At 47.4% G+C, this 109,684-nt stretch overlaps 1 protein-coding gene and 2 non-coding genes across 3 annotated transcripts; 1 reads left to right on the top strand and 2 right to left on the bottom strand.

The window, feature by feature from the left end:
* The first annotated feature begins 37,727 nt into the window (after nt 1-37,727).
* On the top strand, nt 37,728-107,452 carry RAB7A (RAB7A, member RAS oncogene family). Its single transcript, XM_029244259.1, has 6 exons — nt 37,728-37,947; nt 91,296-91,356; nt 94,055-94,181; nt 101,604-101,822; nt 103,277-103,405; nt 106,050-107,452. Exons 2-6 carry the CDS (start codon nt 91,304-91,306, stop codon nt 106,143-106,145), a joined length of 624 nt encoding a protein of 207 aa, XP_029100092.1. The 5' UTR covers nt 37,728-37,947; nt 91,296-91,303; the 3' UTR covers nt 106,146-107,452.
* On the bottom strand, nt 63,393-63,499 carry LOC114908223. Its single transcript, XR_003796913.1, has one exon. It is a non-coding gene; the product is annotated as a U6 spliceosomal RNA (small nuclear RNA).
* Nucleotides 73,267-73,339, bottom strand: TRNAG-CCC. Its single transcript has one exon. It is a non-coding gene; the product is annotated as a tRNA-Gly (tRNA).
* Nucleotides 107,453-109,684: the final 2,232 nt, after the last annotated feature.

The raw sequence follows: 109,684 nt of genomic DNA, 5'->3' as shown, positions 1-109,684 counted from the left end.
AAAAAAAAAAAAAAAAAAAAAAAAAAAAGAGGAGGAAGCAAGGAAATTCCACGAGGCCATCATTACCCTGATTTCAAAACCAAAGACATCACAAGTGAAAATAAACTACAGACCAATGTGGGTTGTTTTTTTTTTTTCGATAAATTGATTTTATTTATTTTTGGCTGCGTTGGGTCTTCGTTGCTGCACGCGGGCTTTCTCTAGTTGCGGCGAGCGGGGGCTACTGTTTGTTGTGGTGCGCGGGCTTCTCATTGCGGTGGCTTCTTTTGTTGCTGAGCATGGGCTGTAGGCAAGCGGGCTTCAGTAGTTGTGGCACGCGGGCTCAGTAGTTGTGGCTCACGGGCTCTAGAGCGCAGGCTCTGTAGTTCTGGCGTACGGGCTTAGTTGCTTTGCGACATGCAGGGATCTTCCCAGATCAGGGCTCGAACCCGTGTCCCCTGCATTGGCAGGCGGATTCTTAACCACTGTGCCACCAGGGAAGCCCCCAAACCAATGTCTTTTACGAATATATGTGCAAATATTCTCAACAACATATTAGCAAACCAAATCCAGCAACTTATAAAAAAAATTATATACCATGATCAAGTGGGCTTTCCCAAGAATAGGAGCTTGGTTTAACATCCAAAAGTCAATTAAAGTAATACCCTATAATAATAAAAATGAAAGAGAAATGAAGATTCCCAGATAAACAAAAATTGAGAGAATTTGTTGCTAGCAGACCTGCATTCCAAGAAATAATAAAGGGAATCTTTCAGGCTAAAATGAAATGACACTAGACAGTAACTCAATTCCAAACGGCGGGGGCGGGGTGGGGGGAGAGTACCAATCAAGGTAACTACGTCGGTAAATATAAAAGACAATATAAAGTACTTTTTGTTTGTAGGGTTTTTTTTTTCTTTCTTTCTTTTTAATTCTGATTTAAAAGACAACTACATAGGGAATTCCCTGGCGGTCCAGTGGTTAGGACTCAGTGCTTTCACTGCGGGGCCCACGTTTGATCCCTGGTTAGGAAACTAGGATCCCACAAGCCGAGGGGCACGGCCAAAAAAAAAAAAAAAGACTACATAAATCATTAATTATACACATTATGTAGGTACAAGTGCAAAGGCCTGATGTTCCTGTTCGCTTTGGTTTGTGTTGTCCAGCATGAATGTCACTCATAACATTAAGGACGATATTTGACAATTTCAGTGTTCAACAGAAAAATACGATGAGGTTTCCTTCCTTCATTTCTTCCACGACAAGGCAATAATACCTGTGCATTTGCGCACCTGGCTTCACAAATCTTGTCTATTTCCCAAGGACAGAAACGGCATCTTCCCTGGGTCCTGGTGTGATGACGATCAGGATGAAAACTCTCAGACTTGCCCTTAACTACACGTGCTGCCATTAAGGTGCTAACTCATCACCTATGTGGGAACTGATACCAGATACAAAGGTTATTTTTGCAGTTTAAAGAGAGGTCTCCTGAAGCTCTGGAATGCATCCAAACAGGAAGCTACCCTGATGGAATGGGAAGTGGTCTGATTGGTGGATTGAAGCAGGTAGAGCAGGTAGTTATCTAAAAAGTCCTCAAATCACTGTATTTGCACTTATGACATAGAATATAAGTGCTACGCATCTTGGAAGTGTGAATCCCAAAGACGTCTATGAAGGAGGACAAGCAGGAGCCCTACAAGGGAGGCCAGACTGCCAGGACAGGGGCAGGGCTGCCTCCGGGGCACTGCCCAACCAGTCAGGTCCCTGAGGGCTGAGAGAGCTGACAGCCAGGTCTACCAGAACACCAGCCCGTGGGGACCCATCACCAGCCACAGATAAGGGACAACTTCCGGGTGGGCCTGGGGATGGTGCTTCCCTAGGCCGTCTCCATAACCACTGCCGTCTGCTTCACGGACCCCCGGGACACACTCCAACGTGTCGCTGGCCTCGTTCAAATAAGCAGGTATGTTCATGCCTCGTCTGCTCCGCGGGAGGCCCTCTGCAGAAGCTTCCTCAGCTCCCATCATTAATGTCCCCACCCCGTGCACCACGGTGCCCCCACTGTCCTTTACCACTTCAACGCTCCCTGCCCAGGAGGATCCTCCAGGAGACCTGTGCAGACCCCGGGCAGCCCAGGGGCCATCCGCACGGGGACGTTGTTATCACTATGACCGATGGAGAAGAAACGGACGTTAAGAACCATGTACTGTCATCCGAAAACTCAATCCTCGCAATAACCCCCCGATTAAGTAATGTTACCCACTTTACAAAAATAAAGGGGGGACGGATCTCCAGGTCATCTTCACCGGGGTTTAGCAGAGTGGGCAAGGAGGGCGCGTGTTCTCACCCGTAAACGGTAATAACAGTACGGGCCTCCCAGGAGGGGGCGAGGTAACAGACCACGCAGACCCTCAATCCATGCGATCCCAGCCCGCAGCCCCGCGCCGTCGCCGTTGCGCACGCTCGGGTGCCACCCCAGCCGCGACCCAGCTCTGAGCTCACGTCAATGCCCCACCCCCAGGAGACCCGGAAGCAGAATTCCCCGCAGGTCAAAGCTGGCGGCGCTACTCCGGCGCCGCCGCCAGAGGGCGCTCACGCCACCTTTGTTGGCTCGCGCCTCACGGGTCAAGTCAGCGGCCGGTCCCGGAAATGGAGGGCTTTGCCGTACAAGATGTACAACATGGCGGCTTCCTGTGTGGCGGTACGGCACGCTCAGAGGCTGGCCTGTTTCTGGGACACGCGGGGATTGTAGCAGGCTCCTCGCGAAAGACGGCTCCCGCGGAGTTGCCCGGTGTCTTTGTCGTCGGGTAGGTGGCCGAAAGTAAGAGATGGCGGCCCCCCACTCTGCGTGGCCGGAAGTGGAGGCGAGCGTGTGGCGTGCCCGTGGCCCGGCCGCCGGCGTAGGACGCTCGTGCTCTGCCGCGATGAGGCGGCCTTTGGGGCTCCCGGCCCTTCCCGGGCTCGGCTTTGGGCTGTCAGTACCCCGCGGCCACGTTGGGGGTTCTCTCTCGGCCGTTTCTCGCGTGGACACGAAGGCTGACCTTCATGTCTTGACCACGAAACCAGGAATAACCAGGTGACATGAGTTAGTCTGTCCTTTCAGAGGAGTGACCTGCCGTCGCTAGAAACCGCAAGACGGTTCCTACAGTAATGTGGACCCAACCCCAGCAGACACTAAGTGAAAAAAGCAAAGCGCGGAAAAACGTGTGAGGATGTGCATTGTTGGCGGGTTTTGGGTGTTTTTGAAAAAGACCCACGAGGATAGAGATGCCCACGAGCTCGCACAGGCAGAGTCCCAGCCGAAGGGCCGAAACGGGCGGTGAGGAAGGCAGCAGAGATGGGAGGACGGGGACAGGGGCGGGGGAAATAAGTTTGGGGATATTTGAGTGTGTGATCTAAATACACAAGGTCTTTTTATGAGGTTATCACATCATAAAGCGAGAAGGCAACGTTTAAAAAAAGGTTTTTTCAGCTGGAGCCACGGTGGTTAATAGATTCATGAGATTGAATTTGTGAGCATAAAATTTTAGAGGTCAGTACTGTAGTATCAATGCTTGCTGCAAAGGTTTCGAACCGATGAGACGACCTGAGTCTTGAAAGCGAGATTTTTGTTCTTTTCGCTTTTGTTTTTGCGGGGGGGGGGGGGGGGGAGGAGCCGGGCAAACAAGGCGCTCAAGACCGGTTTGTTGAATGAATGAATGAATGAATAAATGTCTTTTTGCTACAAGCACACATATTTTCAGTAGGTTCAGTTGCTGGTATATCTTCTGTGTTTTTAGGGTTAGTACCATGGAACACAATGGCAGCATTGACTTAGAAACTGAAGCAAGTTCTGCCTTAAAATCATCCTGAAATGTCTTCTTAATGTTTAAAAAATAAAGTAGTAGCAGTTTCAGAAGTGGTATTGGTTTTGGGAATCACATGTTTGAACGTGAGAGCAACGTCCTCCTTCCTGAAGCAACTGACCACAAGTGGACACCCTTGCACGTACCACTCGGGCCTGTGGTATACACATAATGCCATAGCTCTGGTGATGGAACTAGATAGGGTTAGCCAAGTTCCTAAGCTGTGCTAAGTGCTCAGGAAAGAGCATTTACTATTTGGGGGCAACCCTGAGTTGCTTGATACATTTTTGCCTCTGGGACCTTATAGGGGCTTTAAAAATATGCTAGATGCCCTATGGATCTTACTTTTATTTTTATCATCTTAGAGACCATATAATGCAAAGAATTTAGCTCCTTATTGTGTATCGTTGAGTAAGTTACCTAACCTTCGCAGATTTCAATCTCCTCATGAGTAAGATGAGAATCACAAAACCTCTTTCATAGGGTCACTGTGGAAATGATTAGAGACAATGTGTGTAAAGCACCTTGTGCAGGGCATACAGCAGGCGTTCAGTAGTGGTCTCTAGTTCTGCAGTATTTCAACCTCAGGGTTAAGGAACTAATACCACACTCAGAGGCAGAATTTCTCCAGAGGGTAAGGAGCAGGTGGCCACAGGGTGACAGTTAACACAGGAAGCCTGCAAGGAGAAGTGGGGGCCAGCAGGTCTGCCGGCTTCAGGGCCCCCGGCTTCCCGTCTCCAGTGGGAGAATGCGGATATGGTCTGCAGGCCGTTGGCGGAGATGCCTCCTTGCTCACAGCCACCTGCACTGTTCAGCTCACAGGCACCTCTTCGGAGCGTCTTCCAGGGCCTTTCAGAGGCATCAGCCTCCGTTTCTGCGGCTCATTGCTCATATTTCATTGCTCATTTAATATGAAACACGTACCGCGTATGTGTAAAATTTTTCTTTCAGTTTAATAGTGGTAATGTACACATAACGTAGAACTCAGCATCTTGATACTTTTAAGTGTACATTGCAGTGGCGTTAAGTGCGTTCGCACTGTTGTGTAAGCAATCTCCGGAAGTCTTTTCATTTTACAAAAAGATGGAACTCTGTACCCATTAAACAATACCTCTCCATTTTTCCCTCCCCTGGGTCCCTGGCAGCCACCATTCTACTTTCTGTCTCTGTGAAGTTGACTGCTCCAGGGACCTCATATAAGAGGAGTCATAGAATATATTTTGTGAGTGGCTTATTTCACTGAGCATAATGTCCTCAAGGTTCACCCACTGTAGCGTGTGTCAGGATTTCCTTCCCTTTAAAGGCATATTAATATTCTCTTGTGTGTGTATAGCACTGAAGGGGAGCAGAATATGCCACCCCAAATGTGCCACCTTGTCATGTGAATTATTTTGAGCCAAAGGCTATCAAGACCCAGCAGTTTCAGGAAAAATTTTTACCTCTTCTTTATCAGCCTAAAAGAATTGCAATAGGGGGCCAGCCCCTAAAGAAAGCAATTAGCAGAGATGACTTATTTATGTTAAAGACTTAACCTGCGTGGCAGGGCAGACGTCCGCTCTTCTCAGCTGCTGTGAATGGCCCTCCTCCCCTCTGCAGCCCCAGCTTCTATCCCTTTCCTAGTTCAGGGATGCACATAAGTCTCAATTGCCTGACTGCCTTTGGGTCTCATTTTTATGGGGCTCCCATACATATGAAATTAAATCTGTTTTTCTCCTGTTAATCTGTCTGATGTCAGCTTAACCATTAGACCAGCCAAAGAACCTAGAAGGGTGGAAAGAAAAAAAAAATTTTCCACCCTGACACCACATTTTGTTTCTTCATCTGTCAGTGGACGCCTGGGTTGTGTCCACCTTTTGGCTGTCGTGAATAATGCTGCTATGAACATGGGTGCGTACGTATTTTAACATGAAGTAATATCTAATAGGATTATAGAGAGTAGAGTGTGTTTTATGTAGTTGCATTTGACGAAGTAATTCTGAATCATAAAAAATGCACTGTTAAGCTGTTTACAAGGTCATCAGAAGATTTAAAAGATGTAGTTAGTCACTGTGCATCATGGACCGTGGCGTGGCCTGGTGATGGGACACAGGTTTAAGGCACTGTGATGACCGTGGGTTCCCTTCTGCCCTGCCAGTGGGTTGGGGGATTTTGTGGATAATCTTATTTAGAGATGGCCTCGAAGCCCTAAGGAATAGGTGCACAAAGATAGGAATCAAAGACCTTTAACAAAGGATCGTGAAGTGAAATATTCGAAGCCCCTGACTAAGGCCTAATGTGTTCACGTGTGAGGTGTGGGTAAGGGGAGTATTCATCTCAGGGCATGTTTCGGGGACAGTAGAGTCACGTGGATAAAGGGCTCATCTGGCCCTTAAAAGGAAGCAGTATATCTGGGTGAAGGGTACACAGGGGTTCTTTTTACTATCCTTGCCACTTTTCTGTAAGTTTATATCAAAATAAGTTGAAAAAAACAAAGGCATCACAATAGCATGTAAAGTAAAACACAACTTTGAGGAAAACTTTATGTGCGCAAAAAAGACATGATATTTTTATGTTAAATTGCTAATCGTGGTTATCTCTGGGTGGTAGAATTACATATTTCCCCCTCCCTTGGTGTTTTCTCGAATTTACAAGGTTTTTTTGTTGTTGTCACTGTTATTGTTGTTTTGTGCGTGTATCAGTTTAATAACTATGGAGAAAAAACCATTAGTACGTAGGTAAATAAAACTCTGGGGTCTAGTAGTTATCTAATACTTGTCAGTAGAAACGTCTGAGACCTTGCATGCAATTGAGTACCATGCAGATGGCCCCTGGCTTCTGTGAAAGACCATAGCATCAGGGCAAGGATGGGGGCCCTGCGACCTCTGGTCTCACTGTTGGGTGGGTCCTTTTTCCAAGGTTGATAACACCACACTTCAGGACCCAATCAGATCCTTAGAATGTCAGCAGCTCAAGGCCTGAAAGATCCTTAACAGTCATGGACTCCACTTCCCGCTGCTCTGGACCTCTCCCCCGCTTCTCCAGCACCCAGTCTCTGCTTGCACTGCTCAAGGAGCAGAGTGCTCCCTGACTAGGGGTCCTGTTCCTTTCTTGGACAGCTCTGACTGTGACAGTCTTCCTTATTTGTAGTCCAAATCTGACCCCTGCTCTGTTCCTCAGAGATGGTCAGGATGTGTTTGTGCCCCACCCAAGACCAGCAGTGAGGGACTCTGAAGTGTCCACCCTGAAGTCTTATGACCTTTTTTTTTTTTCTTTAAAATTTATTTATCATTTATTTACTTTTGGCTGTGTTGGGTCTTCGTTGCTGTGCGTGGGCTTTCTCTAGTTGTGGCGAGCGGGGACTACTCTTCGTGGAGGCTTCTCATTGCGGTGGCTTCTCTTGTTGTTGAGCACAGGCTCTAGAGTGCGGGCTCAGTAGTTGTGATGCACGGACTTAGTTGCTCTGCGGCACGTGGGATCTTCCCAAGCCAGGGCTCGAACCTGGTCCCCTGCATTGACAGGCGGATTCTTAACCACTGCGCCACCAGGGAAGTCCCTGACCCGTCCTTTTCTAACCCAGCTCTTTTCCCCAAGCTCCAGACCCACACCTCCTGCTCTCTCCTGGTTCTCTGTGTTTGTCTATCCCACCGGCACCTCATACTCAACATCTCCAAAGCGTGACTATTCTCTCCTTTCTCACCCAGGACGCAAGAATAATGCATGTTACTTGTCTCTGCTACAAGTGATGGACAAATTAGGGCTTCATTTTTCTCTTTTGTAAAAGAAGTTTAGATTTCTGCTAGAGTGGCTGCCCCATGGGACCATCAAGGACCCAGACTCCTATCTTTTGATGGAAAACCCAACCCATAGTGCCTTAGCTGAACATAGATTTCCCTTTTCTCATGGATCAAGAAGTTCTGAGAAGTACTGTCGACCCATGAAGCCATCAGAGGCCGAAGCTACTTTTGTCCTTTTGCTCACTCATCCTTACGCTGTGGTTTTCATCCTCATTCTTGTCACCTCAGGGTCACAAGATGACTGCAGGCAGGATGAAGGGGAAGGGAAGACGGCAAGTTTGCCCGGCTCAGTCAGCTTTCTTGTTATGAGCTGCTCAGGAAGCCCCACCCAGCAGCTTCCCCCTCGTTGCCTGGAGTCCTGTCACCTGGCCACCTGTAGCTGTAGGGTCTGCTGAGAAACAGAGTTCTTTAGCTGGGCCCATTGTTGCCCTGAACAAATCAGGCTTACATTCTAGGAACCAAGGGGAGACTGGACATGTGCGCAGTGGTGTCTGTCACAATAAAGCTTCCTTGGGACCTCCCTGGTGGCACAGTGGTTAAGAATCTGCCTGCCAATGCAAGGAACACGGGTTTGAGCCCTGGCCTGGGAAGATCCCACATGCCGCGGAGCAACTAAGACTGTGTGCCACAACTACTGAGCCTGCACTCTAGAGCCCACGAGCCACAACTACCGAGCGCACGTGCCACAACTACTGAAGCCTGCGTGCCTAGAGCCCGTGCTCCGCAACAAGAGAAGCCACGACAATGAGAAGCCCGCGTACTGCAATGAAGAGTAGCCCTTGCTCACTGCAACTAGAGAAAGCCCGTGCACAGCAACGAAGACCCAACTCGGCCAAACATAAATAGATAGATAGATAGGTAGATAGATAGATAGATAGATAAGGCTGGGACTTCCCTGGCAGACCAGTGGTTAAGACTTCGCCTTGCAGTGCAGGGGGTGCAGGTTCGATCCCTGGTTGGGGAGCTAAGATCCCTCATGCCTCATGGCCAAAAAACCAAAACATAAAACAAAAATTGTAACAAATTCAATAAAGGCTTTTTAAAAAATGGTCCACATTAAAAAAAAAAACTTAAAAAAAAAATAACATAAACAAGAAGGCACCCCTGAGGGCTCTCTCTCTAGTGAACCATGGTTGCCTTCGAGGAAATGGCTGGGAGTCCTCCTGGGAGGGAAAAGGTTGGGGAGGTTGCCCAGAGGAGTCCACGTTCCCACTGATCTTTTTCAGCAAAGCACCCTGTGTGTCTTCTCGAGCATGGTGGTCAGGATGCCTATCGAGCTGCCTTCATCTGTTGGTCACATTCCGTGCTCTCTTTCCAATGAAATGTGCTCTTCCTCGAAAGGAAAAAAGAAGCCCAAGCTTTCTCAACAGCACCGTTTCCCAAAATCACCAGGCACCCAAGTGCCACCTATCTTGTTGCTTGGTCATCTCTAAGGAGTTGCCATCATCTAAATAGTCTAAAACTTGTTGCCACACATTTGGTTCCAGCCGGTGGAAGGAGGGAGGGATAAAGGGGGTGCACCCTGATTTTAAGGATCTTATGTAGAAAGCTCTCATCCACTGACCACCACTTAAAGCTTTATTCTGAGCATCCATGTGTTCTTGACCTTTGCCTTCCTAGAGTTTATAGTCTCCTGGGGAACACAAGGAACAATGATAGCAGTGATACGTGCTAATAAGAAAACAAACTCGGGGTTGGGGTAGAGATGAAGGTGGTCGGGAACAACCTCACTGAGAAGGAGTCGTGCGATCAGGGATCTCCCGGAAGAGGGACCAGCAAGCACAGATGCCCTGCAGTGGTAATGTGCTCGGCACATGGGAGGGGCAGCACGGTGTGGTCATGCACCTAGAGTCGTGTGAAATCAGAGGAGTGTAAATCACATCAGGTGGAGCCCCGTAGGCTAGGATAAGGTAATCATTCTTAATTTGAGTGAGATGAAAACCTCTGCAGATGTGTGAGCAGGCACGATGGCATTTACATTTTAAAGATCGCTTTGATTTAACAAGTTACGAACTCTGCATACTGTGGATCAAAGACCTAAACGTAAGAGCTAAAACCGTAAAACTCTTAGAACAAATTATAGGGCAAAAGCTTCATGACATGGGGCTTGGCAGTGATTCTGTGGATGTGACACCAAAGACACAGGCAATGACAGAAAAAATAAATCGGACTTCATCAAAATTTAAAATGTTTGTGCATCAAAGAATGCAATCAACAGAGTAAAAAGGCAATGTGTAGAGTGGGAAAAAATATTTGCGAATCACATATGTGATAAGGAATTAATACCCAGAATATATAAAGAACTACTAAAATTCAGCAGTACCAAACAACCCAATTCAAAACTGGGTGAGAGTTGCACAAAAATATGAATGTATTTAATGCCACTGGTACACTGAAAAAGTTAATTTTGTTATGAATATTTTACCACAATTTAAGAAATGAATTTTAAATAGAATGCCCAAAGGACTTGAAAAGATATTTCACCAGAGGAGTTATCCAAATGGCCAATAAACACATGAAAAGATGCTCAACATCACTGATCATTAAGGAATAGAAATCAAAGCCACAATAAGATAACACTTCACACCCATTAGGAATCATCAAAAAAGCAGAAATTGGAACCCTTATACACTTCTAGTGGGAATGTAAAATGGTGTGGCTGCTGTGGAAAACAGTATGGAGGTTCCTTTAAAAAAACAAAACAAAACATAGAATCTCCATATGATCCAGCAATTCCATTTCTGGGCATATTCCCAAAAGAACTGGAAGCAGGTACTCAAAGAGGTATTTGTACAACAATGTTCACAACGGTATTTTTTTATATAAATTTATTTTTCTTTTTGGTTGTGTTGGGTCTTCGTTGCTGCGCGTGGGCTTTCTCTAGTGGCGGCGAGCGGGGGCTACTCTTCATTGCGGTGCGCGGGCTTCTCATTGCGGTGGCTTCTCTTGTTGTGGAGCACAGGCTCTAGGTGCACGGGCTTCAGTAGTTGTGGCTCGTGAGCTCTAGAGCGCAGGCTCAGTAGTGGCTTGTGGGCTCTAGAGCACAGGCTCAATAGTAGTGGAGCACGGGCTCTAGAGCGCAGGCTCAGTAGTTGTGGCGCACGGGCTCAGTTGCTCCGCGGCGTGTGGGATCTTCCCGGACCAGGGCTCGAACCCATGTCCCCTGCATTGGCAGGAGGATTCTAACCACTGCTCCACCAGGGAAGCCCCACACAGCAGTATTATTCACAGTAGCCAAAAGGTGGAAACACTGCAAATATCCTTCAGTGGACAATGAATAGAAAACAAAGTGCTGCCTATCCATACATACAATTGAATATTATTCATCTGTAAAAAGCAAGGAAATCCTGACATACTCTACAGCATAGGTGAACTTTGAGGAAATTACGTTAAGTGAAGTAAGCCGAAAGGACGAAAGACAAATATTGTGTGACGCCATTTTTTATGAGATCTCTAGAGTAGCCTTAGAGATGGAAGTAGAGCAGTGGCCCCGGGGGCTGGGGGTGGGGGCGGGGATTGAGGAGTCTGTGTTTCACGGGGACAGTTTCAGTGCAGGATGATGAAGAAGTTACGCAACGGTTAGTGGCAATGGTCGCACGACAGTGAGAATGTACTTAATATCACTGACCTGTGCACTTAGAAATGGTTAAGGTGGCCTTTTTATGCATATTTTACCACGATAAAAATTTAGTTTAATTTTTAAAATTTAAATCTACCTACTCAAATTACCGTATGGTTATTTAAAAAATTGGAAGAACTTTGACATACTGTTAAGTAAAAGAAGTTGAATGCAAGGAAAATCAAAGGCTGCCCAAGAAAGGAGATGTAACTGTAGTACACTGCTTGGTTGTGCAGGTCATAATATTTCTGTCGTGCTAATCATATGAGCACTATTTATTGAGAGAGTCCACCTGCCTACTCAGCAAGCAAGACAATTATGGTTACAGAACAACATAACACATTATCAGTTTGGCAGTGTAAAGTTATAGTTAACAGAAGTAGACAGGTGGCAGGGTGAGGGAAGGAAAATGTACAGAGCTGGAGCTCAGATACGGCCGGAGTGGAAATTAAAGGACTACAGATAGTAATGAAAACCCTTGGAAACAGTGGAGGAGGGTGTAAGTGAATTAAATGCTCACGCAAAGCAGGAAGTCAGTGTACCATTCATATACCCAGAAATAGGATAAGCGTGTTATTTAGAGCTATAGGGGTAAGCACCAGCAAAACAAACAGTTAAGAGTGACTGCTCTGGGGGGCAGCCTTGGGGTCAGGAAGGGGTGGAGCAGTTGGCTTTTATTTAAGCTCTTCAGTACTAGTAATGTTTAACCATATGCATATATTGCTTTGATTTAAAAAAAAACCTTAAAAACTATTTTAAAAATCAAATTGTAGGGTAACATGTAATCTATGACCCTGTTTTTAAAAAGAAACTAAACCCCAGCAAACCATGCATCTGTGTATAGATGATTATCTGAGCCCAGAGAAATATGTGAAGGATCGTGCTTGTGTCTGGGAGGTGGCAGCAAAGGGTGTGGGAGAAACCTTCACCTGTCCTCCACGTCTGACTTGACCATGGATTATTTAGGTAAATGTTTTGCCTTTATCATTCTCTCTCTCTCTAAACCACTTGAGAGTGAATTGAAAACATCTTTGTGTTTAGCCTCTAACTTCGGGGTTTATTTCCTAAATTCAGAGGCATTCTGGTACAAAACCAGAGTGCAGCTATCAAAATCTGGAAATTCAGCATTGATACAATCCTGTTATCTAATTTACAGCCCGTATTCAGGTTCTTCCATTGTCCCAATAATGTTCTCTTTTTTTTTTTTTTTTTTGCAGTACGCGGCCCTCTCACTGTTGTGGCCTCTCCCGTTGCGGAGCACAGGCTCCAGATGCGCAGGCTCAGCAGCCATGGCTCACGGACCCAGCTGCTCCGCAGCATGTGGGATCCTCCCGGACCGGGGCACGAACCCGCGTCCCCTGCATCGGCAGGCGGCCAATAATGTCCTCTTTATGGTGGTGGTGGTGGTGGTGTTTTCCTGGTCTAAGATCCATTCCAGGACAATGCATTGCATTTTGTTTTCATGTTCCTTAAGTCTCTTGATCTGGAACAGTTTCTTAGCCTTTCTTTGTCTTTTTCGACCTTGAGGTTTTTTAAGAGCAGAGGCCAGTTGTTTTGTAGACTGTCCCTCAGTTTGGGTCTGCCTGATGTTTCCTTCTTATTACATCCAGGCTTTGCATTTTTGACAGAAATACTATATGTGATGTTGGGTCCGTCTCCATTCATCTTGTCAAGAGGTCCATGGTGTTGCTTTATGCCCATGTTGCCAATGTTAAGTGAGATCATTTGGTTACAGTGGCAGTCCACCAGTCTTTCTCTTCCTGACTTACTTCACCTAGTATGATAATCTCTAGTTGCATCCATGTTGCTACAAATGGCATTATTCTGTTCTTTTTGATGGATGAGTAGTATTCCATTGTCTGTATGTACCACATCATTTATTTATTTGGCTGTGCTGCGTGGCATGTGAGATCTTAGTTCCCCCACCAGGGATTGAACCCGTGCCCCCTGCAGTGGAAGTGCAGAGTCTTAACCACTGGACTGCCAGGGAAGTCCCGACCACATCTTTATTCATTCTTCCGTCATTGGGCATTTAGGTTGTTTATAAATTTTATTTTTTTAATTGGTTATTTATTTTTAAAATTTTATTTATTTTATTTTTTTGCACCTGGACAGGGACTTGAACACTGGGCCCTCAGATTAAAAGTCTGATGCTCTAGGAGACTTCCCTGGTGGTCCAGTGGCTAAGACTTCATGCTCCCGATGCAGGGGGCCCAGGTTCAATCCCTTTTCAGGGAACTAGATCCCACATACTGAAACTAAGAGTTCGCATGCCACAACTAAAAAAGAAGATCCCACACGTAGCAACAAAGATCCCATGTGCTGCAACTAAGACCCAGCGCATCCAAATAAATAAATAAATATTCAAAAAAAAAAAAAGTCTGATGCTCTAGGGGAGTTCCCTGGTGGTCCAGTGGTTAGGACTCGGTGCTTTCACCGCCATGGCCCCAGATTCAGTCCCTGGTGGGGGAACTAAGATCCCACAAGCCACATGGCTGGCCAATAAAAAAAAAAAAAGTCTGATGCTCTACCGACTGAGCTACCCAGGCATTCTCCCAACGTGTATTTTTAAGCTAGGCAGAAATGACAAGGAAGCACTTTAGAAGAGGGTTTGGTAAAGGCCAGCGTCTGGAACCCGCTGTCCTTCCTGTTCATCTGGTTCCCCAGGCCCCTCGGTCATCACTTGCCATCACTTCTCTATCCCATCCATTTCTGCCCTGGATATCTTCAGAGGCAGTGCAGGCCCTGTGCACAGTTCTTCAAACCTGAGGCCTAGGAGATGCTGAGGCAGTGGTTCTCAAACTGTTGTCTTTTGTTTTTAGGCCACAGCATGCGGCTTGCGGGATCTTAGTTCCCCCACTAGGGATCGAAGCCGGGCCCCCTGCAGTGGAAGCACAGAGTCCTAACCACTGGACCACCAGGGAATTCCCCCTCAAACTGTTTTTAGAATGTAAAACAGATGAAATGGAAGTTGTTTGGGTTACAGAAGAGCAGTGAGCTGCAGCCGTGCCCAGAAGACCTTCGCCTTACTTGCTGGTTGGCTTCTGAGGCCCTCAGCTGGCACCCTGGGACAGCGTTGGAGCCTCGGGCACAGGAGGCACACCGACGGCCACTGGCCCCTCAGGAGGGCTGGCTGGAACAGCTCTGACCCTGAGACCTGGGCCACACGAGTCATCGGCTTTTGAGAAGGGACTCTCAGCCTTTGCCCAGGCAGCATCCCAACCCCCCACACCATGCCAGCTGTACTTTCTCATTTGTTTTCCTGGGATATCGACTGCATCCCAGAGAGGAGGCCAAGAAGAAGCATGAGAGACCCAGCGAGGGCCCCCCCCCCGCCCTGAACCTGAAGGCGGCTGCTTCCTTCCAGCCTGCACCCTGGAGGAGGCAGCCTGCTTGGATGTCCAGGCCACACCTCCTGAGCTCTCCCTGCAGCACACCAGCCCCATCAGAGGGGAGCTGGGAACGTGGTGGATGACCACAGCCGCCAGGAGGAAGTGGACTGGAAGAGTTCTTCACTTCTCCAAAGTTATGCTTACTGGTGGCTTTCGGAGTTTGTATAAGGTGGGGGTGGGAGTGGGGTGAAGACCATACCAGCCAGGAATGAATCCCAACTTTGTTATTGACCACTAGTAGCCATGTGACACTGACAGGTCATTTCAATGTTCTGATCCTCACTCTCCATGCTAAAGTGGAGGCAAAAATTAAGCAACTCCTACTGTTGTCACAGGGACCAAATGTCATCTTGCAGTGGGGTTTCCAAATCTTAGAATTGGCATGCCACCGGCATGATTTTGGCCATATCTTCATGCCAGTTTTACTATTACTTACCTAATTATCCCCCCAATTGGTTTGCCTTTTTAACATGTCATGAAGAGATACTGCTCATGAAATTGGGTTTGTTTCACATGTTATATTTTCCTACTCTACCTTAAAATAAGCAGACAATGATTACAATTTAAAACGTTCCTGTGTGTACCACAGTCAGGTAATGGATGCAGAGTGATGGCCCTGCTCTCTGCTAATGAACCACCAGCAGTCCCCCTCCCCCACCCTCTCCCCAGAGTCTCCCATTTAACTTCATGGCTTTGTTTGTAGGAAAGTGAAGGAGGACGCAAATCTCTGTGATGATAGGTATTTTAACTCCTTCCCTGTGTTGTTGGAGACACTCAACTGGCCTGAGCAGTGGCTAGGATTGTACAGCCCTTACCTTTGGGTGTGGAAGGAGGACAGATCTGTCAGAAGCAGGAACCCTGCAGCGAAGGCTGTGTCTGTGCTTGCCCTCAGCTGCTCTCAGAAGTGGTCTGTTCTCCACTGAGGCAGGCCAGGTCAGGGGAGCTTTTTGGTGGTGGTGGTGGGGTGTCTATGCTGCTTTTTGGGCATAACAACAATAGGCTCTCCAGAATGTAAGCCAGAGCCTGGACTTGAGCCACATTTTAGGTGGAATGTGGTTGAATAGTCAGGTTTTTTTTGTTTGTTTTTGTTTTTGTTTTTGTTTTGCGGTACGCTTGGGCCCCTCACTGTTGTGGCCTCTCCCGTTGCGGAGCACAGGCTCTGGACGTGCAGGCTCAGCGGCCATGGCTCACGGGCCTAGCCGCTCCGCGGCATGTGGGATCTTCCCGGACCGGGGCACGAACCCATATCCCCTGCATCGGCAGGTAGACTTTCAGCCACTGTGCCACTAGGGAAGCCCGAATAGTCGGTTTTAACGGCAACCCTCTGCATTGATCAGAGTTCAGTTAGAGGAAACAAGCCATTCTACCAATTTTAATCAGAAAGGGATTTAATCCAGGGCGTTAGATGCTTACAAAGTCATTGGAGGGCCTCAAGGAATGTCTCTGAGTGGGCCTTCAAGAATGCAGCCAGAACAACACAGCAGAACTGGCCTACTGGGGGAGCTGCAGCCTCTCCCACAATCAGGAAAAGGGGGCATCACTGGAGCTATGTTCCAGATATAAGGGAGCCTCTGCCATGGCTGCAACTCTCTCAGTCTCTTAGTTCACACAAAGCTGAATTGCTGGGCTTCCCTGGTGGTGCAGTGGTTAAGAACCCGCCTGCCAGTGCAGGGGACACAGGTTCGAGCCCTGGTCTGGGAAGATCCCACATGCCACAGAGCAACGAAGCCCATGCGCCACAACTACTGAGCCTGTGCTCTAGAGCCCGCCAGCCACAACTACTGAAGCCTGCGTGCCTAGAGCCCATGCTCTGCAACATGAGAAGCCACTGCAATGAGAAGCCCACGCACTGCAACGAAGAGTAGCCCCCGCTCACCACAACTAGAGGAAGCCCACGTGCAGCAACAAAGACCCAACACAGCTAAAAATAAAATGAATAAAATAAATTTATTTTTTTTAAAAAGCTGAATTGCTGCTGAAACACAGTGTTTCCCTGGCTGTGCTAGCCAGCAGTAGCAACCAGAGAAGCGAAAAGATAGCCATGACCTCACTCCTAGCTGCGTCAGTGCACTTAACTGGTGGAGCTAACTCATCCAGAATTCTAGCTGCAAGGAAGACGGGGAAATGTAGTTTTCAGGTTTCTGGCCTCAGCCTGTGAAGGCACGCGAGGAAGTTGAAATGGATGATGAGAGCCAGTTCACATACCACCACAGTCGGACAAGTGATGCGCCTTCCCCTCCAAGACCTGGGCCCAGCATCATCTCTAGCCACCATCCACCCTGTGTTCAGTTGAGTTGCTGGGGTGCCTCCAACGTTCAGTGCCTTTGCTCAAGATTTTCCCATTGTCAGGAAGGCTCTTGTTTTTTTCTGGATGAATTTGGATTTCCTCTTCTTAGAAGCTTTCTCTTTCCTCCTGGGAGAAGTTTGGTTCTCGGCTTCTATAGCTTTTTGTGTTTTCCTTCTGTAATGATTTATTTACGTTTGTCTCCCACACCAGACCTGGTAGGCAGAGACTAGGTCTCACCTGTCTTTGTTTACACAGCTGAGCAAGGTCTGGGCCAATTCCTTTTAGCTCCTGGCATATAAAAAGAGGAAGACTGAAACAGGGTAGTATGTTTTCTGGTACAGTGTAAAGGTTTCAGTTTACCAACCTAATGCTTTTAACATAAAAATGATGATGCAGTATAACTGGGGCATTTTAAAAATAAGTACAGAAAAGGGCTTCCCAGGTGGCGCAGTGGTTGAGAGTCCGCCTGCCGATGCAGGGGACACGGGTCCGTGCCCCGGTCCAGGAAGATCCCACATGCCGTGGAGCGGCTGGGCCCGTGAGCCATGGCCGCTGAGCCTGCGCGTCCGGAGCCTGTGCTCCGCAACGGGAGAGGCCACAACAGTGAGAGGCCCACGTACCGCAAAAAAAAAAAAAAAAAAAGTACAGAAAAAAATTAAATAGATAAATCTGTAGAACATAAAAAGTATTAATTCATTTTTAAAAGGTATTGGAAACTGTAGGAGAGAATGCTAATTTTGCCCCAAATCAGTTCTCTACTTTTCAGGTTATCATGACCCTCAATTTTTAGCTGGATCTATGGTCAGCCAGATCAAATGCTACATTTCCCAGATTCCCTTGCCGCCATGTGACCATATGATCAAGCCTGGTCTGTGGGGTGTGGGACCAAGTGCTCTGTGCACTCCGGGTCCCCTGAAAGGGAAGAGGCCTTTTCCAATAGGCAGTCAGCCACACTGGGCCATGCAGACTGGGGCACCCCAGGGGACAGTTGAGCAACAGTATGTATATTTGAAGCCTGGCTCCTTGATACTGCAAAGCTGGGCTATTAATAGATGAGAAAGAAACCTGTCAAGTGCACAAGTGTTCTGGTTCTATTCGAGCAGCTGAAAGTACATCCTGATTATTCCTGGTTTGCAACTATGCAGTTATATGATGAGCCCTGCTGTCTTGCAGATATGACTTAATCTGTACACAGTGTACACAGCATTAAAATCCTAAATGTAGTACCTGTTTGTGAACGTGTGGTGCAGGTGTGTTCTTCCTGAGTCCCTGCAATAGGGAGTTGGGCCCAGAAAAGACATTTACTGTGTAAAAGAATTAATGATCTAGGAGGTCATATGTGTTTTTTACTCTGTGTCAGGTGTTCTTTTGGCAAGGTAGCCTGTTCCCAGCTTTAAAGGAGTTTCAGCAAGATATAGAAAGCTCATTTCATGGAGATGTTCATCACTGTGAAATACTGGAAATGAAGTAATAATAAGTTGACATGGGAGGGATTAAAGAAATATTCATTTAGTCAAAGGAAAATTGCAGGCATTAAAATAATGACAATTATGTGTCAAGTATAATATGCTTTGAAGTTACGCTAAATCAAAGAAGATTATAAAATAAGGTTCAAACTGGGAATCCACCTGTGTCAGGAAGTGTGTACACGAAAAGAACAAAAAAGTCCTGATCACGTACTGTGTGCTAGGCCTCCTGCTGAGTCTTAAGGATACACAAATTAATAAAACATGGTCCTAGGCTTCCTTAGTGGTCCAGTGGTTAAGACTGCACTTCCACTGCAGGGCACAAGTTCAGTCCCTGATCAGGGAACTAAGATCCCACATGCCATGCAGCCAAAACAAAAAAAACATATGGTCCTATTATGGCTCTCTGTTATGATACCTGCACCCAGTGATGTGCAGTTAAATGCTTAAAAGCTGCCTGTCATCTGCGGGTGGGGGAAAATATTTTGTAATTTTGCCAGTTTCTGTGGTGTAAGCGTTTCCACCATGGCTGATTTCAAGCTACCAATGGAACTTTACTGAAGGAGGGAATTGGGAAGAGATGTACACAAGTGGCTCTTCAGAGTCAGCACAAGCTGGTTCCTGCATGTCCCTGGAGCCTTCCACCACCTAATGTCTGCCAGTCAGGAGGTGGCTGTTAAATAAACAATAACGTAGTCATAGAACGGAATACTAATCAGTCATGAGAAGATCATACTTTGGAATAATTAGTCATATTTGAAAAATGTCAAGGTTTAGTTTCAAGTTTCCACACAAGCAACTGTGAGTGAAAATGACGGTGTGAGGATTACAAAAATTGCTTCCTCCATAAAGTCAACCAGAAGATTGGCAAAAATTGTCAGAATCAACTTTTTGAGAAGTGTGGAAACTAGCCAAGGTCTTGAAACCAGCTGGAGAGCACTTATTCAAGAATAGGGGTGAACACTACAGATTCAGTGCAATGCCTTTCAAATTACCAATGGCATTTTTTACAGAGCTAGAAGAAAAAATCTTAAAATTTGTATGGAGACACAAAAGACCCCAAAGAGCCAAAGCAGTCTTGAGGGAAAAAAACGGTGCTGGAAGAGTCAGACTCCCTGACTTCCGACTATACTACAAAGCTACAGTAATCAAGACAATATGGTCCTGCCTCAAAAACAGAAATATAGATCAGTGGAACAGGATAGAAAGCTCAGAGATAAACCCACGCAGCTATGGTCAACTAATCTATGACAAAGGGGGCAAGAATATACAATGGAGAAAAGACAGCCTCTCCAATAAGTGGTGCTGGGAAAACTGGACAGCTACATGTAAAAGAATGAAATTAGAACACTCCCTAACACCATATACAAAAATAAACTCATAGTGCTTAGAGACCTAAATGTAAGATTGGACACCATAAAACTCTTAGAGGAAAACATAGGAAAAACACTCTTTGACATAAATGACAGCAAGATCTTTTTTGATCCACCTCCTAGATTAATGGAAATAAAAACAAAAATAAATGGGACCTAATGAAACTTAAAAGCTTTTGCACAGCAAAGGAAACTACAAACAAGACGAAAAGACAACCCTCAGAATGGGAGAAAATATTTGCAAACAAATCAACGGACAAGGGATTAATCTCCAAAATATATAAACAGCTCATGCAGCTCAATCTTAAAAAAAAAATAACCGAAACAAAAAATGGGCAGAAGACCTGAGTAGACGTTTCACCAAAGAAGACATACAGATGGCCAAGAAGCACATGAAAAGCTGCTCAACATCACTAATTATTAGAGAAATGCAAATCAAAACTACAATGAGGTATCACCTCACACCAGTTAGAATGGGCATCATCAGAAAATCTACAATCAATCAATGCTGGAGAGGGTGTGGAGAAAAGGGAACCCTCTTGCACTGTTGGTGGCAATGTAAATTGATACACCCACTATGGAGAACCGTATGTAGGTTCCTCAAAAAACTAAAAATAGAATTACCATATGACCCAGCAATCCCACTACTGGGCATATACCCAGAGAAAACCATAATTCAAAAAGACACGTGGGGCTTCCCTGTTGGCACAGTGGTTGAGAATCTGCCTGCCAATGCAGGGGACACGGGTTCGAGCCCTGGTCTGGGAAGATCCCACATGCCGTGGAGCAGCTAAGCCCGTGTGCCACAACTACTGAGCCTGCGCGTCTGGAGCTTGTGCTCCGCAACAAGAGAGGCCACGACAGTGAGACGCCCGTGCACCGCGATGAAGAGTGACCCCCGCTCGCCGCAACTGGAGAAAGCCCTCGCACAGAAACGAAGACTCAACACAGCCAAAAATAAATAACTAAATTTTTTTTAAAAAATACAACATACTGAAATTAAAAAAAAAAAGACACATGCACCCCAATGTTCATTGCAGCACTATTTACAATAAATAGCCAGGTCATGGCAACCTAAATGCCCATCGACAGACAAATGGATAAAGAAGATGTGGTACATATATACAGCCATAAAAAAGAACAAAATTGGGTCATTTGTAGAGACTTGGATGGATCTAGAGACTGTCATACAGAGTGAAGTAAGTCAGAAAGAGAAAAATAAATGTCGTATATTAACGCTTATATGTGGAACCTAGAAAAATGATACAGATGAACTGGTTTGCAGGGCAGAAATAGAGGCACAGATGTAGAGAACAAACGTATGGACACCCAGGGGGAAAGTGGCAGGGGGCTGGTGGTGGTGGTGGGATGAATTGGGAGATTGGGATTGACATGTATACACTGATATGTATAAAATGGGTAACTAATAAGAACCTGCTATATTAAAAAATAAATAAAATTTAAAAAAAAAAAAGGGTGAGCAGTGAGTGTTACGACATTTTAACTTGCCCTAGACTCATCCTCTGTTCTCCAGGTCCACAGTAGCCTTTAGAAATAACAGCCTGCATTTCTGGTGCTGCATGGCAGCTACCAGAGGAAGAAGAATGGAGCTAGAACTCATTAAAGAGACGCTCTCAAATGGATGTCATTATTTGATCAGTCTGGTGGTTCCCTGGAAGCCCTCAGTTGCAAGGCTGCCTTGGAGCTCACTCAGTGTGAAGTCTTCTCTCTAGAGGACATTTTTAAAAGAACAATTACAGGCAAGTTTTTTAACTATGTGATTGTTAGAGGCAACAGATAAGAGCTGGGTCAAACTGTAGACCTGAAAAAAAAAAAAAACTTAAAAGTTTAGGGAATAGAGTTCCATAAGGGCTTTGGAAGCTTTGACGCATTCCGGGAAGTCTGGATGGTCGTGCGCACGTGTGGGTCTGTGTGCCCAGGGATGTGCACTTGCTCAGAAAAGAACTGAGAAAACCCTAAGCTCTCACCTTTGTTGACCTTGAAGCATTGCCCACTCAGGAAATGAAGTCTAAGGTGGAGTTGTAAACTGCCTGTCTGCACCCTGAAAGCCTGTCCTAGCCACACTCACAGCCCCTTGGCAAAGAATGGGAGATTTATTTGTTCCAGGCATTTAAAGAAATCTCTGTCCTATCATTAGCTGACCATTAACTGAATAGAAACTTCAGTGACCTTATGTGACAAAGAATACAGACACTATAGAATTAGCTCAGGGTAGTTCCTTAACTACTACGACAGGCAGTGATGACAACAGGCCTTGGGGACGGAGAAAATCATATTTCTAGAGCTGTACATTCAGTTATTTAAAATTTCCAGTTTTCACCAAAAATTATGAGAACACTTCCCAACTCATTTTCTGAAGTCAGAATTACCCTGACACCAAAACCAGACAAAGACATCACAAGAAAAGAAAACTACCGGCCAGTATGTTTTGTGATCGTAGATACAGAAGTCCTGAACAAAATACTAGCAAACTGAATCCAGTAGCATCTAAAAAGGATACACCATGACCAACTGGGATTTATCTCAGGATGCAAAGCTGGTTGAACATATGAAAATCAATTAATGTAATATACCATATTAATTGAACAAAATGGAAAAAAAAACACATGAGCATCTCAGTAGATGTAGAAAAAGCATTTGACAAAATCCAATACTCTATATGATTTTTAAAAACCACTTAACAAAATAAGAACAGAAGAGAACTTCCTTAAATGGATAAAGGGCATCTAAGAAAAATCCATGGCTACCATCATATTTAATGGTGAAAGAATAAGAAGTTTTCCCTGAGATTAGGAATAAGACAAGGATGTCTGCTTTCATTACTTCCTTTCAGCATTGTTCTGGAAGTTCTTGCCAGGGCATTTAGGCAAGAAAATGACATAAAAGGCATTCAGATTGGAAAGAAAGATGACATGATCTTACATATAGAAACTCTTAAGGAATAAATACACACACACACAACACACAGTGCTAATAAACAAGCTTAGCAAGGTTACTAGATACAAGATAAATATACAAAAATGTTCTATATCTGTGCACTAGCAATGAAGAATCTGAAAATGAAATTAAAATTCCATTTGTAATAGATTGAAAAGGATAAAATACTTAGGAATAAATTTAACAAAAATGCAAGATTTATACACTGAAAAGTTCAAGACATTGTTGAAAGAAATGAAGATCTAAATAAATGGAAACACACCTTGCATTCATAGATTGGAAGACATAATATTGCTAAGATGATAATCCACTCCAAACTGATGTATAGATACAGTGCAATTTGTATCAAAACTCAACTGCCTTTTTTTTTTTTTTTTTTTGGCAGACACTGACAAGCTGATCCTAATCTCTTGGAAATGCAAGGGACCCAGAAAAGTCAAAACAACCTTGGAAAATAAGGACAAAGTTGGAGGACCTCACAGTCCCCAATTTCAGAACGACTGCATAGTAACAGTAATCCAGACAATGTGGTACTGGCATCAGGATAGACATGTGGATTAACGGAACCGATTAGAGAGTCCAGAAATAAACCCATACATCTACAGGCAATTGATTTCAGTTAGGGTGACAAGCTCATTTAATGGGATCAGAATATTCTTTTCAACAAATGGTACTGGGGCCACTGCAAAAGAATGAAGTTGGATTCCTAACGATACCATATACAGAAGTTAATTCAAATTGATCAAAGGCCCAAATGTAACCGCTAAAACTGTAAAAATTTAGCAGAAAATGTGGGAATTCCCTGGCAGTCCAGTGGTTGGGACTCCACGCTTTCACTGCTGAGGGCCCAGGTTCAGTCCCTGGTCGGGTGGCTGGGATCCTGCAAGCTTCGCGGCCAAGAAAACAAAGAAGAAAACGTTAGATGTAAATATTTACGACCTTAGAGTACACAATGGTTTCTTAGCTATGACATCTAAACCGCAGGCAACCAAGGAAAAAAATTAATGGGACTTCATCAAATTTTAAAACTTTCATGTGTCAAAGAACACTGTCAAGAAAGTGAAAAAATCCACAGAATGGAAGAAAATATTTGCAAATCATATATCTGCTAAGGATGTATTACCCAGAATATATAAAAAACACAATAATAAGACAACCCAATTGAAAAATGGACAAAGGATTTGAATGGACGTTTCTCCAGAGAAGGTATACAAAAGTTCAATCAGCACATGAAAATATACAAACTTCATTCGTCACTAGGAAAACGCAAATCAAGTCCACAACGAGAAACCACTTCACACCCACTAGGATGAGTACAGGAAGAGAAAAATGGGCAATGACAAGCGTTGTCCAGGATTTCAGGAAATCGGAACTCTCACCCACTGCCGATGGGAATGTAAAATGACGTAGCAGCTTTGGAAAGTACTTTGGCAGTTCCTCAAAAAGTGATACGCAGAGTTGCTGTATGACCAGCCAGGTTTATACCCAAGAGAGTTGAAAACATAGGTTCACAAAAATGAGTACGTGAGTATTAATAGCAGCATGATTCCTAGTAGCCAAAAAAGAGAACAAATGTCCATCAACTGATGAATGGATAAACAAAATGTGTCTCTCCATACAGCGGAATCTTTCTTGGCCACAGAGAGGAATGAGCACTGACGACACACTACAACACGGAAGAACCTTGAAAACGTTAGTGCTCAGAAGCCAAAACACAAGGCCGCATATATATGCAACTCATATGTATCCATATATGTAATATCCAAATACTGCATGTATATGCATTTATGTGCAGTATTCAGAATAGGCAAATCCATAGAGACAGAAAGTAGGTCACTGGTCTCCGGGGCTGGGAAGGAGGGAATGGGGAGTGGCTACGAATGGCATGGAGTTTCTTTACGGGGTGAAAATGCCCTGGAGTAAGTGGTGCTATCTCCACAACCCTGTGGATATGCTAAAAACCACTGAGTTGTACACTTTAAAATTGGTGAATGGTAAGTTCTGTGGAATACGAACTATATCTCAAATAAACAACAAGTAGGTTACAAAATAATGTTTCATATGAGTGGTAGGAAGGCAGCCTCTAAAATGACCCCCAGTGATTTTCATCCCCTTGCGTATCCCTTGGTCTTTGGTGTGGGCCAGATTTAGGGACTCATAGCAAACAACACAGCAGAAGTGGTGGAATGTCGCTTTTGATACTAAGTTCTAAAAAGATGGAGCCTGTCCATCACCCTTCCTCTCACACGCATCCCTCACTCTGGGGAAGTGGCTCCAGGCCCTGAGCAGCTCTGTGGAGCTCCCGGGTGGGGAGGAACTGCTGTCTCAGACAAGCCATTGCAGACCTACGCCTGCCAACAGCCGCGAGAGTCATCATCCAGGTGGGTCCTTCCCCCGTCAAGCCTCGAGGTCAGCCGTCAACTGCAGCCACGTTACCTCTGGATTCCCGACCCTCAGAAACCATGAGATAATAAAGGCTTGTCGTTTTCAGCTGCTAAGTTTTAAGGTGATTTGGATATTTTCTGAAGGTAACTACTGCAGTGTGTTATATCAAACATAGACAAAAGACACAAATGATGTATACCACGTATTGTTTTACCAGTTGTCTCTAGGTGGAATGATTGTTGGTGCCTCATTTTCCTATTCACAGATGCCTGATTTTTCTAAAATGTTCATTAATGAACATATGTTGTTTACATAATCAGAGAGAAAGTGAAAGTGATAGCTGATTTTAGGATGCTTAGGAACCATTTGGTAGCATAAGTGCCTTTGGTATAACATTAGGTAGAATAGGCAGTATAAAAATGGTCCATAGGGAATTTCCTGGCAGTCCAGTGGTTAGAACTCCGTGCTCTCATTGCCAACGGCCTGGGTTCCATCCATGGTCGGGGAACTAAAATCTCAGAAGCCACGCGGTGCAGCCAAAAAAAAAAAAAATAGTCTGTATACTGATATTATTGCATAAAAATTCCATCTGCATCTGGACAAAGCCTGGAAAGGAAAACTCAAAACAGTTAGTTCTTTGGAGTCTCTGTTTTGAGTATCAAATTAATTGTTATCACGATGTTTAATTATTGAGTTCCATTCAGCGGAAACATTGAAAGTAAAGAAAGATCCCTGAGGCAGAGTGGAGGCCAGGCCCCAGTGGGAGGGTGGAATCGTGGTGCGTGCTGTATGGGATGCAAGGTCAGGCGTTGGAATGGAACAAAGGATGGACCCAGGAGAGGAATAGGACACCAGATGGGTGGATCCCGGTGCCTGGTTTAATGAAAGGGCAGAGAGAGAGATGATCCAGATAACTGGCCCACACTTGAGATACCTCCAGAGAGCACGGAGAAGGGAAATGAGGCTACTCTCTCAGCATTATTAGTAACAGCCTTCCCCCCACTATCCGAAAGTAAAGCGTTCCTAAGAAACCTTTCATAAGCCAAATGGCGTAAAGCGAAGGAGCAGTTACCTTAGGACACATCTTGCTCACAGATGCACAGAATAAATCTGGATAAGATGCTTGCAGACACAGTTTAAAGCTTGTGGTGGCTTGACGCTGAGGTGCTGAGTGTGGCTCCTGGGGGAAGGAGCTTGGCAGGGCCGCTCCGGCTGCTGATAGCGTGCGCTGCCTCTGTGACAGCTTGCTGCAGAACACACGATGAACACTACTTCTGCTTTTTGCCTTTTTTTTTTTTTTTTTTTTTTTTTTTTTTTTTGCTTTTTGCCTTTTATCGTAAAAGTGAAAATCCTCTTCAGAGATCTTTTGGTTAGTGAAAACAGGTAGTAACGTAGGTCTTTCGTAAAAGCGAAGTGGCATAAAGCGAACTTTCAAAAAGTGGGGAATACCTGTGTTAGGTTATTTTGAAAGTTTGACGTAACAGTTTGTGTTCTGTTTGCCTTGCTTCTTCCAAGAACGGAACACGGTCCTGGCCTTTGAAGTTGCTCACTAGTGCAGTCAGTGTGAGAGGAGTGTCTAAACGCTGTGATAGTGGCCATTGATACTCAGATACTGCCCAGACATTCACCGCTGTTCATTAATACTCAGACTATCTCCTTCCAGGGTCATAGTAAGACCATGCTTCCCTGCCTCATGGAAGTTGTTGTGACCAGGTGACAGGCTTTGTCTAAGGACACATGAATGGAGGCATCATGTTTTACATGTGGGCAGGGGCCTTGAAGAGGCAGAGCAGGAGTTCCCACATTTGCACCCTGGAACAAACACAGCAGCGGCTGGTCTGCAGTGGTGGAGGCTGGCGCCATCGGCCCGGGTCCCTGAGTGAGGACGAAATTAAAGAACAGTCTGGTGGTGGATACACACACCTACACAGGGGATTCAATTATATAGCACATAGCATGCACGCGCATGGGCACGCGCGCACACATACGCGCGCGCAGAAAGGAGTACAAGACCGCGCGCAGAAAGGAGTACAAGACTGAGGAGCTCTGAATACGACCAGTGTCCGTGTCCTCCACTGAAGAGCTATAGCTTTGCAAAAATGTCACCCTTGGGGGACATTCAGTAAAGTGTTCAAGCCATCTCTCTGCATTATTTCTTACACCTACATGTGGATCTACAATTAGCTCCAAAAGAGAAAAGTGACAAAATTATTCCTTTTCCGGTTATTTTCCAATCTTTCTGAATACCTCAAGGAGAAATTCTAAGTATGATAGCAGTGCGTATGTTGCATTTCTCTGACACTTGCAAATACACATTTTGAACAAAGAAAGAGCAGGCTTCCTTCAGCAGACAATATCTAGTTATAATTCAATAATGCTTATTTTCATTATGCTTCTTTTGCCAGTTATCTTCTATATATGTCAAGAGAGACTCGTTATCCCCTTATGATGGTGATATAAAGTTTTTCTTAAAAAAGGTTAAAAAAATTTCTAAGTCAACTCCCTTTCCATAAATAGCAGTATTGATGGCATGGGAAGATGGTTTGCAAACAATGGAATTTGAGGGAACACAGACCCCCTGGGAAAAAAATGTAAAATTAAAAAAAAAATTAGTGTTAATTGGTTGAAGAATCTCAATGCCTTGTAATATAAGTATGAAATATGCTCTGGGTAGCAGATTTCTTAACGACATTAAAAATTTTTGCAGTGTAACATACATAGGAAAAAGCATTCAAATAATAAGTAAGTGTATAGCTCAGTAAAATTCTCCCCAAGTGGAGTATAAATGCCATGCAATTCCAGTCTATATCCTAGCAGAATTTTTGGGGGTGGAAATTGACAAGTTGATTCTAAAGTTTACATGGAAATGCAAAAGGCCAACAGTAGCCAAGGCCATCCAGGAGAGGAGGAAGGAAGTTGGAGGGCTCTCACTGCCAGCTATCAGGATCTATAATGTAAGTATAGTGATTAGCGTGGTACTGGCATAAAGATGGGTCAACAGATCATGGAACAGGACAGTCTAGAAATAGACCCGTAAATACCCAGTCATCCGATTTATGGCAAAGGTGACACTGGAGAGCAGTGGGGAATGGGCCATCTCGTGAACAGATCTTTCAGGTCCCAGCTGCTCTGTGAGCACTGCCATCTCTTTTGGGCCTGCATCCCGCACAGGCCGTGTGTGAGTTATCCGCAGAGCCCTTTGCGGCCGTCCCACAGCTCAGGTCCGTGATGAGGGAGGGCTGACTCAGGTTTGAACTCTTCCTGCCCCTCTGGCTCATCCTCTTCAGGTGCCCCGTCCCTGGCAGCCCTCCTGGCTGCGGAGCCAGTGAGAGAGCTGTGGTCTCCGGCCTCCTCGTTGGCCCCCGTGATCCTTACCGCCGGGGGTTCACGTCCTTCCGTGGTCCCCTCTCCCACCGAATGGGAGCTGACCTGTGTGACCAGCTGAGTTCTGTGGAGGTGATGACATAGGACTTCAGAGGCTCGGTCCTATCCGACGTTACAGCATCTACCTCAGTCCTTCAGATCGTTTTCTCAGGGGGAAGCCAGCTGCCGTGTTGTGTGGACACAAACAGCCCTATGGAAATAAGCTTATTGGTCAGCACCGGTCGGCCAGCGTGTGAGCAAGCCCCAGGCAGGCCTTCAGATCATCCTTCACGGCTCCCAGCTGAGGCCCCAGACAGCACGGAGTAGAGATAAGTCATGCACATGACCTTCAGTCTGACCTCCTGGCCCACAGGGATCATGAGATAAGAAATGACCCCGGGTTTATGGCCCTCAGGTTTGGGAGTCTTTAGTTTTGTAGTTGTAGATCGCTGATACAGAGGCTCAAGCCTGCTGCCCTTTGGACCAACCCCTTGACTCTGGGAAAGGCCTGCCTAGTGGCTTTACCCACGCAGGTTTGCAGGCAGCCACCCTGCAGCCTCCTCTTTGAGCCCCTCTCCTGTCCCTGCCAGGAAGGCAGAGGGCAGGATCCACACATCTGCTGCCCACGACGCAGAGGTTCCCTTGAGGAATGAGATGCCAGTCCGTCCTGCTTCCCCCACCCCAGCTTTACACCTCACCTTGGCAATGGCTGGGGAGGGGGAGCCCAGTACTCTGGGCTCAGCGGCCCTGTGACTGCAAGAATTCCCTCTGTCCCCTCTGCCCACGATTCTGCTGCTGCTGCTTGTGTGGGTAGGGGAGGAGGGGAGCCGTCGTGGCGGGGCCCGTCCTGCCGCTTCTCTGTGCCTGTGCGCCCCCGTCTCAGCCGATGTCCTAGTCACCCGAAGTGTCAGATCCTCCATGCTCTTTGCCCTCAATTTTAGATCTTGGCTGTCAATACGAGGAAAACAGGAAAAGGCCCTGTTGACCTCTGGATCAAAGGCATTCACGACCCACCACGACCCAGTCTTTGTGCGTGAGTTTCCTTACTGCTCCTGCTTCCTTCCCTTGAACTCTGTTCTCCAGGAACACTAAGCCGTCAGCAATTTCTGGAATGAGTTACGTCATGTGCTCTCTTTTCTCTAAACGTTCGCACCCAGCTATCCCTCCCAAGCAGTCGCCTTCCTCTTGGCCCAGCAGGTTCTTAATCATCCTTCATGAGTCACCGCAGCACCTCCGGCTCTGGGAAGCCCTCCTTGACTACTCTGTCTCCCAGGCTACCTCAGGTGTTTCTCCTGGGCCGCCCTCGCTCCTTCACTTCCTGTACCCAGCGATCACCACGCTGTATCAGTGGCAGAGGCAGACAGCTCCCCAGCGAGGTTTGCTCTCCCTCTTCTGGAGTGCACAGCTGTTGCCTCACCTGGGCCCCTGTTTCGTAGGTCCTCATGCATCCAGGTGTGCAGCATGACTAGCTCTTACCAAAGTAACACGAGCAGAGGTGGCATGTGTCCCTTGCACACCCAGGCATTAAGAAGAAGATGTGCCATCTCCACAAAGTTCTGCCCCTGCTACCAGCTCTATCTAGACAATGGCAAGCCCCTTGGGAATGGTGTGGCCACAGGGGAGAACGAGCCCGGTCCCCACGTCAGTGTGTGGAGGAAAGCCGCCTGCTTCTGTTTTGTTTGAGATCTGACTCATTTGGAGGCCTATTTGTTATAGCAGGTAGGGTTGCCTTCTGTAACACAGTACCGTGACGGTGTGTTTACCAATATATTCTTTTTTTTAAAAAAACTTATTTATTTATTTATCTTTGGCTGCGTTGGGTCTTCATTGCTGCGTGCGGGCTGTCTCTAGTTGCAGAGAGCCAGGGCTACTCTTTGTTGCAGTACGAGGGCTTCTCATTGCAGTGGCTTCTCTTGTTGCGGAGCACGGGCTCTAGGCGCGCGGGCTTCAGTAGTTGCGACACGCAGACTCAGTAGTTGTGGCTCGTGGGCTCTAGAGCGCAGGCTCAGTAGTTGTGGTGCATGGGCTTAGTTGCTCCACGGTGTGTGGGATCTTCCCGGACCGGGGCTCAAACCCGTGTCCCCTGCGTTGGCGGGCGGATTCTTAACCACTGCACCACCAGGGAAGTCCCTACTAATATATTCTTGATGAACTAGCCTTAAAGGAAAGGGGGGAATTCTTTATGTGAAAGGAGAGGAGTTAGGGGGATGGGAGAGCAATGAATTTGTCAGTCATTCAGTGAATATTCGCTGAGTATCTGTCATGTCCCAGGCACTGTTCCAGGCGTTGAAATCACAGCATCAAACCAGGTAGACAAGGTCCCTGCTCTCAGGAAGGGGGAATTCTAGGAGGGACAATTTCCCCATAAAACAAGGAAACGAATAATTACAGGGGATCCTTGCTCATTGAGGTGCTTTGGAGACAATGTAACAACGTAACAAGGTTATATTGACCAGTGAGGGCCTCCCTGTAGTGTCATTTGAGTTCAGTGGTAAGAAGGATCCAACCCGGAGAAGATCTTGGAAACGGGGGCAGGGGGACTGTCTGGGCCAGGGGAGCTGGATGGGCAGTGGCAGGGGCAAGCTCAGTGTATCTGGGAGCCGGAAGAAGCTGGTGCGGCAGGAGGGGCCTGATCCCAGGAGACAGGGAGGCCGGGGGCCGGGGTCACTCGCCACCCACTGCCCTGCTTTGTTTCTGTTCCCCACACTTATCACCATGTAATATACCATAATATTTTATTTCTTTATTTGGTTGAGCCGGTTCTTAGTTGCAGCCAGCGGGCTCCTTAGTTGTGACATGCGAACTCTTAGTTGTGCCATGCATGTGGGATCTAGTTCCCTGACCAGGGATCGAACTTGGGCCCCCTGCATTGGGAGCACAGAGTCTTAGCCACTGGACCACCAGGGAAGTGCCTAATATACTATATATTTCACTTATTTACGTGGTGAAATTCTGTGTCTGCCACTAGAATATAGGTTACATGAAGGCAGGGATTTTTGTCTGTTTTGTTCTCTGCTGTCTCTCCAGTGCCCGCCACGCAGTAAGTGCTCAAGCTACGTTTGTTGAATGAATAAACAGATGAAAGATACAAAGGCCAGATGATGTAGGGCCTTGAAGGCCGTTCCGGGGGGATGGAAGGTGCACACAGGGGGCCCGTGTTGGTCAGGTGAAGGCAGGTCGAGACACCCACAGCTTGTCAGGATGGAGCACCAGGAGGGCTTCAACGCACAGCATAGGAAGAACGACGGGTGGAGGCGGGCGCCCCCCCGTCCCCACAGTGCTTGTTAATCTGAAGCACAGAGTCTGAAAGAGTCAGGCGCAGTGACCCCGAGAAGGGGCACCCAGAGACGCGGCCCATGGGAGAGAACGTGGGAGGGCCACAGCTGCTGAGGGCACAGCGCCTGCCTCCCAGCCCGTTGACTTGGGGTAGTGGGGCAGCTCTCCAGCAGTGGCTGCACTGACCCCTTGCCTCTGGCCTGGCCACCTCGCCCCTCCTAAGGTCGTTGACGTGCTCGTCCATCCTGGGCTGTGAGTGGGGCAGAAGTTGTCATCCTCGTGCCACAGAAGAGGAAACTGAGGCTGAGTTGTCACCAGGGCTCTTTTGGATGCAAGTGACAAACAGCTACTTGTACTGCCTTGTCTTACCCCAGCTCCCCGGAAAACAGAGCCTGAGGCCCAGCTTCACGTGCTGCTACTTTACGCCGGGTTCAGGACCCGGCAGACCAGGCGGGGAGCGGGAGGGAAGTGCGAGGTGAGTGTTATGCTGGCGTGATGCTCAGCAAGGACCGCCGCCAGGTTGACACAGGACGCTGCCACGTGGGAATTCTGATGAACACAAACGATGTTTTAGTACCAGTATTTTTATTTGCTAATTCTGACAAACTTATTCGCACACGCCGTCCCCAGGAAGGCCGTTAGGAACAGCCACTGGGGAAGGTGGGAAGGTGAAAGCAGATTCTCCTCTCAGCTCCTCACTTCCGGCGTCCGTCCTGTTTTCCAGTTTCCCGGTGGGGATGTCCACGACCTACGTTTCTGGGCTGTGGTTACTAGGGGAGCCGAGGCCTCTGAGCTTCCAGGCAGGTAGGACCTGGGCCCTGCAGCTGCTCGGCTCCATGGAGACCAGCCCCAGAGCGGCTGGGGCTCCCCAGTAAGCACGTGGCAGAGGCTGGGGGACAGGGAGGACTCGAGCATCTCTGGATGAAGCGCCCCTGGTTGTGTCCCTCTGACGCGTCCCTGCCGCCCCACTTTAGCTCTGCCGCACGCGGGCTCTGTTCTCCAGGTGACAGGAAGCCCCCAGCAAGTCTAGGCCTGGCTGACTCTTTCTCCTGGGAAAAAAGTCTTCTTTCTCCCAACAGGTCTGCTCCCTCCACCCCCCAAAAAAGACCGTGATGTTCTGGAGCTGCTCGAGTGCCCGTCCATGAAAGGGTCACTGTGGGCAGAGAGCTGCAGTGCAGCCTTGTGGGCAGGAAGTCTCTGGAAAGCAGCCTGTGGCTAGTTGTCGGAGAAGCAGGGTCTAGTGTGATGTGTGGTTGTCTTTTTGTGGGTGTTCCACACACACACACACACACAGCCCACTGGCACCTCCTGGAGCTCAGGGACTTGGGCTGTTTCATCTCTGTGTCCCTGTGGTCAACCTGGAAGCTGATTTTTTTTTTTTTTTGGCTGTGCTGTGCAGCATGTGGGATCTTAGTACCGTGACCAGGGATCGAACACACACCCCCTGCAGTGGAAATGCAGAGTCCTAATCACTGGACCTCCAGGGAAGTCCCTAATTACATTTTTTAAAAAAATATATTTATTTTTGGCTGTGCTGGGTCTTCGTTGCTGCGCATGGGCTTTCTCTAGTTGCGGGGAGCGGGGGCTACTCTTCATTGTGGTGCGCGGGCTTCTCATTGCGGTGGCTTCTCTTGTTGCGGAGCATGGGCTCTAGGCACGCGGGCTTCAGTAGTTGTGGCTCTCGGGCTCTAGAGCACAGGCTCAGTAGTTGTGGCAGTCCCTAATTACTTTTGAATGAATGGATGAGTGATCACATCTTAAAGAAAAGTGCCTGAAGCCACCACCCAGAAACCGACATGTAACTCTGGTCTCCCCCACATGTGATGGAGCACCTTGGAAGTCACTTTCGCGTGTGAGTCCCACAGTGACCCAGAGAGGCGGGCTCATCAACACCATTTCAGAACGAGGACACCGGGGCCCAGGGAGCTCGGGAGAGCACCTCAAAGGCACAGGGCTCTGGCTGAGTGCTGGGCTCAGGGCAAGTACCAAGAAGGGAAGACTAGAGCAGGGTGGAGGGCCACCCAGCCTAACTCCTGGGCTAGTGAAAACTGCCAGGGGTGGAACCCTTGAGCCAAACCATCTGTGTTTGAATAGAAAATCTCAGAGAACTTTATCAATCATGAAAAGCTGCACCACATAGAAAAATTCAACATTTGACCCTGTGTTGAATTGGTCAGACATGTACCCAGCGGGTGCTGGGCCATTGAGGCAGGCCAGGGCAGGTGCTGGTCCCCAGGCTGGACGAGGAGGGAATGAATCAGCAGACATCAAACAAGCAGTATCCTGGGGCTGCGGTGGGCCTGGACGGGCCATGGGTTGCCGTGGGAACAGGGGAAGGGCCGCAGTGAAGCAGCCTGTGAAGGGAGACACACCTCACACATAGACACGCACACGCTCTGCTTCAGACCCTCCCCGGGCTTCTCCTCACACACAACACACATGTCAAAGGCCTTCCCACCACCCATGAGATTCTGCGTGAGCCAGCTCTGCCCGTCTCCCCACCCCCTCTCTTCCCTCTCTCCCTTCCTCATTCTGCCCAACCACACTTGAACAGGACACCTTGTCTCTGCACAAAGCTATTGCCTCTGCTGTTCCCTTGTCCCGTAACACCTTCTGCTCAGGTAATCTCAGCAGGGTCGCTCCATCTTGTCAACAGGTCTCTCTGCTCAAATGTCACCTCCTTAGGGAGCCTTACTCACCACCTGTGTCGAATATCACCTCTCCTCCAACTTCCCTCACTGTCCGAGAAGCCCATCTTATCACCTGCATCCCATTTATCACTCTGTGGATTTCTTTTTTTAATCTAAATATTTTTAATTAAAAAAATTTAATTTATTTATTTGGCTGCACCGGGTCTTATAAGTTGCGGCACGCGGCATCTTCGTTGCCGTGTGCAGGATCTTCAGTTGCGGCGTGCGGGGATCTAGTCCCCTGACCAGGGATCGATCGAATGTGGGCTCCCTGCATTGGGAGCACAGAGTCTTAACCACTGGACCACCAGGGAATTCCCTAATTTAAATATTTGGTAGTTAATACAGTCCCATAGTTAAAACTTAAAGATAATATAGGGACTTCCCTGGTGGCACAGTGGTTAAGAATCCGCCTGCCAATGCAGGGGATATGGGTTCGAGCCCTGGTCCGCGAAGATCCCACATGCTGTGGAGCAAGTAAGCCCGTGAGCCACAACTACTGAGCCTGCGCTCTAGAGCCCGTGCTCTGCAAAAAGAGAAGCCACCACAATGAGAAGCCTGCACACCGCAACGAAGAGTAGCTTCCGCTCACCACAACTAGAGAAGGCCTGCGCAAAGCAACGAAGACCCAACGCAGCCAAAAATAAATTTATTAGAAAAAAAAAAAGTAAGGCCAACCCAAATGCAAAAGGAAGGGAAGTAGATTCCACAGCTCAAAGGAAGGAGGAACAAAGAATTTACCACTTTTTTTAATCTACCGTGCTCTACCTTCAGGACACAGATTTTTGTCTAGTTCTCCTGTGTGCCAGATATGCTCACCTCCTCCCAGAGGCCCTAAAAATCTCATCCCAGTACATCATTGGCTCATAGTGGATCTTGTGTAAATCAGGTCCTGGTGCAAATGAGGCCCCTCAGGAGATGAAGTTCCTGTGATTCCTCAAGAACAGTTTCTCAAATATGTTTCTCTTGATCTGAAGACCTGTGAGCTACGGAAATGTTTTCTACTCTCCACAGCACAGAGCCAACAAACAGAGTTGACAAGCATATGACAACCGGAGCAGACCCTTCTTTTCAAAAGGGGAAAAACAGGAGTGACATAGCTACGACTGGGTCACAGCAATTTTGAAATCCAGTTAGGCACATGTTGTCAGTTTTCTGATAAGGGTCCAATCCTGCTCCTTGGGAATAGTTCTCTGCAGCTCCTGACTCCACCTTCTTGGCTGAAGGGTTTCTTCGGAGTAGTCCTTTCTTTTTCATGAGAAATAGCCATGTTTGCATTTGAATAGCCATCTTGGTCTGCTTCTTAGAAAGCTGGGAGTTCACAGGTCTCTTTTTATTTTTGTGCTCTGCCTTTTTCTGTGTTCTCTAGTTGTTTCTTTAAGCCTAGCATCTTGAATGGCTGCAGAGTGGGGTGGAATTACCATAATTCTTGGCTTCAGAGTCCATTTCCAACTTGCATTGCCCTGAATAGTCTATAAGTGGTACTCACTGAGCATCTACTGTGCCCCAGCACTGTTGTAATCGAGGATATGGCAATGAATGAAACAGACAAAATCCCTGCCCTTACAGAACTGCCATTCTAGTGGGGGAGAGGGACAGTAAGCAAGCAAGAAAGCAATATGAAGAAACAAGAAAGCAGGGAGGGAGATAGCAAGGGGATGTTTTATGTCTAGTGTGATAGGAAGGGGAACTTCAGTTTTATTTAGGGACGGCCATTCTCACTGAGAAGATGACATTTAAGTCAAAACATGAAGAAAGTGAGGGAGTGGCCATACAGATATCTGAGGGAAGAACTGTCCGGATCGAAAGAAATACAACTGCAAAGGCTTTAGTTACACGTGTGCCTTCTCTTTTCTTAAACTAGTGTAGTCTGAGCAGACTGATCAGAGGGGATGTTAGAAGGAGATGAGGTCCGAGAAGTATCTAAGGGGTCAGGACTTTTTTTTTTTTGGCGGCTTGCGGGATCTTAATTCCCCAACCAGGGATCCAACATGGGCCCTTGGCAATGAAAGGGCAGAGTCCTAACCACTGGACTGCCAGGGAATTCCCAGGATAGGACCTTTTGTTTGTAAAGCCTTTAGTTTTTACTCTGACCTATGGGAATAGTTTGAGCAGGAGAATGACATGGTTTGACATTTTTATAGAATTACTCTGGCTACTGTGTTAAGACTGGATAGGGAATGAGGTGGGAGCAGGAAACCAAGGTTGTTGCCATAATCCAGGTGAGAAATGATGGCGGTTCAGAAAAGGGGGAGTCACATTCCGGATATCTTTTGAAGCTTGTGGATGAGGGGTCCGAGAGAAGGGGAGTTGAGTTAGTTTCCTAGAACTGCTGTCACAAATCATCACAAGTTTGGTAGTTAAAACAACAGTAATGGGCTTCCCTGGTGGCGCAGTGGTTGAGAGTCCTCCTGCCGATGCAGGGGACGCGGATTCGTGCCCCGGTCCAGGAAGATCCCACATGTCGCGGATGCGGCTGGGCCCGTGAGCCATGGCCACTGAGCCTGCGCGTCCGGAGCCTGTGCTCCGCAACGGGAGAGGCCACAACAGTGAGAGGCCCGCGTACCGCAAAAAAACCCAAAACCCAAAAAAAACAGAAATACGTTCTCTCAAATACAAAAGTCTAAACTCAACACCGTTTCTCCCCGCCCTTGCTGCTGGCATTCTTTGGGTTGTGGCTACTCACTCTAGCCGCTGACTCCGTCTCTACGTGGCCTTCTCTTCTCTGTGTCTCTTATAAGGACACTTGTCATTGGATTTAGGGCCCCCCCATGGTAATCCAGGATGGTCTCTCTCCAGAGCCTTAATTACGCCTTCAAATACCCTTTTTCTAAATCAGGTCACACCCACAGGTTCCAGGATGTGTAGGGGGGGGGTCACTATTCAACCCACTACGGGGATCAAGAATGATTCCAAAGTTTTTGTACCCAGCAACCAAAAGAATGAAGTTTGCATGAACCAATAAGAAAAGGCTATGAGAGGAGCATGTTTTTGAAGATGGAGCCAAAGTTCTGAGTAGATTCTAATGTGTGCAGGTGGAGCTGGAGCTGGGTAGGGTGCCCCGCCCTCCGCAGAGCTCTAGTGGGTTCAATTTCTTTGCTTCTCTTTTGGTGCTAAGTTCAGGGTCTGAGGCATCGGTGGGTGGGTCCAGCATGGCGCCACCCCGCTCCCGGCCGGGCCTCAAAGATGGCCGCATCCATTGGGGGCAGACATGTTTGGGCCACGTGACCCAGGCCCAGGCCCGAGGCGGCTGAACTTGACGCACGGTAGAGGCGGGGCTCCTCTCCCGCAGCCCTGGCGTCGAGCGTCTCGTGACAGGTACTTCCGCTCGGGGCGGCGGCGGTGGCGGAAGTGGGAGCGGAGCCGGAGTCTTGGCCATAAAGCCCGAGGCGGCGGCGGCGGCGGCGTTGGAAGCTTGGACAGATCGAGGAGCCCGCCGGAATCGGAGCTCGGACTTTCCTTCGCTCCTGTCGACCCCTCGTCTCCTCCTCGGCGGAGCCCTCGCGACGCGCCCGGCCCGGAGCCCAGCGGAGCGGCCGCGGTAAGTGGCGGCCCGGCCCCATCCCCCTCCCGGCCCTAGGTCGCCGGTGCGCGCCGTCCGCGTCTTGGGCAGGCCCGGCCCGGTCTCTTGGGGAGCTCCGTGTCTTCGGGCCCGGCGTCAGGCCGGCCGAGCGTCCGCGGGGGTGTCAGAGGTCGCCGGGTGTGACCCCGGCTGGCGCCGCGCACGCCCGTTTCCCGGGGCGTCCGGCCCGAGACGGCCAGGGCGACCTGGCCTGGGCGGCCCGGCACTGGGGCGGCGGCCGAGGGCGGGGGCCGGCCGACCAGCGGCGGGGGCGCCGCCCACCCTGCTCCGGCGCCAGGCAGAGCCGCGTGCCCGCCGTCCGGTCCTACCGATGCGGATGAGGGTCCGGCCCCGACGCCGCGAGTCCGCGGGGACCCGGGTCACGTGTCCCGGGCTCCCTCGGGCGCCTCGGGCTCCCGCGACTGGGAGCTTTTTATCACAAAGACGTTACGCTGAGGCGTGGAAGAAGTTTCCAAACTTGCTGGGGGAGAGACGGTGGCTGGGTGCAGAGCTGTGTTTGGTTCGGACCGCGGCGGGGCCCGCTTAGGGCGTTCAGTTCGGGCTTCCCCGAAAGGAATGGTTCGCAAAACTGGGAAAATTGAAAATAACAGTAGCAAACATTGGAGCGGTTACTGCATGTTAGGCAGCGTGGCAATATTTCTGCACCGATTATTGTATTTAATTCTCAGAATAGACTTGTCAAGTACCATTATTGTGCCCACTTATAGATATGGAAATGGAAGATCGGAGAGGTTAAGTCATTTGCCCAAGGTCGGAGAACTAATAAGTTATGGAGCGGAGATTTGAGTCCAGGCGCCCAGACTCCAGAGCACTGTGCTCGGCCTCTGGATTGTACTGCTTTCTGATGCCCCTGAAGCTTGTGAAGTATCTTTTGCCACCTGGTATCTGCCTCTCTCCGCCTCCTTTCTTTCTAGTGATGTCATTTGGGAAGCCTTTTCTGGTGCCATTAGTTCTGCCTTAAAACCATAACATATTCCGTTTGCAGTTGTGAGTTTTAACACACTTTTTTGTTTTTAAGTAGTGTAGTGCCAGTAAACTGGGAGCTCTAGTATCATAGCAGAGTCCTCAATTGAGGTTTGAAAGTTTTTGTTACCTACGTCTTTTGTCAAACGAGCTGGGCTGGCAGTCCTGCCATGTGGTTCTTTCCTGTTGAAAATACTGTATCTTCTCTTTGGATTCCAAAAGAACAGGCTCTTGTCTCTTCCTTGTGACTGAAGCAGCTGACGGCCCGCATGACTTCTCATCCATGGATTGATAAAGTCTTCTGTTGGTGTGCTTCTCTCTTCAGACTTAGGAGAGTTTGTTCAGATTTGAGTCCAAGAACTGGAAAGTGAGTTGTGAGTACTTCTCCTGAAGATCTTGTCCAAGCCCTGTTGTAGTCTGATTTCTTTTCTTTTTTTTTAAACCTTGTTACCCAGCCTGATATCCTTAAGTGGGTATTAAGTGTGGTAGCCTTAAGTATTGTTTGCATTTAGATGAGTGTAGCGATGAGTAGCGTTTCATCCATTCATCAGATGTTTTGCGTATCTGCCATGTATCAGGCATTGCCTATTGACTCAGGGAGATAGGCCTGGTTCCTATCCTCAAGGAATTTAAAGATGGTGAGTGACCATGGCCAGGGATTCTCTTGTGGAATGGCTTGGCGGTAGAATTTGAGATTTTTTGTAAAGAGGAGTTATTTTTCATCTCAGCAAGTGCATTCAGAGTAATCCAGGCGGCACGGTGTTCTGGGTAACTTGAAAGCCTTGTTCATTTTAGCAACAGCGTTTGATTTGGTTTGCTTTTGAAGAGAGTTCGTAGAAGATAATATCACAGTTTCTAAATTGGTCGTGTGTTTTGAAGGGTAATTTTCATCTCTAAACTTGTTTTACCTTTTGCTCTCCAGCATTTTTTGTTGTTCACTGAAGAGGGGGTTGGTGTCACTGTCACCTTACAGAGCGAATGTCCGCTTCGGGGGCTGTCTGAGCAGAGGTGCGCTTGGCAGGCTGGGGCTGCTGCTTTAGCCGACAGTGGAAGTTTCATGTGCCGCCTCCCAGTCTCAGTACCAGTATCATCCTAGATAAAACCCTCCGCCACCCCACGTCCCACAAGTCCTCTGGTTCCCCTTCTTTAAGAGGGGATGTGAGTTTTGCATTTGTGGTAGAATTTCAGGAGTAGACAAACAGAAGGGGGAGTGGAATGTAGAAGATACTCTAAAACAGCTTTATTTGGACAGTTTTTCAGGTAATTGTTAGCAGCCTCATGGAGCAGAAATATTTCTTGGTGCCAACCAGGCCTAACCCCTGCCCCAGACCCCATAAACAAAGAGCATTGCTTTATAGCACGGTGTGGCTTTGAATCCAGTTCCTGACCCCACCACCAGGCGAAGCAGAACGTTTTGGTTGTTTGATTAGCTTTTAATAAATCTCCAAAGGGACCTGCCCTGAGAACATCCTTGCCCTTCGGTTTGGCGTTAGTCTTTCTATGCAAAGGTGTAGCAAGCCCAGACCCCACACGTGGGAGAGCCCTTTTATGCACTATTTCTCTCTGAGATTTGATGTAAATGTTTACCATTATTACTGTCATGAGTTGTCTGGCTCTCCATCTACGTAATTCACATATGGCTAAGGAGGACTCACCAGGCTGTTGGTCTGGGAGTTGGAGTCCGGGTGTTCCGGGGAAGTCTGGAGGAGTCCTCCTGCATGAGGCCCAGACGGTGGTTCACCTGGCACTGATGTCATCCCTGAAGGAGGCTGGAGCTGGGGAAGTTAGCCCCCCCCACTTCGCTGCTCCTGGCTTTCTGCTGCTTCCTGTCTCCCCTGTAAGGTGGCGGTTGTATTCCCGGCATTTGTTCCTCTGCGTGATCACACCTGCGTCTGTGACTGCCGTCTGCTAGAGCTGTGTGCTTCTGTCTGCAGTTTGCTGCAGTGTGTTGATCTCTTCAGTTATTTGCTCTCGCACCTTCCCTGTATTTTCTGCTTTTTCCTTCCCGCATATGGCATTAAACACAGAAAAATAGTTTGCACTTATATTTTAAAACTTGTTAATGGCGGTGTGGTTAGTGTGATTTGTGAATCAGAAGTAAAAGTGATGCGGTGCGGGAAATCAGAACAGGCTTTTTAGCACCGTCTCCGACTAGTTTCAATTTTAGTACTCCAGGCTGTGATTTCAAAAACAATTTAAGAATAGCTACTTGCAGAATGTCTCCATGGGGGAGGAAGAGAGCTTGGGAGTTGGTTCCATTGGTGACATGCAGTATTGGCCTTGTTCATCTCCCTGAAGATGCAGGGCTTAATGCAGGGGATCTCAGGCCTCGCCCGGGGCTCTCTGTTTTGGTGATGTCGTCACTGCCGCGGAGATCAGTCTCACTGATTCTGTTGTCCATATCCTGGTTGTCTAGGACTGCTTGCTGTCCGCACAGAGCACGTTTAAGCAAGCCCATCAAGGGAGGCAGGGACCTTGCTTGGCTCTCAAGTGGCCTTGCGTGCGTGCCCGTCCCCAGGTGCAGGGAAGCGCCTTCTCTGGTCTCCCCACCCTCTCACAGCTAGAGGGCTTGCTCTTACTACTGCCTTTCCTGGACTTAAGCTCAGCTCAGTTAGGGAATACTTTAAAATTTCCATTGTGAAGTAAAAAGTTACATCATTGGTTTCCAATCTTAATATGCAGTTTTAATTTTAAAAATTTATTACCGTTTGAGTTGTTTTGAGAGTACACAACAAAGCTACTATGAATTAACCTTTAAAAAACCTGATTGGAACAGCACAGACTTTATGAAAAATAATGCCTCTTACATGTGCTATTCAGCCAGGCTACCGACAGTTCTCTGTGTACTTACAGGCCAGGGGCCCCAGAAATAACTCTGGGTCGTTTGGGCAGCCCACAGGTTAAGAGCCACGTTAAAGTCCTCCAACCTGTCCTGTTTAGTTGATGGTTGTTAAAGAACGTTCTTTTTTTTTTTTAATTTATTTTAGGCTGCATTGGTTCTTCATTGCTGTGTGCGGGCTTTCTCTAGTTGTGGTGAGCCGGGGCTACTCTTTGTTGCAGTGCACGGGCTTCTCATTGCGGTGGCTTCTCTTGTTGCAGAGCACGGGCTCTAGGCATGCAGGCTTCGGTAGTTGTGGTGCACGGGCTTAGTTGCTCCGTGGCATGTGGGATCTTCCCGGCCCAGGGCTCGAACCCGTGTCCCCTGCATTGGCAGGCGGATTCTTAACCACTGCGCCACCAGGGAAGTCTGCATTCATGTTTTGTAGAAGCTTTTCCTACATGGTATTTGTCTTTCAGTGTTTTTTAATGTTTGCCTAGTGCTTAACAGTTCACATAGGATTTCAGCTCGTGTTCCCAGCAGCCCTGCAGGCTTAAGAGGGTGGCCGAGCCTGGGTGCTCAGGTGGCCCGGCTATGCTAATGCTAGTCCGGGTCTCCTGAAACACAGCTGAGGCTCTTTCTGATGCACCAGCCTGGCTTTTTGATTATTCATGATTGCTGTAAAGCACTCAGCATTTGACTCCTTATAAAAACGTATCTTTCTTCCACTGTTTTTTATTTAAAATGACATTTCTCTTTTGCTGATTATTAAATAAGTCATTTCTTTAAAAAAAAAAAAAAAGCTAGGAAAATTCAGAAGTAAAAAGAAGAAAAATTCAATTCACTACTCTGAGGCAGACCGGAGTGTTAACTGGTTGTTTAACTCTTATGAATGTATACTTTAATGAGATTCTATTTTTAAAAGTATGGTATGAGAGATTAACTTTGGAGGGCCCTGGATATTCTTTGCATCCTTTGACTTGTGGGACCCCTCTAGATAAACACTCAGTGGTGGGAAGCTGGGATCCGGAGACTAGCTGTATTTTTCAAATGTTTAGTGGCAACGGGTGAAGAACCTGATGCATTCAGTACCATAATGAGGTTTTTTTGCCGTGGTGACAATGGATCAGTAGGTTGTTGCAACTTGTCATTTCTACATTTTAGTGAACTGTGAATTTGCAGTAGGGCATATGAAAAGCGTACAGATAAAAGAACAACTTCGAGAGTTTTCATAAACTCAGAAATAAGCCCCCTTGTGCCTCCTTCAGGTCATTGTCATCCCCTCCTGCTGCTTTTTAAAAAACTGTTCTAGTTTTCCATTTACCTTTTTTTTTTTAATATTCATTTATTTATTTAGGCTGCACTCAGTCTTAGTTGTGGCATGCGGGCTCTTAGTCATGGCATGCATGCAGGATCTAGATCCCCAACCAGGGATCGAACCCTGGACCCCTGCATCGGGAACTTGGAGTCTTACCCACTATACCACCACGGAAGTCCCTCCTCCTGCTGATTTTTAACACTGTAGTTTAATTTTGTCTGGCTCGATTTTGTGTAAATCATACACTGTGTATCCTTTTGTATCTGTTTCTTTGAGTCATTGTTGCCTGTGAGATTTTCTGTTGGGTGCAGTGGTAACTCCATTTTCATTGCTCAGTAGTATTTGATTATATGATACACCGTAGTGTTTTTATTAACTTATTGATGGGCATTTGGGTAGCTTGTAGTTTGTGGCTGGTAAAAATAATGATGTATCGGGACTTCCCTGGTGATTCAGTGGTTAAGATTCCACGATTCCACTGCAGGGGGCACGGGTTCAACCCCTGGTCAGGGAAGTCCCACATGCCATGCGGTGCGGCCAAAAAAAAAAAAATGCTGTATGGATATTCTTGGGTTTGTCTTTTGATGACTGTATGCACACATTTCCATAAGTTAATACTGAGGAGTGGAAAGTTTTGGCGTGTGTATCTGTATATTGCTAGGGCTGCTATAACAAATACCACAGACTGGGTGGCTTAAACAACAGAAATTCATTTTCTCATGATTCTGGAGCCTAGAAGTCCGAGATCGAGGTGTTGGCAGGGTTGGTTTCTTTAGAGGCCTCTTTCCTTGGCTTGTAGGTGAACGTCTTCTCCTTGTGACCTCATATGGTCTTTTCTCTATAGGGGTCCGTGTCCTAACCTCCTCTTACAAGGACACCAGTCTGATGAGGGCCCACCCTCATGACCTCGTTTAACTTTAATCACCCCTTTGAGAGCTCCGTCTCCAAATACAGTCATATTTTGACATTTTGAGGTACCAGGGGGTAGGACTTCATAAATTCTTGGGGGGGGGTGGGGGACAAAATTCATTCCGTAACGGTATATGCTGCACCTCGGTAGACGCTGCCAGCTTTCCGAAGCTGTATACTGCTTTACCCTCCCATCAGCGGTATGTGAGAGTTCCAGATATTCCACATCTTTGCTGACGCTTATTTTCATTTTGCCCTTGTGGTGCTAGCATCGTATCTCCCTCCAGTACCAGCATGGGGAATCCTTGAGGGGGTGGGGAGGTTGTTTCTGGAGCCATATGTGTCATAACTTGAGACTGCCTCTTGTAAATGCTTTTTAAATCCGTTGGGGATAGAAAAGCAGAATGACTTCAGTCTAGTGAACAGTTAGCCCCCCTTAGTTGCCCTTATGGGTTAGTTTTTGCATTTATAATCTGGACTCATTCCTGGGGATGGAATTGGCTTCAAAGTGTCACCTGTAGGGTATAAATCAAGCCATGGTAGAGAGTGCTTTCACTGAAGTTCTTCTTCCGTCTGACACTTGGATTCCCTCATACACGTGCTAGGACTAGGTCTGTTTTGCATGTTCTGACTGACCATTTAGGTATTAGTTGGTGTTTGACCAGCCGCCTTCTGGCTGCGTGATCTTGAGCTTTGTGCATCCACTGTAGACCTCGGTTTGATTGGAATAATATTACATGCCCCTGCCCTTCCCCCACTCGAATCTCCTTGAGGGCAGGGATGAATCATTATTCTAGCATGGATCTTGAAATATTACTCAGTGAACTTAAAAATATTTTTCCAGTTCTCACTTTGGACACTGTTTTACTATCTGTAGCATGTAAGTTTTGCTTCTGGGCCACTGATTAATATGGATAGCCTTCCTGAATGATAAATTATGTGTTCTGTGTTCATTTGACACAGTTTTATTGTCTACTGTAAGAAAATACTGCTGACAGCTGTGGGGAGTATCAAATAAAAAACACTGGAGGTTTAGGAATAATTGTAAAAACAAGACAGGTGAGAGTCACAAAAATGCTGGAAGTGTTCAATGACTGGGTTAGGTGGTGCTGAGTAGATTTTGGATGAATTGATATGGAGGAGAGACTTGGGAAAGCCATTGTAGTTGGAGGGAATGGCATAGCAAACGAATCGAGGTGGGGGAACGTAGGGCAGATGGAGGGACTATGGTACCTCAAATTGGGGAATGGCAGTATGTATGGGGGCCAGACTGTGGTGGGGAGGGGACGAACTCCAGTGCCATGTTGAAGGATTTATGTTTAACAAAGTGGTACTTCACTGGGTGGTGCTAGGATAGGGCGTAATCCTTTCACTTGATGGTCACAATGCTATTGGGTAAGACTGATGCTGTCCCAGTTATGGATTTATAGTTTACCTAAAGAAACACACATTAAAGGATGAGTGGGGCTAGGACTGAAATACAGGTGGCATGCTTAAACCTTCAGAGAGGTACTTGCTCAGAAATGCCTTTAACACAGGTTAAAAGTAAGAGCTGGTTTGGGGGGATGGGCTGGAGAAAGAGAGCAGTTAGCTTGGTTTTCTTCTTGAGCCACTCAGCCCGTGTGGACACTTCTTACCAGTTTATGGGCAATGTTTTATTGGCTAAATGCCTGAGATAATCTAGGGTTCATATCAAACGTTCAAACTATTGAAAAATAGTTGTGTGTAACTCTCGTTTTCCATTCTGTCTTACCAACAAATAAAAAAAAAGGCACTGTCATCGTGGTCTGTTAATACAGACTCTTAGCTCTTGGTTTGGCACCTGCATTTAGAACAGTGGGAGCATCATAGTCAAGAATCTGTTGATCCAGGGGCTGCAGAGTCCTCGTAACAAGAATTGCTTTCCAAGGAACTTGATTCTTTGAGAAGGTGGGCTTAGTTTTTCCCCTCCCCACACATGAATCTGATACCTTGAACAGAGTATATATATACACACAGACAGATAATCTCTTTACTTTTTGTAGAGCTTAATGGTTACCCTGTTGATGCTTCACTTCCAAGTTCAAACTAAGCAGCAGCATTTGCCTTGTCAGAATATTTTTTCAGATGCAAGAGCAGCCTGAAAGAACATGCTCAGTATCCCGACTAGCGCTCCATATTCCAGGTTGGCAGATGTGTCTTTAACCCCAAGAATGCTGAGAAGAATAGCACCTTCTTTTTTTCTTTTTTCTTTTTTCTTTTTTTTTTTTTTTTGCGGTACGTGGGCCTCTCACTGCTGTGGCCTCTCCCGTTGCGGAGCACAGGCTCCGGACGCGCAGGCTCAGCGGCCACGTCTCACGGGCCCAGCTGCTCCACGGCATGTGGGATCCTCCCGGACCGGGGCACGAACCTGTGTCCCCTGCATCGGCAGGGAAGCCCTCTTTTTTTTTTTTTTTTTTAAAGACAAGTACTTTTTTTTTTTTTTAATTAATTTATTTTTAGCTGTGTTGGGACTTTGTTGCTGTGCGCCGGCTTTCTCTAGTTGCGGCGAGCGGGGACTACTCTTCGTCGCTGTGTGCGGGCTTCTCATTGCCGGGGCTTTCTTGCGGAGCACGGGCTCTAGGCGCACGAGCTTCAGTAGTTGTGGCTCACGGGCTCTAGAGCGCAGGCTCAGTAGTAGTGGCGCATGGGCTTAGTTGCTCCGCGGGCCTGTGGGATCTTCCCGGACCAGGGCTCGAACTCGTGTCCCCTGCATTGGCAGGCAGATTTTTAACCCCTGCGCCACCAGGGAAGCCCAGAATAGCACCTTATGGAAGAGAATAGCCTTTGTAAACTTTAGTGATCTTTTTAAAGTGTTCTTTTAAAGTGTTTTTGCAAAGAGGGATGCTTTGACTAGTCTGTTTCTTTTGAAATGTAAATTTCCAGGTAGTGAGTTTTCCAGCAGCATCTGACTGAATTGGCTGGGTTTTCCTGTAGTAACAATCTCAAAATGGCCAGCGTGGGGGCTTCCCTGGTGGCGCAGTGGTTGAGAGTCCGCCTGCCGATACAGGGGACGCGGGTTCGTGCCCCGGTTCGGGAAGATCCCACATGCCACAGAGCGGCTGGGCCCATGAGCCATGGCCGCTGAGCCTGCACATCTGGAGCCTGTGCTCCGCAACGGGAGAGGCCACGACAGTGAGAGGTGAGAGGCCCACGTACAGCTAAAAAAAAAAAAAGGCCAGCATGTCCAGTATGGACTTTCCAGGGGCTCTGTGTCATCCTTACTCCAGCTGAAGAAGCAGCCGCAACAGTGTGGGACGCTGTTGGCTGTCTTGGCAAAGTAAAGGAGAACTGCTGGAGGGTCTTGCTCCCGTGACTAAGTGTTCCAGCCCAGAGATGACACGTCACTTCTGCTCACAGCTCACTGGTTAGAGTGAGTCACACTGCTCAAGGGATCAAGAGGCGCTTGACTTGGAAAGCACAGAGTTGGAAATATTGGAGAAATGGTGCTAGTTTTACAGTGGCTGGCTTCCGTGGGTAATAGCTGTTGGGGGAAGGTGCCTCATTTGCAGATTCTTGTTCCATTAGCCAATAATTTAAATGCAAAAAAGAATACCAAGTTGCCCATAAATCTTCTCTCACAAATCAGCTTCCTATCGTAAGAAATTTATTTCTTTTAAATGATAAGTGGGATAATCTCAATTCGATTTGCACGAAGTAGGCGGGCGTGAAAGGAACGTTTGAGTGTGAGCCCTCCCTTGCCTTCTACATTTTCAGTACCCTCGCCCAGCCCCCCCCCCATCCTTCTTGTGAAGTGCTACCGGATAGTCTTGAAGTGGTCCTTAGGTCCCATTCCTTCCCTGGCGCAGAACCCTATGTTTTTCTACACAAACTGTCTCCAGCTTGTCTTCCTGGCTTTGTCCTTTTGATGCAGACCCTGTGTTGCCCTGACTTGCTGTATTTAACCTTTTCCTGACCACACTTTGTTCCCTGCTTCCTACAGTTCGGTTCCTGCCACTCCCCTTCATCTCCGTGTTCTGTCTGTTGGCGTCCTGCCTTGCTCAGGCACCACCAGCTTCATTTCCTAAGTTTTTCCCATCATATTCCCACCTTTCACTGAATCCCTGGGACCTGTATATGTGTGTCTTAAACACGTGTTATAGATGTTCTACCTACTCTAGGAGAGGGTCTTAGGGTAAATCCCAGACTTATTTATTTAAACCAATAAGCCTTTTGTGGTGGGTGGGCACCATGCAGCTTGCAGGATCTCAGTTCCCGGACCAGGGATTGAACCCGGGCCGCGGCAGTGAAAGCCCTGAGTCCTAACCACGAGGCAACCAGGGAACTCCCAGATCCTAGACTAATTTATGTTTTCCCTGCAAAGGTAACCATATGAAAGAAAGAACTAAAAATACGTTCCCCGAGTGGCTTTTGATAGATACATACACACACACACATCTGTTGTGCTCCCTGCTGAAAATTCCTCACCTTGTTTGAAATTGGTGCACCAGAAGCTGGAAGATTGTAGAGGCTTCCTTAAGCAGGGCCACGGGATAGATCTCAATGGAGTTGCTAAGCTTCAGTTTCCACTGCTGGAAAATGAGAGTACACTGGTCCCCCCTTATCCCCAGTTTCGCTTTCTGCAGTTTCGGTTACCTGCGGTCAACCGTGGTCCAAAAATATTAAATGGAGAATTCCAGAAGTAAACAATTGGTAATGTTCAATTGCGTGCTGTTCTGAGTAGCATGATGAAATCTCGCTCCTCCCCACCTGGAATCCCCAACTGTCCACATTCTCCGCTCCAGACGTCCAGGCCTTGACACCGCCATGGCCCCACCATCTGGGATCGCTCCAAGCGATGGTCCGCCTTTAGATGTGTAGTCAGAAGGCCAGCAGTGGCACAACGCCATTTTATCCTCTCACGTCACAAGAAGAGGTGGGGTGAGTACAGTACAGTAAGATATTTTGAGAGAAACCACATTCATATTTTATTACAGTATATTGTTATAATTGTTCTGTTTTGTTATTAGTTATTGCTGTTAATCTCTTTGCTTGCCTGACTGAAAGTTAAACTTTATCATAGGTGTGTATGTATAGGAAGAACAAAATGAACAGGGTTGGGTGCTATGTGTGGTTTCAGGCATCCACTGGGGTTTGCCCGTATCTCCCATGGATCGGGGGGACTAAGTGCCCGCAGGATCCTTCCTATTCTAATTTTCTTCGGCTCTTGCTCATACTGCAGTGGCGTTTGCAGTATCCTAATTGGCAAGATGACATCATGGAAACGTAAAGGACCCTTTCAGCCACGGAGAAGCTGTCACCTATGTGGAGCCCTGCTCATTCACTTCTTTAGAGGAGCGGGGGGGACCTCACTGCTAGGTGGCTAGATTTTTCCTAGAATGACTTGTTTCTAAATTACAGAAGCAGTGTAGAAGTCTTAAAGTGAATGGTTCTCTGTCATCCTTCCGATAGTTGGTGACCGTACTTCCAGACTTACCTTTTTCTGTTTAAAGGGGGTCATACAGTGCACACTCTGTGTCTCTTGCTCGTTAAAGACTTCACTCAACACCCATCCGTGTCAGTGCCTGCTGTTGCTCGTGGCTGTGTGCTGCTGCTGCTGGCGTAGGCTAACGGTCCTCTCAATGAACACTTCGGGGAATTCTACCTTTTCTCTGTCACAAAATTATTTACTGTTTATCTTTGTCCAGTTACCTGGTAGTTTCCCTGAGATATAGTGGTCATACGTACGTAAAATTTGGTACTCATTACTATAGTACCCCCAGGAAGGTTGCGTACTTAATATTTGTAGTTGGAGAATTCTATTTATATAGTTGCCAATTGTCAATTTTCTTAGTGTTTGCCAGTTTAACTAGTGGGGAAAATTTAAATGGTGCCTCATTGTTTAACATTTCCATTTCTTTGATAAATGGATTAAACTTAAAAGATTAGCCATTTTTCTTTTGTGAATTGGCTTTTGTTCTTGAAAGCTCAGGTGAGGGTTTTTAAAAAACCGTATAGCGGGGCTTCCCTGGTGGCGCAGTGGTTGAGAGTCCGCCTGCCGATGCGGGGGACACGGGTTCGTGCCCCAGTCCGGGAGGATCCCACGTGCCGCGGAGCAGCTGGGCCCATGAGCCATGGCCGCTGAGCCTGCACGTCCGGAGCCTGTGCTCCGCAACGGGAGAGGCCACAGCAGTGAGAGGCCCGCGTACCTCCAAAACAAACAAACAAACAAACAAAATATATATAGCAAGGGATTTCCATGTTGGCACAGTGGTTAAGAATCCGCCTGCCAATGCGGGGGACATGGGTTTGAGCCCTGGTCCGGGAAGATCCCACAATGACGCGGAGCAGCTAAGCTCGTGCTCCGCAACAAGAGAAGCCAGTGCAATGAGAAGCCCGCGCACCGCAAGTAGAGAAAGCCTGTGTGCAGCAACGAAGATCCAACACAGCCAGAAATAAAAGATAAATAAATTTATTAAAAATAAAAACAGGACTTCCCTGGTGGCACAGTGGTTGAGAGTCCGCCTGCCGGTGCAGGGGATGCGGGTTCGTGCCCCGGTCCAGGAAGATCCCACATGCCGCGGAGTGGCAGGGCCCGTGAGCCATGGCCGCTGAGCCTGCATGTCCGGAGCCTGTGCTCCGCAACGAGAGAGGCCACAACAGTGAGAGGCCCACATACCGCAAAAAAAACCCCAAAAAACATATATATGTATCAAGAATATTTCTTATACAGTAAGAATATTTTTTATATAGGAAGAATATCAACGCTTTTTCATGTCGCAGTGTTCCTGGCTTGTTTCTTTTGGCTTGGTTTGGTTGATGCTGTGTTTTTGTAGTATAAAAACTTTTCTGTAGTCATGTGTGTCAATTTGTTTTGTTTTCTGGGTTTCATATTATACTTAGGCCTTCTCCTTTCCTAGGACAATAAAAACAATGGTTATTTTTTTCCTAGTACTTAGCACGTTTGGAATTCTTCTGTATGATGTGATGTCAGACTCTTTTTTTCCAAGTGCATAGTTGCCTCAGTATTTCATTGTATTGTCATCTTTTCCTCACTGACTAGAAATTTTTTTTTATCACACACACTGATTTCTCGTCTACTTGTGTCTTTTGTGAATGCTTCTGTTCCATTCTTTGTTTCTGGGACAGTGCCGCTGTCTTCCTGGCTTCTCTGCCTCATGATACGTTTTCATAAATTAGGCAGTTTTCCTTCTTTCACAGAACTCTGTTGAAGCTGTGCTCAAAGACCTGTTTGCTTCTGATTAAATTGGTGCTCCTCCTGCGCTTGTCCTGTTTTCTTGATCAGTTTGTCAGGCAGATGCATTTGTCAGGAACTTTAGAGGAAGCCTTGATGCCCTGGTAGGGGGAAGGAGCTACCTCCAGTCCACCTGCCATGTGTCTGGGACAAACACCGTATACTTGCTTGTCTAGTCAGCAGGTTTTGTGGAGCACCTACCACGCCACAAGCTCCCGTACAGAAGGGCTTGTACAAACAGTAGAAAACCTGTACTGAGCCCCGGAGAGCCTTGGGTTTGGGCGGCAATGTACGTATCTGTTCATCCTTGTATGTATCCCTGTTGCCTTGTGTAATGGGTTGGAAAGCAAGTATTGGGTTTTAAACTGTGTTCATGATGCTTTTAAGCATTTCATGTTTTGCCATCTCTGGTCTTTTCTTGCAGTATTTGAGCACACACCGTTACTTCATAATCGGCACTCTGGATGGATTTTTTTGTTAAATTTTATTTATTTTTTGGCCATGCCGTACTGCGTGGTGTGCTGGATCTTAGTTCCCCAACCAGGGATAGTACCCGTGCTCTCTGCAGTGGACGTGTGGAGTCGTAACCACTGGACCGGCAGTCCCCTGGACGGGTTTTTATTGTTAACTGTTCTTGTCTAACTTTGACAAGTTAGATTTCTCTGTCTTTCTTAGTGGAGGGTTGTTCATAGCAGATTCCATAAGAATGTGCCAGGCTTGGCATGCATTAAAATGTTTCTTTTTACTAATTAATTTTCACAGATAAAGAGTAGACCATTGGACCAGTCTTTATTTTCAGGGCTTTTGAGGAAATGTTAGCCGTCTGAATTGCGAAAAACAATTACCTTTTTGACAGAAAAAGTACACTGGGTCAACCAGTTCTTTCTTTTTTCTCTTGCTTGTTATCTTCTAAAGGTGTAGCTCGTCATTTGTGCATGTTGTGATACGAAGTCCTGTCCGTGGTCTCCTGTGTTGCAGGTACCCACGGTCTGCGAGGGGAGGAGGGTGAAGCCTGGTGCCCAGGACCCCTGTTAGCCCAGTGGAGAGGCGAGGCTGCGTAATCAAGAGCCCTGGGGGTGGGGGCAGGTCAGGGCGGGAGAGGAGGAGCTCATGTGGGCCGGTCCTGCCATGTACCCCCCTCCCTGGGCACACAGTCAACCAATAACTTCACCTGTAGCTGTTCACAGGCCAGAATCAAACACTGTGTGTCCGAATCTGAGAACTAAGTTGGTTTTTGGCTTCCTGTCTCCGTGGTGCAGGGGTGGAAGTGCGGTCTGTAGACGTCTGAGCTTGAAAAGGCTACGCCCGGCCGGTGCCATGCTAGGGAAGTGCCCAGTGGGGAGGCGGCTCCTGTCCTGGGGGGGGCCTCCTTTTGGCTGTGTGACACTTGAAGAGCTACCTACAGAGGGGATGATGTCATATGAAAACCGATTTGATAGGAGGCTTCCGGACAGGTGAGCAGGCGATGATGCACTTGATCAGTCCAGAAGGAAACTGGAAAACAGTCTGTGTCTCCTCTCAATCCCTCCTAGCTAGACATGACCGTGAACCCTTTCATTGCTTGGTTTTGACTTTCAAAACTGACATTTCATAGGCTTCAACCTAATAATGGAAGCATAATTCGTTCTGTACCCCTTTAAAAAAAAATCTAACTACATTTTAGAAGGTCCATTAATAATACATGTAAGTCTGTCTGGTATGTATTTAATGTATTCTGAATATGTATTTTGAAGTAGGGGCAGGGTATTTTCCCTACTTGGGCCATTTTTTGGCTGAGAGAAGTACATGGAGGGGAGGAGAGAAGTGGACCCGTGACCTTCCAAACATGTTGACGTGGCGGAGCGTGGAAGCAGGCTGTGAGATTCCGGGCCTGATTGACTGAGGTGGTGGTGGGCCTTGAAAACGCGAGGCGGGAGGATCGGGACTGCGTGCAGTGCGAGAGCGGGCCTGGTGTGCAGCACTGTGCACGTGACTTCAGGGGCGCTGGGCTTTGCGCTTTTCAGCTGTGTTATTTGAGAGCCCAGGTAGCAAGTACGTGATGGGACTGAAAGCAGGTTTGCGGTACTCTTATTTTCCCATTAATCCCATTTTGTCATGGCAGCCTAGCCATACTTACATGTCGAAAGGGAAAGGACAAGAAAACTCAGAGGAGATCATTCTGGGTGAAAGGATTTGCAGCTGAAATAGCTGGGGCGTGAAGCGCCTGACGATGGCTGTGGCTGTGAAAGCAGGAGAGCTTGTTGGGCAGGTGTTGGGTAGCTGGGGGCTGGGCGGGGCACGCGCAGTGGAGTCGGATGGAAGGGAGCAGAGCAAAGTGCTCCCGAAGAAAGGAGGGACCAAAGATGCCCAGGCAGTGCTGTGTGCTGCTCTGCCCTTGTCTGTATCAGCTTCCGGTGACACGGAGAGGTTCCCAGCTTCCCCTTGCTGCTCATCGGTGATGATGTCACGCTCAGGGCCCCTGAGGGCCAGCTCTTGGTGCAGTTTTCCTGTTATTGTTGGAGGAACTTGTTTGGTAGGAATTGCTGGGTGTTAGCACATTGGTTTTTCACGTCGTATCCTCCGGCTTACCCACTGGTACAAATTAATTGCCTCAAAACTGGCGTTTTATTTTTTTTAATTTATTTATTTTATTTATTTAGTTTTGGCTGTTCTGGGTCTTCGTTGTGGTGCGTGGGCTTCTCATTGAGGTGGCTTCTCTCGTTGGGGAGCACGGGCTCCGTGTGCAGGCTTCAGTAGTTGTGGCATGCGGGCTCAGTAGTTACGGCTCGCGGGCTCTTGGTGCGTGGGGTTCAGTAGTTGTGGCGCACGGGCTTAGTTGCTCCGCCGCATGTGGCATGTTGCGGACCAGGACTTGAACTGGTATCCCCTGCATTGGCAGGCGGATTCTTAACCACTGTGCCACCAGGGAAGCCCAAAGGCATGTTTTAGAGAAGGTTCCTGGAGTGAGAGCTAAGTAGTTCTCCTGCACAGAGCATTCTTTGTATTTTTTCTTATGTATGCTTCCAGAAAGATGTTTCTATTAAGATAAAAGAAGATAAATATTCTAGCAAATGTCCAGGCTCCTAATGTGGTTAGGGTTAGGGCACGGAGCTGGAAGTGTTAACTTCAGCTGCAGCCACAGGCGCTCGGAAGCTGTCCCGGGAGTAAAGACTCCAGAAGCAGATTCTTTGTCATGCTCCTTGTCAGCCACCTCTTAATAACTACGTTCCACCCTAGTGCTTTGCACAGTACTTAAACCCTGGAGCAACTAGGCTGACGCGGGGGTCTGCGCTGTGAGATGAGATGATCTTTGCCTGTTGCCACACACTGTCTCTCTCGCTGTGCTCTTCTGTGGTCACGAGATGCTTAAGGAAGGAGTTACATTCAGGGAGGAGTGACGCGTCCTGATCCTTTACCAAAACTGGAAAACAAACCATACCTTACATTGAAAGAATATGCATGTCCCTGGCATTTTCTGCTGAGAGAACTAGCAGTGATTCAAGGGCTTGAATGAGTTTGGTCAAGGTCTAAAAATTGGACTGAGTCACTGATATTTAAATTAAAAGACTGTAGACCACAGTGATGTCACACAAAATGACAGAGTAGGAAGCTTTAGTGGCCGGTTCCTCTACCAGGTCAGCCGTTGAGCTGGAAAGAGGGGTTGGAATCAGCTGTTTTGGAACTCTGGGACCTGACTCGATGAAGCCTTCCTGAGGGGATAGTCTGCTGGTCTTTGCTAAGCGAGTGGTGGGCTCACAAGTGGACAGTTTTAGCCCTGAACAGGCAACAGTCAGCAATCCTTGGAGAGCAGGAGAATCAGATTTCCAGAATTCCACACTATAAAATACTCAGAGTGTCCATTTCTTAACAAAAAATATTACGGAACATAACCAAGAAACAGGAACATGTGGCCCATTCACAGGGAAAAAAAAGAAAAAAGAATTTGACAGACACCATCCCAGAGGAGGCACAGATGTTGGGATTACTAGTCAGACATTAAATCAACTGTCTTAAATCTGCTCAAGGAGCCAAAGGAAACCATGGGCAAAGAAGTAAAGGAAATTGGGAATACAGTGTCTGAACAAAATGAGGGTATCAAGAAAGAGTAATTATAAAAAGGAACCAAACAATTCTGGAACAGAAAAGTATAGTAACTGAAAGAAGAAACTTACTGGAAGGGTTTAAGAGTGATGTGAGCAGAAGAATGAACCAGCAAGTTGAACGTTAAGACAACTGAAGTTATTCAGTGTGAGGAACCGAAAGAAAAGAATGGCGAGAAAGGAACGCAGCCTGAGTGTAAATGGATTAAACTCTCCTGTTTCAACTTGCAGTAATGAGGGAAGTAAGAGGCAGCCACGGGCCAGTCCGGCCCGAGGCTCAAGGGGGAGGAGAGCTGAGCGCTCCATCATTGCAGCCGCCTGCTTCCAGGCCCTGAGCTGGAGCCGCTGAGCACGGTGCACCAGTGGGGGTGGTCCTGGAAGCGGGGGTGTGTGTGTTGGGGAGAAGGCGGTCCAGCCCCTGCCTCCCAGCCTCGCTCCCCATTTCTGTCCTGCGTGTGCCTGACACCCCAGCTTCCCACCGCCCGGATGCCTGCTCTCCATTTCCTGCACTCAGACCCACGCCTCGGGGCCCAGCCAGACTTCACCTCCTTCACGAAGCTGCCCTGATCCCTCCCACCGCAGGTGAGCGTGGGCTGTGCTGTGTGTCCTCCTTGGTCCCTGTAAACAGGTGACTGCACTGTAGTTGGGTCCCTGTCTCATCTCCCCAGCTGCACTGGGAGCTCTTCAGACAGGATCTGTGTCTGATTCCTCTTGGGGAGCCCAGTGGTGCTTGACCTGGGTTGTGGGCATCCCAGGGAGAAAACCGCACATGCAAAGTGTCTGTGGGAAACTGAGCAGTTCAGTGAGTAAAGTGCAAGGCGTGGGCGGTGCTGAAAGGTCTGCAGGGGGCCAGTCACACAGCGTCCCGAAAGCCCAGTAAGGAACTGGGACTGGCCAGGGAGGGGATGAAAGCTGGCGATGGATTTCAAGGAGAGCAGCACTGGCTGACTGCACATTGGGCTGCTTAGCCTAAAAAACCAAAACTGGGGAGATTAAGGAGTGCAGCAAGATCCCCAGCCCGCCCCAGCCCTCCTCTTGCTTCCCCAGCTGTGCTCCCAGGGTGTGGCACGAAGGCGGAGCCTCTCTGATGGGTCAGATGCAGACTCATGGGCAGGGTCCCTGAGCATTGAAAGGCTGTACACACAACGCCAGTGGGCTGAGCAGCGTTCCTCGGGCTTCCCAGGAGCCCACGCGGGAGCTCCCAGACGGACACCTGGCACACAGATTCACCACCTCAAATGGAAATACCAGGTTCCTGGGAATCTGGAACTTGCTTTTTAAAAGGCACCTTTCCATCATCCCCTCCACCCCTCTGGGCTGCTGTGTGTTATCAAGACTCCTCCCTATGGACCCCCCAGGATGTCTGGCTCATGCGGAGCTCCCCTAGAACCTCAAGCTGCCGAACAGCCCATGCTTTGGTCAAGCCTCTTAGAGGGGCCGCTCCGTGCCACTGTTATAAAAAGGAGAAATCACAGTAGAATACAAGTCCCACATTGCAGTCAGGGAACTCTACTATACAGGAAAGTGACCCCAACCCTCTTTGAGGGGGCACACCCCCTGGCACTTCTCTGACTCCCCACACAGGCTGGTTCATGGTGCTTTGTTATCCTATAACGAACGTCTTGCTTGCAATGAACACAGGCTGCGTCCTCTGACATAAAGCATACCAGTGTTTTCTTAGGTCATTTTTTCAAGGTAATAGAAATAAAAACAAAAATAAACAAATGGGACCTAATCAAACTTACAAGCTTTTGCACAGCAAAGGAAACCATAAGCAAGATGAAAAGACAGTTACGGACTGGGACAAAATATTTGCAAACAGTGTGACTGACAATGGCTTAATTTCCAAAATGAATAAATAGCTCACACAACTCAATAACAAACAACCCAATCAAAATATGGGCAAAAGACCTAAATAGACACTTCTCCAAAGAAGACATACAGATGGCCAATAGGCACGTGAAAAGATGCTCATCGCTAATTATTAGAGAAATGCAAATCAGAACTATAATAAAGTATCTCCTTATACCAGTCAGATTGGCCATCATCAAAAAGTTTACAAATAACCAATTTTGGAGAGGGTGTGGAGAAAAGGGAACGCTCCTACACTGTTGTGGGAATGTAAGCTGGTGCAGCCACTATGGAAAACAGTGTGGAGGTTCCTCAAAAAACTAAAAATAGAATTACGATATGATCCAGCAATCCCACTCCTGGGCATATATCCAGACAAAACTCTAATTCAAAAAGATACGGGGCTTCCCTGGTGGCACAGTGGTTGAGAGTCCGCCTGCTGATGCAGGGGACACGGGTTCGTGCCCTGGCCCGGGAAGATCCCATGTGCCGCGGAGCGGCTAGGCCCGTGAGCCATGGCCGGTGAGCCTGCGCATCCGGAGCCTGTGCTCCGCAACGGGAGAGGCCACAACAGTGAGGCCTGCGTAACGCAAAAAAAAAAAAAAAAAGATACGTACACCCAAAGTGTTCATAGCAGCACTATTTACAATAACCAGGACATGGAAGCAACCTAAATGTCCATCGACAGATGAATGGGTAAAGAAGATGTGGTACATATATACCGTGGAATACTACTCAGCCATAAAAAAAGAATGAAATAATGCCATTTGCAGCAACATGGATGCAACTAGAGATTATCATACTAAGTGAAGTCAGAAAGAGAAAGAAAAATACCATGTGATATCACTTACATGTGGAATCTAAAATATGACACAAATGAACCTATGAAACAGAAAGAGACTCACAGACATAGAAAACAAACTTATGGTTACCAAAGGGGAAAGGGAGTGGGGGAGGGATAAATTAGGACTTCGGGATTAACGTATATTGTACAAACTACTATATGTAAAATATATAAATAACAAAGTTCTGTATAACACAGGGAACTATATTCAATATCCTGTGATAAACCATAATGGAAAAGAATATAAAAAAGAAGGTATATATGTATAACTGAGTCATTTTACTGTGCAGCAGAAATTAACACAACATTGTAAATCAACTGTACTCTAAGAAATAAAATAATTAAAAAAAAATCCTGGGCTTCCCTGGTGGTGCACTGGTTGAGAGTCCGCCTGCTGATGCAGGGGACGCGGGTTCGTGCCCTGGGCCGGGAAGATCCCATGTGCCGCGGAGTGGCTGGGCCCGTGAGCCATGGCCGCTGAGCCTGCGCGTCCGGAGCCTGTGCTCTGCAACGGGAGAGGCCACAACACTGAGAGGCCCGCATACCGCCAAAAAAAAAAAAAAAAACCTTCATGCTGTGGACTTCATGAAAAAGTGCCTGGAGGCTGGAGGAGCTCTGTTGATTTTTTTTTTTTAAGGACCCTGATGACCAGCTGGGCCAGCATCACCTTAGTGAAGTTACCTTGGCCAGTGGTTTTGAGGAGCTTTGAACAGTCCATACAAGCCTCCTTGTCAGCAGGGAGGCTTCAGTGAGGCCCGTCACCTGCTAACTACACTAACTCACAATGTTAACCAACAATGCTAACTATGCTAACATTGCTAACTACCTTGTTTTATTGCAGTTTGCTTTATTGCGCTTAGCAAATATGCATTTTTTAATATCTTTATTGGAGTATAATTGCTTTACAATGTTGTGTTAGTTTCTGCTGTATAACAAAGTGAATCAGTTATATGTATACGTGTATCCCCATATCCTTTCCCTCTTGAGCCTCCCTCCCACCCTCTCTATCCCACCCCTCTAGGTGGTCACAGAGCACTGGGCTGATGTCCCTGTGCTATGCAGGAGCTTCCCACTAGCCATGCATTTTACATTTGGTGGTGTATATACGTCAGTGCTACTCTCTCATTTCGTCCCAGCTTCCCCTTCCCCACCGTGTCCTCAAGTCCGTTCTGTACGTCTGGGTCTTTATTCCTGCCCTGCCACTAGGTTCATCAGTACCGTTTTTTTTTAGATTCTGTATATGTGCGTTAGTATATGGTATTCATTTTTCTCTTTCTGACTTACTTCACTCTGTATGACAGACTCTAGGTCCATCCACCTCATTACAAATAGCTCAGCAAATATGCATTTTTTTACAAATTGAAGGTTTGTGCCAACCCTGCGTCGAGCAAGTCTGTCAGTGCCATTTCTCCAACAGCATTTGCTCAGTTCAGGTCTCTGTCACATTTTGATAATTCTCAGAATACGTCAGGCTTTTTCATTATTATTATATTTGTTATAGTGATCTTTGATCAGTGATCGTTGATGTTACTGTTGCAAAAAGATTACAGTTCCCTGAAGGCTCAGAGGATGTTTGGTAGTTTTAGTAATTAAGTATTTTGAAATTAAGGCCATGTATATTTTCTTAGACATAACACTATTGCACACTTAATAGACTACAGTATAGTGTAAACATAACTTTTATATGCACAAAAAAGTTTGTGTGCATATAAAATGCCTAAAAGTTTATGTGCATATAAAGACTTGATTTATGGCTGTATTCACTTTATTGCATTGGTCTGGAACCAAACCTGCAGTATCTGAGCTCCCTGCATACTACCTGTGCTAACCAACTACAGTAACAATACTAATTATATTAACAAGACTAACTATGGTAATGATACTAACTAAATAAAAATGTTTTATTTCAAGGAAAAAAATGAGAAAAAAATGTGAGCTAAAGATCAAATAAAGATTATCGGTAGATTTCTCATCAGAAACCTTGGAGGCCAGATGGCATGGTTTGAAGTATTCAGAGTATTGAAGGGGAAAGCTGTCAATCAAGAATCCTATACCTGGCAAAACTGTCCTTCAGAACTGAGGGAGGAATTAAGACCTTCCCAGATCAACCAAAGCTGAACGAGTTCTTTACCACCAGACCTGCCTGCGAGGGGCTTGTCCTTCAAAAGCTGGTGCTGTTGTAGCTGGTGTTAAAAGACTTACTTAAAAACCCCCTTTGTGGGGGGGGCACACAACATAAAGATGTAATTTTGTAACATCAGTAAGTGAAAGGGAGGCGGGTCAGAGTTGTATAGGAACAGTTCTTGTATGTTTTTTTAAAAAAATTATTTATTATTTTCGGCTGCGTTGGGTCTTCGTTGCTGCGCGCGGGCCTTCTCCAGCTGCAGCGAGCGGGGGCTACTCTTCGCTGTGGTGCGCGGGCTTCTCATTGCAGTGGCTTCTCTTGTTGTGGAGCACGGGCTGTAAAGCGCAGGCTTCAGTAGTTGTGGAGCACGGGCTTTAGCTGCTCCGTGGCATGTGGGATCTTCCCGGACCAGGGCTTGAACCTCTGTCCCCTGCATTGGCAGGCGGATTCCCAACGACTGCGCCACCAGGGAAGCCCTCTTGTATGTTTTTGAAGTTAAGCTGGTATAAATTGGCCTTATACTGTTATTAGGATGTCAGATGTAATTCCATGATAATCAGAAAAAAGAGCCATAGGATATACGCAAAAGAGGAAATGAAGAGGGAATTAAAATGTTTCACTATAAAAATCAGCTAAGGACAAAAGAAGATAGCCATGCAGGAAGTGAGGGAAGAAAAGCCATAAGGCATATGAAACACAAAGGAAAATGATCGAAATAAGTACTTCGTTACTAGTAATTCCTTTAACTATAAATGCATTAAACTGTCCAGTTAAAAGACAGATTGGCAGATTGGAGAGAAAAACATCTATCTACTTGCTGTCCACAAGAGACTCACTTCAGAGCCAAAGACATAAAAATGTTTAATGTAAAAGAGTGGGGAAAAGATACATGCAAATAGTAACCAAAAGAGAGGGCGACTATACTAATCTGAGGTAAAGTAGATTAAGTACAGCCAGAAGATAAAACAGTGATTAACATTTACACACCATTTGACAGGCCATCAAAATATATGAAGCAAAAATTAACGGAACTGAAGGGAGAAGTAGTTCGACAGTAATACTGAGTGACCCAGACAGAAGATAAGTGGGGAAGTGGAGGACTTGAATGACACAGTAAACCAATTCGGTCCAGCAGACACACGACCCTATCCACCACCAACAGAACACGCATTCTTCTCAAGTAGACATGCGTCATTCTCAACGATAGAATATATGTTGGGCCATAATTTAAGTCTCCGTATGTTTTAAAAAGTAGACTGTCATACAAAGTACCTTTGTGACCACAAAGAGATGAAGTTTAGAAATCAGTAACAGGAGGAAAACTAGAAAATCCAGAGATGTGTAGATATTAAATAACACATTCTTAAAGAACTAATGGGCCAAGGAAGAAATCGCAAGAGAAATTTTAAAATATTTAGGGACAGGGAATTCAGTGGCAGTCCAGTGATTAGGACTTGGTGCTTTCATTGCCACGGCCCGGGTTCAATCCCTGGTTGGGGAACAAAGACACCCCGCAAGCCGTGCGATGTGGGAAAAAATTTTTTTTAGGGACAGATAAAATAAAAACGACATACTAAAACTTATGGGCCATGGGACTTCCCTGGCGATCTAGTGGTTAACACACTGCGCTCCCAATGCAGGGGGCATGGGTTCGATTCCTTGTCGGGGAATTAAGATCCCGAGTGCTGTGTGGTGTGGCCAAAATAAATAAAGTTTTAAAAATAAATAAAACTTACGGGACACGGCAAAGAAGTGCTAGGGGGGAAATTTATAACTACAAATGCTAACAAAGATTAGTGCAGAAAACCCTTTAGATTGACTAAGAATTTTAAAAAGGCTCATATCACTAAAATCAGAAATAAAAGTGGGGATATTACTACCCATTGTATGAATAAAAAGGATTATAAGAGAGTCTTAGGAACACTTGCACACCAATGAATTGGATAGCGCGGATGAAATTGACAGTTTCCTAGCAGCACACAAACTGCCAGAACTAAACAGGAAATAGACAATCATACTTGTCAGGCTGGGAGACTGAGTCCGCTATCATAGACCTCCTGACAGGGAAAAGCCCTGGGTCAAGCTCGGAGATTGAGTCCGTTATCATAGTTCTCCTGACAGGGAAAAGCCCTGGGTCTGATGGCTCCACCGGTGAGTTCTAACAGACGTTTAAAGACAACACCAGTTCTTCTCAGATTCTTCCCGCACATTGAAGAGGGGGCAAGATTTCTTAACTCACTCTGTGAGGCCAGCATTGCTCTGATACGAAAGCCAGACAAACACTACAAAAAAAAGAAAACCACAGAGTAGTATCTCTTATGAACAGTGATGCAAAAGCCCTTAACAAAATACCAGCAAATCAAATTCAGCAGCATATTAAAAGGATTATATACCATGACCAAGTGGGATTTATTCCTGGAATGCTAGGATGGTTCCACAACCAAACAGCGATCATGAATACACCGCATTAACAGAATGAAAGGGAAAAAAACCATGTCATCTCAGTTGATGCAGAAAAAGCCTTTGACAAAATTCAACACCATTTCACAATGAAAACGAAACACTGGGAATAGAAGGAAATTATTTCAACATAATAAAAGCCATGTATGAAAAACCCACAGTGAACGTTATACTCAGTGGTGAAAGACTAATACTTTGTCTTCTAAAATCAGGAACGAGGCAAGGATGCCCACTTTTACCCCTTCTATTCCAAAGACTACTGAAAGTTCTAGCCAGAGCAGTTTGGCAAGAAAAAGAAATAAAACATCTAAATTGGAAAGCAAAGAGATACATGGTCTTATACGTGGAGTACCTTAAAGATTTCATACCAAAAAATTAAAAAACTAAAACCTGCTAAGAGCTAATAAACTAGTTCAACAAAGTTTCAGGATACAAAGTGAACACACAAAAATCAGCTGCATTTCTTTTTCTTTTATAATTAACTAATTTATTTATTTTTGCCTGCATTGGGTCTTCGTTGCTGTGTGCAGGCTTTCTCTAGTTGTGGCGAGCGGGGGCTACTCTTCATCCCGGTGCATGGGCTTCTCATTGCTCTGGCTTCTCTTGTTGCAGAGCACGGGCTCTGGGCGCGCGGGCTTCATTAGTTGTGGCTCGTGGGCTCTAGAGTGCAGGCTCAGTAGTTGTGGCGCACAGGCTTAGCTGCTACGTGGCATGTGGGCTCTTCCCGGACCAGGGCTCAAACCTGTGTCCCGTGCATTGGCAGGTGGATTCTTTTTTTTTTTTTTTTTTTAGTAAGATATTTTAATATAATTGCCTTATTAATAAAAACATGGAACGCTTTGCGAAGTTGCGTGTCATCCTTGCGCAAGGGCCATGCTTATCTTCTCTGTATTGTTCCAATTTTAGTATATGTGCTGCCGAAGCGAGCATGGCAGGAGGATTCTTAACCACTGCGCCACCAGGGGAGTCCCCATCAACTGCATTTCTGTAGACTAAAAATGAACAATCCAAAGAGGAAATTAAGGAAACAATTCCATGTACAGGAGTATCAAAGAGAATAAAATACCTACAAATAAATTTAACTTGGTAGGTGAGAAAGACTTGGAAAGTAAAAACTATAAACATTGCTGAGAGAAGTTAAAGACGTAAATAAGTAGAAAGACATCTCACATTCATGGATTAGAAAAATTAATATTCTTGGGAAACCAGCTACAGATTCAACGCAATCCTTATCAAAATCCCAGTGACGTTTTTTGCAGAAATAGAAAAACTTATCCTAAAATTCATGTAGAAAATCATGGGACCCTCAATAGTCAAACAATTTTGAAAGCTCAGAGTTGGAGGTCTCTCACTTCTTGATTTTAAAACTTACTACAGGGGACTTCCCTGGTGGTCCAGTGGCTAATACTCCACGCTCCCAATGCAGGGGGCCCAGGCTCGATCCCTAGTCAAGGAACTAGATTCCACATGCCACAACTAAAGACCCTGCATGCCTCAACTAAAGACTCCACATGCTGCAACTAAAAGGTTCCTCATGCCTCAACTAAAAGACTCCGCATGCCACAACGAAGATCCCGCACGCAGCAACGGAGATCCTGCGTGCCACAACTAAGACCCAGCACAGCTAAATAAATAAATAAACTATAGTAATCAAAACAGTGTGGTATCGGGATAAGGATACACATGTAAACCAGTGGAACAGAATAGAAAGCCCAGAAATTAATCTTCACATTCACGGTGGATTGAATTTTGACAAAGGTTCCAAGTCCATTCAGTGGTGAAAGCAGTGCCTTCAGCAAATCATAATGGTGCTGAGAAAACATCTACCTGCAGAATGATTTGGACCTGGACCTATCATCATATAAAAAAATTAAAACCGGGCTTCCCTCATGGCGCAGTGGTTGAGAGTCTGCCTGCTGATGCAGGAGACACGGGTTCGTGCTCCAGTCTGGGAAGATCCCACATGCCGCGGAGCGGCTAGGCCCCTGAGCCATGGCCGCTGAGCCTGCGCGTCCAGAGCCTGTGCTCCGCAACGGGAGAGGCCACAACAGTGAGAGGCCCACGTACTGCAAGAAAAATAAAATAAAATAAAAAAATAAAACCAATCAAAGACCTAAATCTTTTTTTTCTTTTTAAAATTTATTTTATTAATTTATTTTTGGCTGTGTTGGGTCTTTGTTGCTGCGTGTGGACTTTCTCTAGTTGCGGTGAGTGGGGACTACTCTTTGTTGTGGTGCGCAGGCTTCTCATTGCGGTGGCTTCTCTTGTTGTGGAGCACGGGCTCTAGGTGTGCGGGCTTCAGTAGTTGTAGTGCACAGGCCCAGTAGTTGTGGCACACGGGCTCTAGAGCGCAGGCTCAGTAGTTGTGGAGCACGGGCTTAGTTGCTCCGCGGCATGTGGGATCTTCCTGGACCAGGACTCGAACCCGTGTCCCCTTCATTGGCAGGCGGATTCTTAACCACTGTGCCACCAGGGAAGCCCAGACCTAAATCTTTTTTAAAAGAATTTTATTGAAGTATAGTTGATTTCCCATGTTATGTTAATTTCTGCCGTACAGCAAAGTGACTTCGTTATGCATATTCTTTTTCATATTCTTTTCCATTATGGCGTATCACAGAATATTGAATATAGTTCCTTGTGCTATACAGTAAGACCTTGTTTATCCATTCTATATATACTAGTTTGCATCTGCTAATCCCAAACTCCCAATCCATCCCTACCCCACCCCTCTCCCCCCCTGGCAACCACACATCTGTTCTCTATGTGTGTGAGTCTGTTTCTGTTTCATAGATATGTTCATTTGTGTTGTATTTTAGATTCCACATGTAAGTGATATCATATGGTATTTATCTTTCTGACTTACTTTGCTTAGTATGGTATTCTCTAGGTCCATCTGTGTTGCTGCAAATGGCATTATTTCTTTCCTTTTTATGGCTGAGTAATATTCCAGAGCGTGTGTGGTGTGTGTGTGTGTGTGTGTGTGTACACACACATATACATGTATATACATACACACACACACCCCACATCTTCTTTATCCATTCATCTGTCAGTGGACATTTAGGTTGTTTCCATATCTTGGCTATTGTAAATAACGCTGCGATGAACATAGGGGAATGTATCTTTTTGAATTAAAGTTCTGTCTGGCTATGTGCCCAGCAGTGGGATTGCTGGATCATATGGTAATTCTATTTTTAGTTTTCTGAGGAACCTCCATACTGTTTTCCATAATGGTTGCACCAGTTTACATTCCCACTAACAGTGTAGGAGGGTTCCCTTTTCTCCACACCCTCTCCAATATTTATTATTTGTACACTTTAAAAAAATTATATGGATGCGTCGGATCTTAGTTGTGGCATGTAGGATCTTAGTTGTGGCGTGTGTGCTCCAGAGTGCTCAGGCTCAGTAGTTGTGGCATGTGGGCTTAGTTGCCCCATGGCACGTGGGATCTTAGTTTCCCGACTGGGGATTGAACCTACATCCCCTGCATTGGAAGGCGGATTCTTAACCACTGGATCACCAGGGAGTCCCTTGTAGCCATTTTTTTTTTTTTTTTTTTTTTTTTGGCTGCACTGGGTCTTCGTTGAGGTGTGCAGGCTTCTCTTGTTGCAGAGCACAGGCTGTAAGCATGCGGGCTTCAGTAGTTGCAGCACCACAGGCTCAGGAGTTGGTGGCACGCGGGCCCTAGAGCATATGGGCTTCAGTAGTTGTGGCTCACAGGCTCTAGAGCACAGGCTCCCCTTGTAGACTTTTCTTTTTTCTTTTTTTTTTTTTTGAGGTACGCGGGCCTCTCACTGTTGTGGCCTCTCCCGTTGTGGAGCACAAGCTCTGGACGTGCAGGCTCAGCGGCCATGGCTCACGGGCCCAGCTGCTCCGCCGCCTGTGGGATCTTCCCGGACTGGGGCACGAACCCGTGTCCCCTGCATTGGCAGGCGAACTCTCAACCACTGCGCCACCAGGGAAGCCCCCCCTTGTAGACATTTTAATGATGGCCATTCTGACCTGTGTGAGTTGGTACCTCATTGTATTTTATTTTATATTTTAATTTGGCTGCACCAGGTCTTAGTTGTGGCACGTGAGATCTTTAGTTGCAGCATGTGGGATCTTTAGTTGCGGCATGCAGGATCCTTTAGTTGCAGCATGTAGAATCTAGTTCCCTGACCGGGGATCGGACCCAGGCCTCCTGCATTGAGAGTGCGGAGTCTTAGCCACTGGACCACCAGGGAAATCCCCCTCCTTGTAATTTTGATTTGCATTTCTCTAATAATTACCGATGTTGAGCCTCCTTTTATGTGCCCGTTGGCCACGTGTATTTCTTGGGGGGAATGTCTGTTTAGGTCTTTTGCATATTTTTTGATTGGGTTGTTTTTTTGTTATTGAGTAGTGTGAGCTGTTTGTATATTTTGGCAATTAAACCTTTGTCAGTTGCATTGTTTGCAAATATTTTCTCCCAGTCCATAGGTTGTCTTTTCGTTTTGTTTATGGTTTCCTTTGCTGTACAAAAGCTTGTAAGTTTGATTAGGTCCCATCTGTTTATTTTTGATTTTATTTCTGTTGATTTGGGAGGCTGACCTAAGAAAACATTGGTATGATTTACATCAGAGAATGTTTTGCCTATGTTCTCTTTTAGGAGTTTTATGGTGTCACATCTTGTATTTAAATCTCAAAGACCTAAATCTAAAGAGTTAAAACTTTGAGGGACTTCTGTGGTGGTCCAGTGGTGTTAAGACTCCGTACTTCCACTGCGTGGGGCGTGGGTTTGATCCCTGGTTGGGGAACTAAGATCCCACATGCCACGTGGTGTGGCCAAAAAAAAAAAAAAAAAAAGTTGAAATCGGGGATATTTCAGGAGATGGATTCAGCAGTGATTTTGTGGATATGATACCAAAGGCACAGGCAACAATAGAAAAAAAAGGTAAATTAGACTTTATCACAATTAAAGACTTTCGTGTTTCCAAGGACAGCATTAGGAGAGTAAAAAGTCAGCCTACAGAATGGGAGAAGATGTTTATAAATCATACACCTGATAAGGCTTAATATTCAGAATACATATTTAAAGCTCCTGCAAGTCAACAACAAACAAGCAGTTTGATTAAAAATGGGTTCAGGACCCAAATAGACATTTCTCCAAAGAAGATATAGAAATGGCTGATCCACACACAAAAAATACACAGCATCACTAGTCGATAGGAAATTCAAAACAGTAATATACTACTTCACACGGATTATGATGGCTCTTGTTTTTAAAAATGCAAAAAACTTGTGTTGGTGAGGATGTAGAGAAATTGGGACCCTCGTGTATTGCTGGTAGGAATGTAATATGATGCTGGAGTTGTGGAAAGCAGTGTGGTGGTTCCTCAGGAGATTAAACAAAAGTACTGTATGTCCTGGCACTTAGGTGTATATACCCACAAGATTTGAAATCAGGATCTCAAACAGATACCCGTACACTATTGTTCACGGCAGAATTATTCACAACAGTCAACAGGTAGAGAGTACCTGTGTGCTCATCAAGTGGTAAATGGATAAGTCAAATATGGTATCTAGATACAGCGGTGTATTACTCACCATATAAAGGAATGAAGTTCTGGTGTGGGCTGCAATGTGGACGAATCTTGAAATGAAAGCATGCCAAGTGAGATAAGCCATACAGGAAAGGACAAATATTGTATGACCCCGCTTACAAAAGCTATTTAGATAAGGCCAATTCAGAGACAGAAGGTAGAATAGAGATTACCTCTCCCCTGCGGGGGGAGCAGGAAATGGGGTTATTGCTTAATCTGCATAGTTTCTGTTTGCCCTGATGAAAAAGTTCTGGAAATAGGTAGTTGTGATGGTTGCACCACAGGGTGATGTTCTTAACACACGCAGAAATTAAGATCAGTATCTTCTCTTCAAACAAGTTCTTTCTCCCAAATAAAAGCCAAACAGCATCTTAACTGACAGACCTCTGACCTTGAAATGTGATTTTGTAGTCACATCAAGGTTGGTAAGCAGCAGTAGGGAAACTGAGAACCTCTATTCTAAAGCTGCTGTCCTAAGTCGACCACGCACCACCGCCTTGTAGCATGCTCAGCAGCGCTGCGTGGACCTGTGCAGAAGCACGCAGACCTGGCCTAGTTACGGACCGTTCGGCCCTTTGCCTTTGCAGCGTGGTACTGGTGTGTTTCCACCTTGAGTTAGTGTTTGGCAGTGATATTCCTAAATGTTATCCGAGGCAAGCTGTGCATCGGTGATCTTCTGAGGCATGTGGATCTTTATTTTGCCAGAATCTTGCCAGCACAGTTTGAGTCCCTTTAAAGCTATACTTCAGTAATAACCTGTGGATAGTAACCTTTGAAATGGAAGCAGAGTGTTCGGAAACTTCTGACATCCTGTTCTTTAGCACTTCCTCCTCAGCCTAAGGAGCTGGACTTTGGCCTGAGCCCTGCAGTCTGCCGGGTTTTCACATCTACCTGGTGTGATGGTTAATTTTGTGTGTCAACCTGACCGGGCAAGGGATGCCCAGGTATTTGCCTAAAGCATCATTCTGGGGGTGTCTTTGCCGTGTTTCTGGATGAGATTCACAGTTGAATGTGTGGACTGAGCAAAGCAGACTGCCCTCATCCAATCGTGGGAGGCCCAACTAGAAAGAAAGGCTGAGGAAGAGAATTCACTTTGTCTGCAGGTTTTCTCCTGTCTTCTGTCTCAGACTGGATCTGACACCACCAGCTCGCGTGGTTCTCAGGCCTTCACACTGCAGATCGTGGGACATCTCGGCCTCCATAATCACTGAGAGCTTCCTTACTAAATCTAAGTACTAAATCTCATGTATGTATTATATAATCTCATACAGTGTTACATAAACATAAATCTCATATATATGAAGTTTTATTTTTTTTACAAACAAAAAAATTTTATTGTAATTGAATTTTGTGTAAACTTCTGCTGTACAGCAAAGTGACAGTGATACATTTATGTATACATTCTTTTTCTTTTTTTTTAACATCTTTTGGAGTATAATTGCTTTACAGTGTTGTGTTAGTTGTTGCTGTATAACAAAGTGAATCAGCTATACGTATACATATATCCCCATATCCCCTCCCTCTTGTGTCTCCCTCCTACCCTCCCTATCCCACCCCTCTAGGTGGTCACAAAGCACCGAGCTGATCTCCCTGTGCTATGCAGCTGCTTCCCACTAGCTATCTGTTTTACATTTGGTGGTGTATATATGTCAGTACCACTCTCTCACTTCGCCCCAGCTTACCCTTCCCCCTCCCCGTGTCCTCAAGTCCATTCTCTATGTCTGTGTCTTTATTCCTGTCCTGACCCTACGTTCTTCAGAACCTTTTTTTTTTTTTAAGTTTCCACATATATGTGTTAGCATACGGTATTTATCTTTTTCTGACTTAATGAAGTTTATTTTTAACAACAGATTTTAAATATCACTTAAACGTAACTGGTAAAACGTGGGCTTATATATGGTGTCAACCGAACCATTAGGCTCTGTTCCTTCATCCTAATGGTTCTGTTTCTCTGGAGAACCCTAACTAGTACATCTGGCGTTAATAGAGTTACTCTTCCTAGAGACAGGCCCCAGAGCATCATTATGCTGATCTTTACCATACCTCTGCTTCACAAGTACTTCTTACAATTCAGGGAACTAGTCTGATTTGAGAATGGCCAGATGTACTCTGACTGGCAAAAAGGTCATTGCAGTCGCCAAGCCAACAGGTTTTTTTTTTTTTTGGCCGTACACGGGCCAGCCTCTCTGCAGCATGTGGGATCTTCCCGGACCGGGGCTCGAACACGTGTCCCCTGCATTGGCAGGTGGATTCTTAACCCCTGCGCCACCAGGGAAGCCCCAAAATGATTTTTTAAAATTCTATTTCAGTCATTCCTTCTGTATTCCTTCTACTCTCTTTTTTAAATTAGTTGATTTACAATGTTGTATTAGTTTCATGTGTACAGCAAAATGATACAGATATATATCTATTCTATTTCAGAGTCTTTTCCATTATAGGTTATTACAAGATACTGAATATAGTTCCCTGTACTATACAGTAGGTCCTTATTTTTTTATCATGTATTCCTTCTACTGGCATTCATGTGTTAAAAATTTTTTCCCACTTGTCAACTGGCAAATTTTTCTCCACTTGTACAATTCCTTTTTTTTCCCCCATAAATTTATTTTATTTATTTATTTTTGTCTGCATTGGGTCTTCGTTGCCGTGCGCGGGCTGTCTCTAGTTGGTGGCGAGCGGGGGCTGCTCTTCATTGTGGTGCACAGGCTTCTCGTTGCGGTGGCTTCTCGTTGTGGAGCACGGGCTCTAGGTGCGTGAGCTCAGTATTTGTGGCTGTCAGGCGCTAGAGTGCAGGCTCAGTAGTTGTGACGCATGGGCTTAGTTGCTCCACAGCATGTGGGATCTTCCCGGACCAGGGCCCAAACCCGTGTCCCCTGCATTGGCAGGCGGATTCTTAACCACTATGCCACCAGGGAGGTCCTACAATTCCTATTGAAAAGGCAGGATACACTAATTGTTTTTCTCTAATCATGGGCTTTCAGAGTGAGGAATTATTATATGAAATAATCTTCATCAGAATTTACACTTTGTAACATTTTTGGTAGCTGATTATAAAGTCATGACTGCAGAAAGGAATCATGTGGTACATTTAGTTCAATCTTACACTTGCTCTCCTGATGAGTGTCCTGTCTTCTGCTTACCATGACAGTGTTTTCCCGGTGCTTCTTGATATATCCTACTTTATTCAGCAACTGGTGGTTATTCCGTTTCCTTGATTCAAAACTCATTTGTTAAACCACTGGTCCGGATCCTGTCCTCTGGAGTAATGCAGTTGGGCACACGTTTATTGTGTATTGAGGCTGCCAGTGTTTGAGTGCCTTTTTTCAGTGGAGCACATCAGAGTTCATGTGACTGTTTTTGCGTTTGTGTCTGCATAGGTAGAGGGGCCAGCTGAGAACCTAGAGACTTCTTCACGTTAGAAGGTGTTCCGGTGTTATTTGGGTTGGGTTAGGCAGGATAGGTGAATAGGTGTGAGAAGCAGTGACGGTGAGGAGGGGCAGGAAGGTCATTCCAGTTAAAAACATGTCACGGCAGAGTCCGAGGTAGATGAGTTGAGGGCGCTGGAAAGGGACTGGATCTGGAGAAGTGGGAAGCTGTGGGCAGGAGCCTGGTGTGCGGTCAGGGCCATCACTGCACTGCTCCTGGTTGCCGTGGACTGGGTGGAGGGTTCCTGGCAGCCTCCCAGGAGAACCTGGGAATCCATGTCCCGCCCAGCGTGGTGACGGTGAGACATCTCGTGATTTCACCTCTCTTCTCCGTTTTTGACTTTTTAGTCCTGGGGGCCCGGATTATTTTGCTTACGTGTAGTCTGTTCTGTGTTCGTTGGTTGATGCCCGTTGGGATGTGTGTTCTGGAGCTGTGCTTCAGTACAGGTGGACTAGCTGGGGCTCACTGGCGTCCCTGAGGGCCGTGTGTGTTTGCAGCAGTTGCTTCGTTCTTGATTAGACTCTTGCTGCTGTTCCTTGTATCTTTAAATGTTAAGAAAGAATATATCTTAATTTTAAGTTTTATATTTGGTGGAAGATTCCCTCAGTCATGGGGCTCATCTCAGGAAGAAGGGTGGAGACTAAAATAGGTTCTGTAATTGAGCTGTCACAGGACAAGGAACCCCACAGCACACTGAGTTGGAGAACGTTGTACTGGATTAATGTCACCAGGACCCAGTTGTAGCTCCAGGAATTTGAGAAGTAGAGACACGTTGGTCTCTGGCTCCTCTGCCTCTTCATTCTCATATCTTCTCAGGAACACACCCACCTTTTACAGAGTTAGGAATTCAGTGTAAGGCCCAAGGAGAGCAAATTACTTACCTCAACTTGCACAGCTCATAAGTTTCAGAGCCCAGATTTGAACCAGAGCTTTCAGGTCCCAAGCCCTTGGTTGGTCTCTCATCCCCCAAGTTCCTCTTGCATGTGAGTGAGGAGCAGATCTGAGCCCCTCCGGGGGAAAGGAATTGGGAATGCCCCTGGAGCCATAGCCTGCTGACCAGCCTTGTGTGACCAGCTGTAGACCAGTAGGAATCTTGTCGCTCTTCATGTTCTCTTCAGAGTATTGCGTTTTTGCCTCCGAAGATGAACCAAAATGCTTAAAACTTTTTTGGAAATGTTGGCTGTTTAAGTCTAGCTGTTGGGTTTTTTGTTGTTTTTGGTTTATGGGGGCCTGGGGGGGTGAGCGGAATGCAGGATATTAGTTTCCCAGCCAGGGATCAAACCTGCGCCCGCTGCAGTGGAAGCACGGAGTCTTAACCACTGGACCGCCAGGGAAGCCCCTAGGTGATGGGTACTGTTAAAAGATAATTTTCAAGAAAATGTAAGATCATGACTGTCATTTAAATATGAAATGAACAAAGAACAGACATACATGGAAGTTGGTAATGTTGCAGGGAACCTGCAGTTGGACACAAAACTGCCTTTTCCGTGGTGGAAGTTTGTGCAGATAGAATTCATTTGTGTAGACAAGAGCCATTTGTTCTACCGTCATTACTACAACCTACAGTTGGTCAAGGGCGGTGAGACCCCAGAGTCTAAGTAGTGCATCATTTCCCATTGGAGGCATCCCATACTTTTTTTTTTTTTTGGCTGTGCTGGGTCTTAGTTGCAGCACGCAGGATCTTTAGTTGCGGCATGCGGGATCTAGTTCCCTGACCAGGGATTGAACCTGGGCCCCCTGCATTGGGAGCGCAGAGTCTTAACCACTGGACCACCAGGGAAGTCCCCCATACTCTTTTTAATTGCAAGTTCCCTTACAGCATATGAGTTGATAATGCTACTCTCTCTACTTCTTTCCTTTCATATTAAAATTTTTAAACACTTGTTTTAAAAATGTTTTTGTTGGGGAGGCTTTGTGAATTGAAGCCCCAGTGGTTACATATTAGGTTTAATGTACTTTGATGACATGATATGAAATATGGTCTTTATTTTAAAGCTGATGTATTTGGGAACATTTTCTTCAAGTATCTGTTCTGAGAATGATGACCCTTGTGACAAGGTATGGGACTCCTGGTACTCCTATATTCCTAGTATCTGACTTGGAAGCAATACCCAAGGTTTCGAGCCTGTAGACCCTTAAACTTTGGACAAGAGTTTGCTGCTGTAACTAGCATTTCCCCTGGGGGTAACTCCACCTGTGCGCTTCAGTGTCGGAGAGGTAAATGCTGTGTAGCCACAGTTTTGTATTCCTTTGATCTTATTCTTTGGAGAGGTGGGGGAGTTTAGGTGGTGTGACAGTGCAGAAGTTGAAATTGAAGTTCACTGTTTGGAAGAAGCAAACCAGTGTTTGGAACTAAAGGGCTCTTGCATACCCGGACAGCCAGCGGCCATCGAGAGTCCTTATGTCTTCAGTTAAACGTGAGGAGGGGTGGGCTGCCCTGCAGGGAGAGTCCTCTTTGGGGGTCTCTTGACTGGAGAATAGCAGGAGCGCGGGGGAGGAGAGGCAGCACTAATGCAACCTTCACATTTGTAGCCTGGCCTTTGGCCACAGCTTGTGTTGACTTGAGGAGGAAGGCTGCTGGCTTAATGGTGCTCTCCACCTCGCCCTCCTGGGGACTCTGGTTGAATCTGTCTTCCATTGGTTTCCACCTTTCCTCTCTTAGGAGGGTAAAGGACACATTTGCTTCTCATCTGATAGAGCTCAGCCTGCCTCTCTGGCTTCTTTCCCTCTGTCTTGGTGGCATGTTGTATCACGTGACCTGGGCTTCCCTGCCTGAGATTCTAGAACATGGACCCGTGAGCGGTGGCGTTAACTTGTTGGCGCCTAACCTGACCAGGCGTATTACATTCTGCAACGTCTGCTGTACTTGTTTCGGAGCTTTAAAAACTGCCCAGTGTGGAGACAGGTTATCACTTACCTGACTGGATTTTTGTCTTTTATTTTGGCTTCTTGATTAGGAAGTGGCCAGGAAGAAATTGTTTTGAAATGTAAGTCTAGCTGTGTGAGACACCTCAGTCACCATGGTTCTTCCAAGGGTTCTTGAGAACAAAATACGTGTGACCACCGTCCGCAATCGCATCCAGCTCCTAAGAGGATCTAATGAAACTGTCTGCGCTGTCAGGAGAAGACTTTCACACCTAATCAAAGGAGGATTTCAAGATGTGGTTGACGTTTTCATACTTTTACCTTACGCAGGCAGATTGGCCAGTGTGACCTGTGTCTGGTCCTTGATGCTCCTTGTGTAGTTCACAGTGCGGTTTGCTTTCAAACAGTTAACTGGACCTCCGTCTCAGTGGGTTACAAAGGACCTAGGGCAGTGTTTGGACACGCCTAGGCTGCTGGGGCCGGTGGCTCCAAATACTTTGAAGTGGTTATGATGCAGACAACATCTTGCTGTAATATTCTCATGAAAATTCGCATGTTAACTAATACTTTCTAAAGTTCGCTCTTGAGGAGCTAGTATCTCTACTGTGTTTTCAAGAGTGAAAGAAGATGGGCTAGATAATCAGTAATTAATGGCCATACATCGAGATATGAGATGTTTGAGGACTATCTGCTAATGCTCGTAAAATCCTCCAGGGTTGTTTAGACCAGCACCATACCATAAAACTTCCGGTGATGATGGAAATGTTCTCTGTGCTGGCCAGTGCGGTAGGTGCTAGCTGTGTGGCTTGTGAGCACTTAGTGTGGTTTGTGTGGCTGAGGAGCTGTATTTGATTTCATTTAAATGGCTAGTGACTGCTGTGTAGGACAGCACAGGCCTAGACCAGCCTTTCTCAACCTTTTTTTTTTTTTTTTTTTTTTTTTTGCGGTATGCGGGCCTCTCACTGTTGTGGCCTCCTCCGTTGCAGAGCACAGGCTCAGGACGCCCAGGCCCAGCGGCCATGGCCCTCGGGCACAGCTGCTCCGCGGCATGTGGGACCCTCCCAGACCGGCGCATGAACCCACGTCCCCTGCATCGGCGGGTGGACTCTCAACCACTGCGCCACCAGGGAAGCCCTCTCAACCACTTTTGATTATTGCACCTCCCTTCTGCTCCGCAGGGCTTTTTAGATTTTTTTTCCCCTAATTGTCTCCCCTACCCCAGTAAAGTTTTAATACCATGTATGTACTGTGTCTATCTGTTTTTATATTGCGGCTTCTAGAGGGCCACAAACCATTGTTAATAACACCCCCGCTGGGAATGCGTGGCCTGGACTAAGCAAGGGTTGGCATTGTCGAGAAGCTTAGCCCGACGGCAGTACGCTTTCCTGAACAATTAGAATGACTGCTGAGGCTGGTGGTACCTGTGAGTGCAATTAAGAACATGAAAGCTGAGTGAGTTTTTAGAGGTTTGTAAAATTCTCCACATCCTTATGGCATCACCATGTGTTAGTAATGGACGGTACTTTTACAAAGAGGCAGGCATTTTAAGAAGTACAGTGAATCTGATCTAGTCAGAGGTAAGCAACCGGGAAGTTGAGTGATCTGGAAGCCACGTTGCGTGGACAGGAGTTGAGAAAAGATGTTGGCACTGGTGATGGAGTGTCTGAGTGTCTCTAAATCCCTCTGCAGCCTTTGACAGTGGAACACTGCACAGGAGGTACTTCATGGTCACTGTGAGTGTGCAGGCAGGAACTGGGCGAGATGTCGGTGCCACGGAAGAAGTGTCTCTGCTAATAAAAGCTCAGGATAAAATGACTTCTGAGGACCCATTATGGCTGAGTTTAAGGTGATTTGGCTTTGTTCTACCCTTGGCCTCACTGTTTTTTTTTCCCTATCTATTTATTTATTTATGGCTGCGTTGGGTCTTCGTTGCTGTGTGCGGGCTTTCTCTAGTTGCGGCGAGCAGGGGCTCCTCTTCACTGCAGTGCACGGGCTTCTCATTGCAGTGGCTTCTCTTGTTGTGGAGCGTGGGCTCTAGGCGCAGGCTTCAGTAGTTGTGGCGCACGGGCTCAGTTGCTCTGCGGCATGTGGGATCTTCCCGGACCAGGGCTCGAACCCGTGTCTCATGCATTAGCAGGTGGATTCTTAACCACTGTGCCACCGGGGAAGCCCCCTCACTGTTTTTAGAATCACACAGAACCCCTTGTCCAGCAAGGAGTTGTGAAATAGCCAGCTGAATGTGGCCACTGAAGTTTCCAGTTTAACACTTGAAAGCTACAAAACAGCATGCTCTGTTCAGCTTACAGAGAATTATGATGGCTTCCTTTTGAAATAAGAAGTGTTTGTAGTTTTCTGTAGGTAAACCCCAGCCTCCAACCCAGTAACTGACACCTACTGGACCCTCAGCAGGTGTTTGAACTGAACTAGGTGTTCTTACCCCTAGGTCATGGTTAGTGACCACTGTTACTGAAAAAAATGGGGATACACGATTGGACATGTTTAAGTCTGAAGCATGGAGGACGGATTGCAGGACATGGGATGTTTTAGTCTGAGATCGTCTGATCGACGTGGGTCAGGATCTTGGGAGCCACCCTCCTAGGGCGCACATGCCTATACAGTGAATGCACAACAGTAGAAGCAGAGGCAGGAATTCAAATTGTAAGTCGCTTAGTGACCCAGTGCCCATTTCTCAGTTCTGCTTTTTCTTCCATGGCATTGGCCATCGATCTTCCTCCAGTGACAGGTCTCATGCCAGATATGACTCCACTGCAGTGTTTGCTGATGTACGGCACAGGGCCTCAGTGCTGGTGTACAGTGTGGTTTTAGGAAGCACATCAGTGAAGGTGCGATTTGTCTTAGATGAGTAACTAGGACCTCAGACACATTTATGTGGGTTAACGTGCGAATATAGCAAAAGTCAAACAGGTAGTATGAGAGGCTGTAGTGATGAGATTTGGAAAGTGAAGTAATACTAGTTGACCAGGTACACGTTTTTATTCACTGTTAGAAAAGCCCTCATGTCATAATAGCCACTTATTGAGTAGATTTAATGAGCCAGATAGAGCTTTCTCTGCATTATCTCACTTGTAGGGGATGCTCATTTTTCACATGAAAGCACGTTTAAGTTCACACAGCTGGATGTGCGAGATGGGATTTCATCCCATGGTTGTGACCCAAAGCCCATAGTCTTTGCATGGCCGTTGCACCTCCCCTGTGGAGGGGTGGCCTTTAAATTGCCTTGCTTGGTCAGTTTCTAGCCGTCCTTCTCTCCCTGGTGTTCAGTACAACCATTTATCTGCCTCCCTGAGAGTTTGGGAGCGCCCGCTTCTGACTATCATTCAGTGGGGTTGTGATCGCAGGTTCCTTAAGCAAACTGGAATGGGACAGTCAGAGCAGAACTATAAAATAGAACCTGGCCTGGTGCCTTGCACTTAGATACCCCGTGAAAATTTCAATGTTGGAGAAGCCAGTGATTCTTGTTGGAAGAACTCTGGAGCCGGACTGCCTCATTTCAAATCCTGGCTCCAGGGACTTTCCCTAGTGGTCCAGTGGTTAAGAATCCGCCTTCCAATGCAGGGGACATGGGTTTGATCCCTGGTCGGGGAACTGAGATCCCGCATGCCGCCGAGCAACTAAGCCCATGCACCGCAACTGCTGAGCTCTTGCGCTCTAGGGCCTGTGCACCACAACGAAAGATCCCTCATGCTGCAACGAAGATCCTGCGTGCCACAGCGAAGATCCCGTGTGCCACAACTATGTTATTTAACATAGATAAATAAATATAAAAAAAAATCCTGGCTCCAAGATGACTAGCTGATGGCCTTGGACAAGTTACCTTACTTGCTGTGTGTGTACGTTTTGAGTGCTAGGGAGAGGCTGCCATTTGAGCCCGAGCTGAATGGAAAAACATTGCAAATGCCAGGACAGTTCTCCCCGTGGCAGAGGCTGGTGCCCAAGGGGTGGGGACGCTTGCTGTGTGCCTCCTCCTTTTACCTGCCTGATGATTGGACATAATCTACCTGGGCTAGAGCTGAGGAGCAGCACCGAGGGCTGCGGAGGCCTCTAACGGAGCAGCGCTGTGCGCGAGCGGCCGAGTCCCCTCTTGGCCCAGGCAGACCTTAGTGAGAGGCGGGGCTAGCCGCGAAAATGATCCAGGCCTGGGACTTGCCTGGTGGTCCAGGAGGTAAGACTCAGCGTTCCCAGTGCAGGGGGCCCAGGTTCGATCCCTGGTCGTGGAGGTAGATCCCGTGTGCCGCAGCTAAGAAGCCCGCATGCCGCAACTAAGAGTCCGCATGCTGCAACTAAAAAAAAAAGATCTGGCATGCCACAACGAAGATTGAGCATTCTGCAGCTAAGAGCTGGTGTAGCCGTAAATAAATATTAAAAAAAAAAAAATGATCCAGGCCTGGGGAGGAAACGGAGCTGCCAAGGCATTTCTTTATGTCTTGTGTAATCCGTCTAGATTTTTGCCTACTCCCTTAAACCTTTACTGCTGAAGGATCACAGATCACTGCACACAAGAAAGTAACGTCTCCACTTTTTAAGCGAGACCACAGACGACAGTTAATACTGTGGCGGATCCAGAGAATGTGCCCTGGTGAGAATGGTCAGCCAGGCTTTTCCTGCTGAGTGATGGGCAGGAGGCTTAAAGTCTTCATGTGAATAAGCGCTAGCCTTGTGCTTGGAAGCTTGGCATCATTCGTGTGGGCCGAGCCTAGCAGAAGGCGCTCGCGGGGGCAGCCCCTGGACCCGTGTCTCCACCAGGGAAGGCTGTGCTCTCCAGGCCCGTGCGGGGCCCCGTGGGAGTTGTCCCCAAGCCCTCACGTGCGGGGCCCCATGGGGAGTGGCAGGTGCACCTGAGACGGAGCATTTGGGGGGAGATGAGGCCTGTTGGGAGCAGTGTTGCCAGATGAGGCGAGGCGGCTCCCTCGAAAGGTTGCCTGGAGCAGCGAGGTGGCTGTCTTGGGCTTTGTGTGCAGCTCAGGCCTCCCACCTTGGTGACGTTGTACTCCCGTGTCCCGCCTGTCTTGGCCCCAGGCCTGACGCTCCACCGTCCTGCTTTCTCATCTCAGTCCCCAGCACTTTCCCCTGGGCTTCCTGGGGCTGTCTCTGAAGCTTACGAGGAGTTGAAAACACTGAAGCGTCCTGACAGTTTGGACGCACTGATGCTCCTTCTGAGGCATCGCGTGTGCAGCTGTTGAGCCTCGCTTTGGAAAACGTTCGGTGTTCCTGCCGGTTGGGTTCTCTCTTCTACACCACTCTTGTCTAGGAGTCCATATTTGTCCTGCCCTGTGTATTGTTTGTCTTCTTGCCACCAGGCAGCAGCCTCCAGGAGGCAAGGCCCACCAGCATCGTCCTTCGCACTCTCGTCCAGGGAGCGTTGCTGTTCCCGTGTTCGCACAGCGGTGCAGACTGAAGTCATAAATCCAGCACAGTTAACACTGATACTTAAGATGTAACTAAGTACAACCATATCTTTTAAAAATAGATTTGATTGCAAGATTACCCCAGGCCCTCTAGTATTGGAGGAGAGGGGAATATGATAAAATTCAACTGAGTTCATGTTTTTCATAGTCTTGGAAATCTCTGTAAACTATAACATGGAAGTAGGTGAATGTGAATCTCAGAATACCTGTTCCTTACCAGATCCTTGAGTCAGTTAAAGCAGTGGCTCTTGAACTTTGCAGAGTACAAACTGATTCAGCAAGGCAGGAAATACCACACGTCCTGCGCACTGCCCCCAGCCATTTACGACCCTTGTGTGAGCACCCTCTTCGGGCAGATTCCATTCTGGGTTGGTCAGAGATACTGGCAGTATCTCTGCTTTTAGTGGGGTTTTCCTACAGTGAAAGGTAACTATTACTCAGATTCTTTATCACATCTGTATTTTGATCCATGTCTGTCCTCCACTCAGTTAATATATTTGCCACTTAAAGACATTTTGAGCATTAACCAAGCAAACCATATGCTTAATTGAGTAAAGACCTTCTCTTCTTTATGTCGGGGTCACTTCAAACTTAGCATGTCTAAATCAAACATAATTCCCTTCCAGAAAACACCTGGCTCTTTTTCAGGGTTCCCTGTCCGAGGATGCTTTTGGTTGCATCGCGTATGAACCTGGGTGCTTCGTGGCACGCCCCTCGTGTCCTGCCTCTTCTGAGTCCAGTTCATCGCTTGGTGCTGCCCCGCTTTTCTTGGCCCTGGGAGCACCTCCGTTCCCCTCAGTCTCACCGTGGCTCTGGTGCAGTCCCCTTGCCATGGTTACAGCAGCCTCTTCACGTCCACTGTAGGCTCTCCTGCTGCTGAACACTTCCCCCTCCCCCCGCGGCAGGCAGGTTGATGGCTTCACAGTATGGACACTACTGTGTAAGAAGCGCAAAGGGTGGGCTTCTCAGTGCTCTGGTTTCAGGGCCCCGCCGTGGCCTGCTAGGTCCCCTGTGGTCTGGCCATCAACCCCCAGGTGTTCGTTTCTCCCTGCAACAAGGCGTTTGCATGCTGCATGCGCTGGTTTTCCTGCCAGGGAAGTTTTGGCGTGCTTTTCCACCTTCAGATCCAGATTCAGTCAGATATTCCTGGAGGAATCCTTCCCTGACTCTCCCAGCTAAGGTAATTACCCTTAAAATTAATTTAATATGTCTCGATCACGGTAGTCTTTTAAAGTAGTTGGGTACCTCCTTAATGTGCTATGTAATGAAAGAGTGTCTATCCCTACCCCTTGGGCCCTCAGAGTGTCCTTTTGAAGGCTTCTAGTAACATCTTCCTGCTGAGTTCCCACGTGGAGGTGGTGGTTCTAGATGGAACATCAGACCAGCAGCCTGTTTGCTAGTATCATTACAGTAGTAAGTCTCACTTGGAGCGCACAGGTTATGCGTTATCTGCAGACCACGTATTTCAAGCTGTACAACCCCAGTGTCTCACAACAGACGGCACCCCTGCATGGATGGCAGCGGCGCTCCGTTAGAGGATCGCAGTCCAGGGCGGAGAGCCTTTCGAGGACGGCGGCACAGGTGAAGGCGGTCTTGCAGGTGACTGTCGTCGTGTCCTGCACTGCCCGCAGGCTTCCACGTGGTCAGAGAGCCATGCCCTGAAGGTTGACCTCTTCCACCCAGGGGGCCCTATAGAGCCCCATCCTCCCCTGGCAGTGCGGGAGAGTGTAGCGGACACAGTGGAGGGAGGCGTGAGTCTGTCCTGGGCTCTGGGGAGGTCAGAGGGAGCTTCTCAGTGAAGGTGGCATTTGACCTTAAGGGAGTGAGGAACAGCTCACCACAGACAAAACCTGGTGCCCTCGGAGTTTATAAGCAAGATTTAAGGGTTTAAGGTTATTCTGAAACAGTTGTGTTGAATGAAGGGAAATTGGGAACTGGACAGTGGAAGGGCACAGGAGGTGTGCTAGGCCAGGCTGATGACTTAGGGGAGAGGAGAATAGTGCAAACAAGGCAAAGGCCGGTCACAAGCCAAAAGGAGGCCTAACTGCCTAGATGCCTGTTGTACATTCAGAGGTAGTGATTGTCGTGCCCAGTTGCTGAGTTCTGTGTTCCAGTCTAATCCAGTCTCCATTCCTAGAACACCAGCAGTGTCCTGAGCGCCCTGGAAATGACTGGATGATTCCACAGAAATGGCTTTTGGCCTCCTACATTTTTCTCTCCTTCACTTCCTTGTACCTGCTTTTGGTCCCTGTACCACCTGATCGTGGAGTTTCAAAACATCTCCAGTTTCCATCTTTCTTTATTGGTGGGACATTTTTGCTACTGTTTGAAGTTATGACTTCAGTTTTAGTTCTGTAGCCTTTAAAACGTTATTCAGTGATGCTTTCTTTTGCCTCTCCCCTGGGCTTAGAACTTGGAAGCCATTTTCATTTTTAACCCAAGCCAGTCTGTCACACCCCGTCCTTTTTCCTCTTTCTTGTAGTAGAATATTTCCTAGATTTGCTAATAACCCTTGGGTCGTTAAAGTGGCCACGCTTCAACTCCCATCCCCAAGGACATGCTGGCCACCCTTAACAACAGTAAGTTGTCTCAACCTTCCTGCTTCCCCAGGTGAGATGAGCGGTTAAAATGCTTATTAGCCTGGAGACAGTCAGTAGTGAGCTTGCAAAGGAAGCAGTTGGTGATGAGAGCTTACTACATACATCAAAATGGTCTGTTTGAGCTCAGGCCTCTGGGTAACTAGTCCTCCTTCACGCATTTGTGACCTGTGTTCCCCAGGCCCGTCAGGCAGACCTCCCTTCTGCACCCAGCATGACTTTCTTCCTTCCTTCCACCTCCTGGCTGGGAGGTGCTGTTGAGAGACGTTTTTTTTTTGTTTGTTTGTTTATTTATTTACTTTAACATCTTTATTGGGGTATAATTGCTTTACAATGGTGTGTTAGTTTCTGCTTTATAACAAAGTGGATCAGTTATACATATACATATGTTCCCATATCTCTTCCCTCTTGCATCTTCCTCCCTCCCACCCTCCCTATCCCACCCCTCCAGGTGGTCACAAAGCACCGAGCTGATCTCCCTGTGCTATGTGGCTGCTTCCCACTAGCTATCTACCTTACGTTTTGTAGTGTATATATGTCCATGCCTCTCTCTTGCTTTGTCACAGCTCACCCTTCCCCCTCCCCATATCCTCAAGTCCGTTCTCCAGTAGGTCTGTGTCTTTAATTCCTGTCTTACCCCTAGGTTCTTCATGAGAGACGTTTTTTATTCACCTTACAAACATTTTATGGCTGTTTCCTGATACTTCAGAACCCTTGCACAGTGCCTTTTAGCCACTGGAATGGAAGTTGTCTTGGTGGTATTATTGGCTGAAAATTCTGATCTCATTCTGACTTTTCTCTTTCCTTCTTAAGCTCCTCTGGGATCGGAATCCAAATTCATATTTGTGTCACCTTTTTCTCTCTCAAACTGATATTAAAAGAAGTTACCTGTGGGACTTCCCTGGTGGCCCAGTGGTAAAGAATCCGCCTTACAATGCAGGGGACGCAGATTCGATCCCTGGTCAGGGAAATAAGATCCCACATGCCCTGGGGCAGCTAAGCCTGCACACCACAACTACTGAGCTCCTGTGCCTCACTAGAGCCCGCGTGCTGCAAACTACAGAGCCCATGCGCTCTGGAGCCCGTGCACCACAAGAGAAGAGAAAACCCGCGCACCACGAGAGAAGAGAAAACCCGTGCGCCACAACGAGAGAAGAGAAAACCCGTGTGACACAACTAGAGAGAAGTCCACACACCACAACGAAGAGCCTGCGTGCCACAGCAAAAGATCCTGTGTGCCACCACTAAGACCCAATGCAGCCGAAAATGCATAAAATAAATAAATAATAAATCTTTTTTAAAAAAAAGTTACCTGTTCTTATCAAAACCCTAACATAATTTTTTGCTAGACATTTCTAACCTCAGACGTCTGCGGTGGCAAAAGTAACACTCCTGCTTGCCCCGCAACCAGAGGCTGATTATCACAGATGGCCAGAGATGATTACCAAGCCTTAATCTGGGATACATCTGCCAGAAAAGTTTGTCAAATGTTTTTGTTAATGAAAACAAATGTATAAAGTCTTGATATCTCTTCCAGATATTCCTTGTGTATTAAAAGTGTGAATTGCATTTACAGTTTTTACTACAGGAAATCTCAGGTGTTATGAACCTCCCTGCCTCCCACCAGTGACTCAGCCTCAGTTATCATCTCACCCCATCTTTGGCTGTGCACGTGGTCTCACCCTGTAGGTTATTTGAAGCATGAAATGCCGTTACGATCTTGGTGATCAACCCAGTGTAGTGGCTGAGATGAAGGCCTTTGTAATCAGTCCTGGGCTCCAATCTTACATCTGAATATTTTTAGAAATGCAGTGATCACTTATGAGCTTCTGTGTCCTCATCTGTTAACTGGGAATTCAACCCTATGGGCTTGTCCTGAGGATTAAGTAGACGACCTCACGGAGGCCTGGGGTGCAGTTCACTAGCTGGAATTTGCTTCTTGCTGTTTCATGAGCTGTGCCCTTCCACTCTTTAGGTCCTAGTCTGCTTCCTCAGTTTGGAAAGTTAAAAAAGAGTCTGCCTACAACAGACGCTTCTATTCAGCTTGACAACCAACACGGTAATATTATGTGAGTTCAGATGCCTTCCCCGTCTCTCCACGTAACCTTCTTCAAAACTTTATCAGCAGACATCGCTTGCCTCCCTCTCTCGAGCCTTGAAGTCCATCAGTTTGGAGAGCGAGAAGACGGCTGGGTTTCTCTAATGGTCAGGAACAGAGCCCAGACTCTCGGAAGGCAGTGGGATGCTGGGTAAAGTTTAGAATGGTACTTCTTTTCTGCTCAGAAGCTTACAACTTGCGAAGTCTGTGTCCCAGTGTTGCTTCCTTCGCGATGTTATATTTAGACCGTGTGTGCAGTAAATCACATTCTAGTAGGTAAAATAGGCAGAGACCATCAGACAACTGAGAAATACATGGTGGAAATGTTTGACTCTCCTAATGTAAGGAGTACAAATAGAACCCGCTGACCCTCGTTTGTAGCTGTCTGATTAACAGTGATTTGTGCCAATGATAGCTGGGGGTGGTGAAATTGAAATACTAGTTCATTGCTGGCACGGGTGGAAATAAAGTTATTCTGGAAACTAATTGGTCAGTGTATTTCAAGGGCCTTTCAAATACTTACATTATTTAGCTGAGTAATAACTCATTTGTGAGTCTGATCAGATTGTATACATGGGTTCATCTCATTATAACTAAAAGCAACCACTTAATAACAAAGGAGTGGGATTGTCCATATGCTGAAGTATTACCAGCCTTAATAACGTGGGGAATTTAATGTAGAACAAAATGGGATGCAAAGTTATGAACAGCATGATCTCAGCTGTTGGAAGGAAAACTGGAAAGACTTATACCCTGATGCTAATAGTGATTGCTTCTAAGAGATGGAACTGTGTTTGGCCTTTGTCTTTGCTTCATTCTTTTGTACTTTTCTGAATGTTGTACAGTTCAGTACTTTAATGGGGGCAGAAAAGTCAACTGTCTGGTTAGGCTGTAGCTGTTAAAGGTAGGCAGCTTGGAAACACAGACCAAGTAAAAATGTTAATGGACTATAGAAAATCAGTTGGTTTAACTGTCCCAGCTTTGTTGAACCTTTAGCTCTTGTTCAGATATTTCGTGCCATTGTTAGTTTTGTATCAGACACACATGCAAACCAGAACAGCAGTTTTTGACCTCACGTCACTGATTTTCCAAACCTTGTGTGTGCACCTCAGTCCCCAGAGGGAGCTTTTTGAAATGCCTAGTTCCTGGAGAACCAGGGGAAAGCTGGTATTGTATTGCTGAGTGGCAGGGCAGTCAGGTGTTGGGTCTGGGCTTACCCACCTGTTAACTCCAGCTCTACCACTTGATTGCTGTGTGACCTTGCACGTGATGACACCTCATTCAGTTTCATCCCCTGCGTTTTACACTGTTGTCTTGACGGCTTTGCAGACACTTTGCTCTCACCTCCTTGGCCCTGCATCTCCCTACAGAGCCTCACCTCCACTCGAGCATAGTCAGCGTGTTTCTGATCACCAGGCCAAGTCGTTCTACCTCCACGAACTCAGACTTGGCGGTGGCCTGCTGACCCCCAGCTTCCTCTCTTCCCCTCTCCAGCCCTTTATCCTCGTTGCCCTCCGCTGACCCCTCTCCGTCAGTCCCTTTCTGTCCTCACTGACCCTGCCTCGCCCAGAGCTGGGGACGGTATTTTCCTGATGTTTTTACCTGCTTGGGGCTTCCTTGTTTTGTCTGCCTTTATGGCCAGCTGGCTGCTGTGCTTCAGCAGTGAGAAAGGCGGCAGCTCCAGCTGATGGGGGGAAGTTCTGGTTTTTGATTCATTACACGGGAAACACTGTACGTGAGGGAAAGAATCGATTCAGCGTATGGAATAGTTAGTGTTCTAAAAAAATGCTTCTTCTTCCAAGGAAGAACGCACCCCAGAGCACACTGATCAAGTTTGGTTTGATAGCAGAAGGAAGGAAGTGTGTTCGGAATATATCTTATTCTAGAAAGGCTTTTAGAGAGCTTCCTGGATTAATGGATGCTATCTAAAATGTTCATTTCCAGGCAACAGGGGTTAGGGACCTCATATAGCTCCTTCCGTTCTCTCTGCCTGCTTCCCTTTCTCCTGTAAAAGTGTAAAAGGGAAGTGGTCTGTGCGTTGAAGAATGGTTTTCCACTTAGAAATTTCTAACTTGGTAGGATTTTTAAAGGTAATTTCAGTCTTCAGAAATTCATGAAGATGGTGGTGGAAATGGGTAACAGAAAGCAGGGGCTGCCAGTGAAGGCTCTAGAGCCACTGCTGCTGGTGGCAAAAGTTGTGTTCAAGGCTTCGTTGGGTTTTATTTTTTTCTTAGCTCTTTTCTAGAAACAAGTGCCCCATTCTTGGTCCTGGAGAACATTAAGTACAAAAACATAGCTCTTAGCTTCTGCCAGTTTGAAGCCGTCAGCGTCCTGGTGAAGCCAGCCGGGGGTTTCCTCCGGGCCGGCGCCCTGCTTGCAAAAGCCCGACTGTTCACAGGCACCGGGCGAAGAGGAAAGTCCGCCTTTAGGTGCACCTCATGGCGAACAGGAATATTCTTGCAAGCAGAAAATTTACCTGAAAAATCAGCAGGTGAACATTGTCCTCCAAAATGGAAATAGCTTTTTGAGTTTAAAAGAAATGCGCTCTTCACATGAACATAAAGAAAATGAAATCATTTGGAATCCCACCACCCAGGAAAAACCTGCTAATCTTGTATGTATTCCTTTCAGCTTCATACATAGCCATTCTTACATTTACATCTTTACTCCTGTGGGAATCTGTCGTGGAAGATGAGGTTTAAGGATGTTAATTCTGGCTCTCACCACTTGGTAAATTGTTCATCCTTCTGCTGCTAAATTTTGTAACGCTGGACCTGCCGAAATTGTTCCTTTCTGGACTCTCTTCCGTTTATTCCAGCCCATGGTGTTCATACTGTATTTTTGTAACATACTTTCCAAGACTGTTAGGCAAATCCCTGTCATTACTCTTTTTTTGAGAGGACTGGGAGGGACTCTTGCGCATTTATTTTTATGAATAAAGTTATAATTGCTTCGTCAAATTACAAAAAAAAAACCCCTTGGAATTGTTTAAATGGGGAAGAATTCGTATCTTTACATTAAGGCTTCCTATTGGAGGTATCTCTTAATTTATTCAGATTGTCTCAGTAAAATTGTCATTTTTCTCATTTAGATGCTATATGCTGTTAATCACTGCAACAGTGGTTGCAGTGTAAATTTGGAAAACCCTTCAGGAAAGTGAATTAGCAAAAGTTATGAAAGTGTTTATACTTTTGACTCAGTTACCCCATTCCTAAACAGTACCCGTGGGTTAAGGTGGACAAAACCCTTTCCCGTGAGTGAGAATTTGCCCTTTGTTTAACTTTCTAGCTGTTTCCCTGGGAACCCCACTAAAGGCAGTGCGGTTTGTGATAAAATGTCTCCTGGGGGCTTCCCTGGTGGCGCAGTGGTTGAGAGTCCGCCTGCCGATGCAGGGGACACGGGTTCGTGCCCCGGTCCGGGAAGATCCCACATGCCGTGGAGCGGCTGGGCCCGTGAGCCATGGCCGCTGAGCCTGTGCGTCTGGAGCCTGTGCTCCGCAACGGGAGAGGCCACAACAGGGAGAGGCCTGCGTACTGCAAAAAAAAAAAAAAAAAAAAGTCTCCTGGTTGGTGATTGCATCTGACAGATGGGGAGTGGCTGTGAGTACCTGATGGGCCCCAGGCCCACTGGAGCACAGTGGCTCTCGCGCTGGACGTGTCCCTCGTGGGGAGCCCCCCAGGAATGAGGGCTCAGAGTCAGGGTGGTGAGTCCAGGCCGCCTCCCTATGCCTGAGCTGTCTGCGGTGTGGGCTGTCGCGAGGACAGCCAGCGATCCGTGTTCCTCAGGGCTGGCGTGGCCTGTGATAGTCACGTGAGTTTGAGCCTAAGAGACCTCCCCAGGGGCATTGCTGCGGCCCAGGAAAATGACCCCACAAATGGAAGTTCAGAGCTGTTTCTTATGGCGTTGTTTTTCCCAGATTTTTGATATATTAAACAAAAGGTAGGAATGGCTATTAAAATGCTTAATTCACTCAAAGAAATATTAAGACACTGATCTCTCATGGAAGCAAGTACTGGAAAACAAGGCTAAATAGCAACATGGGAGAGACAGAATACCGGGTTGCGTGCGGGGCTGGGTGAGCTCTGATGGGGACTTGGGACTTCCCGGCTGTGCCCTCCGCTGGCTTCTGGGGGTTCTGTGACTGGGTGTGCAGGTGAGGAAAGACGCTCAGGCGTCGTGCTCTGCTGCCCAGGAGGGTCAAGGTGGCTGCATGGGCCCACCTGCCACCGCTGTGAGCAGAAACCTGAGAGGACACAAACGTGAGGTCTGTCATGTGGGAACAGGATGGGTGAAGTGTGTTTCTTATTTCCTCCTAATATTATGAAATAATACTGTATGCACCGTGAGCCTTACTAAACCAGGTCATGGAAATCCCTTTTCCCATTCTCAAAATCAGTGACTTAAACATTGTTTAAGAATTTCTTTGCAAAGCTCGCCTTGTTTTCATACCTTTCCTTAATTTGCCCTTTGGATTTGAAACTTGTCCCAACTGTCATAATCTGATCTCTAGCCCAAAATATGGTACCAGACCTTGGGGTGAGACTCTTAGGTTAAACTTTGGTCAAGGTAGTCCCTAGGGAGGAAGGTAGGGCTGTGGATCTCGTGGGTGATCATGGGTGATTGGGGGTGTGTACCTCTAACTGCAGAGAGAAAAAACCAACACCAACCCTAGATCTGATGGATGACTAAAGGAAACAGGCAGAACTCGGGCTTGTCTTATGCCGCCCCCAGCTAGCACTGGTGGGCGCCTCATAGACAGAAGCTATGTCTGGACATGAGGCTTTGGGCTCTGAGACAGCTTGCCCCGGGCTAGGTCGTGGTGCCTGCTAACTGCCTCTGCTTTGACTCCCGTCCCCACACCGTTTCTGAAGCCGTGGAAGACACCACTTTCAGGCGCGTAGGGCTCGCCACCTAATCCTGCCCTGTGGGCACTAGCTCGTTCTGATACTTTCCTTCAGTTTCCTTGTGATGCCACCAGCTGAAAGGGAACAGTTGACAGCCAGGCATCTGGAAGCCGAGGCGTGGAGCTGAGTTACCGCCTGGGCTCTGCGACTTACTGCTTCTCTCGCCTGGGCCTGCGACTTACTGCTTCTCTCGCCGCCTTCTGGACTCTGTTCTGCTGTTTATTCATCTCGGTTTTTGGCACACATGAAAATCATAGCACCAACATTTACTAACCACTTACTATATCCTAGTCAGTGTCCTGAGCATTTTTCTCATCCAGGCCTCACATCACCCATGGGACGTATGCCAACAGGTTAAATGACTTGCCCCGGGTCACACAGCTGGAAAGTGGCAACGCCAGAGGAGCACGGGATCGGGATTTGCATGCTTAAGTCACCCCCACCGTAGGTAGGCAGTGCGGTCATCCTCACCTTCAGGAAGCCAGGTGGATAAAGGTGAAACTAAAGGTAGCTTTTTTCAGACCCAGTCTTGACTGTCTTGTCTTCCCAAACTATGGGAAAATAACAGGCTTTATTTAACCCACATCCTTACCTACTTTGCTTAAGTGTAAACACTTAATTCCCCAGCTCCACTGAAGGTAGGAGTCGGATACTGCCCCGTGACTGTTAGTGGCAGTCTCCTGCCGTGGCTGTTTCAGTGTCTCCCGAGGACAATGGCCAAGGCTAGAGGTTCTCAGAAGGCATGGGTGTCATTTCTGAGGCTCACATGCAATCATAAATTCCTGATTCTAGAGGCGGTTGCAGCTCTCCTGGGGATCAGCTGCCTGAGGAGTGCTCCTCTGGTAGTTTTCAGTTAAGTCACTGACATCGGGGGCCAGAATTTAGGACTCCTGCTTTCTTGAAAGTTGTTCATCTTCTGAAAGTTACTGGGTCAGGCCCTGAGGACTGAGGGGCAATTAAGACAGGAGGCCGGTCTCAGTAAGTAAATTGACCACGCGGTCACGTGGTGGCAGAGTTGAGCACAGATCGTATTGTCTGGTCGAGGCTGGGGAAGGCTGCCTGAAAGGCTTTCTGGGGAAAGGTGGTCTCAAGAGCTGCGAAGTCAAATATTAATTTGTGCACTAACCCAGTATTTGATAATTCTCTACTTGGCACTGGAGAATAAAACCGTGGGGAATAAAACTGTTTTCACAGAAATTATTAGGAAAGGGAGAAGAGAAATGAATATAATACATTAAAATGTCAAGTACAGTTTATCCTTGAACAGCACGAATGACGCGACCCTGCTTGGTTGATACTGTGGATGCAGGACCGCGGATGTGGCGCCGCGGATGCGGAGGGCCGACTGTTAAGTTATAAGCGATTTCCAACTGAGTGGAGGGTCAGTGCCCCTAACCCTTGAGATGTTCAAGAGTCAACTGTAGTGGTAAGTACTCTGAAGAAAAAATAAGGCAGAGTAAAGGATAGACGGCAAACGGGGAGAGGGTGTTCCGCTTTACTTCAGATAAAGTGGTCGCCTCCGAGGAGTGATCTTTGAGCAGAGACCTGCCTGAAGCAGGACCCAGCTGTTGAGTAAATGGAACATTGATCCAGCATCCAAGTGGGAGAATCATTCCTTCAGACTCCTCCCAGGGGCGGGATGGCCCTGACACGCTGTGTGGCCGAGCTCTTGGGTCCAGAGTTCCAGTACTGATACTGTGTTCCGTCGAAGGCCCTGGACGGCGGGGAGCCACCTGCAGAAGGGCTCAGGCGCAGTGCTCTTGGGGCTGCCGAGGAGTTTTCTGCCCAGGGAGGTGGTCCCCCTGGGTGTTCCCATCCTGCTTACGTGCGTTCTCCTCTCTTCTAGCTTGAAGGATGACCTCGAGGAAGAAAGTGCTACTGAAGGTTATCATCCTGGGAGATTCTGGGTAAGTGTCCCTCCTAAATTTGAGCCAGCACACTGGCCTGGGTTTAAATTTCACCCGCTTGGAGCTCATGCCCTCTGTGCTGACATTTGCTGCTTCCATCTCTAATAGCCGTGGCATTAGGGCCCTACGTTTCCGTGCTCTTGGGAGCACAGCAAAAATCGGAATGACCCCTAGTCAGGTTAGTCCTTTGTTCCCCAATTTGGGGCATGATTTAGGGAAAAGGGTGGCTGTTTGAACTCAATTAATGATAAGTTTCATGGGGGCTTCCCTGGTGGCGCAGTGGTTAAGAGCCCGCCTGCCAGTGTAGGGGACACGGGTTCGAGCCCTCCCTGTGGCTCCGGGAAGATCCCACATGCCGCGGAGCAACTAAGCCCACGAGCCACAACTGCTGAAGCCTGCGTGCCTAGAGCCCGTGCTCCGCAACAAGAGAAGCCACTGCAATGAGAAGCCTGTGCACCATGAGGAAGAGTAGCCCCCGCTTGCCACAACTAGAAACAGCCTGCGCGCAGCAGTGAAGGCCCAACGTGGCCATAAATAAACAAGCAAACAAACAAACACATTTATTTTAAAAAAAAAGAAAAAGAATCCGCTTGCCAATGTATGGGACACGGGTTCGATCCCTGGTCTGGGAGGATCCCACATGCCGTGGAGCAACTAAGCCCGTGTGTCACAACTACTGAGCCTGCGTTCTAGAGCCCGCGAGCCACAACTACTGAAGCCCATGTGCCTAGAGCCCATGCTCCACAGCAAGAGAAGCCACTGCAATGAGAAGCCTGTGCACCACAACGAAGAGTAGCCTCTGCTCACCGCAACTAGAGAAAGCCTGCGTGCAGCAAAGAAGACCCAACGCAGCCAAAAACAAAGAAAGAAAATATATTTTAAAAAAAAATTCATGGAATCCCTTTCCCAAGCTGGTTAGACTAGGGAGCGCTGTTTATGTAGGCTTGTTGCCGTTGGCGCCGTGTCCACGAGATGGAGGTTTGGGGTGCACTGTGCAGCACACGCAGACCCCCGAGACACTGCGGGCTTGGTTCTGGACCGCCGCGACGAAGTGCGTATCGAAGTGAAGGGAGTCACGTGAACTTTTTGGTTTCTCAGGGCATCTAAAAGTTAATGTTTGAACTATACTGTAGCCTCTTAAGTGTACAATAGCCTTATGTCTAAAAACAGTGTACAAACCTCAATTTAAATGCTTTTATGGCTAGAAAATGCTAACCATCATCTTAGCCTACAGGGAGTCATAATATTTTTGCAGTAGTAACATCAGAATCACTGATCGTCATAACAAATATACTAATGAAGAAGTTTGAACTAAAATGTGACACAGACATGAAGTGAGCAAATGCCATTGGAAAAATGGCACCGATAGACTAGCTTGACACAGGGCTGCCACAGACCTTCAGTCTGTGAAAAGCGTACTTTGCGCAGAGCGCATTAAAGTGGGGTATGCCTGCATCCTCCCCCTGCTGTGCCTGAGTCAGTAGAGCCTGGGACTGGAGAACTGGGCTCGGGTCTTAGATCTGCCGCTAACTGCGTAACTAGCTAGTTCTTTCATCACTGTTAAGATTCAGGGGGTTATGGGGGGAGCTTTTCAGACTTGGCATCTGAAGTGACCCATGAAAACTTAGACCGGAGGCTACATATTTTTAAAAACAATATGATAATAAATGCAGGTGCACGTCCTTATTCCAAAGTTCTTTTTAAAAGGCAGTGATTTTTCTACCGTGGCTGGCTTTTTTAATCACCTGAGGAGCCTTTTAACAATTAGCATTTGCCCACACCAGTGGGTAGGACCTGGTTGGCAGTGCTTAAATACACGCGCACTCATCCCGCCCCACTCCTCTCTCCCTGTCCCCGCTTCCGCTCGCATACATTCTCCTGGTGCTTCTGGTATGCTGTCAGGATTGAAAGTACTGCTTTTAGCCTGTGTCACCCAAACTTGCCTGATTACACATTTCCTGTCTTTCCCCCTGGAAATTCTGGTGCACGTGACCAGGTGGAGAACACTGCCTTGGGCTGTTTGTATTTCCAGGTCCCCTCTGCATGTGAAATGCATGTGTTCCTTTGTGAAAAGGAAGGTATTACTGGCTGTGAGGAAGGCTTGCGTTGTCTTTGGCCTGTCCTAACTACCTCATCACCAAAAAAAATCACACATTGTCTCTTGCTGAGTTTTCTCACTGGAAAATACCTCTGGAGGAGCATACTTTGAGGTGGATTCTGGTTCGGTGGAATACTGGTGCTTTGTTCTGCTTCAGGTTTTAAACTTGGAAGCGGCAGATTGTTAACTGGCGTAAAGTCTGCTCGGAGCCAGTGGCTCCCTCTGGCTATTTGCTCGGCCTGAACAGCAACCACTAAATGGAGACACACCCAAGGCGGCAGAGATGTTTTTGGACTAGTGGAGCGATCTTACTGCTGGGGCTTCTTTTAGAAGGAGAGGATGTGTTGGCATGCTTCTGGAAGGAGAGAAATAACACTAGGCTCTACCAACTATACCAGAACCTAGAAGCAGCTTTTCCAGATCTGGCCTGCATCTGTACCCTGTGTTTTTGTCCCAGGAGAACGCATGTCGTCAGGCGAGTGAACTGGGAAGTTTTCCTCCTCTGATGGGGGTGGGCAGGTTCCTTCCGAGCTGCAGGCGTCAGTCAGTTTTCAGTGCCTTCCTAGTTGACTTACACTTGTGGTTTTTCTCCAATTTCAGAGTCGGTAAGACATCACTCATGAACCAGTATGTGAACAAGAAATTCAGTAATCAGTACAAAGCCACAATAGGAGCAGACTTCCTGACAAAGGAGGTGATGGTGGATGACAGACTAGTTACGATGCAGGTAAGCGCACGTCTCACCTTGGCCAGCCAAGCCTTGGTCATTCCGTCTTTACCCGTTTTTCATGCCCAGGCATCTTCCCCTCCCTGTTCTTTAGATCTCACTATTATATTCATGGATAATTGGCTTATAGGTAGGATTGCCAGATAAAATGCAAGACATCAAGTATGTCCCAAGTACTGTGTGAGACATACTAAAAATTTTTCATTTTTTTCCAGAGTTCAAATTTAACTGGACTTCTGGTTTTCATTGTTTTTTTGCTGTAAATTTGGTAACCTACAGGTTCTTGTCTTATGTCTCCAAAATGTGTAACTTGTCTCTTTCCTAATACCCTCGCCTAGTTCTTCAGGCCAAAAAAATCGTTGTGTCTCTCCTAGGTTCTTACAGCAGCTGTTAAATTAGTTTTCCTGTTTTTCTGGCTTCTTATAATCTGTCCTATCTGTAGCCCTTAAAGTTGTGTTTCTATTAAGCCAATCTGGTTTTTCATGTATCAGCTTAATCTGATTTCAAGGGCTTCCCTTTCAACAGTTAGGATAAAAACAGATTCCTTCACATGGCTCTTTAAAAGCCTTCACATTCTGGCTACAAACTATTCTTCACTTTTTCATCTCCTGCCAGTCCTTCCGAACCATGTGCTGCTCTTACAAAGCTGTAGTTGAACGTGTCTCTGCTTGCTAGGCCCTTCGGTCACAGCTGCACCCATCCTGGAGTCGCCAACTTTCAGCCCAGGTGTCGTCTTTGGAAGCTCCCACCTCCACACCAGTTGTTCCTTACTTTCTCTGCTGAATGATGTCCTGGGGAGACTGAGACGTGGGGGTCCTAACGAGCGCCGGGCTCGCTGAAATGTTTGGATGGTACAGGTTGCAGGTATTTTTTACATGTGTTGACCTCAAGCTGTCACATGCACCCAGGGGAACTCAGACCTCCGGGATGGGGCTAATGTGGCTCCCCCATACTGCAAGCATACACACAGAGGTGCTCAGTGTACAGCTGGAGGTGGGCAAAATAGGTCAAGGGGATTAAGAGATACAAACATCCAGCCATACAATAAATAAGTCCTGGGGAGGTAATGTATCGTCGGCAGGATCGTAATAACTCTGTGTGATGACAGATGGTAGCTAGACATCGTGGTGGTCCTTTTGTAACTTAGAAAAATTTTTTAAAAAATCACAGTGTCCGTACGCCTGAAACTAATATAATATTGTACGTCAGTTATACTTTAATAGCAAGTGTGTGTGTGTGTAAAACTAAAGTTTGAATAGGCCAAGCTTGAGAGAAAAGGAGATTACCAGATAACGGGGAAGAAGAGAGAGCCATGAGCTCAGGGGCTCCTGCCGTGGTGACCTGTGAATTTATAACGGGGACTTGAGTTCTGTCTGTCATCAAGGACAAGAGGCGTGAACTGCACAAGGTGCGGGCCCAGAACCCCCTGCACACACAGACACACACTCATTAGGACCTTGGAAAGATGGGAAAACAGGACCCAAAACCTCAGCCCACGCAAGTGGCAAAGCTGGCATGTGCGGTGCAGGCTGGGCCTTTGCTGCTTGCTTCCTGGTTGGAGACTCCCAGTCCCACTGTGCCCGTGTGTGGATTCTCAGTTTCTGCTCTGCCAGGCACAGAGTTTAGTCTGGAGGATCTGACATAACCCTCTGTCACTTCTGGCAAATACAAAGATAAGACCACCCTATAGGGACAGAGGATGAGCTCAAGGGGGAATAATGGCCTGCAGAAAATGCCCACAGTGACTAGAGATTTCTTGGAATGGAAACCATAAATGAAAAGGGGCACTATAAAAAACGAGGATATGGGAAGCTTAGAGCTTCAAGAAGTGAAAAGACAGTCACTGAAATCAACTGAGCAGTTAAACCTCAGATTAAACACAGCTGAAGAAAACAGTAAACTTCAAGATTAAGCTGAGCAAATTACCTCAAGAGTAAACTCGGAACTGGAGTGCCAAAAATCAGAATCCTAAAAGCAACTGGAGAGAGAAGACAGCTTACAGATAAAGGAACAGCAGTTAGGTAAGTTCTCGGCTGCAACAGAAAGCAGAAGGGAAATGGGATGTCTTCAGGGTGCCGGGATCAAACGCCACCTGAAGATTTCCCGTGTCCCGTAGCAGGAGAAGCAGATGGAGAGCCACGCTGTGGTTCTGACAGCCAGGTGGGCTGATGAGAAGCGAGACTCTGTCCCTCCTGGCTCAGGGGCCATTCTGATAGAGCCCCACAGGTACCATGAGCTCGGATCTTGGAGTTTCCCGGAGTCAACCCCATCTGGAGAACCCAGGGCACCAAAGCAGAGTCTGGAAAGGGTGGGAGAAAAGAACATGGTCCTCAGGTTGAAACAAAAGGCTGGCCCTTGTGCTCCTGCAGCCAGTTTAAAAGACTAGAATTAAATGAAAACCATTGTCTCTGGACAAAGGCGTCATCATGTTGGATCTTGAGGAATCCTCCCCTGTTTTTCACGGGCCTTCAGCACTTGCAAAAATAGATAATTCAGATTAAGACAGCAAGGCAAGAACCAGTGGAAACCCCCTGGCCATTCAGAGTGGTCTTTGTATTTAAAGAAACCAGGCCATCTTGTGTATCTGTGGAGAAGAAACTAAGCAGGGGGTGTAGGTCAGTAGAACTTCTAAAAATGAAATGCAGTAACCACAGTTTGGAAATATAGAGAGTGTTTTTAGCAACAGATAGGATACACCACAAGAGGGCTGAAAGGAAGAAAAATGGTGGGAAATGGGGAACAGAGGTAAAAACAGGATTCAGTGAGTAGGTCGCTCGCACTTAATTTTAATTAGTCTCAGACGAGCGAATAGGTGAAAGGTATTTGCTGAGGATTTTTCAGAACTGATGTGGCACCAAATCCACAGATTCAGGAGAAATACAGAAGTCTAGAAGAATCATATGGAAAAAAAATTCTTTTAAGACAAACTTCAAGGCAGCCAGAGGAAACAGAATGACCTGGAGGAGCAGCAGTGAGGCTGCCAGTGGGACTGGCAGGCTGTGGAGTGTGAGCCGGGGCTGTCAGCAGGGTGTTCTGGGCCCTGGAGATGCCCGCCTCCAAGAAGGGAAGTGAGCGCCTCCTTAGGCTGGGGCAGAAATCCTAAGAGACGCACTTCAGGCGGAAGTGGAAGGGTCTGAGATAAGATAAACTGAGATAAACTTAATTGTATGCATGCATCTGTTTTTAGAATTATGACCGTAATAGTAAGAGTATGTAGCTTCAAACCAGTACAAGGAAACCGGGATTGGAAATGTGTAATTTAATGTGTGGGGAAAGATGAGTGACCATGTGCATTTTTAAAATTTCTTACGTTGTTCAGGAAGAAGCTAGAAATCAATCGGTATTAAACATTAGATGGAGTCAAGTGTGCATGAAAAACCTAAAGGTAACTTATGAAGCCATAGTAATGTAAACAGTATGATATTGTCACAGAGATCCACAGATCAAGGGGACGGAGGGCACAGAAACAGGGCACACCTAGCTGACAGTGGGTAGGCAGAGGGGGCTTTGCGGAATGGGGAAAGGACAAGTCAGAGGACAAGTCGTACTGTAAACAGGCCTCTGGGCCAGCGGCTTTCCATTTGCCAGAGTGTTCAAGACCTGAATGGAAAAAGCACGAAATGAAAACCTGTAAAATGAAAATACAGGTTCTTCTGGGTTTTCTTAACTTTAGGCATTTAAAATAGAGAAAGCACAAATCATAAAAGGTTAAAGATTGACAGTAGACCACAGTAAACATCTGAATAACAAGATTCTAAGTAACAAACTACAGACTGGGAGAAACTGTTAATAATGCCTAATAGTATCCATTCGGCAGAATGACCTAGTGGGTAACAGGCAGCTCTCAGAAGAAACCATGTCCTGTGGCCTGACGTCAGGGAATTGCAAATTTAAAAGGCTGACAAAATCGAGTTTTGACTAGAAGTAGAATATTCTCAAACCGATGGTGGGAACATATCCGTGCAGCCTTTCAAATGGAGACTTTTGTTGGCTCTCCAACGTCACACGCACACATCCCTGACAAGCAGCCAGTCTGCATCTGGGTTCAGAGCCTAGGAAACTGTGGGCCCGACGACAAGTGAGGAAGAATGCTCACTGCAGCCTCTGTGCAGTCACGAAAAACTACGGATAATGTAGAGGACCAGGGAGTCAGTGGTGGTGCTTTAAGGCACCGGGATACTGTACAGCTGTTAACATCTGGAGGAAAAAACAAAAAGATGCAGAGGATCTTGTACATAATATATGTAATTATGTTACGTACACTGTCTGTGTGACACAGGTGTCAGGGGCCGCTTACTTCTTCGGGGGGAAGGGAATGGAAGGAAGGCTGTGAGGAAGGGCTGACTCTCTTCCTGAAGAACTGATGTAGAAACAGCAGTGTTAATAGTTGTCACCTTGGAGTTCTGGGTAGATAGATATATTGGGTGTATTTTGAAGGTAGAAAATAAAGTATTTCAGTTAAAATATTCCAAATTTTGAAAGATCATAGCCACAAGACTGTACTTTTGTAAGTGTTAAGTTAAATTAATTTTGGAAACTTGCTGAGAATAACCCCCAGTTTTTCAACTTTTCTTTTTAATTCCTTCCTTTGCCTTCTCAGTATCTGAGTTCCAAATACCCATTTGGTTCCGCCAAGAGTCATAAAGTTCCTATGTAATTCTGCTCTTGGGATCCTGTCCTAAAGAAGCAATCTGAAACACAGGAAAGACTCTCTGTGTTAAAGCTCATTACTGAGTTACTTATAATTATGGAAAATTGGCAGCAATATTTTTTTTTAAGCAATATTTTTTTTAAATGAGTGAAGTGGTTTGCTGAGTCTGTTGGGCAGAGTAAGGATGTGCGCTCTCGCCGGGGAGGGTGCTGTGTGTTTTGTGGGGCGGAGAGGAGTGGCCTGTGCACTGAGATTCCAGCTGCGTGAGTGACCCTGCAACGCGGGCACCTAGAGAAAGATGTGTGCTCGTGAAGACCTCTGGGTGGGAGGACACCAAGAGTTTCGGGGCATTTTTTGGCTTTTGCTTTACTTATCCAGATATTTACATAGTGACAGTGTTATTTCTCTAATGGGAATTTTGTTGTTGTTGTCCAAGCCTATATTTGTTTATAATTTTTTTTTCCTGTGTTTCTCTTTATAGAAGTAGTTGTCAGTTTTTACCTGCTGTGACAGAGTTCTTGATTGTCCCTCCACCTTGGTCGTCTTTTATGGGAAAAGGCTCTTTTCTCCACTCAGGGACACGCATTCAGGGTAGGACGTCGGACAGCAGGAGAGCACAGAGGTGACCCTCACAGGGTCTGGCTGCTGCTGCGCTGTCCACAGAGACCATTTGTCCGCACGTGTGCTCACGTGGGGCAGGGCGGTGCTCTTCCCTGCCCACTGAGAGCAGCCACAGTCTTCGGCTTTGTTTCTTTCATTGCCCTTCAGCCTTATCATCACTTCTGGTTCCCAGTGGCTGCTTCCTTCCGCGTAGTGTGAGCACTGCTAGGCCCCGCGTGGACATTACCACAGCCTCCTGACTCCACGCCTGCAGGCACGCTGAACCCCCGTGGCCACTAGGACGTGTCCTTTTCAGGAAGGTTCTTCCCAGAGTGCTTGGAGCACGCGTGGGCTCGAGGTTCCCGGGGGGCGGGGGGCGGGCAGGGGTAGGCTGCCGTGGTCGGGCCCCTTGCGGCCAGAGCTGTGACCCGGAGTCTGTGTGCTGGTTGTGGAGGGCCTGTGGCGTCGTGTGCTGGTTGTGGAGGGCCCCATACGTCGGAAGAGAGGGCTGCGTGGGCCCTGCAGAGCTGCCTTCCTTGGAGGGTAACCTCTGGGCTGGGCTGGGCACTCTTTGCCCCGCACTGATGGGCGACCACAACAGCCCCCTTCCGCATGCACTGTCCTTGGCCTGTCTGTGAGCCAGAGTTTAGCCTGTGTAGTTGCACTGCTTTATGGGAACTTCTTTAAGGGGTTCTAATGCTGCCGTTTCCAGCTTTAGATATTTCCTTAAGTCCTGGCCCTGCTCCTGTCTGCCATGATGTTGTTTGAGCCCGTCCCCAAGGGAAAAACCAACCTTCAGCATTTGCATGTTACGTTTCAGGGCTCCTTTTGGAGGACATTCTGGGCGGTGCTGCGGGGTTTAGAACGTCATGAGTTGGGGAGTATTAAAGAAATGCGGATCCCATGGTCCTGCTGTGTTCTGTTGCATCACCCTTCTGTGTAGTCACTCACTCTGCGTGCACATCCTGTGCGGTGAGGCTCTTCCTACCTGAGCTGGAAGCTGTCTGTGGCCGCGCTGGAGTTGGCATGTCCCCGAGTGCTGTGGGCTGCCTGGGAGGAGCTTCGGGGAGGAGCTCAGCCCTGCTTCTGCAGAAGCCGCTTCTGGAGATGAAACTGTCGTGGCTCAGTCCACACTCCATGTTGGTCTAAGTCGCAGGCCTTCGGTTCACTGGCTGGTGCTTTGGACATAAGGTTGAAATTTTTTGGGGTTATGAGGATTTTCCAGATTCTCATGTTGCTCTGAAGCTAAGTGGTTTCCTGCAGACAGTGGAGCCAAGAGGTGAAGACTCCTGTCAGCTGGAAGTAACTGCGAACCGCTTTGGACCCCGGCACCGTGGCTCGCTGCGGGTGTGCGGCCATTCTGGAGAACACTAGTCCTCTCCAGGCAAACCGGGGGCCCTGTTGGGATCTGGGGCGTTGAGGAAATGCATCCTTGCTCTTGGACCTGGTGTGGCAGTGAATGGTGGGAAGTTCTTTGAGCTGAGCGCCTGGTGGTCCATTGATGAGAAGCGACTTCGATCTGCCTTCCTTGTATTGTCGCATTGCTTGTCCCTTTATTCCTCTCCCCCTGTCTCCTTCCCACCCCTCCCCCTTTTCTGGTACTTTTGTTTCCTTTGTCTCTTAATTAAGGTATAATATAATTAAAACATATTGGGGTTTTTTTAGGTCAACTTTATATATACAGTAAAATGCATACATTTAAATGTACAGTTTGGGAGTTCCCTGGTGGTGCCGTGGTTAGGACTCGGTGCTTTCACACTGCCGTGGCCTGGGTTCAGTCCCTGGTTGAGGAACTGAGATCCCACAAGCCGCACGGCACGGCCAAAAGTAAAAATAAATGTACAATTCGATGAATAATCACCTCCCTAGATTTCCATCACCCCCAGAAAGTCCCCAGGGTACAGAAATCTTACGTTTACATTCAGATTTTCCATAAATATCTACCCACGTGGCCACCACCTCGATCAAGATTAACGTTTCTCTAGCATTCTCCAGACGCATGGGACACGTCCACTTACACTGCTGTCTGTCGGTGTGCTCTGGACACTCGGGTGCTGAATTCTGTTCCTGATGAGTCCTGAAGTGATTGTCTCTGGGGGGGCCCCTGGCGTCCTCCACACACCCCACTCCTGGCTCTCCGCCCCAAGGAACGACCGTTCTGTCTCTCGCAGATCTGGGACACAGCCGGACAGGAGAGGTTCCAGTCTCTGGGTGTGGCCTTCTACAGAGGCGCAGACTGCTGCGTCCTGGTGTTTGACGTGACTGCCCCCAACACGTTCAAAACCCTCGACAGCTGGAGAGACGAATTCCTCATCCAGGCCAGTCCCCGGGATCCTGAGAACTTCCCCTTCGTTGTGCTGGGAAACAAGATTGACCTCGAAAACAGACAAGTAAGTGCCAATGATGCCGGGGGTCATCACTGTGGGGCTTGAGAACCTGAGAACCTGCCCTCGCTTGGGTTAGGGCTACTGAGTCACAGGAAGGGCCTTCTTGTAAAGGGGCAGCTAAGTTTTGGATGACAGGTGCTGTTTTTAGGTTTGACTGGTGAGAAAATATATGCCGCAGGGATCTACACCCCATGTCTCTGGCTGCGTGTGCCCCATGCGGGGGTGGGTGTGGGAGACAGTTAACTAATTAGCCACCTGCCCAGCCCTTGGAATGGGGCCTTGCTCCCTAACCTGTAAAGACCTACCATCCTGGCTTCCCCATGGACAGACGGGCAGCGAAACTCTGCAGAGGTTGGTATTCCCTTGGGAATTACGGCAACAAAGTAGGAAGCCCACCGAGTGGGGCTGCCTGCACCGGCCAGCTCTCTTGGTCCCGGTGACGGGATTTGCCTTGAGGCCGTGTGATATTTTGGTCTTTGGGACGCAAAGGCAGACTTGCACTTAGTCTGGCTCATGCACTCTTAGATCGGGGATGCTTCCTGAGTCTGATGCTGTGTTCATCTGACGAGGACACTCAGATGCCAGATGACGGTGTGTCTGGGGCTGTGGTGCCCAGGAGGAGCTTTCTAGCATTTTCCTCTCCTGTGAGAGCCCCCTGCTTCTGGGGTACTGCGTGAATTTGGAGGGTTCTGTGCTGAGCCCAGACCGACTCGGGGGGTGCATTACCTCCTGGCCACCTGCCTTTGGGGACCAGGGCCCAGGAGGCCATTTCACATCCCCATGCTGCCCCTGCAGCTGTGACTTTGGGTCATTATTACCTTTGCCTCTGAGCCTCGTTCCCTTTCTGTGCTGGGAAGGAGGGGATTCGAGTGTGACCTTCTCAGGTGTCTCTCTCAGCGCCTCAGGGGCCTCCCTTGATCCTCGTGTGTACAGGAGATGCTTTGGGCTTTGAGCAAAATTGCTCTAGGTTCCTTTCAAATAGCATTTGTCTGGGGAACGTAGGCTCTTAAGTGTAGCTAGGTGTATTTCTGACCACTCATCTCTTTTTCTCCCTTTCCTAAGTGACCTGGTCCTTCTCATGCCTGAAAATGGGCTAGGGTGGGGAGAGGTCAGGACATGCGAGGCAGGGTGAGGGCCTCGGGGCTCTGGTGCCTAGGTGTGTGGTCAGGTGAGGTGCCGTGAGCAGTCACAGAAGGGGCTGCAGAGCTTAAGACCAAGCTGCCAGGCCTGTCCTGTGTTGAGGGCTGCCTCTGAGGTCCCAGGAGGGACGGTTACTTCTTCCTGGGCTGGCATCTTACTCCCTTCAGAAGCTGCTTCTAATCTTAGTGCGGCTGAGGGTCCGAAGGTGTGGGTGGTAGGCGGGGGGGGGGGGGACAGTCCTTCCCTGGTGGGATTCCCGCTGTTCCCTGCCCGCTGCTGCTGTTCCCTGCACACACATGCCCTGCCTCTTCTTCCAGGTGGCCACAAAGCGGGCACAGGCCTGGTGCTACAGCAAAAACAACATTCCCTACTTCGAGACCAGTGCCAAGGAGGCCATCAACGTGGAGCAGGCCTTCCAGACGATTGCCCGGAACGCGCTGAAGCAGGTGGGTGTCCAGCGGTGGTCTGGCTACCTCTGGTGATGGGCCGCTGAGCCAGCCCCGGCCTGGCTGCCTTGTCCTTAACCTTCTTTCCTCGCTGACTCTTTTCCATGTAGTCAGAAACCCCTGTGTTTATCCAGGAAGGTAATGGCACGGTCTGCTAAGGCTTCCAGAAATTCCGCTCACTTGTGAATAACCTCAACCGTGCGGGGCAGCAAAGACCTCAGCCAAGGTCTCCCTGGTCTGACCAGCTGCATTGTTCTTTCCTTCTGCAGCTGTCAGGTGGCCAGGCCACTAGATGGCCCTGGTCAGACTGGTCCTTCTATTTGAGGAGGGGATAAACTGGAATTTGAAACCCAGCTCTGCTGCCCATCATTGGATCCAGTTTTTTTGTTTTTTGGTTTTTTTAAAACAAATTTATGTATGTATGTATGTATGGCTGTGTTGGGTCTCTGCTGCTGCGCTCGGGCCCTGTCTAATTGTAGCAAGTGGGGGCCACTCTTTGCCGTGGTGCGTGAGCTCCTCACTGCAGTAGCTTCTGTTTCGGAGTGCGGGCTCTAGAGCGCAGGCTCAGTAGTTGTGGCACATGGGCTTAGCTGCACCGCGGTATGTGGGATCTTCCCGGACTAGGCTCGAACCCGTGTCTGCTGCATTGGCAGGTGGATTCCCAACCACTGCACCCCCAGGGAAGTCCTGTTTGGTTTTTTTAATCATATCTGAGCTGTAAGAGACTGTGGGCTCTAGGAATTGTATTCCTTGGATAAAGTTTCCCTACATTTTTTCTTTCTTACTTTATTTATTCAACTGTTCTCCCGAAATAACAGTGGCTTCTTGTTGGCAAGTGCCAGTTGAAGACTTTGTGACTCAGCAGCTCTTTTGGGGCCAGTGTGTCGAGGCAGGTCCCAGCATTGTCAGTCGTCTATAGTGGGCAGGTGAGGGGTGTGCGGTCGGAGGCAAGGGGCCCGTGGCAGCTGCAGAGGGCAGGGTGGTTCTGCAGCTCCTGGGAGCGGGTTTACAGAAGGCGTGCTTCTCAGCAGTCGGGGCACCTGGCCTGCGGGCTGTACAGGAGTCGTTTTTCACCAGTTCCGTGTTGGCTGGCATCACTGTTGGAGTTTTCCTCTCTGAATATTGCTGTCCCTAGAGCGTCGTTACAGTGACGAGCTAGCATCTTGGGAGTGAGGTTGTTAGATTGCAAGGTGTGTGTGTTTTTGCGGGCAAGTGCCACCTGGCTTTCCCAGGGACAGTAGTAATCCTTCAGTTCCTGCCAGCACGCTGCAGGCCTCCCCCTGGAGCTCCGCTGACACTCCCCACGGCAGAGCCCATAGGCAGCCCTCCCGCGGGACCCCGCAGTGCTCAAGAGCGCTTTTGAATTGAACCTCACTTCACCTGTTACTGCAGTGGATTTTTTCAATTCCTTTGGCCATAGAGAATTTTTTAGTTGAGTATCCAGTATTCACATACGTTGGGGTCTGTCCTGGCCGTCTGCCTGCTCCTTGCCTGGACCATCTTGATTTCACTGCCTCTGCGTCTGACCCCTGATCAGGCAGGCCTCCCCTCACTAATTTTATCTTTTTTCTTGGCTATTTTTGGTTCATTTTATTCATTTTTTCTTTCTTCACCCTCCCTCCAAATAAGACCTTATTGAGATTCTGATTGGAATTGCATTACAGCCGTTGTATTAGTCTCTCTGGGTGCCTTAACAAATACCACAGACTGGGTGGCTAAAGCAACAGACTTTTATTTTCTCTCAGTTCTGGAGCCAGAAGTCCATAATCAGGGTGCCAGCAAATCCGATCTCCGGTGAGGACTCTCTGTTAAAACAGAAAGTAGCTAAGTGTGTGTGAAGGGCTGAGGGCATCAGATAGGGTCCGGGGTGGCCGCCCATGGTGCAGACTTTCTTTTGGGGATGACAGAAGTGTCCTGGAATCACGGCGTGGTGGCGGCTGGCAACTTTTGAATATACTCGACAACACGGCAGACGCACAGTGCTGTGTTTTTTAGTCCTAGAGGTTGTTACTTTTATAGCAATTGTGAATGGATAGAACCAGTCCCTGCTTTCCCAAATCCTTGAACAGTTCCTGCTGCACAGGTGGCTCAGTGTTTAAGTGACAGATTACTTCTCTACATCAGGAAGTAGAAGGCTGCTCCTCCCTGGAAACATGCTTATCAGCGCAAGGCCCGCTGAACTGACCCCAGTCTGTATCCCCGCTGGACAAAGGGATCCGTCCTCGGCTGGGCTCTGCGTGTGCAGATCCGGAGATACAAAGAGGAAGCTAGACCCTGAGTCCAGAAAGATGAGAGCAGGTAGGGGGCCGGAGGAGCGCCCAGGAACCTTGAGGAAATGCTGGCTCAGAGCGGCCAAATCCAGGCCACGGGAGCGTCTACCTTCTTGTCAGGCGTTGGTAGAAGCCTCGGAGCAGGCGGCGGCCCCCAGGCTGACGTCACACGGAGGGCGCGTCGGCCCTGTCCTGCCTGCCTACTCAGTGTCACCTTGCCCCATCTTCCGCTCACTTGGCTTCGAGCACCTTCTGCCAGGGCCCTCACTTCACTGCTGGGCCTGCTCCGTGCCCATGCCCCCCATCTGCCCGGGCTGAGCTCGGGAGTCTCCCCGAGCCTGGACTAACCAGCCTGTCTCTCTCTCCCTGCCCAGGAAACGGAGGTGGAGCTGTACAATGAATTCCCTGAGCCCATCAAACTGGACAAGAACGACCGGGCCAAGGCCTCGGCAGAAAGCTGCAACTGCTGAAGTGGCGGAGAGCAGAGCACAGAGTCCTTCGCGAACCAAGAACACAAGTAGGCCTTCCACCATGAGCCCCTCTCCTCTCCACACAGTCATCTCTCACATCCAGCTGCCAAAAGAACCCCAGACACAGTCTCCCCTGCACACATACACACACCCCTGACACAGACAGATCCACAGCCCAGGCCTGTGACGGCTCCATCGGGGTCCCTGCGTCAGCCCTCAGATGGCAGCAGGATGGGCCGGCTGTAGAAATCGTTCCGGTTTGGAGTCGGCCTCGGAGACGACTTCTTTTTGTCCACTGGAGAGAGAGAACTGTTTACAGTCAACCTGTGTCTAATTAGTTCTGGTTTTTTTAACTTGTCTTGTGGTCTTTTTACCCCCCCACCCCCCGACCCCCGTGAAGGCTACCACTTGGGAAGGCGGGTGCCCTGCGCTTCATTACAGGCTCACACCCAGTCTGATCAGGCTGAGTTTTGTATGTATCTGTTAATGCTTGTTACTTTTAACTAATCAGATCTTTTTACAGTATCCATTTATTATGTAATGCTTCTTAGAAAAGAATCTTATAGTACATGTTAATATATGCAACCAATTAAAAATGTATAAATTAGTGTAAGAAATTCTTGGATTACGTGTTTAAGTCCTGAGATGCAGGCGTAGAGATGGAGGGTGAAGCCTGTCTGGATTGCAGAGTGTTTAGCCACTCAGATTTCAGAAATCCAGCTGGAGGCAGTATTCTGTACAGTAGACACGAGAATCATGTACGCCTTTTAATCAAAGACTTAGGAGCCAAAAAGCTTTTCATCTCTCCAGGGGGAAAACTGTCTGGTTCCCTTCTGTATCTAAATTGTATCTAAATTTTTCCAAGAGGTTGATTTGCATAATACCATGGTGTGTGCAATGGAGAAACGGCTGTTTCAGAAATATAAAACTCTCATTTTTCTTTTTTTTCTCTGCTCCACACTTTGAAACTCCCTTATTAGATCAGCATCCACGTACAAGAGAGAAAGGAAAAGGAAAATCCTACCAGACCTGTCCTAGGGACTTTACCTTTGTTCTGGAAGGTGCTCCTTTCGGGGCTGTGGCATCCTTAGGTGAGCAGACCTTCTCTCCTTCTTCCCAGTACAACCCGCCATGCCTTCCCCGTGTCCTGGGTGTGGAGCCAGGCAGCTGTGCCCCAGGACCTGCCCCGCATTGTAGCTTGCTTCTCAGAGCACCTCCCTCTCTCCAGAGGCCTGCATTCTAGGGTGTGGGCCAAGTTCTTCTGTAAAGAGATGAACGTGATGCCAATAAAATGTAACAAGAACAAAGACCATCTGTCTTCGCCCTGTCTTTTTTCCCTCTTCCAGACTCGGGCTCAGGAGAGACCCTGTTAGCTAATCACTGCCGTTGCTTTTTCTGGGCCCGCAGGACTCTGAGGCAGAAAGGCCTTCTCGTCTCCAGCCCTGCATACCTGCCCCTGGCTTTTGTCTTTTGCATTTTTAATCACAGTATTGGGGGGGGGGCACCCTGCATGGAGAGAGCATTGTCCCTTTAGAGGAGCAACCACGAGCTGCTGGGACCCATGGCCACCACGCACAGCCTGTGAGTGTCACTCGGCCTTTGTGCTGTCTTGTTTTTTAACTGGTGTGGTTGCTAATGCTGTGATTGTCGACCATCACATAGTTCTGGATTTCTGATTTTTCACAGGACAGGAAGATCTGGCAGCACCAGCCCCATATTCCAACACAGATAAGCAACAGCCGGGACTGAGTAGATGCCACCCAGAGCCAACTGTACGACCTAGTCGTGTTTCCCGCAGCAGGACAGTGTAGGTTTTGCAGACGTAGCCTTTGGATTCTACTTGGGTCCACTTCTCAAGCCCCTCAGTCGTGTCTTTCCCCCGCTGCTCTTGGCCCGGACTTCACGTGTTAAAGTAGTGTCCTCGGGAGCTCACAGCCACAGTGCCGCCGTGGCCAGTGGGGCTTACCCCTGCTGCGGCCCCGCACCCTGGGCTGGGCTTGGTGGGTATGCTGTTTGGCCTCAAGAGGAGCGGAGTCCTTCCCAGCTGGCGGCCTCGTGCTGGGCCGTGCTGTGTGGACCAGGCTGCTGTTCTCAGAGCGGGTCCCTCTTGCCCTAACCCTGAACGTGACGTGGAAATGGACTTTGACCTCTGACCTCAGCCATGCCCTAAAACTGGTGACCATCCTTACACTGACCTGCTTGATTTTTGAAATGAGCCCGAACATAACCTTGTGGCCCTGATCCCAGCCGTAGCTAGCTGATTTGAAATTTGACTTTTAACCAACCTTGACTCTGTGCTCAGCTTCGTCTTGTCACTGACAATCATGCTAAACATGGTCCCCCTTGAAATGACCTTGAATCTGACCCTCCTCCTGACCCTGTCATATTCCAACTTTGAAGTTAACACTGAACCCTACCTCCCATGACAGCCTTACTCTCCAGCCTGAGACTAATCCACACCGTGTCCCGTCAATGGCTGGCTGACCTTGATCTCACCTTATCTACCTAAACTCTGTACATACAGCTACACTTATCTAGATTTGGTTTCTCCACAGTAGGAAGTAAGGCTGAGACGGAACTCTGCACTAATAGAGCATCTTTTCCCATATTGCTACTAAGAGCATCAGCACGTGCTTTTGAGGGAAACAGGTTTGCTCCAGCAAGCAGTAAGATTTGCTTCTGAGGAGCATGGGATTTGGAGTGTTTGCACTAATGCAGATTCTTTTCAGTAACACAGTTAAGTTCGTTTGAATTGGCTGTGCCTCCCGGTAAGAATGTGAATTGAGACGAATGTGTGCTGCTGTGTTTACATTCATGTCAGTTTGTTCTAACAAGAGGAAGTTACTTTTGAGAAGAATGGGAATGATTTGTCGCACGGATACAAATTCATCTCAGTAGTACTCCTCAGCTTGATGCAAACCCAGTCGCCCTGTGAATGTGCATGGCTGCGCTTGCGTCCAGCTCACTCCGACGAGCTGTAAGGAGTCTGGGACTGACGTTGTTGCACTGATGGGAGTTCTTATCAAAACCTCTATTCAGATTGGTCCTAATTCCTCCTACCTCTCAGTAAGAAAGTGCCTTTAGATGAAGGTGTGTTGCATTGCTTCCGTTCATGTTAGTTAACACTAACCAGCAGTAAGGTTTTATCTTTGAGAAGAATGCCTGAGGCTGAGCTTGTCCGCACATACCTAGTAGCACTAGTTAGAGCTGAACGTAGGTCCCTCACGGTTTACACTGACCTGCAGTGGTTGAGACTAAGCTGCTTATACTAACACGGATTCTCCCCGTTACCACTAATTACACTCACCCTAACTGGCTCAAGCTCTCGGCCAGAGCTTGCTGTTGAGGTGAAAGTATACTGCTGAGTATATTCACCTTGTTTCATGAATCCTGACCCAGATACACTCAGGTTGAACCTCTTGCCTTGTCACGACCCTAAAGATCTTCCTGGACCTCACATTGATGTTGGCACCTCTTTGCCTTCCAAATGACCTGACCACATGATGTCCTAATTTTAGGTTGACTTCCTACTTCACCTC

The sequence above is a fragment of the Monodon monoceros genome, unplaced genomic scaffold (genome assembly GCF_005190385.1).
Source record: "Monodon monoceros isolate NGI ecotype Baffin Bay Population unplaced genomic scaffold, NGI_Narwhal_1 Super_Scaffold_3, whole genome shotgun sequence".
Lineage (NCBI taxonomy): Eukaryota > Metazoa > Chordata > Mammalia > Artiodactyla > Monodontidae > Monodon > Monodon monoceros.
The sequence above is the reverse complement of the archived record's forward strand: the minus strand, read 5'-3'. Positions and strand labels throughout refer to the sequence as shown.

Excerpts from the sequence above, each read along its gene's own strand:
- RAB7A (XM_029244259.1), top strand. The coding sequence starts at position 91,304 with ATGACCTCGAGGAAGAAAGTGCTACTGAAGGTTATCATCCTGGGAGAT. Across the intron at positions 101,823-103,276 it reads TTGACCTCGAAAACAGACAA|GTGGCCACAAAGCGGGCACA; the intron begins GTAAGTGCCAAT and ends CTCTTCTTCCAG. Across the intron at positions 103,406-106,049 it reads CCCGGAACGCGCTGAAGCAG|GAAACGGAGGTGGAGCTGTA; the intron begins GTGGGTGTCCAG and ends CTCCCTGCCCAG.